General features: G+C 36.4%; 3 protein-coding genes across 4 annotated transcripts; 2 read left to right on the forward strand and 1 right to left on the reverse strand.

Moving 5' to 3' along the window:
- The first annotated feature begins 3350 nt into the window (after nucleotides 1–3350).
- LOC129278063 (uncharacterized) lies at nucleotides 3351–84700 on the forward strand. 2 transcript variants are annotated; one of them, XM_054914277.2, is made up of 68 exons: nucleotides 3351–3803; nucleotides 8895–8946; nucleotides 10244–10530; nucleotides 14408–14564; nucleotides 15135–15277; nucleotides 16022–16105; nucleotides 16515–16612; nucleotides 17719–18003; nucleotides 18275–18434; nucleotides 18666–18770; nucleotides 19115–19185; nucleotides 20063–20239; nucleotides 21112–21313; nucleotides 22361–22552; nucleotides 23012–23191; nucleotides 23851–24027; nucleotides 24908–25087; nucleotides 26002–26150; nucleotides 26675–26885; nucleotides 27559–27707; nucleotides 29369–29579; nucleotides 29970–30311; nucleotides 30745–30939; nucleotides 31322–31469; nucleotides 32588–32778; nucleotides 35049–35214; nucleotides 35815–36011; nucleotides 37932–38129; nucleotides 38894–39035; nucleotides 40414–40595; nucleotides 40831–41046; nucleotides 42185–42332; nucleotides 43672–43862; nucleotides 44604–44804; nucleotides 45554–45695; nucleotides 46351–46538; nucleotides 47022–47216; nucleotides 48013–48154; nucleotides 49370–49551; nucleotides 50161–50358; nucleotides 51882–52023; nucleotides 52817–53001; nucleotides 54017–54211; nucleotides 54939–55080; nucleotides 55950–56143; nucleotides 57452–57658; nucleotides 58980–59130; nucleotides 60923–61098; nucleotides 62278–62469; nucleotides 63116–63257; nucleotides 65764–65930; nucleotides 66784–66987; nucleotides 67422–67572; nucleotides 68489–68673; nucleotides 69572–69766; nucleotides 70524–70671; nucleotides 71390–71571; nucleotides 71945–72151; nucleotides 73223–73384; nucleotides 75229–75376; nucleotides 76084–76260; nucleotides 76668–76844; nucleotides 77425–77601; nucleotides 78988–79164; nucleotides 79818–79994; nucleotides 80624–80808; nucleotides 82360–82542; nucleotides 83384–84700. In XM_054914277.2, the coding sequence occupies exons 1-67, from the start codon at nucleotides 3702–3704 to the stop codon at nucleotides 82531–82533; spliced, it is 11655 nt and encodes a 3884-aa protein (XP_054770252.2). In that variant the 5' UTR covers nucleotides 3351–3701; the 3' UTR covers nucleotides 82534–82542; nucleotides 83384–84700. The 2 variants fall into 2 exon arrangements, with proteins under 2 accessions (XP_054770252.2, XP_054770254.2); XM_054914279.2 differs by lacking the exon at nucleotides 78988–79164.
- A 3299-nt stretch (nucleotides 84701–87999) lies between these two features.
- LOC129278065 (surfeit locus protein 4-like) lies at nucleotides 88000–106457 on the forward strand. Its single transcript, XM_054914283.2, has 5 exons — nucleotides 88000–88319; nucleotides 89818–89966; nucleotides 93595–93709; nucleotides 97872–97915; nucleotides 100244–106457. Exons 1-5 carry the CDS (start codon nucleotides 88269–88271, stop codon nucleotides 100695–100697), a joined length of 813 nt encoding a protein of 270 aa, XP_054770258.1. The 5' UTR covers nucleotides 88000–88268; the 3' UTR covers nucleotides 100698–106457.
- A 3984-nt stretch (nucleotides 106458–110441) lies between these two features.
- On the reverse strand, nucleotides 110442–121242 carry LOC129277589 (actin-related protein 2/3 complex subunit 5-C-like). The gene is made up of 4 exons (XM_064110064.1): nucleotides 121193–121242; nucleotides 112581–112650; nucleotides 111548–111724; nucleotides 110442–110504 (listed from the first exon to the last, which is right to left on the reverse strand). Exons 1-4 carry the CDS (start codon nucleotides 121240–121242, stop codon nucleotides 110442–110444), a joined length of 360 nt encoding a protein of 119 aa, XP_063966134.1.
- Nucleotides 121243–126700: the final 5458 nt, after the last annotated feature.

Raw genomic sequence — 126700 nt, forward strand, 5'->3', positions numbered from 1 at the left:
TTAGGCCTTAATATCAACAGATTACGAGCTCTCATTAATATCAGATTGATAAATAAGGTAACAGTTTCATGAATTCCTAATAATGAAATTGTACCTTTTTTTCAGAATGGAATATCGATGTCGACAAGTTTCATCTCGTGATTAGGGAGAGGATTAGGAAAAAAAGTCATTTTCATGATGACAAAATGTCCTTACAATTTCCCCGGGTGCTTGGTCTAAATAAAAATATCAAAAACACACAGCTTTGTTCTTTATTCAAAACGTGCTTGAATTATTCAGTTTCATATCAGAATATCAAAAACTTTCCTCTCGCGCTTCGCGCTCGCATTATTAATGTAGGAAAATACTCAATTAGTCATCATTTTTGTGATTTACGAAGCATGAATAGTATGTCCCGTTTTAGGTCTAAATCTCTTTTTTTTTCGCTCGTGCTTCGCGCTCGCATGAAATGTTTAGTTATATACCTATTCTATATATGATTACAAAAATTGCTTAGAATGTCCAATTTATAGGTAAAAAATGTCATAAATTTTCAGCTCGCGCTTCGCGCTCGCATTATATATTTGATTGTTGAAATATGTATTGTTTTCATGGGTGACGTACTGCAAACATATTACAAATCTCTGCTAGCGTTTCGCGCTCGCAGTAATTATTTAGTTACATACACAGCTTGTTCACGATCACAATCATTGCTCAGAATGTTCAATTTTCAGGACAAAATACATGAAATTTCCGTAAAATATTAGCTCGCGCTCGGACTATTCAATTAGGGCTTATACGACATTATTTACTTATGTTTTGTGAGAATAAAGCTAAGAAGTGCCTGTTAGGACTTGTCCCTTTTGGTTTAATCTTAAGTATAATAAGACGACGTTCGAGCTTCTATCAGCGTTATAAATCTCCTTTTTTTTTCAAAACATAATTTTGACAGCGTTTCAAAAAAAGTTAAGGGGTCTTTTTTACGCACTGTAAATTCTTCACCCACGAATTTATGAAAGTGGTAAATGCGATGTATTATTTCTCTCAATATTTTGAAGAAAAATGACACCATACGCGGATGAATGATGTAATACATTTATTCTTTGGTAGTCTATTTTATGAAATCTAATGTATTTAAACATTTGTAAATCTGACAAGAAAGAAGCTTTATATTGAAATCCACAATTCGCATAAGGAGTCAAGCCATTGTACTGTTTTATACCATTAAAAAATATAGATATTTGAATTTTAGAATGTTAGAAAAATGGAAGAGAAATATCAAGTGAGTTTCATTATAATTTCCCTTATTTTGCCTGCCGCCCGGTGTGCTGTGCCCCCGATGCATACGCACTCACACGCAGGCGACCCATTCCAAGGACCCCCGTTTTCACACACATTTGTAGTTCCGAAGCCCGTTCCGAGGACCCGTTTTTTGTCTCGCCCGCGGCACATACCTACCACTTTTTTGGTCGAGTACCCCCCCCCCCTCGGGACTGTCCCTATCATTGTGTGTTATAAAACTGAGAAAAGAAATCTTATTCTTACAAAAATCTAGGTGCTGGGTAGCAATACTACTAGTACCAATGCTTAATTCTTCCCTATATCAACTTGCTGTCGAGATGGGCTTACTTTAAATCAGGGCAGTGATGAATAATGATGACAATGATATGTATTTCTTATATCTAATTTCTAGATCTTAGGTCTAATGATCGAGGTCACCGGTATTAGATGGGTATCATGGGTTTCGGGAAAATAAAGGGCATGCCGAGTGGCGTTTCATGAAAGTTTGTCAGCACCGACTATAAAATTATCAGCACTTATATTTTTTGTTAAATCCTTTGTTTTGATTGGCTGAGAGGTGCTAGTTTCTGACTGTTACTATGGTAACTATCAGAGAATCATGATTTGTCAGTGCTGAAAAGCTACATGAAATTGAGCCTGGTCACCATATACTGATGACTCATTGAGAAAATTGAAAGAAGTTGAAAATACAAATATAGGGGAAAGGGAATTACATATTCGTCTATGTGGAAGACCACAGCAGCAACAATTATATAGGCATATAGCTCCAGCTGAATATGGGCTACCAGCCATAATTTTACATTATAATTTGTACACGTTCGATTTTTTTAATTTGATAGGATTATCTTACGGAAATAAACACAACAACAACACCTGCAAACCTCATCAGCGCAATGGCAACTCCTGATGTATATTAGCCCCTCCCAAATTAATGCATATGTTAAAAAGAATTGGCGAAATAATCCTTGAGTTGTGACAGGTATACGCCCTGGTATTTCAATAGTGGTAAGATAGCTGAAAGATGATGTCATTTTTCTCAATTGGATAACATTTGGGGACCGTTGCATAAAAAATTTGCCATAAAAAACTCTGGATAATGTTTTGCCAGAGTTTTTTAATGTGTAATCTTCAATGGCATAATTTTGTTTGCCAGAGTTTTTGTTATTTGCCAGTATTTTATGCAACGGGTCCCAGGAGTATAGAGTTACACAAACCTAAACCTATATTGATACTCTTCTTTTGCTCATCCATTTTTCTTCCCCATTTTTCCCCCTTTTTCGTCTTTTTTTTTTCTTTTATTTTTACCATTGCTTGAAAAGTAGTAGGGTTAATTATTACCAATTTATTCGTTAAAAACAACTTGATTTGATTTATTATTCTTGCTTCTACTAATTAATTATACTTAAAACTGAACAATCTGTACGCCAGTGGACAGTGGTGCCAATTCATTTTGAGTACTCTATTTTTAGATTCTACAATTTATACGACTTCTATTTCTTCTTATACAATGTATTCTGCTTTTTTTCTTCACCTTTTTGCCTACATTTTTCCTGCCTTTTCTTCTTTTGCTTTCCTTTTTTTATTGCCTTGTTGGCTGGCTTTCTCTTTTTGTGTCTCCTTCTCCTTCGATTTCTTCCTTTTCATCATCTTCATCGTCTATCAACTTGCTCTCCTCCGAGGGTAAAGTGTACTTTCAGGAGAAATATAGAGGGGAAAGGGCATGTTAAGAGACAGAATGGAAGAGAGAGAGAGGGGGGGGGGGGGGTTGAGCGAGAGAAAGAGTCTGAGATTTGGTTTGGCTCGCCGTTACGGAACTTTTAAAGAGGCGATTATCTCGGAGATTTGAAATGAGTCCGTTATGAATAGAACGAATCTTCAAAGTCACCAGCCGTAACCTTTCATTGATACATCACCCATTGTCTCCCTGAGCGCATCATTACAAAGAGGATGCATTCCCCTATTACGTAATCATCAAAAGATTCTCCATCCCAATGCCTCGGAAGAAAGGAGTTAAAGAAAGTTTGTGTATCCTTTATGATACCTCAGTGTATATGCCGATTCCATACATTCTTGAATGGCTTTCTGATATGGGTGCAAATAGGTGCCACGATGAATGGGCCCAGCCCAAACTATGATCGAGTTAAGAAACAGTTTTGTGGTTGAAGTCTTTTCAATGGTCTTACGTGAAAGCGTTGGTTCCACAGTGTAGTCAGTGGACGATTCTCTTGATGCTTTTTAACAGCGAAGGATAATCATAGAAGTGATCTTTTAGGGGTACCCAGTGAAGCGGGGACAGTAAGTGAGGAGTTTTTGGTCTGAGGGGGGTATTTGTTGAGTAAGCCCATCAGCACTTTCTCTTCGGGTCGCACCACCAGAGGACCCTACCTTCACCGCCAGCCATCGTCCTAAATCAAGTCAAGATGGCGTCTCGGTGCTGGAGAACGCTGGGAACAGCGCCGATTGCTTGTATCATCCTCTCTACAGTGTTTATTCCATCTATCTTTGCCAAACCTTTCTTTTCGGTAAGTAAAAATACTTTGAATTTATAAATGTAATCTAAGCACTGTTATTGGCTTGTTTGACAGGAGTGCGATGCTCCGGCCACGCGTGAATTTCGATCAACCCCCTTATTCGACCACACCCACGCGCCTTTCAGGTTGCCGGCGTGCTTGGATGTTTGTATTTTGACTGACTTTCTAATGAAATCGAAAGTTAAAAATGATTATTATTGTTTACCTATCTGCTGAAGATTGCAACTTTATTTGGAAACCTTCAGAAGTAAACTAACGATCACTTTTAAATAAAGTTTAAAGTATTTTTCTTGAGGTGCGTTAGTGTTGATTCTAAGAAAATTTGTTTTTCATCCATCTGTGTTGATTTCTAATGGGAGGTTCAGTACATGAAAATCGAAGAAAAGTTAATTTAAAAAGATAAAAAAAAAACATGCAACTTTCAGTGTCAACTTACAATAAGTTCCAAAACAAGACAATTAAAAAAGCGAAACTTAGAGAAAGGGGTTTCTCTTGAATATTATATCTTTCTTTATATGAAATACTCTTAATGCATTGAATTTTCAGAAGGTACAGATTTTGATTTTAAAAAGGTTGTCTACATGCTTTACATATAATCTTCAAGCCGTTAGCATCTTCTTGATATATTGATCAGCAATTGGTTTAACACGACCAAGAATAATACTCTCTCTCACTCTGCCGGAAAGTTTTAAATAAAAGCTGGTCGAATCAATAAAGATAACCATCTTAAAACATTCGATTGATTTTTGAATGGAGCAGGGGTGTGTGTGAAGGTCACAAGTAGTAAGATAAAGATGGAACAGAATAAACTTTTCTTGGACCAGAAAGATGACGGTTCATCAGATGTCATGTGACTTGGTGATCTGACATTCCATGCCAATTATTAATAATCACCATGACAAGAATTCCAGATCTTTAATTCTGTGCATTCTGAGTATTTATTGTCAACATCCTGATGATGTCTGTAAATTTGAATATGAAAATTTTCCAGCTATTGTCAAAAGAAACGTATATCCTTTTCTTTTTGTTTTATATATTTTGTTTCTGGCCATCAGTAGGTCTATAGATGTGCTCCAATGGAGTAAGTGTAATTGCTTGGAATCCAGTAAAAGTTTGTTCTGGTCATGCCATTCATTTATTAACACGAAAGTCGCCTTTGAATTAATAAAGTTATGAATTATTCCATTGTAAGTATCCATTTTGTCCATGATATATTGTCGTACACATTTAGAGTTTTGTTGGAATCTTACACAAACAACATCAACCTGGTGATAAGATGTTTGAAATAATGTCAATAACAAAAGCAACAATCAAATTATTATATTGGTTCTACCAGTATAATAATTTGTTTGTTATTATTTTTGTGATGTTGATGTTGATTTTGATTTTGATGTAATATGATAGTGGTAATGCTCAATGATGAATATGAAAGATATAATAGAAATAAATGATAAACAACTCGAAAGGATGATTTATCATGAAGATGTTTAAAGAGTGGAAGAACATCACCTTTCGTTTAAAAAAAATATGCTTATATACTTGATCATCAAACTTACGAAAATCGGAACAAAAGTAGAATTACTTCTTAAACAGAAGTTGAATAATACGAGAAGTGGACTTATGTAATAATCGTACAGTTGAGTTACATAAACCAGATTGGGTTTCACAAATAAAACCATTACATGGACGAAGTCAATGATAACGTCCTCTAGGAAGAATACATGTAATATCCCAGTTATAGAACGGTAATTAAGCGACCATACTTAAGAGAGGTTTATCTGAAGGAATCTTATAAAGACATTTAAGAAGGTCCAAGTCCTGTTTAATAAGCTCAACACCAGTAAATCACCGATGGCAACTTCTCTACGTGTAAATAAGCAAGTATCATGAATATATATTTTGTTCAATATTAATCAATTAGTTGTTGCTAGATCAGGCAAAGTTTCATTATCATCAAGCACAATGGCTTAAAGTGTAAACATGTTTATTCATACAATTGATCTTGATATCACCATTTGCCTATATACTTTAGGTAGACTGTATATCAGTCATCTCACATGGGTCACGTCGTATGAACGTGCCCCGTATGGGCGTTTCCATTTTAAATCGCCTGACTTCCCCAAACCTCATATCTTCATGAATAGGCCTTTAGTCGTTTTGATCACTTATGGAGGACAGTGCTTTCATAACCACTCAAGTGAAGAGCTGTCCGAGCTTGATCCCGTCCCGGAGGGATTTATTTTTGTGTAACCCTCATTCTGGGTGTTTTTGACACCATTTGACATTCTTTTGAAATCCGCCAAAAGTGGAGCCACAACCGATTACTTGTTAGTTTAGAGAAGGGTCCGATTGTTTCGATTAATCAGTTGATGAATGCGAAGAAAATTAGTTCTAAAATATATCATGTATATGGAACCATCTAAGATGGGCTTTGCTTAAATGGTGTTTCGTTAAACTGTTATTTCGTAGATACTTGGCGATTCTATGATTAATTGGAAAACAATGATCAATGGGATTTCTAGACATGATGAAATGGCTGAAACAATTTAGTAGTATCACAGAAAAACAATTAAATCAACCTTCAAGCACGAAAACCCATATAAAACGATGTATATGAAAACAATGATTCAGATGAAATATTTGGAAATTGTTTATCAAAATTTGTCATGATTTTCCTCGTTGGCCCACATTAATTGTCGCGCTGCAGTTTTTGTTTTTGGGATCGATCTTTTCAAGGCCACACAAATCGTCTTCTAGTAAATCGTATGCAACAAAATAAAACATTAAATTGTCACTTCGCTTTAACATAGATAAACATTTTAACATCGAAAAACGTCAAGGATTTAAAACTCATGTGATATTTTTTTTTCATAATAAACAATAAAGCAACCAAATAAGAATTGCTTTCATACAAAATCAAGTTCACCTCCGCAGAAGTATGTTGGTGTGAAATCTATTATAACACTATCAGCTTTGAATGTGAAAATATTTCGAAGTGATATATAGCTGACACTTCTTCCTCGCTTTCGGGGGTGGGGGATGGGGTACGAAATACTGCGAACTACTGCTACTACTACTACTACTACTACTACTACTACTACTACTACTACTACTACTACTACTACTAGGGACTGTTCAAATACACCCAACTTGCAAGTGGCCAGTAATCCTCCTGATCTTATAGAACTTCTCATAACCGTGTTAAGATGTAAACATTGCATTCATCATGTTCATTATGCGGAATTTTCAACTGCGATTGTGTCTGTTGACCTATACTCCTGCGCTTTGTAACCCGACTATATAGTACTTTTATATGTTGCATAACGGACAAACAATCAGGGCCCGTATTCCATAAACGAGATAAGCATGCTTAAGTCAAAAATCTAAGCATTTTGTCTTATTTTCTGTCTAAGACAAAATTCTTAGCCAAAACGCGTATTCCATAAAGAATTGGCTAAGAATTATTTTATAGACCGCCTATTGATGACACCAAGGCCTACACAACTTTGAAGCATTCTTCTTTTCAATCTATTTACTTTTGCGAAAGATTTGTGTCAAAATGTTTATCCGGGATGTTTGTGTACTTTTTTTTTTTGGGGGGGGGGGAGAAGGCAGTCAAAATCATTATTACATTGGTTCATCTTTTTCTTATTTCATTTTTGGGTGGCTTCTGATTTTTAGAAAATTGATTCTCCCTCCCGGGTTCACAAATGGAAATAACCAAAATCTCTTTTTTCTTCATTGACACTCGAACACTTGATTGTTTCTTATAATTTGTAAAATTACGTCATAAATCTTACCACAATTTTAATGTTGAATTCTTAACAATGTGCAGAGACTTTGACCAGAAAAATCGTAATATCTGACCGGAAGTAGAATGTGGATTTAAAAAGATTAAAAACATTTTTTAAGAGAGAAGAATATTTTACATTCCGAAACATAGAATTGTAAAGGATGCTTTTCAAAATTTCACTTTAATTCGGAGACAAGAATTCAGACTTATATGCGTTGAGGGAATTATTTTTGTTCATTTTTTCCCTCATCTTACGGAGAATACCTTTCCATCAGTAATCCGATTTAAAACGATCCGGTGAATAATTCACCAATGGGCAAATTATTGGAGCCATTTTATACAATGAATTGTTGGTCCATTGTCCCTTTGTATATGTACTACACAACATGGAAGAAATATGATCACAAAAAATCATATTGCGAAGATGAAGAATATCATTTTCAAGCGTTTGTTAGTCAAATCGTGAATCTGATATGACAATAATATGACCTTATCAGAGAATGTTCCCTGCTGTTTGTGCGTGTGGTCATTGTATTGAGAGTGATGAATGATTTACATTCCTTTGAGCATTAAGCACGTCATAAAAGATTTCATTGGATGGATGCTTATGATCTCTTTCTAACGATTCACTCATTTATGTACATGTAAGAATCAACGTTTTTTGTTGCAGAGCAAGTGTTACGAAAGAATACAATGTGAATATTATGGACATAAGAGCATTCTAAAACATCAAAGGGCGGGAAGGATGGAAAATGGTTGAGGGGTGACTGCGTACTTCACTCTTTTGAAGAAAAAAAAACCACTTTCACTCCTCGGTCCTATCAAGGGGTGATGGTTTAACTCTTTCCACCATATTAGAGAGTGAACTATTCTTTATGTGCCCCTTTTCCGATGTATCTCTTTTCTTTATCTCTGCCTCCTCTCAACTCTAATATCTATCCCGGCCCTCTCTCCTCTCCTTACAACCCCATCCCTTTCTCGGGGATATTTGATACCTTTGCAGCCATTTCGGGGATGTGGGCGAAATTCTTTCGAATTTCGAATTCGAACAGCAGCCTATAGGGGGGGGGGGGGTAGTCCTCCTAGAGGAACAAAAATATCGACTATTATACATATTTTTAAAATTAATTCTTAAAACAGTTTGTGTGTAATTTGTATTCTTTGTTGCATTTCACATAGAGCGATTTCGTTGTGCATAAACCTATATTTTATTATTATTGATATTGATCTATGAACGGAATTTATGTTATATTAACTTTTACATTTTCTTTTCTTAAATTACATTTCAGAAGGAATTCAAATTATCAAAAGCTGATGTGCAGTATTATACAACTTCGCCAGGTAAGTTATGCTCTCGCGTCAACATGTGGTTTAATAAACTTATCATATTTGATATTATCAAGATGATTATTGGTCCAACCCTCTTTTGTTACATGTATACCATTTTTCTCCCGTCTTCCAATTATCATGTAGTCAATTTACAAAAATATACATGCCTTTTTTTCTACAGAGGCGAGTTTCACAGAATCATCACATAATATTCGTTCGTAGATCTCATCATAGACACATTTTTATGTAACCACGATCCTAAGGGTTGTGCAAGAATTGAGGCTTAATGAAGTATCGAGAAAGTGACACCATCTTAATTTAAACGTGACCAGTGCATTGATTCTATTTGCGATTCTTAAGCCTCGTCTCACAAAGGGTATAGGCCTACAATTACACAACCATATTTAGTTCAATCCTTTTTGTAACGACCAAGTTGGTAATAGATACCGTGTAATGAGCATCGCAAAACCTGCTCCATGAGAGGCTTGTTTGCGGAATACTTAAGGCCAATTGATATCTTTAAGATTCTTTAGTAGAGGTCATATACCACAACCAACAATGAGCAGGCCTTCTAATATGCGCAATAATTAGATTTAACGTTTTACGATCTACTGAAGATATTAAACTATTATCGAATTTAAATGGAAAAATATGCAGCAACAGTAAATACTCGTTTGTATCAATTCATAATATAATATGTTTATGATACTTTTGTTCTTGTTTCATCATCATTAATCTCTTCGTCTCTCTTTCTCTCTCACTTCTGTCCCTAACTCTCCGTCTCTATATCTTTTTACCCCTCGTCTATCTTCGCACTCATCTCATGTCCCCTTGCTTTCAATTGTATTATCATGGCCCTGGAAAGCGGGGGTGCTGTTTAACACCCCAAAACATTTCTTTGGGGGTGCTGCGTGTATTCTCCATACGAAGCACCCCCGGGTATTCTGGAAGGTGCGTAAAAATGAAAAAAAATGTAACCAAAATGTCCTTCATTCATAGTGAAACTTTTTTTTGTGTGCTTTCGAGACCAATTTGACTTCCATTTCTGTACGTAAGCACCCACAGTAAAAAAATATCGTTCCCAGGCCCTGTGTATTGTATGAGCAGTACAAATAAAACCCCCAAGGTCTAAAGATCTTAATGAACATGATGAATATATAACTGAGGTGTTGTTTTTTTAATCCGAGTTGAGGTAAAAAAAAAATTGAGTTTATTTTTTCTTAAATTATTAATTTCTATTTTTTCTGGGTACACCGTTTTAACATCTACATGTCTTTAAGAAACATGTCTAATTCTATTTCCACCACAGACTATGCCTACGTCAAACCTATTAGGTTAGGGACGAGACACCAGCGATCGATCGAAGAGACATCGGTGAGGTCGACATCAGAATACACCGTCGAGGGATTCGATCAGGTGTTCCACATCCAGCTCTCAGAGAATATGGATCTATTCAATGCTGGTCTTCTAGTCAGGCGGATCAATGGGGAGGGTGATGTGAGGATAGAACAGCCACAATCAGGGTGCTATCATCAAGGTCATCTCAAGGACAATGAGGACACCACGTCAGTATCACTGAGTACCTGCAGTGATATGGTGAGTTTATTCTTCATCTCTGTTGACATTTCATTTTTCTGAGACCAGTTATCACTATAGAGCGTCTGACCGGCAAAATAATATTGAGGTTGGAATCCCTGGGGGTGTGTTAGACAAGTTTTCGGATCTGAAAACCTTCCTTGATTTTGATTTCCTGAGAAGCACAGTTACTATGGTGACTGTCGGATAAAAGAAGAAACATAACCCCTGTGTTAACTGTTTGATACTAAAAACACCCCCCCCCCTTTCAGACGTTGTCACCACTTGTGATGGATAGCGCTATCAATCACAATTTGTGATAGTTACCACGTCTAAACGTTCCTTTATCTTGAGTGGTGATTGGTCGCCTCTCACGATGATGTTTGTGCTGTGGATAACAGGTGATGATAACGTCTGAATGACCTGTTGCTCGTTGCCTGCTACACTGTAAACAATATTGGGTAAAATTTTACCACCACGAGGGTAATTATTGTGTCCAACCAATTTGGGGCAGTATTTTACCCAATGCGGGAAGCATATTGTCCAGTAAGGTTTAAAAAAAATAAGCAGCAATTAATTCAGAATGGGCAAAATTTTCATCACACTGGATAAATAAAAATGCCCTATATTGGTTTGACACATAATTACCCTCATGGAGCACTTTTACCCAATATTTTTTTAGAGTGTACTATATCTCTCGCAATAATGTGTAAATGGCAGTGTTCGTACTGATAATGTTATGGATCGCAATATTTCGTCTTGAGAGTTCAATGCCTTTAACGACTCGCTTCATTTGATTAGAGAACATATGAATGATTTGGTTAAACAACGCTTAAATTGACAAATACCCCCCCCCCCACGAAAAGATAAAAACACAGGCCTCGTGATAATTCATGAATATTTATAGCTTCCACTTAATCATATATCTGTTACTTAATTTATACGTCATCTAGACCTACCGTATGGAAGTGATTTTCTCTGTTGAGTGTTTGACTACGCCAAATTAATATGAAACTCTAATTTCACAGCATTATCGAGTTATAAAATTGTGTCGTAAAGCATTATATTGCAGTGCAGTTCATGCAGAAGGCTCAATGCACGTGAAGTTATTCAATGTGACATGTTGTATTCAATAACATTGAATTCAATGTGACATTCGATTTTTGTTCAATCGAATGAGATAGAACAAAAATTAAAGACTTGAAATCATGACGATTTGATAAGAATTTATTTTCTAATTGAATAGATAAATCATATTTTGTTTACCGGAATGTGCATTGTTTACAAGCTTATATTTTTTAAAGAAATTGTGAAAATAACATATGCAAGAAATGCCGTCAGAAATTATTCTCAGTCATTTATTTTTATTTGTGAAAATGAAATGTACTTTTATGTTTTATACTTACTGACCGTTTTCGAATGACCTTCTAATGACAATGATAGTAAATCAAAAGGAGAGCTAATAGTCAGTTCTTGTATAGCGCATAACACATTATAAATGACGTCTCTATGCGCTTCCAAAGGACTTGGATATTATTACCCTGGCTTTAGCTTTAGAATGTTGGCGATTGAAAAATGATGATTGAATAATGATAACCACGCATATACATGTACCAAACGAGTAGTTTTGAAGTGGAAGAATCTTTGCTTTTAATGAAATAAACAATTAAATGAATGTACGCAATATCTAGGCAAACATAATTATAGTAACGCCCATTAACTTGTTACTATAGGCCTATATCTTTCTTCATGAATGCCATGTGTTAGTCTATACGTCAATCATCATCACTGATAAAATAATTTCAAAGTTTTCCTTTTAAAGAACACCAATCCAAGTGACCCCAACAACCAACTTTTTTGTAAGAATGTGGTACATTGAACAGGCAAACAGTTTTGAAAGTTATTGTCTTTTACAAAGGGCTGGGTGTAGCCAAGAAATTATCAATCTATATACATGAAAGAAATTATTCATTGATAGGCCTTTATTTCAAGAGACTGTCTTGCGAAACCGGGCAGAATCGTTATATAGCAATAATCCGATTACTATTGGTATTCATTTAGAATCACTGAACCGAGATTGACTCTCTTCGAACGACTATAAAAGATGGTTTGAAAAAAATCGTCTCCATTTTACTCTGGATAATTTCAAAAAGAAACCATGAACAAAAGATTCTAGCCTTTCAGAGTCAAAACAAACAACCGCGCCACAATCACCATGAAGAGCTACAATGCTCGGTCGGACCCTTTCCGGCTGGATACAAATTGAAACAAGTTTCTCTGTTTGATAACTCCCATTTTTCATGGGGCGAAAGTATTTTCAAAATGTCCTGAAATATTTGAGGTCAGTATAGTACCTTGCATCATCGATCGGCCCCATCCTGTACCATCGTATTCTATTAGTTGCCGAACTGATTCATGGAAGTTAACAATGTATTGAGTGTTGGGTGTGGTCTTGAACGGTTGACTTTATGCTCCTAGAACCACAGTGAATAGAAAATCGATGGCGCCATTGAGGTAGCAAGGTTGAAATTGATCCGGGTTTTACTCTGTCGATGTTTCCTACTGCATGTGTATACATATCCCAAAACCATGATGTACAAGACTCTATATTGAAAAAAAAAAAAACACACACAAATTAAATTGATTTATGTCAATATGGTACAATTTATGAGTTTAAATGTTGTTCATACTTAAAAATGAAGTTACTTTCGATACGTATGCCTATTAAGAATGCCAATATTTTTGTTCATACATTGTAACTTGACATTATTAATCATGCATCTTGTAAAAATGTTAATACCAATTTCCGCATGTGCAATTATTTATTTCTTGATGGAAATCAAAAGAATTCATTAAAAATAATGGTAGCATCGTTATTCTAAAGATGTTGGTAACCTGATTGTAGGATAGCTGCATATGTTTGTACCTATCGAAGTAGTAATTAAATATTTTTGTGTAATGAAAATCAGATCGAAATTGGTTGATGTTTCGATCAGTTGATATTTATGTTTATATACCATCTAATTTTGTAAAGTAACGTATATTTCGAAATGATGTTCATGTTTATATTTCGTATCTCAAGTTCGTCTCTGATTTTTGTATGTTCTTCAAAACGTAAATAATAAAAGCACGCATGGTATTCAAAAATGTTCCATCCAGATGAGGGATGGTGTTATGAGGGGGGGGGGGGGCTTAGGCTTTGAATTTTGAAGTATAGTTAAATGGGAAGATAGAATAAAGAAATCTCAAAAGAGAGTCCTGGGTTGTGTTACTGACGTCACTTGTTGTATATACAGGTCACATACAATTAACCTGGTGGTGTCTTTATTCCTGATATGTTTGTTAACTTCTGGAAATATTGAGAGTGTTTAATTGTTTTGATTTAACTTATAGTGAATACAAGAAAATCTAGAAACCTAATATTACAGTCATGATATCATGATGCATTGGTATAGTTTTCAACAGTTATAATTTCACTGGGCTCATTGTATAAAGAGTGGGTTTAAACAGATCAAATTAATTAATAATAGTAAAACATGAAAATAAATTACTAATGTCACTTTTAAAAAGTTTACTGCTGCTTTTTAATGTTTGAAATATGTAATGAGTCTTTTAACTGTAAGGACTTTGTATACATGACCAATTCAGCCATTTGGCTGAGACTCATGTTTGTTTGTTTTTAAACTTTTAAATTGTTATGCCTCAAATTCATCCTTCTGATTGTATAAGCTACCTCCTATTTTTTATTCGCGTGCCATCACACTTTTCTAGAACGGGCTTAGGAATGATTTATATGCAATAAGTATAGTCCCGTGATTATATATGTAATGTAATTAGACATAATATATTTTGAATGATTATTATATTATGGATATTGTTAATTATTATTTATAATCAGGTTGGAATGATCAGAACACCAGAAGCTGACTTCGCTTTAAAACCACTTAAAGAAGAACACATTTTGCAGATGAAATCAGACGACAATGAGGTACCATCCCACATCATGTACAAACTATCTCCTTCAGATATGGCTGCACAGCAAGTAAACACAGAAAGTAGGTTGCCTATCATTATCTCGCAAACAAAACATTTTAAAAATAATTCAATGTAAAATAAGAAAATGATTCTTTCTAAATCTGCCTCCTATTATGTTTTATTATTCTAAGTTTGATTTTTCTTAATTTGCGTTGCAGTTTTTGTAAATGCGTCGATTTATCGTTGTGAATATTTCAATTTTCTGAATGAAAATTATTTTTTTTGTATTGCATTTATAAAAAAAAAATAGTTTTTAACACAGAGTCGCAAACAAACTTTGATGATATAATGTGAGCCAAATGAATGATGTAATTTACAGTATCGCATGACATTTCTTCATATTTGTTATATGGAAATCGGTAGGTATAGGCCTATAATTTGTGCAAATATTTAATTTGGAAAGCAAAATGTCGAATGAATATTGACTATCATATATTACATGTACAATCAAGTAAATACCAGTTTATTAAATCAGCTTTCTGTTTATTTGCTGGAAAATTGTGAAGCCTTGTGTTCAGTTTACCTACACTAGAATAATAAAACATGATTATAATATGAAACTCAATACGATTACTCATTTACCTCTTTAGATGAAAGGCGGAAAGACTCAAAGTCAGAAAGGCGGGAAACAAGTGGAACAAAATACTTAGAAACCTCGGTGGTTGCAGACAGTAAAATGTTTGATTACCATGGTGATGATACAGAGTTCTACCTATTCACGATCCTCAATCAGGTAAATGATATTATTGAATTGGTGGGAGGTTGTTGCTATTTCCTCACATTTTTTCACAATTTGAAATATTCATTAATCATTAATGGCACCATAATCGTAAGAATTGAATCTTGTAAGTTATTTACTGTTCTTATATTTTTATTTTCAAGTATTACGATTTGTCAATTGTGGAAAATAATATTGTCTACCATGGAATTTATGGAAGTTGCTATACGATGGAGCATGATGGTCTTCCCTTTTTTACATGAGAAACTTTGATTGTTGTGATGAAATTTATTGTTGCGAAGTATATAAACTATATACAGGTTGAAAGTTTGAATAATGTTTTAAAACCAATATCTCGTATTGAAAACTGGGAAGGCCGGCGAAGAGATCACACAAATAGGAGGTACTGGAAAAACTAAGCACACTGACATTGAAATAATGATATAAGCGAAATAGGCCGATATATGATCATGTCAGTAATGAATTAGTACAAGGGTGGATCCATGATTATCAGGGGGGGGGGGGGCAGCGGCCCCCTGGCGCCTCCCAAAAAAGAGAGAACGGTCTTCACCTATGGTCTTCACTATCAAGGGGGGGGGGGGCAAACTTGTGTATGAACGGCATAATCACATTAAAAATATAGGTCATGGCTCTCACAAGCCAGATGTGCCCCCCCCCCTGGATCCGCCACTGAATGGTTTATATGGTTATTTAAAATACGCTCTCTTTTTTCCTCTTCTCTCAATGATACCTATATAGGTTGCAGGTCTGTTCCGTGATAGGAGTTTGTCAACTGATCTCCGACTACTCATTACCAGTATCACCATTATGGAGGAACCACAGGTGCGTATAATACCACACCTACTCTCTGAGCATAGTAGGGGCCCATTAATAAAGCTACAAAAATGCTTCACATTTGAGGGGTTATACAATTTAGGGAAATTAAAGTGTTTGCAAATCATCATCATCGGTAGCGAAAGATATAGGCCCTAATTTTAAATAACCCATTTTTATGAACAAGCCCCAACCTCAAAACGTCTTTTCCATCAACTGCCCCACTGCCGAGCTCCTGCCTGTCCTGTATAATCGACAGACGTAAAAAAAGCGTCTGCTACTACACCATGGTTGCTACTACTACCGAAACCGCGGATCCCGCGTTCATCTGCAGTCTCAGATCCGAATCGTGCGTGGCAAAGATTCAGTGTAATTTAGAAAGTTTTACACTCCCATCTATATTTGTTTAATCCCACAGAGCAATCTAGACCTGACTGATGAACTGTCGCACTCTTTAAAGAGCTTTTGTAAATGGCAAAAGGGCGAAAACTCAGATATATCTATTCTTCTTACAAGGTAAGTCGGGTTCAGTCCCACACATGTATTATTTTGTTGGATCTCGATCAATGAGTTAAGTTGAACTTTTATTTGTAACGTTAAAGTTCTTATGTATTTTTATTTTTGTTGTTTGTCTCTAACTGTTACATTCATGAATGATAAGGATTTTTTAATACTGTTGGTATTTGAAATATGTTTGTTGTGTAAGTTTGTCTAGAGTAGGGTGTCTGGAGAAAAATATTATTTTTCTTATTTCAAGAAAATATCACATTTTCTTTGTGAATTTGAAGAGAAATGACCTTCAGACTGACAGAAATGTAACATTTTTGAAAAAAATCCGATTATTGGCTGCAAAAAAGAAGAATGAAATTAGGTCAATTTTCAGCATTTCTCTGCCATAGACTGTGTAGTTAAGAAATGGACACACACAAATCCATATTTTTAGCTTCCGAGAGCCGTTATAAATTTATTAGTAATGCCAAAAACTTGTCCATAAAGAGTCCAATAGGATTTTTTATGCTCTTGATGGTATGATTTTTATAAAGATTTGTAAACCAGATCACAATGAAAAATTGCGACAAAGTGAAAAAAATTGTGCAAAATAGAAATTTCATTTTCCCATAGAAAACGCATGGGGAAATGGCAATCTCAACACACACAAAAATAAGGGTTTGCAATTTATCTCTAAATTCTTAGTTAAAATGATCATATAAACTTGTCCTTACTGTCAAAAGAAGCCCCTGAATTTTCTCTTTCCATACATGCCAAACACAAGTTAATAATCAATTCAGATCACATTTTTCTAGTAGCCTGAACTTCCCCCAAAAAATGTGCCATATTTTCCCCTAAATCAGCCTCTCTTATGCTGACACTTTTCAGTGTGGCTTCAGACACCCTATCTAGAGCTTTGTTTTAAGAATACTTTCTTGTTTGAAACTTTGATGATAGGCCTAATGACATGTTACTTGTTACTGTTAGTCCTAAATATAAATGATTTTAGCCTTTAACTGTTGGGGGGTCATACAGTTATAAAAAGTTTGTAGAATCCAGGACCAGGCCAGTACTCTTTTGGCATGTTGAAATAAAATGTAATGATTTTTATATTAATGTTTTCTATTCTCCAGGCGTGATTTGGAGATTGGTGGCAACGATGCGGTCACAGGAAAGTCAAAGGACATCGGGGGAGCCTGTGATCCCAGCAGACGATGCATCATTGCCCAGGATCATGGTCCAAGCGGTACAATCTTTACATTGGCTCATGAGATTGGTCATAGTCTTGGAATGTACCACGATGATTCGGAGAGTGAGTGTACTGACAACAAGAACATCATGGCATCAGAGAACTCGGGAGGAAGCGAGGCTTTCAAGTGGTCTCGGTGCAGCAATAATGATCTTCTTGAGTTCTTGAGGTACTAATGAATTTTATATTAAAGTCAATCATATGTCTCATATTTAAAAAAACAAAACAATTTTCTTAATGATTGTTATGCATTGAGTAACTTTTTGTTAATGCCAATGGCGTTCCATTTGTTTTTTCATATATATATATATATATATATATATATATATATATATATACCAGTACCAGTATTAAAAAGTCTACTAATGTATAAATTGATGTATTCCAAGTAGCATTCATTATGCGAAATCCATAAATGTTTATTTATTTCCTTCATAAAGTTCTGATGACTCGCAATGTCTTGATGAGGTTGTGGATGACTTCCCTGCTTACAACAGTGAGACTGTATTGATGCCTGGTCATTTCTACGATGCACTCAAACAATGTCAGATGACCTTTGGCCCTGAGGCTACTGTTTCCGATGGATACCTCTATTCAAAGGTAGATAGGCCTTAAAACTCAGTTCTCATAGATTGAGTGATCTTGAGACAACCTTGTTGCCAATTCATAGACCATCCTGCAGTGAAAACTTATAAAAACCTTTTGTTATGAAATGAGCGAAGGAGAGAGTATACAATGAATTTCAGTGAAGTTTTGTATGCATTATATTCAAGAATGCTATGATAAGTGTTGATTACAAGATATATATATATATTTTTTTCTGTTGTACAGGATATGTGTGCAGAGCTTCAATGTGTCCTCCCAAGTCAATCTGAGCCAGTCACCAATCATATCCCAGCGTTGGATGGTACTAAGTGTAGCACTGCAAGAGGAGCAGTAAGTTGATCATTTCTAGAAAGTTGGCTATTGGCTTTTATTGAACGTTAACTTTGAGATAAGCACAGTAATTTTGATTAAAAAGATGTATATACTTTATTTACAGATTATTTTATTATTCAATCCTTTTTTTGGTTCATTTATCAAGTATTTAATGGTTGAAGTATTTTGTGAATACATGAATTAATAAATTTCTTCAATCATTTGAATTTTTAAGTCGTTTATTGTATCATTAATTAAAATACATGATATCTAATATATGTACTAGTTCATCTCAGCTTGAAGTGATTATTTCATTTAGATATAAAAACTCACATTTTATTTCTGTTATTTTCTATTTTCAGATTTGTGTTCATGGCCAGTGTTTGAAGGTTGTCAGTATGTATGACTGTGAAGGCGGACAATGTGTGCCAGAGTGAGTCATCAAAAATAATCTTATCCACTTAATAATTTGCAGATCTGTTTATATTGAGTCCTGTAAAACAAAGTATAGTAATTGGTCATACAACTTAGCATAAAGCAAAATGAGGTGATTATATCATTTTGAGTGGCGCATAATTGTATTCTTTTTTAAAAGAAAACCAAACAACAACAGCAACGACTTCCGTTCACTGCACACCGTATGACTGGTCCGTGATCCAATTTTTGAACTTGAAATGTATTTCTTTATTTGGGGTTCAAATTAGCTGTAAGAATACTAATATAACAATTTTGAATGATTGCAAGCAATTCCTTGAGAGTAAAGGCCAAGTTGGTTTCAAATCAAAGCCAATCCTACGATTGCTATAACATCATTACAGCTAGATAATCAATTTGCTTTTTTTATTTCAATAAAGATGATGGCATAGTCACAGATTTTAACATACAGTATTTGTATGATAATTTGTATGATCAGTGTCGGGTCAGTAGCTTGTGGCATGAAAAGAACAAGTAAATTCTTGCCTACGATCGCATGTGAATTATCAAGTTTTCAAGTTGAGTCATTTCACATGTTTTTTCACCAATCTCATTACAACAGGGTGGCAATTGCTACGTTGAGATAAATTTTTTTAAATACTCTTTTCGTCAAAAAATCATTTTTCCCTTCCAAGAATACTTTTTTTGTTGTAGAAGGTTGGTAGGTCTGGTTGTACAAATTATTTTGTCATGATGTTTAGAAGTAATACACAATACCTGATATTTTAATGTGTAGAAGAAAATTCTACAATTTTATAGATATTGGTGTATGAAATTAATTCATTATACCGTCAAGAAACCTGACCTGAATCCTATGGATGTTTTATTTTTTTCAGATGGCTACCTGGATCATTTGGTGAATGTCAGGATGATTGTTTTGCTTACCGTAACGTGTTCTGTGTTGAGCGTCGTGACGATGGTACCACAGTCCTAGTTTCTGATTTTTCCTTGTGTCCTGTGGAAAAACCAGATGAAAGGGAATATTGCTGTCAAACACAACCTGTTGTTGGAGAGTAAGTACTATAAAATCTTTCTTCTATGAAGGTGAGCTCCTGCTGCTGGATAGAATATGTAGTTGTTAGCAGCCTGTTTTTTATGGTCACAGCTCATTAAATATGCAAGTTGGTTTCCGCATGATAACTTATGAAATATTCAAAGGATTAAAAAAAAAATTGGTATGTAGGTAGATGACACCAAAACACAGCCTGGTCACATCAAACGATCTGACTGTCATATCTTCTGTCAGTGATTATTATGGAAAGGGTGAGTCTTTAGGTCAAAGGTCTAAATTTGTTCATCATATATGCATATTGGTTTCTGCATGATATAATTAAGTTCAACCATATTGAATGACTTTTTGATTTTGTTAAGCAGTGGCATCTGTGTGTCCTTTGGACACGTCAAATTTTGGGAGAATATTGTATTATAAATGTCCACTGCCAAGGATTGCTACTCAGATGCCCTTATAATTTAATGATGGTCTAAATTAGCTGGAAGTTTGGGCCAGACATCACTGTTTAGTGATGTTCCAGTGTTTCTCACCAGTCCAAAAACGATTTTTGAAACAACTGAGAGGAAAAAAACTCTTTATGAAGATTACAACTCATTTTTGTAGAAGGCATAATCTGCTATTATTTCTTGAGGGCTTCTTTTTTCATGAAAATGTGTAATGCATCTTAACGATGGGGCGATTTCATAAATAATCAACCTTTTGTGCAGGTCCATCTCCCTTTTTTCTCCATGTTTCAAGTCATGATAATTTGAGACCATTACAGTCTCTCACATGCTCTAAAAACAGAAAAATGATTTTAGGAAGTCTCATTTGCAGGGGATTGGACATCCATACTTTACCCAATTTCTCATGACAATGATTTTATTTATACAGAACCGGATACCAGATCTTGAGTACGCAATGTTCGGTGACGTGCGGGACCGGTGTAGAGACAAGGGAAGTAGCTTGTGTAGATTCTGAAGGCACAGTGGTCAATGATACATTCTGTACCGATGAGCGCCCATCTGAGATGGGGGGGTGTGCTATACCTTGCCCTGGGGTCACCTATGTTCTCTTCTATGGGGCATATGGAGACGTAAGTTTATTTTCTTCTTTCTTCCCTTCTCTCTCACCTCAAGGCAATCATTTATTTTTTTATTCATTTTTTTTTGGGGGGGGGCTTTTTTTTCACAACTTACTGCCTAGATCTGTAACATTGGATAAGCTTTGACATTGAGATGAATGGGGATTTCCAGGGCTCCTTTAAAAAAAATAGTTTTCGGGGCTGTTTTGATAATTTTGGGGGATAAATCATCCCCAGCCCCCATGTAATTTTGTCCCTGGTTCTCAACTGATTGCAGCGCTTTGTGTAGGGGGGGGGGGGGGGTCCTGAAGAGACATCTTGTTATCATTTTGATTTTCATTACTTAATCATTTTATTTGTATGTATATATATATATTTGTTTTTATTATAATACGCAAAGTAGCCTCCACATAAGCATCTGATAGTTAACGAGACTTTATCTCACAAGGCCATTACTGGTTTTATTTTAAGTCTTCCTATTTCATTTCTTCTATGACCATACAGGCCAAATTATATCATTGTATCTAAGTTATTTTTATATGATTTATTCGCTTTATTATTGATCTGTATACTTGATGTGTATATTTGATGGAAATATGTGCTCATTGTTTTTAGAGATGAAATAAATACAAACTGAACTGAACTGATTACCATGTAACACAAAGGTGAGTTATTGATTGTTGCATGGATTGATCGTACCGTGGAGCGTTGTGGCCCAGTGGATTAGTCCCCGGACTTTGAAACAGAGGGTCGTGGGTTCGAATCCCAACCATGGCGTAATTTCCTTCAGCAAGAAATTGATCCACAATATGTTGCACTCAACCCAGGTGAGGTAAATGGGTACCTGGCAGGAATTTATTCCTTGAAACGCAGCGCGCGTAACAGCTGCACTGCTAAAGCCATGATAATTATGCTGCATATACTGTAGAGCGCTTAGAGACTTCTTACAGAGTAAGTATTAAGCGCTATATAAGCAAGTATAATTATTATTATTTATACGATGAATATCGCATAAAATGTGTGACCTGTTGAATCAATCCTACTCCTTTGTATCCTTAGTGTTCTGTGACGTGCGGTGATGGAGTCGAGAGTCGTGATGCCTTCTGTAGCACTTCTCAAGGAGCCTCAGAATCTATTGAGATCTGCCGATCTGTCTTCCCATCAGTCGTTACAGAGAGGGATTGTAATCTCGGCACCTGTCCAGGAACTGTGGTTGATACATTCTTCTATGTAACTACTCCAGTTGGAGACGTAAGTCTAATAATTTCCAGGTTTTAAATGCTGTTGTAGCTATCCAAGTGTACCCTTAAACATGGCAAATTATATTTGTATATTTACCTATTCGGTTACTCTGATACAAGGTTTTGCTTCAAAAAATTTGTTATATGCTATTCAGGGGCACACATAATGCTAGCTTTGGTACTTAAATTTCTAACATCCACCACAATTCCCAATGCATGAAATATGAATGCTGGAAATAACCATTTCCACAACTATTTGAGCGATCATTCATATCATTGTCTGCTGTTGTTAATATGGAGACCAATGATTGCATATTGCCTTTGATAATGAAGAAGAATCTTCATCAATAACTGTTTATGCTCCTAAACATGATTGCTTTATGAATACATACACAAAAACAACAACAACAACAAAATACCACAAGTTGCCCAGTCCCACCCATGAAATTCTGTGTATGTTTTATTCCAGTGTTCAGTAACATGCGGTGATGGTGGTATCCAGCAGTTGGCAGTAACATGCCAGAACCTGGATGGTATTACCGTTGATGACGCCAACTGTGCTAATCTCCAAAGGCCTGCTTCATCTGTGTTATGCATGCTAGAGCCTTGCTCTGAAGTTTACAGATATGTAGCAACCACATTCAGTGCAGTAAGTATTTATTTACTTTGTCATTGGTTTCAGTTATTTAGGACTAAGATTTTGACATTTACCCGTTCAACTTGCGATAATATCGAAATGGATGTTGAAATTTAGTTTGTCGGATTGCTTGAATTCTAGAACATATTGTTTTTTTTACCTAGATTTTTTACAATTCAGTAAAACCAAATGATTTGTACAATTCACATTCAGTTTGATTGAAAATGAAATACATTCATTCAAGATGGGGATTGACATTTTGTTTTTGTATCTTGGTCTTGCAAAGTTAAAAGATTTTGTCAAGAATGAGTCTTGCAATGAGGTATATGGTAAGATCACAGGAAAAAAAAAACAATCAGAGCCAAGACACAGGGTCCATGCCTAGGCTTGAACCATGTACCTCTTTATTCATCCTACACATTATAGTCAATAGGCCTGAATTGGTTTAAGCTCTGCCCATAGCTGTACATCGTTTTGATCTATTTACATCTGTTGTCACAGCTCGGTTTACTATCCCCGGGTTTTGATGTCAGATGACGAAATTCATGGTAATTTTGCCAATTTTGTGACATTGGTTGGAACTATCTTTGGTCACTTGACGGGGTTTAGACCAATCACATTTTTTAGATTAAATTATGATAGTCAATATTCCTTTGTTTTGTCTCCTGCAGTGCTCAGTGACTTGTGGAACTGGACTTCAAACCCGTACAGTGTATTGTTTGAACGAAGCAAACAGAGTCGTAGATGAAATGTTCTGCTCCAATCTTGAAAGGCCATCAGAATCGCAAAGCTGTACCCTGCAAGCATGTTCAATCACTTATTTTTATGAAGCAGAACCTTTTCCAGAGGTAAAATATTTCTCTGTTGACAGATTTATTTTCTCTTCCTAATTTGTCCTTCTTTGTGGATGAATCAAAACATCAATTTAGTTCTCTGTTTTGTTTGGTACATTTTCAATTCCTTTTTTTACTGGTGTTTGGGATATTTTTTACCTGATTGCTAAGAAAGCATAATTGCTTGTAAGGATGCAACCAGAGAACCAAAGACTTATGGTACTTTCTGAGGGACCTGGTAATGAGGATAAATGTCTTACCAAAGGGCACTAGTGCATCAAGTGTGAAATGAGCGTGGGTATCCTTAATGAAAAACCACTGCTCTTATCGACTAAGCTATCTTGCCTCCTACCTTCCACCTTATTTCCCATTGGCCCCTGTGTTTGCTTAATACACAGGACAGGAGATATAGATATGATATACTTGATTGAAGATAAGAAATCATTATTAATGCATATGCCAATGTGAAGAGCTTGTCGTACATAAATCATTACATTGATTGATCTGATGATATCAATATTGATAATGATAATGGCAACATATCCGTTGATTGCTAAGGATCATCATTCTAATATATTAAAATGGAATATCATTTGTCTGTGATTGGGACTCATCTTGTATGATGTAATGAAGTCTTGAAGAATTGATTTATTATGACTGTTTTATGCTTAGCTACACAAAATTCACATTTCTGAGCATATATCCATCATCATTTCCAACAAGCCATGCATGTGCTTTCTTTGATCCTCCCTCCAATAGATATTTGTATTACTTTTTTAGTGTATGTATGTATAAAATGCTTTTATCTTAAAGTGGAAATGAATGAAATAAAATCTGAATATGTAATGTTTTAAGTCATACCAGTGTATTATTTGTTTTATATTTGTTTATACAGTGCACCCTGATGTGTGGTAACCAAGTATTTACCCGTACTGTGTCATGCCGTTCTTCAGAAGGTGATCTTGTCAGCAGTGTTAACTGTGTGAACACCGGCCTGGCGGCCCCTCCCACTACCTTTGATTGTGAGTTGGAACCCTGCGGAAACTACGTCTACTCTGTAGGAGAATATGGAGAGGTAAGACGTGGTGTTTCACAATGAGTAAAGTGGGACGAAGAGTCATTTAAATTCCCAGTTTCTATGCGGTATTATAAGAACCGCCATATTGGTCAAACCATACTAAGAGGATGGAGTGTATATTATCACCCGTATCAGACATCTGAGCTGGTCATTTACAAAACTGTATTGCCCTACATTTTCTGAATATCGGGGAGGGATAGGTATATTGGTTGTATTTTCCTCGGTCTCAATGCGCGTATTGACTTTGCTTGCAAAGACGACGCAAAATATACCTTTCTATTTTCCCTGGTCTCACATCCGGGACTTTGAGGATATTATGAAGAGATACGCTTTATATTGATCCGCGCACTAACAATCTACGTCATAATAATGGGGAACATCAAGTATATTGCCCTTAAAAGACCCATATTGCCCTCGTCTAAAGACTCGGGCCAATATGATTCTGTTGCTGGCAATATATTTGATGTTCACCTCAAGGCCAGTCAATATTATGTAAAGATTGTGTGTTACATATCATGTGTGTGCTGGCATTTGAGCATGACAAAGTCTGAACCTGACCCAATGATACATAAACTGTAATCATTCTTTTTATCGTATAATGCTTTTATTTAAAAGTTGATTATGAAAAACCATGAATTGTATAAGTCCCTTAATTTTGATCCATATGCTAACATTGAGCAGTTATATCAATGGTTTGCAACCTTTGATTAACATAAATGTTAAAAGAGGTGATGATTTTGTTAAAATATTACTGCAGTGAAATACAGGGTGTATAAGTTACTGATAAGATAACCAGCTGATTGTGATAGCTTGTAGTTAATCTAGTCTAGTAGGCTATTTCACTAAACACATTACTCTGGAGAAACAAAAATAAACTGGATTGATTTTATATTTGTTGTTTTGTCCTCTAGTGTTCTGCTACATGCGGTGTTGGTATCCAGCAACGTTCAGTGACATGTATTGATCTTGATAATGACAACGCGACAGTTGCTAACAATCTGTGCTCTGAGAATGCACCAACCTCAGCTATCCTATGTGACCTAGGAGAATGCCCAACAGAGTAAGTATTCTTCTTATGTCTGGTATACCCAATTAAGTCGTGTTCAGTCATTGCAGGTGGAGTTTCATCAACATTTTTCAACGTGACAAGTTGTCAGATCTGACTGTTTCATGGTTTTAATAGACCTTATGCATGTGACATCATAATGTCATAGCGCCCTCCCTCAGAGGATATAGGAATATGTGTAAGTGGAGTTGTTAGAGATCCACCAACTAAAGATCACCAACACATAAATGGCTAAGGCACTGACCTCTAAGATTGTGGCGTGATGACATCAATGCATAAATTCTATTGGCTGAGAAGCGCATGTCACTGACTGTTACCATGGTAACTGTTAGATAATGACAGCTTCTCACTGCTGACAAATTTCAAGAAACTTTTCCCAGGTATCATAAACAAATTTTCTTGTATCCCTTAGGTGGCCTTTATAGACATGTTACAATGTAGCCTGGTGAATATAATGAATTATATTCCAATCTTGTATAGTTATGTTTATGTACTATTTATTTTCTTTGGTTGTATAGGTACTCCTATCTCACGTCCCCATACTCAGATTGTAGCTGTGCTGGAACCCAGACTCGTATTGTGGTTTGTATAACATTCATGAATGGAGCTCCCGTACCAGCCACAGATATGGACTGTCAGAGTGCCGGTATAGAGCGACCAAACGATTCACAGTCTTGCCAAGTGCCAATCTCCTGTAATCCGGTCTGGAGGTTCGGTGAATGGAGCGATGTAAGTATATGTTAAAATTCTACCCGCTGCCACCCCAAAGCATACTATGATAAAGATTTCAACACTATTTTTTTACAAATCCCTTGGAAGTTTCATTGAGATGGCACAGTGTACACATCTGACACTTATGAGAACCTCAAACCTGTATGATGAACATTTCAAGCTTGCTCAAAAATATATAATCTAGGGATAAATTAGACGAATATATTATGGCTTTAAAACCTTCCTATTCACTGCCTTATTTCTTTATATGCACCGAGTACTCTACAGAGTGGATATGGTGCTTTTATAGTCACATGTTTTGGGGGCATTGTGGTCTAGTGGTTAAGACCCCCATCTGTCAATCTGAGGGACGTGGGTTTGATTCCCAGCCATGGCAGGTTTTCCTTCTGCAAAAAAATTGTCTTTATTATGCTGCACTCAACCCAGGAGAGGTAAATGGGTACCAGCAAGAAGAAATTCCTCAAAAAGCTATGAGCACCAGAATCGGTAGACTAGCTTAGCCAGGGTCATATAGGAGCGACTTGAGCACCTAACAAGGTGGAGACGTGCACCATATAATTTCTATTTTATTTATCTATCTATTATCCATCCACCCATCCACCCATCCATCCATATAAGCCTTGTGCAGTCATGATACAATAACTTTGTCATGTCTACTTTGTTTCTTCAGTGTTCTGTTTCCTGTGGTAACGGTGTACGAAGTAGAGTCGTATTTTGTGTGGAATCTGAGCAATCTAACGTGATTGTACCTTCTACTTCCTGTAATGCTACTGAAGAACCAGCCAGTGTTGATATCTGTAATGAGGGTGATTGCATCACGTAAGTATGGCTTGATGAGATTGATTGTGGAATATCAAATATCTTCCCTTGCGTTCAGTTCATGAGTAGCAAGTAAAGATGTAGCATTGAGAGCGTTGAACTATATTATATTTAGGCCTGGGACGAATGTTAATTTTACCATTCGATTAGTTCCTGAAAAAACAATTGAATAATCGATTGATCGTTGGAAATCACGTCTTCTAATCAAGACTTCCCGAATAGGGTTTTTCAATTATTGAACATGTAGGGTAGAGTACTATCTGTTCCTTATGAATTGAATTAGGCCTTTTATTCCCCTTCTTGATTTCTATTTCAAAGAAACTCTATGAAATGGGAATAAAACATTCACTTCATTGTTCCACTGAAAAATCTATCCCAAATCATTCTTGTATTATGCATCCCTCCAAGTGCAACACCCCTGCATATGAATGAATCCGCCTACAGTCTTGGGTCCAATTTACGTCTCTGTAAACAACTCATTCATGAAGTATTCTTTGAGACGGACGTACCCCCATGTGGTGCTTTTTACTTATTGAAAATTTTCATCCATTGCCCACACCATGCCCCAACCCTCACCTGTGGTAGTGCCCACGATGTTAAAAATATTTTGCGAAATATTTTTCATTTGAATTACCTCTCAGAATTACAATTTCTGATAATTTGAACCTATAACGGAGTCTGTTTTGGGAGACTAGTAGACATTTGGAATTACGTGATGGTGCGTGTTGGAATGTTATTTTGATTGAGTGAGAGGGGGAGAGGCCGGGCTTAAAGAGATTGCATTGTTTTGAAACATGAAAGAATTCCCATCGCTATCTTTCTTTCTCTCTGTCACTCACACCATGCTCACACCCACACACACAGAGATTGGGGAGGGGTCAATTTTTTCTGGAGTCATGACCTTTAATGGGAACGCACATGGCTCATTCTTTGTCTCCCAGAAGTTTCATTGGCCATTGAATGTCCAATCACATATCGGCTCAAGTCAGCTCCTTGTGTGTGTGTGTGTACTTTGTTTTAGGCACACAGACATGGAACCATAGAGTTATTATACACCTATGCATACAATATACATTGTGTATCGAGGGCATGGAAGGCCGGGTGGGATTAAGATATTCAGACCTCTTTCAGGTTGGTGTTTAACTGTGAATGTGATACAATCATTGTTTATTTTTGACGAATTATATCGGTAACATAATTTTCTAAAGCTGTATCAAGTACTTAACAATTGTTATCATTAACTTCATTGTTATCTTGTCATTTTGTTACTATTACTTGAGTAATCGAGTTATCCCAATTGTCTAATCGGTATCTGCCGATTATTCGATTAGTGTAAATTTTGCTAATCGATTAGCGATCGGCGGCAAGCCATTCGAACCATTCGATCAATCGATGTTTACTCCCAGGCCTAATTGTATTCATATGCAAAGTCAGAAATATATTTTTTAAAATGTTGGTTTTGACACAATAAGGGTTTCAAAATCTCAAGAAGTATTTCTTGTGATATAGGTCCCAAATCAAGAATAAGGGGGGTACTTGTAGGGTTTTTTCTTCAAAGTTTGGATGCGCATTATTCTATTGCACCTACTTTGCATTTTTGGAATGCCAAATGAATGATGATTTTAATAATAATCATTTACGTATCTTGTTTGTTTCCATAGGTACACATGGGTGTCGGAGAACTTTGGAGAATGTTCTGTAACCTGCGGTGAAGGTGTGAGGATGCGTAATGTCCTCTGTTATGCCATCTCTGGTGGTACCTTTGAGGTTGTTGATGCTTCACGTTGCGACCCTTCGTTGGAGCCACCGAGTGAAGAGATCTGTGATCTAGAGGAGTGTGGAGGAGTCTTTGAAGCAACTCCTTGGAGTGAAGTAAGACAAACATTCAAACAAGGTTGTCACATTTTGTGGTTTGCATGCTTGCCTGAAACCTTGATATAGAGCCCTGAAATGATACACAATACTAGTGCACGGGAAGTAAAAGCAAAAAGAAAATGCATTATGTGCCCATTTGTCTTGCATCAGTATGCTTCTTTCAAGACTGAATATATTTTATAGCAAATAATCACTAAATAGTTAAATTGGCAATGTGATGCAAAATTATTTTTCATGCAACCTAGCAATTTTCTAACTTCTGAAGAATTCATTGAGCAATCTGTTTGTTTTTCGAGGCATGAATTTTTGAAAATTAAGACACAGAGAGAAAAAATATGTGTGCATGTGAATGTAAACTTCTATTGAAATATCTTCATCAATTTACAGTGCTCTGTGACCTGTGCTCAAGGTGTCCAGACCCGAAGTGTATCTTGCGTCTTGACCAAAGGATCCGGAACCGTGATTCCAGAGATGGAGTGTGGCAACATGACCCGTCCCTCCGAAACCAGGGAGTGCTACTTGGAAGCGTGCCCAGAACCTTATGGCTGTGACCAAAGCTACCCAACAGAGGGCAGTATAACGTATACTCTCGAGAGTCCTGGATACCCTATGGGCTACCCAGCTGATCTGGAGTGTAGTAAGGACTTGGTTGCTCCAGAAGGGAGTATTATCAGGATCACATTCACCGATCTGCAGCTTGAAGATGGCTGTGCTTATGATTCAGTGAGGGTAAGCTTTCAAGAAATATTCAGATTGTTTTCAATCTTTTTAGATTTTGTTCCTTTTTGAAACGATTTGATTCATATTCACACATAGATGAACTTACAACATAAAAAGAATGAATGGTCAAACGAGCAATGTGACGTTATGTTGCCGTAAATCATTTTATACCCAAAGTTGTAGATCGACCGTGATCAAGCTACTAATAATTTGCCAAAATACAATCTTCATGGCTTCAATCGAAACAGAAACTCATCACATTTTTGGTGCAATCCATAAAATAAATTCTATCGTCATTCAAATAAAAATATTCCCCAATAATAAATCCCTCATTGATTTATGTTCATCTATGTTCATGTTTATATTAATTGATGAATCATGTATGATTATGAAATTATGATTAGGACATATGTATCATTTGTGTTCATCTTTATCTCCCCAGCTTATTGATGCCGAAACCTCTGAGGTAACCAGTCTCTGTGATGAGGTTGATCTCCCCTATGTTTATGAATCATCTGGTTCAACCCTTGAGGTTCTCTTTACAACCGATGCCTCAGTCAGCAGACGAGGTTTCACCGCCAGCTACCAAGCCATTCCCGCCACCATCATCGAGTACAGAACTGGCGAATGGAGCGAGGTGAGTTGATGTGATATCATTACTATGCATTCTAGATGTCTCTCCTTCAGCAAATTACAGCGATGGTATATGGAAGAATTTTTGTTTTCAAAACTGAACTGAACATTTCAGTTTAGGACATTCATATTTGTGGCAGAATGTTTGAACTCCTTTGAAGGTATATCATATATTCATCATATATTCATCATATATTCATGGATATTTTCAATAGTATGTTATTGAATTTCAATATTAACAAGATTTGGGAATTTCGGCAGATTAAAGGGGCCCCCATGAACAAGCAATGATTCACTGTGATTCCAAACCTATAATTCTGAGCTCTTTGGAAATATATCTTGAACGATATTCATTAACACTTTTGTTGATGTTTTTGTTTCTCCAGTGTTCTGTAACGTGTGGAATGGGAGTAGAAAGGCGAGAGCTGACTTGTGTTGAGGATGGTGAAGAGGTAGATGATTCAGAGTGTGTTGGTCTGCCTATGCCATCGGTTGAACAACCATGTATGCTAGATGAATGCCCTCTCCCAGGTGGTAAGTACTATAACATGATGATATGAATCCTAATCAAATCTGATTGGCTGATATCAATCATGTAACCTGTCAATTATTTTAGCCTACATGAAAATTTTGCTTCAATGGATCAATAACTAAACTTTATTTTACTTGGCTGTAGTCAGGATTTGAATCATCTTAAGGTGATTGAAAAGTTTGATTCTGTCCTGTGAGTTATATAAATTACTGAAATGATAATTGGATTTAAGCGCTTAGAGACATCATTTGTTTTGTGATAAGCGCTATACAAATAATGTTTATTATTATTATTGTTATTATTATGCAAATTGGTTTTGAGTCATGTTCACTGAGTGGACACGGATATGAAAGTAGGGGACTTGAAAGATCTACTTTCAGTCGTTTCAAATCATGATATGAATGGACATATGAAGGCCAACCCTTTCCAGTAATAAATAAATCACAAATTCTTGTATTTCTTATACCTTGGTCACATTTGCTCTACGGCCGCCGTACGGCGAGTCAAAAACAGCCGTTTAATTCATTTTTATTCAAACCATCTATATTTAGCTGGTACAAAAAATGTTAAACATGTGTTAAAACGGCTGTTTTCGACTCGCCGTACGGCCGCCGTAGAACAAATGTGACCGAGGTATAATGGTTGGTATTCTTAAATGGGTATATTAGACATGAATCACCGGTGCCAAATGAGGTATTTGGTTGATGGCTGCTTTCTTAACTGTTAATGTGTCCAAGAAACTTTGAATTTGGAATTAACCATTATCTCACATAAATGAAATGATGTCCAAGTTCACAGAATAAATGTATAAAAAACTAAAACACTTTGTCAATCACTATATACTATAATTTGACTATTTTTTTTTTTTGGGGGGGAATTTAGGTTTGGGAAAAATGATCGATTCATATGCCAGCATAAAACAATAGCAAAAAATATATAAATAAATTACTGATGATGGAAAACTTGACAGGGAAGTTCATTTCTATTTCAAACAGGCAAAACTCCCTGTTACTGTACTATTTGATAAGTTTGAATTGCAGTGATTGTCTCATATTTCCAAGGACACCAAGAAAATGCCAACACCAATCTTGAAAAATCTCTTTATTTCTTTGTTTTTCAGCATGCGGAGAGAATATCCTGCGTCGTGGTCCAGGCGCTATCACCAGTCCTAATTACCCATCGGTCTATCCCAACAATGTAACCTGTGGGAATACCATCCGTGCACCCCCTGGTTTGGTCGTTAACATCACTGTTGATTTCCTTCTTTTTATCAACCAAGGTTTACCATGCGGGTCGGGTGATTATATTGAGGTAGGTTTAGAGTATGCAAAGGCATACCACGTGCATCATTCCCATTCTAGGCACACTCGTCTTTCATTGTGGGTGACTTCTATTCTATCATGTCCATACAAATGGTGATGTAGCTCTCTCCTTCACTGCACCTAACCTGTGGAATAAGCTACATCCTTTTCTAAAATTATCACCAACATTGGATCAATCAAAACAAAACTTGAAGACCTACCTTTTCTAATATCCTGATCATATTGGACTTAATACTGTCCCTGCTTGGTAATTTGTATATATTTCATCTCCTATGCTAATCAGGGATTGCATGTCAAAACACTTAGTATCTGATGAAAAAGGCGCTATAGATACATGAAATCTTATTGGTAGTTAGAATGCTGTTGCACCGTTTAACTGTGATGACTTTCATACGTGATCATGCTGAGGGATTGGTTGAATTCTAAATACCATGATCACAGTGTTTAAAATGATTACAAACTTTATTTAAATACTGAAACTTTCCTCAGATCTCATGGGTAGTTCTACTGATTAATCCATATTCTTCTCTGCACCTGGGACTCATTGTTTAGCTATATATTTCTTGAATTTTTCAATTCTCATTTGACCCACAGCCTCTGAAAATAATGATAATTGGTGGTGCATGTTATATGAAAAACACGAATTATTAGTGTTTGATTCAAACTTTGCAAACCCTTTTTCTTATATCCATTACTGTGTGCTAAAATTTTGGGAACTGATTTTTTTTAAAATATACATTCTATGTTTCCTTTTTTTAAAAGTGTTATATTATCCATGCAATAATGACTAAAAGGGGAGGTTAGAAGTCAAGGTTACTAGCTTGTGTAGCTAGGCTCCTAGCTGACCAGGCTCCCTTTGGGAATGACAACCCTAGCTTGCATCCGTATGGGCTGTGAAGTGGGAAACACTGTTTCAGTCCAAGGAACAAGTGGCTTTGGCCCCTGGCTATATTTGGTTTAGGTTGACTGCCCATTCTATCTAATTACTATTGTCACATTATTTAATTATCGTTTATTACCGTAAGTAACGGTGTATTAACCGCACCTTTTTCTCGGCGGGATATAAGCAAAAGTCGGGGGTGCGGTTTATACACGGTGACGGGTCTGAGCCCGCCCGCGTAGCCCCTCCCGAACATGTAAGAAGTCTGCCAGTTCACAACACATCGAGTGGCCGGCCGTAGCCGCCCAGTGCAATGTCGTTTAGAGGGGTATGAGCCGCGGGTAATGGGTAGCGATTATTATGATCTTATGATCAAATACTGTCGTAACAAATGCACCCACCTTCATGACATTAATTTCGACTTTATTCTCGATTCAAAGCAGCGAAGTTCCCTGGCTAAGTTCATAGAGACGCCAACCATCCTCGGTAATAATTTGTCACAGCTGAGCGAGAGCCAAGAGCTAGCTTGCGTTGTATTTTGGTTTTAGTGCGACTTAAGCTGGCGCTATTCATTTAATTTAACCCCTCAAAGTCCCGTTTCGCGCCAGCTTATTTTTTCTTTCCCGTTTGCTTTTCATAAGATACCATGTACACCGTGCACCACGCACGATATAGAGACGGCACGAAGCCGTCAAACAACTGGAAAAAATACAAATTTCTTTGTTTCTTGAACCTTCCTGTAATCCCGTATCCAAAATTCATGCTAAGACATCGAATGCTAGACAAATTCTGAAAGTGATTGTGAGGTTGTGATGCAAGAAATGTGAAAGACACAGATCACAATTTGATAAGATGTACTGGTAGTGGTACCGTATCGAAGTTTGAAATGTACATGTACAAGAAAGGCAGTGCTGTGTGTGTGTACACTGTGACTGTGAGGTGAGTGAGTGTGTAAATTGCCAATATTGGCGGGACCTTTCTTTCTTGCTAACATTTGTAGATGAATTGATCAAGAACAGCAGATTTCCGCATACCGGTAATCTCTTTGAATACTTTGAAATCTTTAACTTAGTTTTTGTTTCTTCGTACCTCAAATATACATGTAAATGTGAGGATTTTTTTTTTTTTTTAGTCCAAAGTTGGGGGGGTGCGGTTTATACACGGGTGCGGTTAATACACCGTTACTTACGGCAGTCATGGAACACTTTTCATCATTGTATGATGGCAACATCAGGCCCAAAGAACAATCTAAAAAAATAAAAATAAGGAAACTATCTATAGATTAAGTGACAATAAATGAGAAAGTGTGTTCTTTAAGTAGAGGATTGTGGGTAATGATTGCATCGAAAGAAACATTTTGATTTCATTTTTTTCTTCAGGTCAAAGATTCAAGTTCTGACAGTAGTCTTATCGTTTGCCAAAGCACTGATTTAGTAAACAAAATCTCATTGACCAATGAGGTTTCTGTGACGTTTTTCAGTGATGGTAGGCCCGCTCCTAGTGGCACTGGATTCTCCCTTTCCTTTTCCTTCGTTGAGCCTGAAGGTATGTATATAGAATACCGGTATATATTTTCCATTTCGTAGCTTTATTGATAACGATAATTGTATAATCCACTTTGATATAGTTTTTAATACATCAGATAATTTACACAGTCATCAGATCATGGCTTGCCCGCATGCAATATACATGCATGCACTATCTCCACTCGGTGGGGAGCATTTCAATGAGAATATTCAAACTTCTTTACTTGGCATACTATATTGGCTTTCACATGCTACTGGGTGCCTACTTTAAAATATAAGCTGAGGACTGAAGTAAGACGGGGGGGGGGGGCAAAGAGGTGGGCGGGGGGAGGAGTTGGGGTATATGTTCTAATGAAACACAGTTAAATTATGGTTAACATGTTTAAAGACTAGGTAAAGTAATAAACTTTATAGTTTGTATCAAACATTTTATCACGTGAATAATCAACTTTACATCATGCTATGGAATATAAAGTTAGAAAGATGTCTTTCCCTCCTCAACCCAACTCAGAAAATAGCACATAGGAAACATTCAACAAATGACTCATAAGATTTGAATTGATATGAAATATAAAGACACTATCATAATACTAATCTCCGTTTGCTTGTATTGTCATAGTTGATATCTGCGGAAGTAACGTCACAACATCTGGACAGCCAATCTACTCTCCCAACTACCCTGATAACTATGATGATAATACAACCTGTGTTACTGAGATCATTAACGATGATGGATGCATCAGCATTCAATTTCTTGTCATGGATATTGACAATGGAGATTTCATTGATGGCATCTGCAGGGAAGATTCCCTAACGGTAAGTGATTGAAAAAAATTAACTTCTTCACCTCATTGTACCACTTAATTATTTTGAATTGCATTTTTTAATAGCACTATAGGCTTGATATGAGGATAACACTTTCATAATGAAAGTTTGATTTTTTTTGCCCGATAGTTATAAAGTGCACAATACTTCTTGCCTTAAGTGCTACTAGTTTTTGTCTCGCCTGCATAGCAGAGCGAGACTATGAGCGCCGCTTTTCCGACGGCGGCGGTGGCGGCGGAGTCAACATCAAATCTTAACCTAAGGTTAAGTTTTTGAAATGACATCATAACTTAGAAAGTATATGGACCTAGTTCATGAAACTTGGACATAAGGTTAATCAAGTATTACTTAACATCCTGCACGAGTTTCAGGTCACATGACCAAGGTCAAAGGTCATTTAGGGTCAATGAACTTTGGCCAAGTTGGGGGTATTTGTTGAATTACCATAATAACTTTGAAAATTTATGGATCTACTTCATTAAACTTGAATATTAGGTTAATCAAGTACCACTGAATATCCTGTGCGAGTTTCAGGTCACATGACCATGGTCAATGGTCATTTAAGGTCAATGAACTTTGGCCGTGTTGGGGGTATTTGTTAAATTACCATCCTACAGTTACTCTGAAAGTTTATGGATCTAGTTCATAAAACATGGACATGAGAGTAATCAACTATCACTGAATATCCTGTACGAGTTTCAGGTCACATGACCATGGTCAAAGGTCATTAAAGGTCAATGAACTTTGGCCGTGTTGGGGGTATTTGTTGAATTACCATCATAACTCTGAAAGTTTATGGATCTAGTTCATAAAACTTGAAATATAAGAGTAATCAAGTATCACTGAACATCCCCTGTGAGTTTCAGGTCACAAAACCAAGGTCAAAGGTCAGTTAAGGTCAATAAACTTAAGCCATGTTGGGGTAATTGTTGAATTGCCATCATAACTTTGAAAGTTTATAGATAGAGTGAATGAAATGTGGACATGGGTGTAGTTGACAAGTCTTAAGTCACCGTTCAAATGTCATTTATGGTCAATGAACGTGGTATTATGTCATTATATGAATGGTGTTTTTGTGAATGATTATTTTATAGTAGTTTTCTAAGTTAGCACTGCTGCTATATTAAATCGCGCAATGCAGGCGAGACTGCCAGAGGCGTTCCACTTGTTTTATATTTTCATCATTATTAGACAAAGAGAACTGTTCATGTGAATTTATTTTTTATTCATGATTTTGTGTTGTTCCACCTCCATAGCAGAGCGACACTATAGGCGCCGCCTTTTCGGTGACGGCAGTGTCAAATTTTTTCAAAGTCATACCTAGTTCACGAAACTTGGACATATGGGTAATCAAGTATCACTGATCATCTTGCACAAGTTTCAGGTCACATGATCATGGTCAAAGGCTGTTTAGGGTCAATGAAATTTGACTATATTGTGGTATCAACAATAAAATCTTAACCAAGGTTAAGTTCTGAAACAGTATCATAACTTTGAAAGTTAATGGATCTTCTGCATGACACTTGGACATGATGGTTATCATGTATCACCGATTTTTTGCATGATTGCCTAGTCACATGATTAAGGTCAAAGGACATTTAGGGTCAATGAACTTAGTATGAATGTTTTTTTGACAAATCACTCACCTTAGTTGTTTTCAAAGTCAGCATTGCTGTTATATTGAATTGTGTAATGCAGGCAAGACCGCCAAAAGTGATCCACTTTTTTTCGTTTAAATATTTCATTATGGGAAAATCGATGAGGGTTTATAATTGCTATTTCATTTGCATTGTTATGTAGAAATTTATCATTTCTATTGTTATTCGCACAATTATTCATGAATTTACGAAAAAAACGTCTCATAAAAATTATTCTAAAAATTGAATTAAATTTTGTCTTGAATTCTTGCAGATTTCAGATCAAAACAACCCGTCCCTTAGCCAGACTTACTGTAGCGAGATTTCTCGGGAATCACATTGGCTCTCTGCATCAGGCAACGTTGAGGTATCCTTTACAAGTAACAGTGTGAATACCAGCAGTGGTTACATCGCTATCGCAACATTTGTTGAATGTCCACAAGCCTTTTGGATACCACTCCCATTCGGAAATGTGAGTTTGTTTTTTTTTAGCATATACAACAACTTCAATATAAACATTAGTTTATTATTACTTACATGTATACATAGAGAATTCCTCATATTAAAGAATAGATTTTTTTTTTTAAAGTTCCAATCACATTTTATGTATCATATGATTTTTATATGGGCCAATATTAAAAAAAAATTATAAGGAGCTCACTGTCATTTTATCGTGTTTGAATGTTCTTCACGTAATAGAATATTGAATTTAATTGAATTGATTTATTTATTTATTAAAAACAACATTGAATAGGCAGCTCACAGGCTGAAAATATTCAATTTACAAACAAACATCAAAAGAAACAGTATAATTAAGCAAAGGTAACAGACAGATAATTAGTTATCCTCTATTTGAAAAGAAAAATAATGACAAGAATATGTCAAGTGGGACTGATAATGAAACAATTAAAAACAATAAATATATGTGAATTTTTGTGTTAGTTTGACAAAAAAATGATGTGTCCTTAAATATTTTGTGAACTCATCAAAAGTTTACTTTCTCGTCAACTTTTCTTTGCCACTTTTTGACCTTTTATGTCTAATGGATGATGCTGAGGCATATCAGTCTGAAATCTGATTGGTTTTTGTTTCTAGCATATGAACGTGAAAATGAAAAGTATGTTATGCCTTGGATTTATAGCAAATGACCAATTTAATGTGGCATATTCATCAGGCATGGACTGATATTAAGCTGTTTTGGCTCTATGCTAATTAAGATTGATTTTAATCATTCAGTGTTCAGCAATCTGTGGCGTCGGCAATAGGACTAGAGAATTGGAATGTCGCAATGCACTGACCAATGAACTGACCTTTCCGAGTGAATGTCCAGAAGAAGAGCCCCCTAGAACAGAGCCTTGTTTCTTAGAAGAATGCCCATGTAAGTAGCCATTGGTTGGTTTCCCATACTTGACATTGCTAGAAAATATATTGGGCTGGTGTGCGTTCAGTCAATATAATGGGGCTAGGTGACATTATATTGGTATCTATAATTGACCTAGTGATGTTATTTCAGTGAATATGATAATAGATGGAGGTGAACCAAGGTGACATCATTTCAGTCAAATTCCGAGGTGTTGTAAAACACAAATAGCCAACATTTATTTATTTATTGTAATGAGCAAAAATATCGCAGAATCATTTCCTTCAAGGTTTTGATTGATACATCACAATAATGAGGTTTTGTACACAAGCTACCATGCAGAAATTGCTGGTATATTCCACGATCGTTGCCATATACCGGATTACGTAATTGCAAAAAGAGGGCAATTGACCAATCAGAAGCCTTCTCTCATACAACCCATCTTATATAATTCAATATAATAGGCAGAGATGACCTTATATCAGCGAATATAATGGAAAGAGGTGACACATTGTCCATTATAACAGATTGAGGTGAAGTCATGTTGGTCAATGTACCTAAATGATGTCATATCATTCAATATATAAGAGACAGATATGACGTGTTAGGAGGGGTACATATCATTCAAAGTAGAGGGCAGGTGATCTTTGGCAGTATTATTACCTCATCAATAGAGGGCAGGAATGGTCAAAGATTATGTCATATCGATCAGTATGACAGATCATGGTGACGTTACGCAGTCAATATGTATGGGCCAAGATGACGTCACACAATCAATATATATGGGTTGAGGTGACATCAAATGTTAATATAACATATCTAGGTGACGTCACAAAAGTCAATATATATGGGCGAAGTTGACATCACATAGTCAATATATTTGGGCAATGTGACGTCACACAATCAATATATATGAGCCGAGGTGATGTCACAAAGTCAATATATATGGGCTGAAGTGACGTCAAATCGGTCAATATAACATATCTAGGTGACGTCACAAAGTCAATATACATGGGCCAAGGTGACGTCACACAGTCAATATATATGGGCCAAGTTGACGTCACACAGTCAATATATGGGCCAAGGTGACGTCACACAGTTAATATACATGGGCCAAGGTGACGTCACACAGTCAAAATATACGGGCCAAGGTGACGTCACACATTCAAATATATGGGCCAAGGTGACGTCACACAGTCAAATATATGGGCCGAGGTGACGTCACACAGTCAAATATATGGGCCGAGGTGACGTCACATCGGTCAATATAAAAGAAAAGGTAATGTCATATGAGCCAGTAGAATGTTGAAGATGTAGTAATTAGATTACATTTTGTCCAACCACTGAATTGTCTATATCTAAATTAACAAGTTTAATATTTCATTTCCCCCCACAGCCTGTGATGTCACCATCACTGAAGGGAACCAAGTGTTTGAATTCCCATTCAACAATGACTACTATCTCTACAACGATGAATGTACTCTAACCATCACCAATAATGATGGATGCATCTCTCTATTCTTCACATCTCTTGACATCGATCAGAGTGTTGGAGATGAGTGTGGTGATTATCTTTCGGTAAGTAGAAGAGTACACTCATTGACAAAGTGGTATGGTTCCTTTTTTTTAAGATTGGCTTTGAATGAAGGGGAGAGGGGAATTCGAGGGGGGAGGGAAGGATAGATTGTGAGTGGAAGAGAAAAGAGAATGGATGGAAATTCGGAGACAGGTTCTTTCACAGATCCATATCTATCTAGGTTTCCCTTGTTTGTGCGGTATTAATGATTTTCTTCCTTTGTTTTTTCTTAAATAGATATATGACGCCCAAAACGTTTACGCCAACGAACCATACTGTCGTTTCATGGGCACCCCTAGTAATGCAATCAGCACTGTGACGTATCAGAGTCTGGGTAGTACCGTAGAACTGACGCTAAGGACTCCAGATTCCGAGCGTTTCAAGAGCGTAGGAGTCTTCCCATCATTCGGTGCATGTGCTCCATTTGCTTTCGTACCCGGACCATGGAGTGAGGTAAGAATTTATTTTTCTTTTATTTCAGCATGGTAGCCCTATCAGTAAATGATAAAAAAAACAAGTGGAAGAAACAAAAATTCAATTGCAAACTCAGCTATGGTATTGTAAAAAAAAAAAGCATTCTGAAAAAAATAACTAATCCTTGCATCATACCAACAGATAAGGATTAGGGTAATGTAGAATAAGCAATTATCAGCAATGTGTTCCTAAAATTAGTATTACAAACATTTCTCCTTGGATCACAACAGAATTCTTGTCCAGCCCATCTCAACAAAAGGTTGATTTGAACAAAAGGAGGAAAATCCAACAAGCAAAACACTGAAAATTTCATCAAAATTGGATGTAAAATAAATGACATTTTAAAGTTAAGCTTAATTTCACAAAACAGTATGCACATCCTGGTTGGTATGCAAACAGGCAGACTGATGATGTCACCCACTCACTATTTCTTTTGTATTTGATTACATGAAATATGAAAAAATTGTAATTTCTCCTCATTGTCATGTGAAACAAAATTTTATTCCTCCCTGAACATGTGGAATTACCATTATTTTATGGTTAAGTCGAGACGGTTCTTATTGTCAAATCTGTAAAAAATTGAAATATTGTATAAATCAAACAATATAAAAAAAAAAATAGTGAGTGAGGGGCATCATCGACTCTCTCATTTGCATGTGCTGAGTTGTGCATTTAACTGTTTTGTGAAAAATAAGAGAAACTTTAAAATGTCATAACTTTCTTATTTTACATCCGATTACAATGAAATTTGCAGCGTAATGTTTGTTCGATTTTTCTCTATCGATTCAAATCAATTTTCTGGGGTGGACTTGACCTTTAAGGGTACAAGATCTGGTTTGGATGTTAAAATACTTCAGAGCTTTGGCAGTGCATGGCTATTGTAAGGAGGGGGCAGACCAAAAGGTGCTGCAAAACTAATAGCTATATCAAATTTACTCACAGGTTCACAATGAAAAAATGTAAAAATTTCCTGTAGGCACAATTGTATCATTTGTTCGGAGCCTTGATTTGAAATAGATATGAATATATGCAATATAAAGTTTTCTTGTACTTAATCTGCAAATGTTGAAATTTTGAATGCCATGCAAGTCAAATTGGAATGGATTTTTGGTTTCAGTGTTCTGCATCTTGTGAGGGTGGTACAAGGACCCGTGAAGTTCTTTGCTTGAATGTCTTAACCAGTGACGAGGCGGAGTCAACAGAACAATGCAATGGCGGACCGGAATACGATGAAGTGGAAGAATGCAATACTGATGAGTGCCCGGGTATGTGAAGACATAATTGGTATTTTTATTAGTTATTTTCTCAGGCTGCCAGTGAGATTGAAAATGAAAGAAACATTTAACTGATTGATGAGTCCCAAGCACAGGACAGAATAAGAATTGATTTGTAGAAATATTAGTGACATCTCAGGCAAAGTGTAGCATTTATTTATTTTGTTTTGTTTACCCAGGGTAACCCCATCAGTGGACTAAGCACTGTTCTTCTTGGGGGCCCTGCATACAAGTAACAAATACATACATATAACAAGTGCAAACAATGAAAAGGTTTTAAACAAGGAAGAAAATATGTTTAAAGAGACAAGCAACCTGCAGGACATACACGCATACATACTGAAATACATGTGTGTATGTAGAACAAAAGTCAACATATTGTGCATAAGCAAATCCAATTTGAAGGAGCTTTGTAATCACTTTAACAGACAAACACTGATTTATAGATGGTGTTGCAGAGCTTCCAAGTAGTAAGGATTTTCCATATTTAGTACTGAAAAATGATGGTTTCGTGCAAAATTCTGATTTCTAAAGTGTCAGTTTTATGTGTCGTCCTATGGTATTTCTTTGGAAACTCTGATTTCCTCAACAAAATACTGATTTTAAAATACTGGAAAGTTCTTGTTCAGGTTGGTAGCTCTGGACTACTGTCGTAGTCTCCATTTAAATCCAATTACTATTTGAATATTCAATCGTCTAATATTCATCACTTTTTAATTTAGTATTTTTAAATTCTATTTTATCATATTTGATGAATTCTTATTTACACTTGCTCTTTAAACATTATTATCTATGTACATCACAAATCCTTACATGTACCTGTTTAAATTGTAATTGTTGCTTTTACCCACGTATGACTTGTGAACATTTTATTGTAAACATGCTACATGTAATTTCAGCCTTTTGGCTGTGTAAAATGTATTGTTTTTATGCAAAATAAGCCATGATTGAATTGAATTGAATTAAATACACAGTGGTCGATATTTCTCTCAGGATTGATAGGGACAAGTGCTTTTCAATATGATTGCAACTTACGTGCATGTATTAAAACAAAACAGGAATTAGATATGCATTGGAATTTTAAAACTTAAACACTGTTTGAAGAGTGGACTCATGAATAAAATAGCGTTGATAACCACGGCAACAGGCGTCCATTTGGCGCACTGTGACAAAATTGCACATCAGCATTGGCCATTTTTTATACACGCGCCCGATGCGTGCTAAATTAAGCGTAATTCATACAGGAAATCTGCATAAACCATGGACTCAACCGTAGGGTTTTCAAAACCACCTTTGTGAATTCGAGCCATCTTGTTTGTTTGTTTTACAGACTGTCTACAGCAAGTAATGACTCCAGGTGTAATTACAAGCCCTGGATTCTCTACAGATAATGAAGGTTATGAGAACAACCTGGATTGTATGTTCAACATCACCAACCCCTATAGTGATGAATGCATCACCATCTCATTCATCAACTTTGATCTTGGTGATCCAAGCGATAACTGCTCAGATTATATCCAGGTGAGGAGTTATTTATTCACAGTTTGGGAGTGGTTTATCATGATGTAAATTTCACTGTCAGTGTATGAGTCTGACCACTTGTTAAATGTTTACTGGCAAGATTATTTCTATTATTTTCTTTTCCTCTTCCTTTTCTTTCTCTTTCTCCTTGCCTTCTTTCTTCTCCCTTTTCTCATTGCCAATGAAGAATTGATTGGCTACCAACTCTCTTTCATGGCTTTCTTCAAACACTACTATGTTCATTTCACAAGAAGCAGAAAGCAGATATTGGGGCATTAACAACATTCCATTGACAATAACTGTTGTGAAGTTTTTGTATGATTCTTTGATTTTCTCAAATAAACAACATAAACATGTTTATTAAAATCTTGTATAGTTTCAACATATTCCTGCTCTTATCACAACAATTTTGCATTTAAACATGCATGACATTTGTTCCATATTCAGCATAAAAAAAAAAAAAATGGATTGTTATGTTTTTTGGCTCAGTTTGTAGAGCACTCGTCTAACAACCAGGAGGTCAGTTCAAGCCCTGACTGTGTCAGACCAAAAGATGGGAGTTGCTGTTACCCTGTTTGGCGTTTAATGATTTAAGGGTTAGAGCAACATTGATCTGACGCTGCTTGATGGCCGCCGAGCCCATGATCAATTGGGAAAAATTTATTTTTGGATGATTTCTATTTCTGATTTTTGTTTCGAGCAATAAAATATGGAATTTAATATCATTTTCCCTCCCATCAGATTAGCGACAGGGCAGGTGATGTTGATGCCGTATATTGTGGTCTAGAGGAGAATGTCACTGCTCCTGTGTTTTATTCTCGCTCTGCCTATGTTGAGGTTGTCTTCATAACCAACGAGGAAGACAGGAACGCTGGATTTGAAGCTCTCGTCGGTTTCACGTCTTGTCCAGAATTTGGATTCTTCGCCGGAAACTTCAGCGAGGTGAGACGTCTCGAAAGGCTCTTTTTCCTCCTTGCTGAGAATGTGCATTTATGCCTATTGTGTATTTATTGTATTTATGCATGTGTGTTTGTATTATGTTATATCGATTTATGCCTTAAATTTGTCTTTAAAGCGCCTAGAGATTGATTTATAATATTAGTGCCATATAAACTTAACATATTATTTGCTCATTTTGTACATCAATGCAATAGTGATACAATATTGACAACTATTGAGAGGTATATGAAATATATTGCATTTTCTTGTAAATTCTGTGGCCCAGTGGATTAGTCTCTGGACTTTGAAACAGAGGGTTGTGGGTTCAAATCCCAGACTTGGCGTAGTTTCCTTCAGCAAGTAATTCATCCACATTGTGCTGCAGTCAACCCAGGTGAGGTGAATGGGTACCTGGCAGGAATTTATTCCTTGAAATGTGTGTGCGCTGTAATCTGAGTAATTACGGCTGCCAAGCTACAGCTGGGGTAATAATATCCAAGTCCTTTGGAAGCACATAGAGACATTATTCATAATTTGATATGCGCTATACAATAACTGTATATTATTATTATTATTATTAAATGAATGCAATATATCCAATAGACCACAAATTAATAGAAATATCTATTTATAATCTGCATCCAGAACTTATGATTCATGCAGATAAACAAGAGATTAAATCCTCATGCTTTTGTTTTTCTTATCAAGAAATCTAGTTCAATCATAGATCCTTGTGTATTGTATATTTCCAGTGTTCTGTCACCTGTGGAGAAGGTTTTGAATACCGTACGGTAGAATGTCGCCGTTTCTCTGACGGTATAGTCGTAGTCGATGAGATCTGTCGAGATCAGAAGCCGGCTGATTCTAGACCATGCAGCCGACCTGAATGCCCATGTGAGTTTATTAAATATATCATCTCTATTATCAGAGCAGATTGAAGTGTGATTTGTTGTTTCAAAATGATTTGACCTGTCGCTCTGATTTTAAAAGGGTTTGGTTTCTATTGTAGAAGAAGTCATTCGGACGTCTGAAATGCCCAAGTGAGTAATTGAAATATTTCAACCTTTAACATCATCACAGAAAATAATGTAATTTTGTGTTTTCATAAATGCTCTGGATTTTGGCTATGATTGTAAAGGGGTTTACGGTCTCTCCAACATGTACATATGTATTTTGATGTTAAGATGGGTAAGTGGTTTTTATTCAGGGACAGTTAATTAACAGAAGTTAATTTATTGATAAATGCATTCAAAACATGCCTTTGTTATTTACTGAGAGTGTGCTAGAGAGAGAGGGAATTATTGAATTGAAAAGTTCTTTCTTGATATTGCACATTGCTCCCAATAATCTGAATTGTGTACCATTTACAGGTTTACAAATGAAATTCTTGATGTACAAAACTAGTCAAAAATCTAACTTTCAACCAATACACATGTATGTAAAAGAAAAGTATGACAAGTTGACATAAGACATGTAAAAGAGAGGGAGAGAGAGTTGGAGAATGTACAAAGAGACTGGTAACTATTAATATCTTATTGTGTTGTAACAGCTTGTGACAGGGTACTTACTGAGGAGGGAATCTTCACCAGTCCCAATAGCCCAGACAACTATGATGATAACCAGGAATGTGAATACACTCTAATAGCCCCTCAGGATGAATGTGTCCGAGTCTCATTCATTGGAACATTTGATCTTGGAGAAAACACAGAAGACTGTGAAAATGGCGACTACGTTACGGTGAGTATTTATCAGTGTCCATTCGAAAATAATCTCAGTAACATATCAGGAGACCATCTGAATGACATAAATGGGTGGAGCTTATATCATCTGGGCAGAGCTTAGATCATGTGAAAACATAGTGTGCTCTTATTTGCATTGTGACAGTCGGCTTGCCAAAAATGGCTGTCCTCCAATACAATATAGTTCTCATGTGTAGTAATTTTTCCAAGCAATAATGATTCACAGTCCCACATGCACTAATCTGTGTTGGTGATCATTCAGGGTTATCATTTTTCAACTTGGATGCCAGTACTCTACATAGTTAGGTGTATTTTTAATGAACCAGATGTTGATCTATGATGACATGATGATCATTGACCTTGATTTTAAAGACTTTACCATGAAATTATTGTTTGCTACATATACAAGTACATTTAAATGAAATTTTGATTTGATTTCTTTCGATTATGTTTTACTCTGTCATCATTCTTATTTTCCTAGCTTTCTGATGAGAATTGGGAGTATATCGAGGCTACATACTGCCGGGAAGGATTGCCACCCATATGGCGCTCAAGGACTAACGAGTCCTCTCTCACTTTCTATTCCAATGAACGTGATAACTTCAAGGGTTTCACTGCTTTCCTGGCGTTTGTTACATGCCCACAGTATGGATTTACTGTTGGAGAATATGGAGAGGTGAGGATTGTAAAGGTCTTATGGCAAGGAGTCATCAAACTACATATTAGGCATATGGGAGACACTATCTCATTGTGTACATGAGGCACATGGGAGACACTATCTCATTGTGTACATGAGGCACATGGGAGACACTATCTCATTGTGTACATGAGGCACATGGGAGACACTATCTCATTGTGTACATGAGGCACATGGGAGACACTATCTCATTGTGTCCATGAGGCATATGGGAGACACTATCTCATTGTGTCCATGAGGCATATGGGAGACACTATCTCATTGTGTACATGAGGCATATGGGAGACACTGTCTCATTTTACAGAAAAATCTTTTTTTTGTGTGTGTGTTTCTATCTTCTTGTCCAATTGATTTATATTATCTGACCACAAAAAGAAAAATAGTGGTTCCGTTTTTGTGTATCGAGTGCATAATTGTAGTTTTAAGGTCCTTCTCGAGCCAATGGAAGTTTATCAGGATGTGTATGGTTAAAGATTACAGGGTTTGGTTGTAAGTTTTGTGCTAATATAAAGCAAAGAATAGGGTAAGATAACCACTTTTTTTATTTTTTCTTGCCATTTGGCCCTTTGTGAAGTCACTAGCGCTTGTTCTCCCTATCACAAACTGATTTTTGTAGGAAAAGACTTTACTCATTGCTTCAAATATTTGCCATCATTCATAGGGTCATGGTAAAGTGCCTTGGCCAAGAGGTCCAAGGCGCCTGACTACATACATGAAAATTCAGTATATACAGTACATATTTTGAAACATATGATTATTATTATTTTTTTTACAGTGTGACGTGACCTGTGGATCAGGTATTCAGACTCGTGATGTACAATGTTCTGATCTCACTACTGGAGAGCGTGTAAATATGGGTTTGTGTACTGACCCAATGCCAGCTACTGCCAAGGAGTGTAACGATGAACCATGTCCGAGTAAGTCAAGGCCATTCAATAGTAGTTTTCATGCACTGACCCAATGCCCCCTACTGCCAAGGAGTGTAACAATGAACCATGTCCTAATAAGTCAAGGCCATTCAATAGTAGTTTTTATGCACTGACCCAATGCCCCCTACTGCCAGGGAGTGTAACGACGAACCATGTCCTCCTAAGTCAAGTAATTTGAATTGTAGTTTTTATGTACCGACCCTCATCCCCCTTGTAGTTGTGTCTTAACATTAGAGAACAGGTAAAATAACTTGTGATAATTGCATTATTATTTTCAACAAGAACTAAGCATGTTGTATCATTATTGTAAATGGGAAAAGTCAATGGCCATTTGTTTATACAGATTTAGGAAATAAGTTAGAGTCATTATTTCCCAGTTGAAATATTATTATTTAACTAAGTACAATTGTTTCATATAGACTATATTTATCCATGCCAATTGCATAAACCACTATCTGGTTTAGCTTAGGCCATGGTCTATAAACTCTGCTAAAATTATGGAAAGTTGATAATGTCAAAATTTTGTTGACATTTAAGTTTCTTATGTTGAAAGTGTTCTTTTGTCATACTATTGTGGAGAAGAAAAGTCATTCAATTATTATTCCCAGACATTTATGATTGATCTTAGTGACAGAAAAACTGAAAATCAAACCTGTACTGTCTCCAGAGATTTGCTTCGCGATTGTCTATAGTTGAACCACAACCTTAGACCTGGGGCCTGTAGCACAAAACTTAACAATCATCGTACAACATTTTTTAGAAATGATTGATTGCATTGACTACAATGTACAATTAATCGGGAAAGACATGTACGATTGATTGCTAAACTTTGTGTTACGGGACTTATAGTTCAGACTCGGAGCTTAGATTAAACCAAGTTCAGAATAAGTTTCTATTCATGCCATACAGCTATGTGGGCGCGTCATGGTCTAGTGGTTCGAACTCTCGCCTTTCAAACAGAGGGTAGTAGGTTCCAATCCTAGCCATGGTGTGTTTTCCTTCTGCAAGAAATTAATCCACACTGTGCTGCACTCAACCCAGGTGAGGTGAATGGGTACCCGGCAGGATTAATTCCTTGAATGCACGAGCGCTGAAAGGCAGCTTGATCTAAAGCGGGGGTAATAGTAATAATAACAATGTGCCTCGGAATAGATTGTTTCTAGGTAGATGGCGCTATACATATGCCTATTATTATCATTACAGCTTGTAGTGAGACGTTCACAACTAATGGTGTTACTATCACACGGGAAGATTTCATGGAGGATGAATACTGCGTCTACAACATCACATCTTTAGAAGGGCTCTGTGTGAGGTTGTATCTTATCACATGGAATCTATCACCACCACCTAATAGAGAATTCCGATGTGTAGGGGATTCTCTGACGGTATGTATCCAGTAGATCAGTCCAACACCCCCTCCCTTCTCCTCTTCCCCCTCCCCTTCTCCCCCTCCCCTTCTCCCTTCCTCTTTTCCCCCTCCCCTTCATTTGATATGGACTTTCTAACTAATAAAATCTTATCGATCAGAGTTCATGATAGTGGTAAGACTACTGAAATCGAAATTCAGTCCAGTTTTGAGCTTCCCCGAATGAATAAAAACAAATTCAAATCGTAATGACGTCATCATAGGCTGCGACTTGAAGCCAATTTGGTCTTTACTTTGACCACAGGGCTTGCCGTAAAGTAAAAATATGATTTTTGTATTCCTAACATTATGCCAAACTTTAAATAAAAGAATTTTACTTCTTGGAACTTTCATATTTAATGCAAACATGATTTCTTGAAAAATCGCGTCTCAATGAATCGCATAGTTTGAGCTGGGCATAACCTGACTGGATCTGCCGCTGCAGTCTTTGAACATTCACATCGGAATGTTTCACATTCTTTTCAAATGATTATTGTAGGCTGCTCATAGCTTTCTTTCTTTCACCTCAAGTTTGTGTGATGAACTTGCAGTTTCATCTGATCTCTTAACTGATTCTCTGAATTTGTAGTTTACTGATGCGGCTTACCCGTACCGATCCGGTACCGTGTGTGGTGAAAGCGAGCAGCTACAAGAGACTGTCACCTATGGTTCAACCGGTTTGATCTACTTTGAAGCAGATGATGTAGACAATGGAGGAAATTTCCAAATATTTGCCCAATTTGAAGAATGCTCCGAATATGGCTATGCAGTTACCAACTATTCTGAGGTGAGCACCATTTATTTTTCCCTGTATATGGCAATGAAAATAGCCAAAATGCATTTAAGAAGTTGTCATAATCTGTGTTGTAAAATATCTGTAAGCCAAATTTTGACATGTAGATTTCAAAAGTTTGTTGACGAATTTGATCAATGTTGATTATTTTCATGATTTTCATTTACACTACATTATATTGTCAATCATGTATTATGTTTTCTACGTAGTCAACAAATATTTGAAAGCTGTTGGAATATTACAATTGTTTTCCTTTTCTTCAGAATACACTTAAACTATTGCTCATTTATTTTGGGAATGCCCCTTTAATCGTCAATTTTAGTAGATTTTGAAAAATACACTCGTGAAAATGCAATTACATGTAAGTTATCTTTAATGATTTTGCATTTGGAATTCTAGGCGGAAATAATTATTTTAATTTTGATATTTTATATGCTAAATATTATAAATTTTCTACTCAATGTTTAAAAGGATATTTATTGTTTTCCTCATTTCAAAAGAAATCAAAGTATCAACACAAGTTAAACGTGTTATGAATATGCAACAAATTAAGTTTATTGTAGATATTGATAGATCCAGGCACATCAAACTTATTTATTAAGTTTTGGTTTACATGTATAATTTATTTGTTATGCATGGCATGCATTTTGTATTTGATTATATGATTTGTGGAGAAAATTTGAATAAAGTCTTTCTTTGAAAAAAACCCCCATATGATTGTAGTATTATTCCATATTAAGTTTTTGTGTTTCATTATCTTTGAAATGATTTTGTCTAATCATCCCGGGGGGGCCACTTCCATTTACGAGTGGATACCATGCGCGACCACGGGGTCTTGAAAAGCACCCTTAACACGTATTTTCCATATTCTGAAAATGCACCCCTTAACAAGTATTGGCGTGTGAAACCCTACCCTTAACAAGTATTGGAAACAAATACTATTGGCAAGTATTCCCAGAACTGAGCCCCTAAACAAGTACAGCGATGTATTTTCCATATTCTGAAAATGCACCCCTTAACAAGTATTGTAAACAAAACGATTCTCTTAGCTAGTATTCCCTGAAATGAACCCCTAAACAAGTACAGAGATAATTGTTATGTCACTAGTCCGTCGGTCGTCGGTTTTACCTTTAGACACCATTATTTTGGTTTAGTACGGCCCCGCCTTCCACACCTCGCGCAAATCGGACTCTAAACACGTAGTGTTGGGGCAAAAAGGACATCCTTTATAAAACATTTTGATTTTGTTTTATCATCCCCACATATTTGACCCTAAACACGTATATTTTTCCGGGCGAAATAGATACCCTTTTTTCAATATTTTTGTGTTTTTGACACCCTTATCACGTTACGTACGTAACGTGCCCTATCTTGAAAAAGACATCCTTTTTACGTGTTTTTTTTGTCGCGCATGGTATCCACTCGTCAATGTAAGTGGCCCCCCCGGGCTAATCATCTGATACTACAATATAGTCTTGAATAAAATGCCATCATTTTTATGATCAATTTTTGACCAGTGTTCTGAAACATGCGGATTGGGGTACAGATCGCGTGATGTGTTCTGTACGCTTCTAGAGACTGGGGAAATGGTTGGCGAAGGGAACTGCACAGAAGACGCTCCACCTGCTCTTCAAGCATGCATCTTAGAACCATGTTTTGGTAAGAAATCAGAAGAAATTGATTCATAGGCCCGTATTCTCAACTCTGGTTTAAGTTAAACCCTGGTTTAAGTTAAACCCTGGTTTAAAGTTAAACCCTGGTTTAAAGTTAAACCCTGGTTTAAGTTAAACCCTGGTTTAAAGTTGTGGTTTAACGACGGAGAGCCAATTGGGGCACAAATCACTAACAGTACACATTCAATTAATTAACTCATATGACACCCAAATTGTTCATAATTTTCTGGGAATGATAACTGAATTATTTTTCCTTATTATAAAAGCAAAAGGAATCAAAATAGTAAACATAAGAAACATACAATATAAACAGAATTTTTGAATTGCTGGCTTCCCATTATTTTAGCATACAGTTAGACCGTGGTCTAAGTTAAACCAGACTTCAGAATACGGGCCATAGAGTTTGATTATGGAAAGCAAGGGTTGTTGTATTTTTGTCATCAAGAACACTTTATCTGTGTATTTTACTTTCAAAAGTTGATGTTTGTTTGTACATTTGTCATTGATTTGGCCAATCAGATAGTGTGTCCACTTAGTAAAATGTGAATTATGGTAATGCAAGCTGTCCATAGTCAATATTTAACTGATTTTAGAACATTTTCATAAAATGGGGCCATTTCAAATTATAACAACAAACAGTATCCTATTTTTTTATTTTTGTGATTTTATTTTGTCCCATGAAAGCACTGAAGTTATGCTCCTTTTGATGTCATAATCTGTGGAATAAACTACTTGACTACGAAGATGAAAGAATGATTTCAATCCGTTTCTTTTGCCAGATTGCAACTTACGTTCAAATGAGTCCGCAACCATTGTATCTCCTGGTTACCCTGAAAACTACTCATCAGACCTAGTTTGCAACTATTTCTTTGATAACCCTGATGAAGGTCAATGCTGGGAGATCGTTCCTAATGACTTCAACCTGTATGATGGGTCTAATAGCACTTGTAGCGATGGATTCTATGTAAGTGATTTTGTTTGAAATATTGACTTTTAATTCAATTTTCAAACCTTTGAAGTTTTTCAATTCAAAGCTGCATCCTTGATTATGCTTTAATTCTTTGTAATGATATACCTTTAAAGCCTGTCTATAGATTTGGTAAATTGGACTCAGATATCATCTAGCACTCCAATATTACAAAAGTGTAGTAGTAATTGAATGTGTTTTCAATGGTAAGTTTGGCATCTAGGGGCCCTCTCTTAGTACTGTTTTTATCTTAATTTAGAATAGCTCTTTTACAGATTTAACCATCATATATTAGAAAGCTACATACAAAGTTCATATCCTGAAATTTTCAGCAAATTCCATGCCTGAGAAGGGATTTTATATAAGCAACAAAAATACACAGATATTTGTTTTGATCAGTCATTGATTGAAATAAATATTGATGGAAAACTGGTAAATTTAATCAATTGATTTTTAAGATTACATTTCTATCCTTCACAGTTTTAGGGCACATGCATGCATATTGTGTAGTAATGAATTGGAATTACAGTGACATGCATTTTGGGGGGATTTTTAAATATTAAAGATATGCTTCAATTTGAGCTAATTCGAAATCAAGAATTTATCTCCTAACACTGTGTCAAAATCTGCTACCATTCCATTTCTACAATAAATCAGTGCAATATCATTGAATATCAATATCATATAACAAATTTACTCTGCTAAATCTTCATTGATATGCATTCAGTGTAAAATCTTCAATATGCCTTTGTTCGATATTTTATCTTTTTGCTATCAGTGACTTCTATTCAATGGTGTTTTTTTGTCACATATCATTATTTTGTCATTCAATGTTAAACCTTCCATTCAACGTCTCCTATTCAGTATCTCTCACATGTCAATGTTATTCCATTTCTCCTCGATTTTTTATTCCATTCAATGTGCTCCACCTGCCTGTGGTATTTCATTCAATGTTTAACCTTCGCCTGTGGTATTTCATTCAATGTTTAACCTTCTATTCAATATCTTGTAGGTTACAGACGTGGGCTTCCCTGAACGTGAATCTTACCCAGCATGTGGTAGCGATCTTCCTCGTATAGTGACCTTCTCCTCAAAATTACAGATAACCTTCTACACTAATGATGAAGGTGAAAGCAGAGGATTCAATGTCAGTATAAACAGTGTTCCATGCCCTCAATATGGATACCTGGCAGGACCGTATGAAGAGGTCAGTAGTATTTTTGTCTCATTCTTTTAAGGGCCATCATTCTGAAAGGGTTCCATCTTTGTTTTAATTCTTTATGAGTTACAAATGCAAAATTGCACAATTGTAATGATTATTTCCCCTTTATTCTGTGCTCTATACAAATTAGAAAAGAGAGCTATTTTTCTTACAATGTAATATCTGGGAAATGATTGCAGATATCAAAGTTCTGGTGAACAAAGCAGAATTAGATTTTTTTTTAAATTCATGTATTTATTTCAAAATTATCATTAAAGTAAAAAAATCAAAGTAAATGGCTTTTGCTTTGTGTGCTAGTGTGTGGGTGCAAATTTTCATTTTTTCAAGATTTTCAAGGTATCAATTAAGGTATGCTGTGAGCACTGAGTTAATATATTTAGAGCATCCACATGGGCAAGTCAACTTTAAAAGGCCTGTAAGAAATGACTACCCAATGTATAATGAACTTTGCCTGAATTAGATTTCTCAGGATAGAACAAAAATGATTGACTTACCCATTTTTTTTTTCATTCTGGAAACATATAGAGTAGTCAAAGAAACATTGACCTAGAAATAGATATGAATGTGACATGGAAGAAAATCAGTACTTTTTCACCCTTTTGACTTTTTGATTTACAAATGTCCACCTTTGATGAAATTGATTGTATATTAAAAGTACTATTAAGAAATACATGAATAATACATACAAGACAATTTTCTTGATATTTTTTAGTGTTCAGTCACCTGCGGTGAAGGATTGTCATTCAGAAATGTAACATGCCAGGATTTAGATACGAGAGAGGCCGTCAACGAATCTCTATGTGAAGATATAAAGCCTGATGATGCCAGGCCTTGCTATCGTGGACCTTGCCCAAGTAAGTTTGATTGAATACATGGCCTAATTCATGGAGCTTTTATTAGGATTATCAGCAATTCCATAAAATAATGTACATCTGTCACAAGCCAAGATAATTAAAGAGCAACTCGGGAATTCAGTCCAGGGAAGTCCTAAAAATTTCATGAAAGGATTTCTTTGTTTATCTATTTTTTTTGTCAGACTTGTCAGATGTTTTATTCGACAAGTCCCATTTTATCCAACAGTTACCGTAGCAACGTTGTTCACAGCCAATCAAAATCAAGGAAAGTTGTCGGATCTGACAACTTGTCAGACAAACATGTTGATGAAACACTCTCTAGAAGTACATATTACATGAAATTATTAATTATTATTATTATTTTCTTTATATTATCCTGACTGTAAAAGCTACAAAAGAAAGTTTGAAAAAAATTCTGCATCTTATTTATTATGGGTTTGATGGAACAAAGCATGTGTTGTTACTTTCCTTCATTATGAGAAGATATAATTTGTTTTAAATATGCAATCTAATGAAACAGCTAAAAATCGACGGCCTAAAATTACCTTTCTTTAAAGCTCACTTGCCTATAATGGCCACTCTACTTCTGTTGGTGTAATTATTTATATGGTCATATAGTCTTTTTCTTTGTTTACTCCGCATTCAATTGCTTGTATCTTTGTTAAGTATATAAATATACGGTTTGTGTGAGATTTTGAATCAAAGAACTCAATATGAAATTTAGTATCACAAAGTCAAACAACTCATAAAATATAAGAATACCTCCAAGTGCAGAATAGGCTTGAGCCTCAGAATGAGTGTATCACCATATTTTTATTTATTGAAATATGATATTTTTATATACATACATATATATATATTTTTTTCAGCTTGTGATGCATTCATATATGAGGATGCTCAGTACATCAATAGTCCCAACTTTCCAGATACATATGAGGGTGATCTAAATTGTACTACCATCATCACAGCACCGCAGGGAATGTGTATTAATCTTTTCATCATCTCTTTGGAGCTTCCTGAACCTGACATGTATGCGGGTTGCTTTGGATCAGATTATCTTCTGGTAGGTACTATCAATAGCATTCAGTGGTACATAACTACTCCTTCAAGCTAGACTGGGGTGTAATATATATACTATCAGTAGCATTCAATGGTACATAACTACTCCTTCAAGCTAGACTGGGGTGTAATATATATACTATCAATAGCATTCAGTGGTACATAACTACTCCTTCAAGCTAGACTGGGGTGTAATATATATACTATCAATAGCATTCAATGGTACATAACTACTCCTTCAAGCTAGACTGGGGTGTAATATATATACTATCAATAGCATTCAGTGGTACATAACTACTCCTTCAAGCTAGACTGGGGTGTAATATATATACTATCAATAGCATTCAATGGTACATAACTACTCCTTCAGGCTAGACTGGGGTGTAATATATATACTATCAATAGCATTCAATGGTACATAACTACTCCTTCAAGCTAGACTGGGGTGTAATATATATACTATCAATAGCATTCAGTGGTACATAACTACTCCTTCAAGCTAGACTGGGGTGTAATATATATACTATCAATAGCATTCAATGGTACATAACTACTCCTTCAGGCTAGACTGGGGTGTAATATATATACTATCAATAGCATTCAATGGTACATAACTACTCCTTCAAGCTAGACTGGGGTGTAATATATATACTATCAATAGCATTCAATGGTACATAACTACTCCTTCAGGCTAGACTGGGGTGTAATATATATACTATCAATAGCATTCAATGGTACATAACTACTCCTTCAAGCTAGACTGGGGTGTAATATATATACTATCAATAGCATTCAGTGGTACATAACTACTCCTTCAAGCTAGACTGGGGTGTAATATATATACTATCAATAGCATTCAATGGTACATAACTACTCCTTCAGGCTAGACTGGGGTGTAATATATATACTATCAATAGCATTCAATGGTACATAACTACTCCTTCAAGCTAGACTGGGGTGTAATATATATACTATCAACTACCTGAAAAAAAATGTTACCGATTCTCCATGCTAGGGTGGACTACTCTGAATTACTTTAAAGAAAATATGACATAAATACCATATTAGAGTTGTGTATAATGCTGCAATAAACTGCTTAAGAAAATAGGAAGATAATTCTCTAAGCAAGATTGTGATGTATTAGTACTATCAGCCTCTTTATTAAAGAACAACTTTGGATGCGACTTTTCAAGCTAGACTGGATATAATGCTACCATCGACTGCTTTAAAAAGTATGAAGGTTATTTACCAAACTGAAGCTAGTATATTGGTCTACTAGGTCTGATATTCTTTATCTCCTTTTCTTTCTTAGTTTATTGATGCCATCTCATCCGAAGCTCCATACTTTGACTTGGACCAGGTGTACTGTGGAAGTGAAGAAGCCGTTCTCTGGTACTCGGCTCAAAACATTGCTATTCTTACCTTCTTTTCTACCGAGGGTGGATTCCCGGGATACCAGATCTATTCTTCCTTTGTTAACTGTCAGCAGTACTTCTATGCTGTCATGCCATTTGGAGAGGTAACACACATCTTCATGATTGTAAAACATTGGGTGATTTCAAGTATGGTGTTCGGTGTTGGTGTTAGGGTTGAGAGCATAAAAAGGCCGCTGAACCCAGCTCCAACACTGAGCTGGGTTCAGAGGAACAATACCGATTGCGTTATCGATAGCACATGACGTCACGCCTCTGCGCTGCTAAATCTCGACTTCACGCGAGAAGTTTCGACAACAAAAATTAAATGGGAGAGAAATGCATTAAGTTCTCATCGTACAGAATACCAATTATTTAATTAATGCAAGCATTCCAAAAAGTGAACATTATATTTCATCAAAATATATAAAGCTCAAATGATTTGTACTCATCTTAACTGTAAAAGCTAATTTTACGGGGATGTTTCGTGTTCGCCGCCTGTTCACAAGCTTGAGATTGCCAACACCAACACCGAACTTGAAATCGTGATTTTACCAATCCCTGGGGGTTGGTGAATGGGGAAATTGCATGTAGATCGTCAACACCAGCCGCAGTGCTGGGTTCAGCAGACTACATTCAACACCATCCTTCAACACGAACTGACGGAAATACGTCATATTTTCCAAGGTCAAGACCGATTTCAAGTACGGTGTTGAGGCTGGTGTTGGTGTTGTCACAACACCAACACCAGATTTCAACACTGTACTTGAAATCACCTACTGTTTCAACATTAGTTTACAGATTCCACTTTGTCACCCCTTTTCTCCTGATTGCAACAATTTTGTTCTTTAATTGAATTTTACAAAATATACAGGAAAAGACTATTTAAAATCATTGATTTGTGTAGAATTATTTTGAAAGAGATAAAATAAATCAGAGAAAGGTATAGCTGAAGGCAAATTACAATGAATGAAAATGGTAATATATTAAGGTATTTATGTGTCCCACATATCCATCTTGTAAGGTGCTCAAGGCGCTCCTGTTTTACCCCAGCTAAGATAGGCTATTGATTCCGGGGCTCATATCTTTGCTTCCTACTAGTTCCTATTCACCTCACCTGGGTCAAGTGCAGCACAGTGTGGATAAATTAATTGCAGAGGAAAGTGAAATAAATCAAGCAACAAAGGAGAAAGCTAGAACAAACTTAATTACCTTTAATGTTTAAAATCAACATCAAATAAAATTTGGATGTGCACTGCTGAATATGAAACATCACACAGTATGAATTTCCCAAACAGTGGATTTCTAATGCAACTGAAACTCTTCATAAAGGGCTTTACGAGTAGAATATCACCAGTGTATTCAAAGGTGTTGATACTTCTTGGATCTGCGCTGCATATTCAGCTTTTGTTTCGTTTTGATTTGCAGTGCTCCGTGACGTGCGGCCTTGGGGAATTGAGGCGTGAAATCTTTTGCGTGGATCGGAACGCCAATTACAGCATTGTAAACGATTCATTTTGTGCATCGGATACACGACCTGTAGAAACTGTTCCATGCTATCCTGATGATTGTCCAATAGGTAAATATCTGACCATTTTTCATTTCATCTTTATATTCACAAGCCGACTAAAAGGGATCTTTAAAACAACATCAATACAGTATGAACATTTCAAATATAACTTATATTGTACGGTAGCTCATCACAGAATATACATGTTCCATTAATGTATAGAGATAATGTAAACTTAACATTACAGTGTAAAAAAAAAAAAAAAAAAATGTGTTCTAAAATACAGGGCTCGTAAGGCACACCTAAAGGCCTGCAGTCACGATGGCCTGGATAGAGGATAATTTTTGCTGATGACCGGATACATGTTTCACAAAGCTGTTAGGTACAACTTTACGCATGACTTTACCAATGAGTGGAGCATGTACTTTGGTTTTAAATCTGCTAGATAGGAATACAACATTTAACACAAGAAAGGTTCACCAGTTATGTATAAATTCATTTGTAAAGGTCCTGTCACAATGTTCCGTGCAAGCCTTGCGGGTAACTATTTTTGCTATCCGCGGGTCGCCCGCATTGACGGTATCTTGCATGCATGTTGCCCGCAGAAGCGCACGCAAGCCTGATTTGCATGCGGAAAAGTTTTGAACATGCTCAGAGCATTTTTGCGAGTTGCGTGCAATCACCCCCACCTCACCCGCAAGATTTACATGTAATGATGTGACAGGGCCTTACATGTAATGATGTGACAGGGCCTTACATGTAATGATGTGACAGGGCCTTACATGTAATGATGTGACAGGGCCTTACATGTAATGATGTGACAGGGCCTTACATGTAATGATGTGACAGGGCCTTACATGTAATGATGTGAACAGGGCCTTACATGTAATGATGTGACAGGGCCTTACATGTAATGATGTGACAGGGCCTTACATGTAATGATGTGACAGGGCCTTACATGTAATGATGTGACAGGACCTTACAAACAGCTTAATGAAACGTCCATCAGGGTAAAAATTATATATGGTAATATTGACTGGCCTTGAGGGGAACATCAAATATATTGCCCGCAAAAGAATCATATTCGCCCAAGTCTTTAGACGAGGGCAACATGGTTTTTTTTAAGGGCAATATATTTGATGCTCCCCGAAAGAAGAACCATTCAATATTATTATTATCATCCAAATCAGATGAGAGCAAAAATCATGAAAATCGAGATGTTTCATTTAAGAATAGAGGTCTATTGTGTCATGTTTATATCAGGGTCTACGCTCTGCACTTTACCATTATGACGCACTTGTAAGTGCCTAGATCCAGCATTGTCTTTATTATGACGTATATTGTTGGTGCACGGATAATAATGAAGGGTATCTGTTTCCTGATGTGAGACCAGGGGCCTATTGCAGAAAGAGTTGCAATCAATCGTAACTCTAAAAATAATGCGCAACTTGATTTTCAACCAATTAACAGTGCGCATTTGTGTCTTGTGATTGATTTTTTGACTTGCTTTTAAACGCAACTCTTTCTGCAACGGGCCCCTAGGAAAAAAAAGGTATATTTTGTGTCGTCTCTGCATGCAAAGTCAATACGCAAAGAGACCAAGCAAAATACAAATAATATACCTATCCCTTCCCGATATTCAGAAAATCTAGGACAATACGGTTTTGTAAATGACCAGCTCAGTTGTCTGATACGGGTAATAATTGTCTATATACACATCTCAAGTAATCTTAAAATTTGCATTATGAATGTATGAACCATTCTCCCAGGGGTCCTGTATAACATCAGTTCTATTATATTTGGCAATGAACTTTTTCATTATTAAAAACTATCATCATACTTTGTTTTTTTCTTTCAAAAGGTTGTGATTTATTTGTGACTGATAACAATCAAACAGTTGCAACTGATGATTCGGTAGAACAAATTTGTGAGGTCGGCTATCTCAACCCTGAAGATGGTTGTATCAGATTTGATATTGTTCTTGACTTACCGGAGCCTAATGAAGAAGGAGAATGTGAAGATGGTTCATATGTCACGGTTAGTAATATGACGATTGATGCTGCTGTGTGGGAAGGGGGGGGGGGGGCTGGCTGCTGTGTGGGAGGGGGGGGGCTGGAAATTGGTCTCCCTCTATTTAAAAAGCTGGTTTTTTAAAATAAAAACCATTGTTAGGAACTACCAGTGTCAAAAGAAAATTCTGATTGATGAATTGAACTTAGCAGCCATTTCATGTTACGATGTGTTTTATGTTTATGATATTGAATTGTTTTCAATTATATTTTAAGTTGTATATCCCTTATATGAATATTCATGAGTATTCTAAATGCATCATTGGTCAGTCAGTGCTCTTGTGATAACAAGATTGTGCATATTTCATGGATTATTTTATTTGACTTGGGTAATACATCTAGAGGGGGGGGGGGGGATTGAAGCTCTCACTGAGTATTGGACACTGAAAACACTTGTGAAATAATGGCGCAGAGACTAATATTATTCTGCTGATTGTAGTAGCTGAACGAAACTGCTCTAGAATGAGGATGCAAACCAACTACGACAAGATTACCAAAATTTATTTTCAAAATTTGAAGAAGGAATGTGATGCAAAAATTTATCCTTTGTTGGACTTGGAATACTACTATTTTCCTCAGGTTTTTTTTTACCATTTGAAAACAGTCATCGTTAGTCCAACTTCAGATGAATAATTCCCACCATTTTTTCTCAAAGCCTGGTGTATTTATATATTATTTCCACCCATATTCCGTAGTATTAAATAATATTCAATGATGAATGTCATATGTTCTCTCAATATTCAGATATATTCAGTTTTATAGAATTTAGAAGATATATGATCTACAACTTTTTATTACGATTGCAAAGTGCTGCACACACAACCTCTCTCTGTAAACAAAAGTCAATCATTTTGTCCAACAATATTAAGCAATATTGATGTTTTATTTTTGTGCACATTTTGAATGTTAGGTATCATTTGGTAAGATTGCATTTTTTTTTCAAATCGTTTATAGGAGTATAGGTTCAAAATGATTTTGATTAATCCCTTTGATATTCAACAATATTCAAATTAAAGTTTAATAACAATATTGATGTAATCTTGCATATCTGTTAGACGGTTTTTGGTACGATTTTTGTCATATCGGGTGTGAAATAAACATGAAACTTGAATAATTCCTATGCTTTTGAATGATATTCATGTTACAGTATATTGAGGATGCCGAATACGGCCGTGAGATTATCAGCTGTGGAAACACGTCGTTTAGCTTAACGTCACGATCCAACAATTCTCTCTTGACGCTTTTCTCAAGCGGCGAGGGATCCTCCAGTGTGTCAGTGATCAATACCTTTGTTGAATGCCCATTGTATGGTTTCATTGCAGGGGAAGAGTATGATGAGGTAAGCCTACTTATCTATCACCCTGTTGTGTAGTATATATCTAGGCCTCGACAAATGCTTTACAGCTACATTCCAATCTAAATTTATGCAACTTTAATAGCAACATGTACCAAGGTTGTTAGTTTTCACTATCTTTAGTGAGCTTTATTTGATTAATCTTTATCTTGATGTCTCTTATTACTCATTTTATTGTTTGCTGAATATTTTATTTCAAACAAATAAGTTGAACCAGAACTGTGTTTTACAGGTATACTGTATAAAATTGATTCTTGTTTGAGAAGATATTTTACTCGCCTCAGAGCGATTCCATATAATTTGTGCTTCTGGTTGCTTATATCTGGAATCTTCCTGGAATGATTTTCTCTGTGTCTTAGTTTATATGAATGATTATTATGCTGTCATGGCTCATAACAATTTATAAAGTAAAGAAAAACTTTTTTATAAAAGAATGGGAGTTGGAAGTTCAAAAATGATGATCATTTTATTGAATTGTCCCTCTGCTTGTCATGTAATGTGCAGAAAAATACCCTTAGCTGCATTTATTGCGTAAGGACGTTTCTGCACCGATGGGGTGTGCAAAAATGTTTTGTGAAGGGCGTCCTTGCACCGACATAATAATGGATTGTCTTTGTAACCGTGTCTGCAGTGTTCTGCAAGCTGCGATGGTGGCTTCCAGATGAGGACTGTGAGCTGTACTGAGCTAGCTAGCGGAACGGTGGTTAATGATTCATTCTGTGAAGACGAGCGCCCAGAGGATACCAGACCATGTAATGAGAATCCTTGTCCAAGTAAGTCTTTAATCTTTCTCGGCTAACGCATGAAATGAGGCATGTGGGGCGGATCCAGGATTTACCAAAATAGGGAAATGTTCACATTAAAAAAGTTATCACCATTCATGGGGAGTCATGTCCCAGAAGACCATTTTTTGACAAACAAAACAAGGTTATAACCATCCATGGAGTGTCATTTTTGTCTCGCCTGCATAGCAGAGTGAGACTATAGGCGCCGCTTTTCCGACGGCGGCGGCGGCGTCAACACCAAATCTTAACCTGAGGTTAAGTTTTTTAAATGACAGCATAACTTAAAAAGTATATGGACCTAGTTCATGAAACTTGGCCATAAGGTTAATCAAGTATTACTGAACATCCTGCCTGAGTTTCATGTCACATGACCAAGGTCAAAGGTCATTTAGGGTCAATGAACTTAGACCATGTTGGGGAAATCAACATCAAAATCTTAACCTAAGGTTAAAGGAGAATGAAACTCTTGGAGCAAGTTAGCTTTTGTGAAAGCAGAAAAATCAAAGAATAAGATCAACAAAAGTTTGAGTAAAATAGGACTAGCAATAGAATGAGTTATGAGCATTTGAATGTCGAAATCACTAATGCTATGGAGATCCTCCCATTGGCAATGCGACCAAGATCTATGATGTCACAGATGAACAACTCTCCCCTTTTGGACACTGAAAATATACCCCAAAACATCTCTTTTTGCTCATTCTAATCATATGACAATCGATTCATCAATGATATAATGTTGTGAAACCTCTGTACTTGTCCTCTCATAAAGAGAACACCTCACATTGTGATAGACTCTATAAAAGTGAGAATATAAGTGAAATAAGTACTAAAGTAATGAGGGAGTTGTACGTGTGTGACATAACAGATCTTGGTCGCATTGCCAATGGGAGGAACTACATGGCATTAGTGATCTCAATATTAAAATGCTCATAACTTTCTTATTATTCATTCAATCTTCCTCAAACTTTCAAAAATATGTTTCTTTGATTTTTCTCTTTGATATGGATTCAGCTGGTTTCAAGGGTTTCATTCTCCTTTAAGTTTTTGAAATGTCATCATAACTTAGAAAATATATGGACCTAGTTCATGAAACTTATACATAAGGTTAATCAAGTATCACTGAACATCCTGCATGAGTTTCACGTCACATCACCAAGGTCAAAGGTCATTTAGGGTCAATGGACTTTGGCCGAAATTGGGGTATTCGTTGAATTACCATCATAACTTTGATAGTTTATGGATCTGATTCATGAAACTTGGACATAATAGTAATCAAGTATTACTGAACATCCTGTGCAAGTTTCAGGTCACATGATCAAGGTTAAAGGTCATTTAGGGTCAATGAACTTTGGCCAAATTGGGGTATTTGTTGAATTACCGCCATAACTTTGAAAGTGTGTTGGTCTAGTTCATAAAACTTGGACATAAGAGTAATCAAGTATCACTGAACATCCTATGCGCATTTTAGGTCACATGACCACGGTCAAAGGTCAATGAACTTTGGCCATAATGGGGGTATCTGTTGAATTACCATCATAACTTTGAAAGTGTGTTGGTCTAGTTCATAAAACTTGGACATAAGAGTAATCAAGTATCACTGAACAACCTGTGCGAGTTTCAGGTCACATGATCAAGGTCAAAGGTCATGTAAGGTCAATGAACTTTGGCCACGTTGGGGGTATTTGTTGAATTACCATCATATCTCTGTAAGTGTATTGGTCTAGTTCATAAAACGTGGAAATAAGAGTAACCAAGTATCACAGAACATCTTGTGCGAGTTATAGTAGTTTTCAAAATCAGCACTGCTGCTATATTGAATTACGTGATGCAGGTGAGACCGCCAGAGGCATTCCACTTGTCCCTTATTTTTTTTCTGTTTGACAAGTGCCCTCAGAAAAAAGGGGACATATGCTCCCTTTGCATGTTCTCTTCATCTACACATGACAAAGTATGATATTTGATTTTGATCTTGTTCAATGGTTGATCATGTGACTAAATATGACCTTTCTTATGCCAAAATTAAAGATGTGCTATATAAGGATGTCATCTGTATGATGTTGCATAGATCACATGATCTGATGGGCTGTTAACCCAGTGTAACTGTAGTGAACAGACACATATAAAAATGTGTGCTAAAGTTTAAATGAAATAAATTTTGATTTTTCTTATTAAATGATTAACATAAGACAGGGGTGTGAGAGTTCAGATTTTTATCTGATTTCAGATTTTTTGTTTTGATTTTCTGCTGAATTTCAGCTTATATTTGGCTTTCCTCTGTACAAAAAGTATGGGAGCTCTTTCTATTTCAGACTTTTTCAATACTCTCCAGCTTTTTTTAGATCTTTTTATTTGTGACCACTCACACCCCTGATAAGATTTCTTGCATTATTTATACAACTTAATAATGTTACTGATAGCGTGACTACTTTTTTTTATTGTTAGCGGTGAATTAAAACAATATTTATTGAAAGTGTTTTTTTTTTTTCTCCTTTAGCCTGTGATCGGTACATCAACGCCACTGATATCATTCGTCAAAGGTCATCTGAATCTAACGACGAATGTGTCTATACTGTTGATGTTGCGGATAGTTGTATTGCAGTTAGTTTCTTATCCTTTTCCCTGCAAGATGAAATGGATGGAGAATGCTCAGAGAACATGCATGTAAGTTTTCCCACTACTCATTCATGTTTGTACACGAGAAATTATTGTGATTCTCACCGACTATCTGTTATAAGCTACTGAAATCCTTGAATCTGATTGGCTCAGAGCAAATTCAGAAATCACTGTCAAGATGTTTATAAAACTCTCCCCTGGAAAGAGAACAGAGGAGTATTTCACAGTCAGTAATTTTTAGTGACAACTGTTACAAGCTTCTGAAATACTTGTATCTGATTGGCTCAGAGCAAATTTCAATTTCTTTGAATAGATTCTTCATGAAACAAATCTACATTAGGCAGTCTGATTAATGCTGCCCTAGAAATAAAATGATTTTAGTACGTGTCCAAGCATTCCCTTTTTGAAATTTAAATGACCATCGTATTTTCAAAACCTAAATTCATAATATATTGATCGTTAATAATTGATCGCTAATAATAAAAGTAAACGTAATTTAAAACATATGTAAAGTACACTTTCTATCTTAATTAAATGTACATAGGCAGTGCCCCTTTAAAAGCTTTCAACACAAAAATTATGGTAGGTAATAAATTGATGATATGTCTACTTACCGGTGTGTTGGCTCAGTTGGTAGAGCGTCCGTCTCACAACCGGGAGGTCGGGGGTTCAAACCCCGGCCGCGTCGGACCAAAATACGTTGAAAGATGAGAATTGCTGCTACCGTGTTTGGCATTCAATGATTAAAGGGATAGAGCCTCGTCGATCAATTGGGCAAAGCAAATTTTTGGAGCATTTCATGTCTATTTCGAACAATAAATTATGGATTTTCAATTATGGATTTTCATTTATTAATCTTCATTTATCAAGCACTGTGTATATACTTTGCTTTCTTCTTCAGATCAGAGACCTGGCTCCTTACACAGATGAGTTGGACGAAACATTCTGTGGTGATGGTCCTCCTCTTGGCTATCAGTGGCTCTCCCGTAGCGGTCAAGTTCAGATCAGATATGATTCCGCTGGTCAACAAGGAGCCGACTATAATCTCTTTGTCAGGGTTTTACCGTGCCCTCAATATGGGTTTATCTATGGCAATTATTCTGAGGTTAGTATGTTTAGTTTAAAAAAAACTTTCTAAAAGGCGATAAGTTTGATAAACTATGCTATTGTAACTACGGTAATGAAGCTATGAAAGAGTAACCTCTTTTTGAGGGTTAGGATAATTCAATTTTAGATAAAGGCTATTCAGTGTCAGCTTTTATGGCGAATCTGATATAATAGAATATCAGTTTAACAGGTTTTGGGACATCGCCCAGAGTGGAATCTGAATTTTATGACCAATAAACGTTATGTAATGATTTATTTCTGTTTGGAATTTCATTTGAAGAATTTATTTAAAAGATTTTAAGAATTATGATATAGATTGTAGGTGTTGAAATCATTCATTATCACCATCCTCATGAACTATTTCATGATTAATTGTTAGTGAATTGAAAATGAACTGAATCATCACAATCTTTTGGTGTCTTGTTGTAACAGTGTTCGGTAACCTGCGGAGAGGGTGTTCAGACCCGGGATGTTTCTTGTGTAGAGCTTGACAATGGTGTACCAGGCAATGTAACATCAGATAGCCAGTGTAATGACCCACGTCCAGATTCAACTGTGGAATGTGAACTGGATCAATGTCCAAGTATGTATTTCTCGTAATCATCTATGCCATTCCATGTTATGTTTCTGGACAAATTCATGTAGATGATTACAAAGAGCACCTAACATTTCTTCTTCTTTTACTGTGATGAAAGAGTCTTACATTTTAATTGTGAGATTATTACTCACTTTTATTTTATGTATATTTTGTATTTGTAATCTGCTAATATACTGAGTTAATATTTCAATTTTTCCACATTTTGCAACAATGGTTTATTACAACCACTTTTAAATTGAAACAAATTTTGTTTACAAGAGCTTAGTAATTATAAAATTAAAGAAATACCCCCCCTGTTAAAAAAGAGGGGAGGAGACAAGAAAGTAAGTAAATGAATGATACAAGAAAACACGTAAAAGAATAAAGATAGACCTCAATGTAGAGTGTAATTTGCCTTATTTTTTAATTTTTGGCAAGGTATTTCTTTCCATTATTACTGTATTGAAACAACAGCAGAATGGGATATTTTGGTTCTTGCATATTGCCGAAGGAAAATGGATTACTTGGAGCGTTATGGAGCGTTGTGGCCCAGTGGATTAGTCTTCGGACTTTGAAACAGAGGGTCGTGGGTTCGAATTCATTTCCTTCAGCAAGAAACTGATCCACAATGTGCTGCACTCAACCCAGGTGATGTAAATGGGTACCGGTAGGAAGTAATTTCTTAAAAAGCTGTGTGCGCTATGAACGCCTAGCTTAGCTGGGTAATATAGGAGCGCCTTGAGCACCTACATGTAACAAGGTGGATATGTGCGCAATGTAAATACCCTATATTATTATTATTATTATTATTAATTTTTTCTATTATCAAATGAAATGAATTTAGATCAAACTGCATATGAAAACTTGCTCTCCCCCCCCCCAAAAAAAAGGTGACCAATCTTGTTTTTTCTTTTCTGAACAGGTTGTGACCGTAATTATACCTTATCAAGTTCCACCAGTTCCATCATTGTAAACAGTGATAGACCTTATTCCCGCCTGTCGATGTGTACTAATACTATAACGGCTGATGATGGCATGTGTATCCGTGTTAACTTTGCTTCTCTTGATATCGAGGATTCAGAAGATTGCGTCAATGATTCATTACTTGTGAGTATTATCAGCTTCACTTATATTCAGATTGTAGTTTTGGTAAATTATCATTGCCATTTCTTCTTTCTTTCCTCATTTCTCCAGGGCTGATCGAATTTGATTTTCCTTTTAAAGTGATTGAAAAAATAACAATGTCATTTAACACACAGAATAAAAGTCATAAAAATAACTTGCATAACTTACAAAAAATGGAGGTATAGCATTCTATCTTGGAAATAGGCTTTTAAATGCAAAAATACAAAGGAAAAGTCTCAAAAGCATGTTTTAAAAATTACTCTGAAATCTTGTGATAGTTAGCATTAAATAGCATTCATGAAAAAAATATGACATCTTCATTATGATTACATGGGATGTCTGATAAATAATGCATTATCACTCACCACACATGTGGGGTTAGGATGTGTAAGCCAATGGAGTATGCTTTATAGCAATTTGATTTTCAAAACTCTTGTCGGAATGCTTGCCAGGGAGGGGAGGATGTGATGACCTGGGTAATAATATATCTGTAAAGCGATTAAAGACGTAATGATTTGTTCTCATTGTCATTATCATTATTGTAATCACCATCATCATCATCATCATCACCATCATCATCATCATCATCATCATCATCATTATTATAATCCTCCTCCCCCTCCTCCTCCCCCTCCCTTCGCCTTCTCCTCCCCCTCCCTTCGCCTTCTCCCCCCTCCTCCTCCCCCCTCCTCCTCCCCCCTCCTCCTCCCCCCTCCTCCTCCCCCCTCCTCCTCCCCCCTCCTCCTCCCCCCTCCTCCTCCCCCCTCCTCCTCCCCCCTCCTCCCCCCCCCTCCTCCCCCCTCCTCCCCCCCTCCTCCCCCTCCCTTCGCCTCCTCCTCCTCTATTATTATTAATCATGAGTGATGTACTTTGTTCCTAGGTGGTTGATCCAAACAACACTGCCATCAATTTCAGTGTGTGTGGTAGCGGTACTGTGCAACCTATCTTCAGTACTAGCAACATGTTGACTTTGACACTCTCTACCAACGGAGCCATAGAAGGAATGGGCTATGCTGCCATTGCCAACAGGATTGACTGCCCTGATGTTGTCTGGTCTACCACTAATGTCGGCTCAGTAAGTCAGGATGATGATGGTGATAATGATGGTGATGATGGTATAAGGATGAGGATGAAAATAGTGTTGAATATAATGAGGAGTTGGTGGAAGAAATGATGATGAGGATGGTGGTAATAATGATGGTGATGATGATGATGATGATGTTAATGATGGTGATAGTGGTGGTAATGGTGATGATGATTGTGATAATGATGGTAATGATCATGATGAAAAAATTGATGATGATGTTGATGATGATGATTTTAATGTTGATCATGATAGTGGTAAATGGTCATTAAAAGTGGGATGTTTATATGTATATTTTGATATTAAAGGTATATGTAGTATTTTCAGACCGTAGAGTTTTTATCAATCAGTCATCAGATAGTAAATATATATTTTATAGAATAGCAAGGTTGTATCATCTTATTTTCATTTGATTAAATGGCACTGCACTCAATCCAAGAGAAGGCTATATTGTTGATGGTTAGACCCGTCCTTTCTTTCTTGTGATATTTTGATGTACATGTACTTGTTTAATGTACGCATGCTTAATTTAATACCCATGATGATTTTCTTGTGTCTATGAATCATGCTCATCAAATTAAAACAAAAATCTGTAATTATTAGGCATTAACATGCAGCTTATTATAACTACATCTTACTGTAATTGAGCTCAATTTAGATAGTGGGTGCTGCCATGTTGTATGTAGAGTATATCATCTTTAGATTTAATTTTAGCAAAATGTATTTCCATATACTTGTTAAATTTCAGTGCTCGGTGACGTGTGGAGTAGGAGTACAGTCAAGGAACGTGTTTTGCATGAACAACCTGAATGGAAGACGGTTCTTACAAGAAGAAAGTTGCACTGGTGAACGACCAGCGGACGAGGTACCATGTGATATGGGTGATTGCCCTCAAGGTAAGATGTAACAGAACGAAGAGAGGAATGAAAGAAGAGGATGAGATGTTGGGAGGATGAAGGAGAGGGGAGATGAAATGGAGGGAGAGCAAGGGAGGGGGGCAGAGCAAGGGAGGGGGGCAGTGAGAGGGTGAAAGAGAGTTGAGAGTGAGAGAATGAGAAGGAAGAAAAAAGGGAGGGAAGTGAAATGAAGGGGTTTGGTGAAGATAGAAAGAAGGAATGATGGAAGGATGGATGAATGAGTTAAAAGACTGAAGGGAAAGGGGGGGGGGAGAGAGAGAGGTAGCCATAAGAGCTGGGGAAAAGAGAGAAAGATAGAGAGGAGGGAAGAAGGGAGAAATAGAATGAGGGGGAAGGGACAGGGTGAAGGAAGGAAAGAAGAAAGAAAGAAGGAAGGAAGAAAGAAAATAGGAAAAGGAAGAATGAGTAAAGAGGGGAACACAGGGATTAAACCTGAGCTTATAAATTGAGTGTAGGAGCAAATGAAAAGGAAGTAGGAATGAGAAAAAGATTTAAAAGAAAAGAATGAGGAAAAGGAAAAAGAATGAAGGATAGAATTGAATAAAAATTGGAGGAAAAGGGGAAAAGTGGAAAGAATTAGAGGAAAGGTGGACAATAAAAGCAAAAATCCCACAAAATCAGCTATATTTGAACATAAATTGCATATACATGTATTCTTGGAACAGTTTGTGTGACCAAAGTTTTTTCTTTGTTGCAGCTTGTAATCAAGTGTTTATCGGTGAAGAAGAAACCGAGTTGACGTCACCCGGCTACCCAGGCCCTTACGAGAACGATACAGTCTGTCCAAATACATACGTGTCCCTCATGACTTGCTTGGCTGTGGTTGTTGCAGATATCGATCTTGGACCAGCAGAAAACTGCCAGAATGATTATATTGAAGTAAGGATATAAACTGAATTGAATAAAGGATACATTCAAAGAAATTCACAATTTTGTCTTATAAATAACTACAAACTAGGGCCTGAATTCAAAATCATTATTTTGAATCTGTGGTCTGATCTATTTGTTTATGCACATATCATGAATTAATTACATTTATCTGGACATGTTTATTGAAAGTCCAATAGAGAATACATGCCTTTGTTTCTGCTCCTTAGTTGTGTTTGTTGCTTAAAACTCACCTCTTTTCATTATTAGTATGATATTATTTCATTTTATTGAATGTATTTGTTCTCTTCATTAGTGTTGTCACCTGTGCGCTTTGAAACATCTGTGTAGAGCACGCTAAAAATATTATGATTATTATCTGCAGATATTCGATTCTACTATTGACATGAGCGTGACCAGGATCCGCCTTTGTGGAAACGAGCTTCCTGAAAACAATCTCTGGGTTGGCCGTACGACTCCTTTCTTCATTCGATTCACCTCAGACGAGAGTGGTAATTACGGTGGATATAACCTGTCCCTCAGCTATGTGCCATGCCCCATGCAAGGATTTACTGTTGGCGAGTTTGGTGAGGTGAGGCCATGATCCTGAAAATATGAAATATACTTTGGTAGAAGTGGTTCACTTTACTGGATAAAACATGATTAGCACAAGGGCAATTCTATAAGATAATCAGTTTTCTCTTATTTCGAGACAAACACTGCAGAATCATTTTGATACAAATCAGTCTCAACTATGGAAGGCAAGCAACATCATGTTCACCATCCATAAGTTTTGAACATTATCATAAGAGGATCAGTTTGATTGGTCAGATTGGTGATGCATACAAGCATATAGCTTTATTATGGAAATAAATCAACATATATGAAAAGATCTTGTGATGAGATCTCTTTCATCTTATGAAACAATAAAATAGCCCTAATACTTACCCCAGTCATATAGTTTCTAAAGCTAAGTGATGTTTTTTTTGTCTATTTTGGCAAAGGAAGTTCAGAAGTTGCCCTTCCCCAGGATCAGTGTTAGATAGTCAATCATATGCATATACTTTTGTCAGTCTGCTTTATCAAGTCTTGGGAGTGGGTTGGGTCGAGTGTATGCATGTTGCAATTATGTGTGTGACACCGTAATATGCCACAGACACTTAGAACAATGCCATCTCAAGCCCTAATCTATCTCATGACAGCCCTACATCTTTACCAAGAATGCACTATTTTGATCAATACTATTCATAATATATACCCTCCACCATGATGAATAATTTCTTTCTTATCTTTACAAACATTCATTTACCAAAAAATTACATATCTTTCAGTGTGCTAAAAGGCATTCTTGTTTTTCAATATAGATCAGATGACCATCGTATTATAAAAAAACAGAAATTCACCATGTATTTCTGATGTTTGATAAAAGGGCAAATAAATCAAGAATATTTTAATGTTCACAGGCATATTGCAGAAGTTCCTCCTTGTTGTGAGCCTGGTGTTCGTTTTATTAATGTTTATAACTCAGGTGAAACGAGCAAATCCATGTCTCCACCCATTGAGGTTAGATAAAAAACAAATAATCATGTTAAGTCGGTCTGTGAATGTTCTTTGTGCATGTTTTTATCAAGTTAGTCTGGATTGATTTATTCGATCTTTGCAGTGTTCAGCCACTTGTCGTTCTGGAGAGAGGACGCGTAATGTAACATGTGAGGACAGCATGGGCCGTATACTCCCAGACTCTTCTTGCTGGGGACAGCGCCCTCTATCATCAGAACCTTGCGGAACGAACTGCACTTACAATGTCAGGGAAGAGTGGTCACCAGTAAGTCAAAATATTAATTTCATGTCTAGTTTATGCAATATGTATATATACAGTTTTGGTTGGCGGTGGAATTCTCTTCAACCTTAAAAGACCCAGGAGCTAAATGGGTACCCGGTAGGATGTGAAAGTAATTGTAGCTTGTCCAGTACTGTTTGCGCCTCACCGGCGACTAAGTGGAATACTCCCCAGGGAGCGGAGGATGTGCACACATTGTGTGCGGGAATGACTGATTAAATCCGACGACCGGGGTAATAATATATCTGTAAAGCGCTTAGACACGTCGTTCTGATGTACTAAGCGCTATATAAAAGCGGATTATTATTAAGATTTATTCATTGTTTTCTTGTCTGTTTTGAACATTCCTTATTGTGTGTCTTCAACATTCAAATGTGCATTCAACATACTCAATTTTTTTTTCAACATCATAATCTTCAAATTTTCCTCAAATATTCAAATGTGTGAAACAGTCAGAATAGCAAGGTTCCAGCTAATTCCTTGGGTAATTGTTTATTATACATTAGCATATTCCTGATACTCAGAGTAAAATACCAGTAATCCACAGAATTCTCTGAGAGTTTCACAGGTTTTCATATAGATTTTGTGTATGTAAATTTAATGATGGTTATAACACCTTATAAAATTCTTCTTAACTAAGTAGGAGTCCATTTCCTTGTTTTTTTATCACCACTTTTTTCAAGCAAGTGTGCTATTTAAAACACCAAAATGTGCCAAATGCTTTGTATCTACATGTATGTGAGGAAAAATTCCTAACCACTCTCCCATTTATTTGAAATCAAGGTCATATTTGCACTACTTTGCAGTACTTCAGAGTAAAGTATTCATAAATTGTAGTGGTATTTCAAAAAAATTAGTCCATGGATTATTTTCAGCTAATTAGGTTTATGAAATAACACATAGTATCTGCAGTTAAAATGCAGATCATGTGAAAAATCAGTTGATAGCTGATTAATCACCTGTTCATCCATTGTGACGTCAATGCACATAGCGTAAAATATGCGCAGATCATGATGCACACATAACTCTCTTTAACACCAAGCTTATTCCAAGATTGGTGTTGTGGCAGGTGTAAATGAGCACTTTTAGAAATGTACGTCGACATAGAGGACTGGTACGAGATGACGTCATTTTTTGGCCTGCCATATGCCTCAGGTCCTCACACACGTCCACTATCAGAATCGAGAACCTCGCCACATCCATTTTGTGGTTCTCCTAAATCATAGTGGACGTGTACGTGAGTGACGTCATTTTAACTGTTCAAGCCCAGCATGAAGATCAACCTTTCCCTTTGAAAACACAGTTTTCAGTGAATTTACACCAAATTAATGTAAGTTGTACGATGCACTATGTTTATCATATTTGGAATTGCTTTCTACTTTCCGGGTCGCCAGGCGATGGTACGCCAGATCTTCCGGGTCGGGCAGCGTGTCATGACCCGCTGGTTATCGCGCCGTTTCACGTGGATGTACGTACACGTACAAGTCGAGTGAAATCTAAAGTATTCGCATCTGTAGTGAACAAGGGCAGACGATGACGGTGACTCGAACGATCAGAAGACTGCTACGTCGTTCTCGTTCACTGCTCCTAAAACTCTCTAATGTTATTGTGACACCAACACCACCATCACCACCGCCACCACCACCAGTACCACCACTACCACCACCACTACTACCAACACCCACCATTATCATCACCACCACAAACACCATTAATATCATCACCCCTGCCATCTCAAACACCGCTGCAACCACCATCTCCGCACGACCACCCTTGCCACCAACACCACGATATTATGCTGACCCCTATCATGATTTTTTTTTTCACAGTGCTCTGTTACTTGCGGTTCTGGTGTTCAAGAGCGAAACGTATCATGCGTAGACAACTTTGGTAATCCTGTTAACATTAGCCTTTGCAACATAGATGTAATGAATGTCACAAGGCGACAATGCAATCTAACTGAGTGCCCTGCACCTGGTAAGTGGTACTTTTCATTTGGAAGATATCGTTCTTTAATATTCATTTTTTAATTATGAATATCACTCCACCTTGTATACCTTCCTTTGAATTCACTGTCAATAAAGACTGGATCCATCGGGGGGGGGGGGTTAAAATGCTGAAAAGTAAAAAAAAAAATCCTAATTATGTGAGACATGCCTCCTTTGCCCCACCTCCCCCCAATTAATGACTGATGAAAAGGGTCTTTTATATCTATATGCTTTCTGTGTATATAGTGTTGATAATAGTGTTATACATAAGGTATCGAACTTTTCCTTGGGGGCTGGCTAATAGGTGTGATAGAGGTGATGGCTCAATGGATAAATCTCTGGACTTATAACCACAAGGGCCAAGGTTAAATTTAATTTCAGCACTTGTCTTGTTTGACGTGTTAATAGATTGCAGCACTTAGAAACATTGTATCAAGATGTATAAGTTAAATGAATTATGCATATAATTATTTGAATGTTAGTGTTTGGATGCTGATTTTGGTTTTGGAAGCCCATTTTTTTATGGGAGTGATGGGTGATGATGGTAATCGTAGTTACATTATTATAATGATTGTTGTATCTCAGGGGAGTAGAGTATGTGTTGTACAGTCTCTATAATTATATTGAACTAAATGACAGGGTTAATGATTTAGTTCTGATTCAATTATATCCATATCCCTCTCTCTCTTTACACAGTTGATGGTAATTTTACTCAGTGGACTACATGGTCCAGTTGTTCAGCTAGCTGTGGAATTGGCTCCCAAATACGAAGGAGAACATGCACCAATCCTCCACCATCAAATGGTGGTCGATTCTGTATCGGTCAATCATTTGTGGCTCGAGCTTGTAACCCACAACCTTGTCCACCACCAGGTTAGTTTAATATTTCAGATATTTTGACTTGATAACAATTTACTCATCTTTTGATACAGATTTCTAGAATAGCATGAAAAGTCACTCCTTTCATTTCTCCAGGACAACTTTTGACCTTAACCCTCTATAACGAGGGAGAGGGGAAGGGGGGCTTATTTTGGCCCCCTGACATTTTTTATGATGATGGATAATGATGATGATGATGATGATGGTGATGACAGTGAAGAGGATAATGAGAATGAGAATGATGATGTTGATGATGGTAATGATGGTAATGATTGTGATGATGATCTATCTTACAGAGTGTAGTATGTGATGTACAGGCTCTGAACATTAATTAAATGCCAGGATAAGAATGATTTTCTTCTGATTCAATTATATCGATATCCCTTCCTTTCTTAACACAGTTGATGGTAACTTTACTCGGTGGTCTGCATGGAGTAGCTGTTCAGAATCATGTGGAAATGGCACCCAAACACGAAATAGAACATGCACCGATCCTCCACCTTCCAACGGTGGTGCAGACTGTACTGGTCCATCAACTGAGACTCAAGTTTGTAACACACAGGCCTGTCCAGCTCCAGGTTAGTTTCTGATTTTTAACTAGACAGCAACTAAAACAACTTTGGACATGAAAGAAATTAGATAAAAAAGCTCCAGTGTAGTATATCCCAGTCTTGTGAGTCTTCACAATAGCCCAGTCTTTTAGGGCTCAGACCAATGTTTTCATTATAGGTTCATTCCAGGGCCACGTTGCATAAATGTTACCTTAATGGTAACTTGCATGGAATCCTTGATTTTCATTGGCTGTTGATCATCGTTGCCATGGTAGTTACCAGGGGCGGCAGAATGTATTTTCGTTTTGAGGATGGGGCAAAGTAAAAAAAGGGTACTTGTATGTAAAATGGGCATTTTTGTACAAACATGTATTTTAGACATCAGATTGCGTTTCTTCTTGAAAAAAGAGATACATCTTTAAAATGGAGCACTTTTCATTTTGACAAAGAAGGGCATTTTTTCACTAAGGGAAACTTTGGGGGTGGGGCAAGTTTAATTTAATGATGGGGTTAATGCTGTATGTATATTGCTTATTGGAGAATTTAAAAATTAAAGTTGTTTAGTTCTGATTGAGGTATGTTCATTCCCCTCTCATTCTTTACACAGTTGACGGTAACTTTACTCAGTGGAGTACATGGACCGTTTGTACAGTGACATGTGGTACTGGTGTCCAATTGAGAACTAGAACTTGTACCAATCCTCCACCATCTAATGGCGGTGCTAGCTGTACAGGTCCGTTATTTGAGAATCGACCATGTAACACACAGTCCTGCCCACCTCCAGGTAAGTGTCTGATTTGATAAAAACTAACACAACTTTTGCTACAGAAATCTTGAATAATATGAAGTCCCTTAACATTTGTACAAAGCAATTATTAACTTAATTAGACTGGAGGAGGGGGGGGGGGCACTTGACACCTTTCACTCATGGTTTCAAAATTGTGCAACAAAATATAATATAATGTCAAAATTCATTTTTGTCTCGCCTGAAAAAAGTTTGGCAGAGACCTATTGATCTATTAGTCTGTTCTGTTAGTTTGTTGGTCTGTTGTTCTGTTAGTTTGTTGGTCTGTTGTTCTGTTAGTTTGTTGGTCTGTTCTGTTAGTTTGTTGGTATGTTGTTCTGTTAGTCTGTTGGTCTGTTGTTCTGTTAGTTTGTTGGTCTGTTGTTCTGTTAGTCTGTTGGTCTGTTAGTTTGTTGGTATGTTGTTCTGTTAGTCTGTTGGTCTGTTGTTCTGTTAGTTTGTTGGTCTGTTGTTCTGTTAGTCTGTTGGTCCGTTGTTCTGTTAGTTTGTTGGTCTGTTGTCCTGTTAGTTTCTTGGTCTGTTCTGTTAGTTTGTTGGTCTGTTGTTCTGTTAGTCTGTTGGTCTGTTGTTCTGTTAGTTTGTTGGTCTGTTGTTCTGTTAGTCTGTTGGTCCGTTGTTCTGTTAGTTTGTTGGTCTGTTGTTCTGTTAGTTTGTTGGTCTGTTGTTCTGTTAGTTTGTTGGTCTGTTAGTCTGTTGGTCTGTTAGTTTGTTGGTCTGTTGTTCTGTTAGTTTGTTGGTCTGTTCTGTTAGTTTGTAGGTCTGTTGTTCTGTTAGTTTGTTGGTCTGTTGTTCTGTTAGTTTGTTGGTCTGTTGGTCTGTTAGTTTGTTGGTCTGTTGTTCTGTTAGTTTGTTGGTCTGTTGTTCTGTTAGTTTGTTGGTCTGTTGTTCTGTTAGTTTGTTGGTCTGTTGTTCTGTTAGTTTGTTGGTCTGTTCTGTTAGTTTGTTGGTCTGTTGTTCTGTTAGTCCCTTGGTCTGTTCTGTTAGTTTGTTGGTCTGTTGTTCTGAATAGATTGTTAGTCTGTTGTGAATAGATTGTTAGTCTGTTTATCTGTTAGTCCCTTGGTCTGTTCTGTTAGTTTGTTGGTCTGTTGTTCTGTTAGTCTGTTGGTCTGTTGTTCTGTTAGTCCGTTGGTCTGTTCTGTTAGTTTGTTGGTCTGTTGTTCTGTTAGTTTGTTGGTCTGTTCTGTTAGTTCGTTGGTCTGTTACAAAAATATATTTGTTAAACTTGCTCTCATTTCTTTATTTCCATATTAATTATATTCATACTTGGTAAATGTGATCCTTGGGGTAATACCACGTGTTCCTTTTTAGATCATATTTTAATTATAATTTTAATTTGTGTCCTTTAACCATTTCGTTACACAGTTAATGGTGACTTTACTCAGTGGGGTGCATTTAGTGAATGTTCAGTTAGCTGTGGAAATGGCACCCAAACACGAAGAAGATTATGCGCCAATCCTCCACCTTCAAATGGTGGTGCAGACTGTACTGGTCCATCAACTGAGACTCAAGTTTGTAACACACAAGCCTGTCCAGCTCCAGGTTAGTTTCTGATTTTTAACTAGACAGCATCTAAAACAACTTTTGGTACAGAAATCTTGAATAATGTGAAAAGTCCCTTACATTTGTACAGGTCAATTAACTTAATTAAATAGGAGGAAGGGGGGTACTTCACGCATGGTTTCAAAATTGTGCAACATAATATAATATAATATTAAAATTCATTTCTGTCTCGCCTGAGCAAAGTTTGGCAGAGACCTATTGATCACTTTTCCTGTTGGTCTATTAGTCCGTTGGTCTGTTAGTCCGTTGGTCTGTTAGTTTGTTGGTCTAATGTTCTGTTAGTTTGTTGGTCTGATGTTCTATTAGTCCGTTGGTCTATTAGTCTGTTGGTCTGTTAGTTTGTTGGTCTGATGTTCTGTTAGTTCGTTGGTCTGTTACAAAAATATTTTTGTTAAACTTGCTCTCATTCCTTTATTTCCATATTAATTATGTTCATACTTGGTACATGTGATCCTTGGGGTAATACCACATGTGTGTCCATGAGGGTGATGGGGTCAAAGGTCAAGTTTTTGTTCATCTTGCTCTCATTTATTTATTTCCGCATCAGTTATATTCATACTTGGTAAATGTTCCTTCCAGATCATATTTTAATTTCAATTTTAATTTGTGTCCTTTACCCTTTCTTTACACAGTTGATGGTAACTTTACTCAGTGGTCTACATGGAGTAGCTGTTCAGAATCATGTGGAAATGGCACCCAAACACGAAATAGAACATGCACCGATCCTCCACCTTCAAACGGTGGTGCAGACTGTACTGATCCATCAACTGAGACTCAAGTTTGTAACACACAAGCCTGTCCAGCTCCAGGTTAGTTTCTGATTATTTGACGAGGCATTAACTAAAACAACTTTGGATACAGAGTTCTAGAATAGCATGAAAAGTCCCAACTTCCATTATTCCCGGACAACTGTTGACCTAATCCTGTATAGCAAGGGAAGGGCCTAATTTCCATTTTTACCAGGCAATTATGACATTGATAAGACTGGGGGGGGGGGGGGGGGCTGAATCAGCATATGCATTTCATATGATGGTGATGATTATGTGATATTGTTAACAGAAGAAAGAGGAAGAATCCGTTATGTAAATGTCTAAATCTCATTATTTAGAAGCTGGAATGATTTTTCTGGCTTGTGGAAGAGAAGTTTGCTATTCATTATATTGTTTGTTCGTTAAATTCTTTGATCATCATATAAAGTGTTTTGATAGCTAATGAACAAGATTGCTATTTTAAACTCACTTGCCAGTGCTGGAAACATTCATAAAGTGAGTTTGAATGAAATCCAACAAAATTATCACACAAATGCTGGTTTGCATGATTAAGTAATAAATATATATGTGAAAGAATTCTGAAAACAGGTTCTTTATTCTTAATGGATGGTGAGTTTTTTTTTTTTTCAAGTAATTAGACTTTTTAAATTTTTTAAATCTTTGTGTAGATTGCAACAATACCATAGATGGAGCAACAACCGTATCTGGGAATCTAACCAGCCCCAACTATCCTGATGCTTCACCAGCTGATCAAATGTGTGTAGTGAATTTCATCATACCTTCTGGGCTCATTCTCAACATCAGATTTACTGAATTCAACCTCGATTCAAATTGCTTAGCTGAGTCTGTTATGGTAACTATCTTTCCTTTAAAACCATTTCCATATATATACATGTATGTAGTTGTAAGCAATCCAGGTTTCAAAACCGATTTAATCCCAGACCACATGGCGTTGGCCAGATTTACGCCACACTGACATATCACCCTCACCTCCTTCCTCCATTTTAACAATCCTTAAAGGACAGGTCCACCCAAACAAAAAGTTGATTTGAATAAAAAGAGAAATATCCAACAAGCATAACAACTGAAAATTTCATCAAAATTGGGTGTAAAATAAGAAAGTTATGGCATTTCAGCGTTATGCTAGTTTGATTTTTCTCTATTTATTCAGTTCAACACTTTTCTGGGGTGGACTTGTCCTTTAACAATCTTAACTTATTTTTACACTTTACTCATACAAATCTTACCCCAACCCCTCAACAAAAGTTTGGAAATTAATTTCTCCCAACTCCCAATTTTACACAATGCATGATTAAAATCATTCAAAAGATCATTTAATTCTCTTCAAAATTAATGGCAGCATTGTAATCAAGTAAGGGTAATAAGGGAATATGGTTAATTGAGTATTAATTAACATCCTGGGTGAGTTTCAGGTCACATGACCAAGGTCAAAAGTAATTTAGGGTCAATGAACTTAGACCATGTTGGGGGAATCAATATCGAAATCTTAACCAAGGTTAAGTTTTTTAAATGCCATCATAACTTAGAAAGTATATGGACCTAGTTCATGAAACTTAGACATAAGAGCAATCAAGTATCCCCGAAAAAAGGTCACTTATGGTCAATGAACTTTGGCCATGTTAGTGGTATTTGTGGAATTGTCATCATAAGTTTGAAATTTTATGGATCAAGTTCATGAAACTTAGACATAAGAGCAATCAAGTATTCCTTAACATCCTGTGCGCATTTTAGGTCACATGACCTTTGAAGTTTGGCCATGTTGGCGTTATTTGTGGAATTATCATCATAACTTTGAAATTTTATGGATCAAGTTCATGAAAATTGGACATAGGAGTAACCGTATATCCCTGAATATCCTGTGCGCATTTTAGTTCACATGACCAAGACAAAGGTCAGTGATCTTTGGCCATGTTGGGGGTATTTGTTGTATTGGCATCATTACTTAGAAAGTAACTTAGAAAGTTTACGGATCTTCATGTTGTAGTTCATGAAACATAGACATACGGGTAATCAAGTATGAATGATTGTTTGGCACACAACTTGGGTCACATGATTATGGTCAATGGTCTTAGGTCACATGATCATGGTCAAAGCACTGGTGCTATGTCGAATCATGTAATGCAGGCGAGACTGCCAGAGGCGTTTCACTTGTTTAAAATATGTTTCTTCTTAGAATCTGACACAAATGCAGTGATAATGACATTTTGTGTATACATATCGGTTAATGAAACTGCTTTACTAGCAGGCATTGTGTTACTTTATGTCATCATTATCAATTTAAATTCTGAGCACTTGGCATAATGTCTCATATGCATAAGTCTTTGATTTGGATTGACCAATCACAGCTTGAAATCCATAATATTTTTCACTATTATTCTTGTAGTTGAGTGCTCCCGTTGCAGGGGATACAACGTTCTGCAGCAACACCATAATGTTACCAGCCAGTGTGACCTACACAGCGGATAGCACACTCACATTACTCTACCTCACCGACAGTGACATAAGCAACTCGCCATACTACTTTGCTGAGTTCATGTTTATTTCAATATCACCGTAATAGTACTCGGTAAGCCTTCTCTTATATTTTATCAATTTTTTGCGTTTCAGAATACATGCGTGCAAGTTGCGCCCTGATTGTGCTGTCAATCACACCTGTTGAGAGATTAATCAACAAGATTGTGCTTAACACCATTCATTAATCACAATGTTTCTATTTCAAGATGATTACAAACCTCATTTGAAAATAAGTTTGCCTGGGATCTCTCTCTCCCAGTTCTTCTGATCAATCCTAATTCTTCCCACTGCTTGAGGTTCATCGTTTCCTTGAAATTTTTTTTTTTTTTCAATTCTCACTCATGGTGTGTATTATGTAGGAAAAAGGTGTTAACTGACAAGGTCTCTCTCCCATGATGAATGTTTGTGGGCCATGTATTCTGAATCCCATGTTTGAATATATTTGGAAGATTTGCATCGGGGGGTGGGGATCATGCTGGACTTACAGTTACCTCCATTGTTCCTCCCTGAAAAAAAACTACGGATGTAGTTATTATATGTAACATCACACTTTTATTCAAATCTTTTTCTTTTTTTTATCCACTTGTTTTGAAATAGGGGACACCCTATTATTGGCACCTCTCTTGCTTGTTATGGAGTGTTTAAATGAGTCTAAGGAGGAGTTGCAAGAAAATATTTGCAATCAGTTGCAAATTTCAGATGAAACTAAAACAAATCAATTTCTACTTGTTAGTGCTAGACCATCTATCAGTTGCAAATTTGCAATGAAATGTGGGACTTTCGATTGATGCTAAAACCTAAAATTGACTTGCGATCAATTGCATGTTTCTTGCAAGTTTTATATTGGCCCAGAATAAATAATTTTTGAAAGCATGTTCTCATTTCTCTTACAGATATTGAGAACCTGGAATCGGATGAGCTATGAACTTCAAAAACGAGAGAAGAGACACCGTTTCTAAGGTTATTTATTGGAAAATAAAATGCTCAATTTAGTAACTGCTGGTGTATTTTATTGTCTTTCATGACTAGTTTTTGTTGATGACAAAAATTTCTAGGGAAATGTAAATTATGAATGATATATATATTGTTGAATATGGTGCCCAAAGTGTACATGTATGTGTTTATTTACTTATGTTATAAACTTTAAGCTCTACTATTTCTCTGTGTGTTGTATTCATACATTGGCAAGTTGCTACCAAATGGGTGGTGAGTCTATGGCCAGTATCCCGAAGTACGGTGTAACTTTAATTTAGACCATGGTCTAACTCTGGGCTGAAATTATGGGGAGCCAAAAATATCAACACCTTTGTTTTAATTATATATTTCCAATGTGTACTTACTCATTTGTCATGCTTTAATGATGAAGAAATTGTTTTTAGCTTTTACTTTCACATCTGAATTATTTGAGTGTCAAATGATCTTATAAATTAGGCCCAGGTACCTTTTAGAGATTTGTGTCACAGTTGTCTCACAATAAACTTCAGTGGCAACTGGCCTTTCTGAGGATACAGCATTCCAGATCTGACAAAAAGGAGAGTGTAGAACAAAAACTCTATCATTTGAAAGATCTCTAAAAGAGCAACAAAATGTATTCATGTTCCATGTCGAGAACTTTATATATATAGATTTTATCAGTTTATCTTTGACTTTTAACATTGTCTTTACTAGTACACCTTTCTTTGTAATATACTATGGGACTTAATTAACATTTTCCCGCTATTATAATTTTCATTTTTATTTCTAAATGATTTCATTTTATCATATTATGAATTAACAATTACCTTGATAAGTTTGTTTTATATCTTATGTTATGTACAATGTTATGTAGGTGTAGGTCCATGTAGCATATTTGTTCATATTCATGTTATATATCTAGTATTCTACAGAATTTATGAAAATATAGAACATTTTCAATGTGAAACCAATTGTCAATTTTATAATACACCACATCATACATTAACAAAACATTGTCACCAAAAGTTGGATAGTTGAAATCATTTTCCTTTGAATAAATGATGTCGGAATGCCATTTAATGGTGCTGCACGTGGTTCATGTGATTCTATATACAAGCCTGATCATCCACCAAATAGGATGATTTTAATTTGAATGTTTATAATTCATATGGAATCTGATCAATTTTTATATTTCTGTTATTTTATTGGATATTGTATTGAAACGTGTTGACAATAAAGAATTAATCAATATTTTACCTCATATGTAGTGCAATTGTATCATATATGTGTGTCATAGTTGTTTTGAAAGGAATTTTGTTTTTGTTAGTGGTTCTGACTCTAGCATTGTAATCAGAGGGTCATGTGTTCAATCCCACTAGCGGCCTTTGGTAATTATGGCATATCAATTAACACTTTGCCACTAGTGGCCTAGTGGCCTTTGGCAATTAAGGCATATCAATTAACACTTTGCTACTCTCCACCCATGTATTAAATATACACCCAATAGGCTAAAAAATGCAGTATGCCCAGCAATCAAAATTTGAATCTCTTGTTGGAATAATAATAACGCAGTTCTTGTATAGTGCATATCATATTATGTCATAACGTTCCTATGTGCTTCCAAAGGACTGTCTTGGATATTATTACCCTGGCTTTAGCCCCGCAGCCTTTTACTGCACAGTGGCATTTCAAGGAATAAATTCCTACCAGGTACCCATTCACATCACCTGGGTTGAGAGCAGCACAATAGGGATGAATTTCTTGCTGAAGGAAATGACGCCATGGCTGGGATACGAACCCACGGCCCTCTGTTATAAAGTCCGGAGACTAATCAACTGGGTCACAACTTTGACCCTTGCGCATGAATAGCAAGTCTTATGAATATTGGGTCTTACTCTAGATTTAATCGAGATCGGCTAGGAAGAGTGACCATGCAGCTGAATTTAGGATTTTTTTTTAGTCTTTTGGATTAACTTTAGAATCTCAAAAGATTCAAATTCAAATCAGTTAACTTAATTTATATTTAAATCCTATAGACTATTATATCTAAATCTTATATTCGACCGGTCACTGTTCACAGCCGATCTGAATTTATCTTAAATCCCTTGGCAGAATACATAATGAGGAGTCTCATGAATAATTAATCTTATGAATAACGTGCCTTGTGAATTGAGCCTTATGAATAATGAGTCTTGTGAAAAGTGAGCATTTGCAGTTTTCCTATAGAGACCAGCAGTGGTTCCGAAGACGAGCGGAACAGGGAGAGGGGTGCGAGAAAGAGGCAAAGAAAAAGATTGAAACGGGACGGGCCGGGTAGCTAGGGGAGAGGAAGAGGAGAAGAGGGATCGAGCGAGGAGATCTTTTGAGAGAAAAGAAAGCAAGAGAGAGGATGAGAGTAGGGGAGAGAAAGGGACAAAGGCAAAGGCCATGGGACTGAAGTGAGCTCCCCCCCCCCCCTTCCCGGCTCCCCGACAGCGGTGGCCGGTGGAAAAAAAATTATAAAAAGAGGAAAAATGAAAAAGAAAACAAGAAGATAATGAAATGAAGTAGAAGAGAAAAGGAAAGATCATTGGTGGAAATCCCAGGGGGGCACGTCCCCCACCAAAAATAGTAGGGGGACACATTTAAAATCCCCCCTACTATTTTTGACGGAGAAAAAAACATTCACAGTCGAAATAATACACGTATTTTGTACTAAATGACCTTACATTTTGGTGAAAACCTTTTTTTTTTTGCTTTTCATTTTTTTAAGGTTAAAATGACCTTATATTTTGGGTGATATTGTCAAACTTTTCAGCCCTTGATTCCCCTACCTCTGGGGACAGATTTCCGCACATGGGAAAGACAAAATGAGATTATTGAATAAAAAAGGGGGATCGAGTGGATTAAAGAGCTGCATGGCCAGGAGAATGAGGAGAAGAAGGGGATGAAAAGAAAGGAATAAATGGGAGAATAATGAAAAAAGAAAGGGAACAGGTAAAACGAAGAAGTAAAATACTAAGAAGAAACTTAGAAGCAAGACTGAATAGTGCTTGATTTTTTTGCCGGGGCCCTAATTTTTGAAATTTCACAGCTCATTAGTGTTATCATCGCACCACCCCCTCCCAATCTCCTCTAAAACTTTCTTTCATATATCTTATTATGACTTTAAATGGATACTCCGAGTATATTATTTGAACAAGTAATGTGATGAAACTTTTAGCGAAATTGGACAATATAAGTAACAAATCTTGAGCAAAATTGTGACATTTGAAAGTTTTGCATGATTTGAGTAAAACAAAATAATATGCTTATGCTTACATCATGATTATGCAATGAGCAAGCTGCATGTCATATATATTCCCATTTTATATTGTATTAGGCCCCCTATACTTTTCACATTTTTCGTCCAAGAGTGACAAAAAGTGGACAGACAACTGATTTAAAGTGTAAAATAATCATTGCCTGCAACTGAAGGGAGACATATCAGTAATTAATATGAAAATATGAAATAATTTCAAAGGGAAAGCGGAGACATGAAATCATCAGGGCTCCGTAACACACTGGGTTAAAGGACAGGTCCACCCCAGAAAATGTTTATTTGAATGAATAGAGAAACATCAAACAAGCACAATGCTGAAAATTTCATCAAAATCGGATGTAAAATAACAAAGTTATGACATTTTAAACTTACGCTCATTTTTCACAAAACAGGTCCATAGGGACCGACTTGACTGAACCATATAAGCAACTTGCTAATTCCACATGTTCAGGGAGGAATTAGTCACTGTTTCACTTGACAATGAGGAGAAAATGATATTTCACATTTCATATAATAAAATACCGAACAGGATGTGCATATAACTGTTTTGTGAAATTAAGCGAAACTTTTAAATGTCATAACTTTCTTATTTTACATCCGATTTTGATGAAGTTTTCGGTGTTATGCTTGTTGTATTTTTTCTATTGATTCAAACCAACATTTTTCTGACGTGGACTTGACCTATAAGTATTGATTATGTATTGTTATATCATTGAATATGTGAGATATGTCTTATCACACAACATTAATATGCATTTGTGGAATTCAAATTTGTCCACCAAAATCCGATTTGAGGAATATTGGATTGCCGGGGATTGCCGACATTATGGAAATTATTTTCTTACAAGGGAGACTGCACACCCCACACATGTATCGAAACATGCCAGAAATCATGATAATTTTCGATAACTAAATGACGAAAAGGAAAGTGGGGATTTACTTCATACTAAGTTCATGCAGGATTCATGCGACGTGGTAGTAGGCCTAGTAAACATGACAATTCAGTAATTTTAAATGCTTTCTATCAGATTTTGATGAAATTGTCCCCTTGTCAGCGCTTTGCTCCGTGGATTTTATTCTATTTATTGATATTCAATTGTTTTAGCCCGGAGTACCCCACTGAGAGATAAATAACAGGAAAACAACAACAAAACAACCCCATCCCCCGGGAACTATTAGCCATATAGCGATATCTTTATCTCCAAGGTATTAGCCTACTTTTTTAATCCGTCTTTCAAGATTTTCTGCAGCAGCTCTGAGATGGCGCCCTTCATGTAAGACGTGGCATTCACGAGCCACACACTGTTGTCAATTGAAGCTGTTTTGTGTGTGCCCACACGTATTATTGTATGTTATTTATTCTGTTTACTTCGATCCCATCCATGTGTTTTGCGAGTGGGTTGTTTTTCTCAGCTGCTGACACAATACTTTGACGACTGACACGACACTGAGGCTCAACAGAAAGAGGGAATTTCTCATCCAGTGAGCTTTCTTTGGATTAGAGGATCAACAATTTGAAGCAGATGGCATCCCAAAATGAACTTGTTGGAAAAGCGGAGGATGTTGCAGATCAAGTGAGAATAAATGATTTTTTTTTTCAATTGAATTGGACATGATCTGATGATGTTAAATTTTGTTTTAAATTTTGTTTTCATGAAATTCTGTCTCAAATTGTCAAAATAAACTTGTTTTTAAATTTTAATAAAATGTTAAATTTAGGTGTTCACTCTGAAGTTTCATTGAAACAAATTGTTCTGACCTTTTCATCATGTTCATTGACATGATGTGATTGAAAATAGAATCATTTTGAGGCAACAATAATATATCAATCATCCTGTCTTTTTACCCAGAGCTCCGGTACGCTACACGGGCCGGAGCCCAGGACTCGTCCGTGTAATACTCTCCAAAATGGGGTAGAATGGGGGCGCAATAGCACTCCTAACAAAAGCGGAAAAATATAAAATATGTACTTACCTCGATTATGGATGAAGACCTGTTTATCGTGACACAGATTGACAGAATCTACCTCGGGCGAAGTTCGTGCAGGCTCCACTCCACTTCACTACCGCTACACTACGCTCCACCTACCGAACTTTGGGACGGTGAACTCGATCGGATATTCCGAGTGAGTCAAAGGTGGGATCAAAAACTGGTTTATTGAAAAAATTAAAGAAATAAAATATAAAGAGAAAGAAAAATAGCTTAATTTCTTACTCTTCACCCTTATTTCACTCCGTGTCCATCCTTCGGTTATCCTTAAAATTTGTGATTTTGGGCCAGTATCAAATTCCTCACACGTATTATTCACGGCCGATTTCAAAACATTGTATGCGCGTATCGGGTGGACCTTCCTAATAGCAACACTGATGTGTGTTGCTGCCCTCTACGTTCGTTACATGCAATGTTTTGAAATCCGCCGTGAATAACACGTGTGAGGAATTTGATACTGGCCCAAAATCACAAATTTTGAGGATAACCGGAGGATGGACACGGAGTGAAATAAGGGTGAAGAGTAAGAAATTAAGCTATTTTTTTTCTCGTTATATTTTTTTTCTTTAATTTTTACAATAAACCAGTTTTTGATCCCACCTTTGTCACTCGGAATATCCCATCGAGTTCACCGTCCCGAAGTTCGGGTAGGTGGAGCGTAGTGTAGCGGTAGTGAAGTGGAGTGGAGCCTGCACAAACTTCGCCCGAGGTACACAGAATCCTGACATTGAGGCACAAACTGGACCCTCAAAAAAAGGAAAAGTTAGACCTCTATGTCGCCTTCGTTCTCGGTATCGATCAGCCATTTTGTTTTCAATTTTGAAAGAAGGAGAACGAACAAGACAGAACTTTTCCTTTTTATGAGGGTATAGTTGATAGTGGACTGAACAGATACAAACTGTAACAAAATTAGTGATTTAAAAAAATAATGAAATTATTGTTTTTGGAATGTTTCATTCAGAATATCATATATATTTGGATTATATTGTCATATACATAGCTCTTGTAGAATAAAGCAGATTTTGACACTTTTTGAAATGGAAACTCTAATTGAAACTACTGTACATAATTTTTGTTGTTTAGGTCTTGAGGAAGAGCAAGCACTTTCTCCCTCATGTAGCCCGTCTATGTTTGATTAGTACCTTCCTAGAAGATGGGATTCGAATGTGGTTTCAATGGAGTGAACAAAGAGATTACATCAACCAGACATGGGGGTGTGGTTGGTTTCTCAGGTGAGCATCCAATGAATCTAGGATTGATCATAGGGCTACTTTCTATGATTGATTCCATTGACTATAGTGTATGATCAAACGTGAAAATTAACCCAGTGATTTATTAAAAAGCTTTATGTTACAGGCCCCAATTCTCCTGTCTAACAAAATATTATGATTGATCTGGGAAGTGTTTCATGAAAGGACTTGTCGGAAGTTTTATTCGACAAGTCCTGTTTTATCTGACAGTTACCATAGTAACATTGCTTCTCAGCCAGTCAGAGTTGAGGAAAGTTGTCAAAAATCTGACATCTTGTCGGATTTATGTTGATGAAAGGCTCCCCTGATCACTCTGAACTGTGGTACCCATCAATACTCATAAGAAGAGTGTACTGATTTTTCACGACAATCATGCATGCAGGAGTTTACATGACATACTTTGAATGGACGTACAGTGGTACTTAAAAGTTAGTGAACCCCACCAGAAAATGAACATATTTAAAGGTGTTCCAAGTTCTGCCAAGTTTTAAATATAATTGTTAAGTTAGGTGATAAAGTATTACATTCAATGAAGTTTGTTTCTCTGGGCTCGCTGAACATTGTATTGTTGTTGTAGACATTCAACAATCACAACTCTTAGACAGGTCCAGGCTATGGGGTCATATTTCAGTCTTATTTAAATGTTTTCATTGCAAAAATTTGCACTTGAGTCTCCGAGACAATCATTGCATCTGATTACCCGAGACTCTCGGGTAATCAGATGCAATGATTTCAGTAGCTTATAACAGATTTGCGGATCACATAATCGTATTGTCTTTGTTATTCTGTAGATCATGCTATTAATTTAAATGATTAAAGACGCATCCACTTGTTTGCAGCTTAATTGCTACCTGTATTTTTCAACAACAAAACATTAAATAAAAATCAGTATTAATGTAGGAAAAATATGATTTCAGTTACTGAAGTGATTGATATTTGTGGGCAATTACAAGCAGATATTTTCTAAATTGTTTGGCTGTCTTTCAAATGTAAATCACCCCTAAAAATCTGTCTTCCATGTCTCCTTGTCATGTAGGAAAATCTGAACTGTACAACAAATCATTATGTATATGGGACTATATCATATTAATTTTTTTTTTTTTTTGACAGCATATAGTTTGTATTGTAGAATTATCAGTTGGATGATTTGAAAGTCCTCATATCACACATTGAAAGATAGTATGTGACCAGCCACCTCCAAACCAGCAATAAGTCGCCCAAAATGAGCTTTTGGATTATTACTGAGTTTGAAAAGCCTGACCTAAGCTTAAGAAAATAGCTTGTCAAAATTGATTAATGATAACCCAAACTAGTACTGGTACTTGATTGAATGCAGAAGAAACTAAAAGAGAGCTTCACAAATGAAACAGTGTTTGAATACTAGTATGTGGTTCACTGAAGCATGATATACAGTATGAACACTGTGCAATCTGTTCTCAGTAGGTGGTTTCAGACCGCCTCGAAGTTCGCCAGTTCCAGGTATTCTCTGATCGGGAAATTTACCCCGATCAGAAAATACCAGGTATTTTGGCGGTCTGAAAGCAAACTACGCGTAATATCCCCGAAAGAAAATACCCGATAAATAGTAGGTACTTGGCGAAATTACGAGAACTTTCGCGGGGATTTTTCCAAGGTCGTGGGTATTTTGGCGGTCTGAAAGCAAATTACGGGAACTTTTAGCCCAGCGTGTCGTTGGGTGCGGCGCCGTGCATGGGTTGCTGCTGGGCTAGTGATTTTGAATTTCACGCCTTGCTGCTTATCAGACCATACTGCGCATGCTCGTAACTTCAGGAACATATCCCGAAGGGTATGTTTCAGGGCGGTGTGAATGCAGGAATAATTAATGGGTATTTTTCAGCCTAAAAAAGTTCTCGTAATTTAACGGGGATTCTTGTGATCGAGGCGGTTTGAAACCACCTAATGAAACTTCCAAGCAGTTCCCCAAAACCTGTCTCAAAGAAAATCTTGTATCTTGTTTTCCATTCAACTATTTTTTGCTTTCTGAAGAACTATTTTGGCTATTTACAGAGAACCTTCCCGGGTGACATATTGGTTTGCTTTGGGGGTAGCTGGTCACATGATTATGTCAACATGAATTGCGTGAAGGATTATAAATATGTGGACAAAGTGTAATGCTCTGACCATCTGTGAGAGACCATAGTTTGTTTTTTTATACAATTTAAGATGAAGTTGCTCCCCAAATTTGAAATGAGATTTTTTATATGAAAGACATGTTTTGCAGGTAACAAAATTGGTTAGAGTGTTTTGATTTGAAAGAAATATCCAAAATTAATCAGTCAATTTTGTCCATGTCCATTTAATTTCTGTAAAGTTACTGACCTTTTTTAAGATGCCATAGTGTTCACAATAGACAGCCTGCAAGCCCTTTCCAAATGTATTAATTTAAAATTTAAAGCTTTTGTTGTCAAGATGAATTTACAGTAACTAGACAGAAAGTCTCAACCTTAACTGACAGCGCCAAGTATAGAATTGATACATGTGTAATGCCACTGATTGTGGAATCACCTTTGTTGAGATTTAAAATGCCAATATTTTGGTGAGCTCTTGCTTGAAAGAATAGACTGGTTATGCCAGTTGAATAAAATACATTTTGGCAGTATACCAGCTCCTTGTAGAATTCTGAATGGATTATTATTATATCAGATATGTTTATATGAAATTCAATAATCAAGGCAATGATAGTAGTTTATTGGCATGGTTTGGCCAAGTACCAATTACAGAAATAGTCATCAATCAATTTTGATTTGCTTTAATATATTCCAAAGCTTAGTTTGGAATACTATTGCCAAGTTTGAATGAAATTCAAAGTGTCACACAGGCAAATTTTCCTTTCTTTGAAAAAAATATTATCAGGGGTTACTTTTCACAACTCACTGCCTAAATCTGCTACATTGGATAAACTTTAACTTTGCAATGAATGTCGATTTCCAGGGCTCTTTTTTATTTTATTTCCAAGGCTCAAGGGCTAAATTGCCCCCTGCCCCTGTGTAAATTTATTTCCCTGGTGTCATCACTACATAAATTCGTAGAGTGCTTGTCTCATCATCTCATCTGACTAGGGCTTTTGTCATAAACATAATATCACAATTTTTGTTGTTATAAAAGAAGTTTGAAATTCTATTTATTTTTATTTTATATAAATATCAGATTGAATTCTGTTGCATGTCTAGAAATGTGCTTTGTCCCAACTTTACTTTAATGGCCCGAAATGAAATGTATAACTTTTATAGCAGGATAGGAAGTGAGTCTTATTCTTCTTGTAGTACTGACTAACTTGATCATGCATCAAAATAAAATTTATATTAGGATGGGCCAAAGGAGTTTTGTTCTTAATATTATTTTTCTTTTTGCTTGTAGTACTGTTTTTTGTCTTGACTTATGTAAATGGGTCTTAACTCTAAAGTGTAATTAATAATGTTTTTATTAGGATGGGCAAAGAGTTTTGTTCATAAAATCATAGTACTGCATTTGTCCCAACTAATCTGATGGGTCAAAAGTAAAATTTGTGAAATTGTGATGTTTTTAGTAGGACATGGAGGTTATTCACAAACTCACCATGTAATAATTATTCTTATTTCCTTTATTTTAGTACTTTGTTTGTCCTGACTAACTTGGTTGGTCAAATAGTTGGATGTGTCATGGTTCTGAGCAGACAACAAGTACCTGCTGCTTGCGGACTTTTATTTGTCATCATTGCTCTTCAGGTAAGCCTGAATTACTCATTACACATGTACTTGTGGGGGTGACACGACATTTGCTCCTGCGACAATTGCTCTGAGTCTGGGCTTTGAGATTCTTTATGTACTACACCTATTCAAGTGTCATGTGTGCCTGTCTTTTCACGTCAACTTATTTTATTGTTCGTTAGCAATAACTATTGTTTGCTATTTCTAGTTCAGTGGTTAAGCAACCTTGGGGGTATTTACTGGACTGACATCGCCTTTTAGGGAGACTCATTTGAGTCTGGCAATCAAAAATAGTGAGCTGATACGCCTCCCGGCAGCGGGCCTCGGTCCACTTTCGACAAATGTGTATGTTGTGCCTAAAATGTAGGGACAGTAGGATTAGTGTAAGGGCTAAGGGCTGGGTTTTATATTATGTTTAGGGGAGGGTATATTACTAAATCCAGATTAGTGTGTGGAATTTATAGCGGAGCAATTGTTGGTGTAGCAAATGTCACCGAACCTGTGAGTCCCTGTAGAATTACCAGATGCAATTGATATGTGACTTTTCTATTGATATGTGACTTTTCTCCTTTGATATGTGACTTTTCTACTTTGATATGTGACTTTTCTACTTTGTTTGCTATTGCTTTGCATTTAAAGTTAATTGTGGATTTTATTTTGCATGATCTTGGGACATTTCGCAAAATATTCAGTTTTATGGTGAAGGGCCAATGTGCATACATGTATGTCTATAGGTAGGCTGTCCAATAGGTCAGGGGCTGGTTTCATTAAGACTTTACAATTAACATTGTTTGTAACTTCACAATTATGGTAACTTTTGGGGAAACCATGTTCTTGAACCATGAGCCATATTATCATTATAGAAAAGTTACCATAGAATGGGCTCTTTATGAAAAGGGTTCCTGCGTTTATTTCTAAAGTGGTGATCACACTTTTTCGGTTTAGATGGTGGTTCACATCTATGCAAGCAGGAGCCCCCTTATTACTGACTTTGGCCAATTCACTTTCAGTGAATGACAACCTTTCACAATTTTCTTTTGAATTGTGCTTGCCTGATGTGTGCCTTGTTTTTAAACCCATTGAAAATAGATGAGCCAAACTCTGCAATAAAGGACCCTGATTGCATCCTAGTTTGGGGGCATTCTACTGTGAGCCACTATCCCTTAAACCAGCAATCACCCCATTAACCCTTTGCGCGCTGATGTTGCAATCTTGCACAATTAAATTCAACAATCGTAATAATTAGTTTTCTACCTATATACCTTCAAATTAGATAAGCTAATAAAAGGCAATAGTTTTTGGATAACATCTTTATAATGATAATAAGTATCAATGGTGCAATATGGAAATCTTGAATTGAAAAAAATAACATGGAAACAATTGTCATTATTTTCCCCAAAAAATTGTATTCAGCGTGTAAAGAGTTAATAAGAAGAACCGAGTAGTATTTTGGCAGGAAATGTAATTGAAATGCATACATATTTCAACATAATTGATTCAGTATTTGTCTAGCAAGTGAGTTAGTATCACATCATTTTAGGGCAAACTTCCCTTTTGTCTTATAAGCAAGGACAAATCTCTGAAATCTAAAAACAAAAAATATCTGATGAAATAAATGATTTCATGAACTTTTGAGGAAAGACGGATAAATTCCCGAACCGACCAGGCATTGCACTTTCACTTGCATCATGAGCCGATTGAGCTCTTTAACTGATCGTTTGGAGTGATGCTTGTGGATGAAGCGGGATGAGAGTGATAAGCCGAAGGATATCTCTTGACTTGGATTGTTAATCTTGATAGTCGTAGAGATCACCTTGGATTGATGAGACTCAGTCATCATGTGTAGGGGGTGTGACTCACTCCGCTGCGACAGGAAGTGAAGTGTTGTCTAACATTTATCAGGGCAAGAAGTGCTAACTATGCACTATTTTATCTTCCTTTGGGTGGAAGTTATAAACAATCCATTAAATGATGATGTAAATGTACAATAAAAGGGCAGGGCAGGCTTGACCATCTCTTATATATATATCCCCATTAAATAAAACAATATCAAAATATGAAGTATTACAATCTGAAAGTTTTTGAAGAGTCTTGCATGTACCTGACATGTACATGTAGGTAAATGAAGATTGAATATGTTTTTCAATCAGTATGCAATTAAATGTTTGTTCATTAGTCATGTGTTTATACAGTAGCAGTATGGCCCATCACATGTATTTGAAATGTGGTTTAATTTGAATTATATCATTCAAATTAAACCACATTTCTAATAACTTGCCTGTCTGCTATGGGCATGTGGTTTTACAATGAGCAGCCATATGTGACCAAATATCTATTAATAATGTTTTCATCTTTTTTCTTGTTTGTTTTACTTTGATTGAAAAATTTGTATGGGAATCCAGGGAATGGCATGTTCAGTAGTTTTTTAATGAAAGCTTGCATACAGAAGTGTAGTGTACTGGAAATAAGTTTTGTAAACTACTACACCTATACATAAACAAAGAGAGTTGTTTTGGTTGTCAATAGCTAGATCATTGAGATAGAACTGGAGCTCAAAGTATGAAATTAATATTTTTTTCTGTCTGGATATTATTATAACACACAGGTCTGTAAATTGTTTTCAGACAGGCAATAGGATGTAAGGATTTACATCATTTCCCAATCAATCGCTGAAGCCAGGCTACAAAATCACATTTGTATAGTATTCTACAATAAAACTAAACAATGAACGTTTTAAAAAATTGTATGATTTCAATGAAAAAATCATAGTAAATTGATTCTTGTCTATTAATTGAAAAATATTTTGCTGATATCTCATGTCTCATTCTCAGTATATTTTAAATTAGATTGATACAAATTTATTGAATCACAAGTTGTTAAATACTCATTATAAACATGTCTTGTCAACTTGTAAATAGCCAAGCTAGAGTACAATAAACAGAGACAATCAGATGTTTGCCAGCTGCATGTACATGTAGCTTAGAAACCAAACTTAAAGGGATGCTCCAGGCTGAGAATAATATGATTTAAACAGATTTTAAAAAATCAGACAAACAAAACACTGAAAACTTGGTCAAAATCGGACTCAGAATAACAAAGTTATGGCATTTTAAAGATTTGCATTATTCCGGTGAATCAGTTTTAGGCATGTCTTCATGAATATTCCATGAGCAACTTGATGATGTCATATCCCCACTTGTCCATAATTTGTATTTTATTATATGAAATTCAAATTTTTCTTCCAAGAACTGAAATAATTGGATTGAAAACTGAATAGTGCATTAGATATTTATTGCTGCAACTTATTTCATTATAAAGGAGACACATTATTCACACATGTATGAAAAAAATGAAACAATTATGATTTCATGTAATGGGGATGTGACATCATCAGCCAACCTAATGAATATTCATGATGACGTGCCTATAACTATTTTCACAAAAATATTGCTGAAATTTAAAATTCAATAACTTCGTTATTTGTCATCCGATTTTGATGAAATTTTCAGCAGTTTGCTCTGTGAATTTTACTCTATTTATTTAGAATTAGATATAAATATTTTCAGCCCGGAGTAACCCTTTAACACAGCAGCTGCTGTAGATTAACTAAATAGCAAGTGACATGTGTAATAGGCATATTGATTGTGTAGTCATAAAATACAGTGTAATTATCACAGCCTATCTTATCACATTTACCAAATTAGCATGGATTGTTATTTGCCAAAATTGACATTGTTAAAATGGAATTCATTACTGTAGTGTACAATGTGTACATTAAGAGTGAGTCTGGAGTACCGGAATTCGTCAAATGCGATTGAATTCTTGAAAGTTGAAACATTTTCTTTCCATTTTCCCATGTACATGTATCATGAAACAAATGATAGCACCCCAATTCATGCTTGTATTTTTGTTTATTTTAGCTTCTTTTTTTTTACAATCAAACAGTCTATCAATTATTAGATTGAACTTTGATAGTGGAATTGGTGTGTCTTATTTCTTAATTTTCTTCATGTCATCAGATATTGTTGGTGTCTTTGATGTCTTGTATGAAACCTACATGTACAAATTAAATTTCATTTATGGTGCCTTGTGAAATAACAATGTTGACATTTTTCTTTCTCTTTCTCTCATTTTCTCTTCCCCTCTCTCTCCCTCTCTGTCCATCTCTCTCTACCTGCAGACTGTTGCCTACAGCATACTTTGGGATTTGAAGTTCCTCATGAGGTGAGAAATTGTCATTTTTTATTCATGTCCTATCATTTATTCATAATCATCAAGAATTGAGCATAATCATGAAAACAAAGACAATTTCAGAATGGGGGGGGGGGGTCAAATTGCAAGAATTCCTTTGATTTTGAAGCTGTGCCAATTTTTTATATACCAACTGACCCTCAAGCAAGAACTGATTGTATTCTAATATTAGAATATGAATTATACCTTGAATATACTATAAAGAATGTCTCAATTGTTGAGCAAAACATTTGGACAGGGCTCCCGAAGGTGCCTAAACAATGAACTCAAGAGTGCATTCAAAGTATTTAGGATGCACTTTGAAATGATCAATCTTGATTTCAGGTGACTCTGCAAACTATATCTTCCTCAGCGAGCTGGATGTACACTCCATCTTTCCTGAACCTTGCTGAGGACAATATTGCATTATTAAACCTCCTTTCCTTTGGATAGATAGGATACATCCACCTCGCCTCAGAGGTGATAGTTTGCCCATTACCTCCACCAATGGCAATCATTTGTTGTGGTTGGTAGTGTCATGTTGTCTTCTATCTCATATTTGATTGATTCAGGAATATAGTTCTGGTTGGAGGTGTCATAGTATAGATATATGGACTGCTTTGAGAGGCATGGTTGTTTTCTAGAGGCTCAAGGGGACCGCAACGCGACTATGCCCGAGGGCATGGTCTGGCCGATGGTACCCGCGAGCCGAATTGAAACAACCATGTCTCGAATATAAAAGCAGTCCATATATATTTTATGAACCGAATTATTAAACATAAACGTTAGTGCTTAGTCTAGGTTTAGATCTAGTAAAACTAAAACAAGAAGCCTGCCCCTGGCCTAGGCCCCAAGCTAACGTAAGGTCTAGGCCCTTACTTAGCCCTGACCCTGAAGTTAGGTCTCAAAATCGAATATCAAAGCAGTTCCTGAGCAGTTCATACCAATAGGCCCTACTAGGCCTAGGCTAGATATTTATAGGAACCAAATTAGGGTCTGATTCTGAATAGGGTCTAGGGCCTAGCTAGATCTAAAGTTCAGTCTTAAAATTTAGACTGGAGTATAATCTAACGTTAGATCTAGTCGACTAAACCTACGTCCTAACGTTAGATCTAGAGTCTACTCTTAACTTCTAAGCTAACGACAATTAACATTAGATCTACCCGTCCTAACGTTGTCGTTTGTCAATACCTAACTGTCCCAGGCTAAGGTTAAGTAACGACATGAACGAGTTAAACGTTTATTGTTAGAAAGTGCAGTGACCGTCTAATCTTTTCACCTGACTCACCTTTTGCGAGCATGCATTTGAGCAAACTGCGACAAGACTTGATGATTGATATACATCCGTTATGTCCTTAATAAGCTAGTTTTATTTTCTATAAATGCCATATATTTTAACAGGAATTAACAAGCAAAAGTCAAAGATCGGCATCGTTCCATCGATATGTCATATCCGTTGCGCGCACTTGCGCAATAAGCGCGTAAATGCGCGAATTGTCTGAAACTTTCGATCAAATCGCGCGGATATTTATGGTATCCGTAATCACCGCAGAAAGCCACATTTTGCATGCAATCAAATGGGGATTTCAGCCAAATTTTGCTATGCCTGTCGTTAAGGGGCGGATCAGGGGGCAACGGGCAGAAATCTTGTTAACTATGCCCGTTGCCCCTGGTTACCACCTTAGTTTGTTGTTTTGAAGGCATGGTCGTTTACATGACCTCAGTTTTGACCAATCAGAGGAACGGATTATTCAACATTTTTAAAGAGAGGTTTATAATATCTTCTATTGCATGTTTGATTGATACAGAAATATAGTTAGGTCAGTGGTGCCATACCTTTTATATCATATAGCTGTAGTTGAGGGTGTCAAATTATCTTCCAATTCATGTTTGATTGATTCAGGAATATAGTTCTGGTTGGAGGTGTCATAGTATCTTCTATTGCAAGTTTGATTGATACAGAAATATAGTTCGGTTGGTGGTGCCATACTTTCTATGTCATATAGCTGTAGTTCAGGGTGTCATATTATCTTTCATTTAATGTTTGATTGATTCAGGAATATAGTTCTGATTGGAGGTGTCATAGTATCTTCTATTGCATGTTTGATTGATACAGAAATATAGTTAGGTTGGTGGTGTCATACCTTCTATATCATATATCATATAGCTCTACATGTAGTTAATGATGTCATAATATCTTCTATTACATGTTTGATTGATACAGGAACATAGCTCTAGTTGGAGGTGTCATAATATCTTCTATTACATGTTTGATTGATACAGGAATCATAATATCTTCTATTACATGTTTGATTGATACAGGAACATAGCTCTTGTTGGAGGTGTCATCCTTCTCCTTGCTGAATCTAGGAAGGAAGGAAAGAGTATGTTCGCTGGCGTTCCCGACACAGGTTCTAACAAACCAAAGACCTACATGCAGCTCAGCGGTCGTATCATGCTGGTGCTCATGTTCATGACCCTGCTTCGCTTTGACTTCACTCCACTCCAAATCATCCAGAACCTTGTCGGCTCCGTCCTCATCATCCTCGTTGCCATTGGTTACAAGACCAAGCTCTCAGCCCTCATCCTCGTCCTCTGGCTCACCATCTTCAATTTCTACGTCAACGCTTGGTGGAACATCCCCGCTTACCGGCCGATGAGAGACTTCCTCAAGTACGACTTTTTCCAGACATTCTCCGTCATCGGGGGACTGCTTCTCATCGTGGCGCTCGGGCCAGGCGGTGTTAGCATGGATGAGCATAAAAAGGACTGGTAGTATAGGTTCACCGCTAGTTGTTTAGTGTATTATAATATAATGCAATTGCAGCAAACCATGTCTTATCTATCAATGTGTGTTTGTAGAAGTGACGCTGTAATGACATCGAGGCATACGGTTTCAGAGTGACTTCATAGCCTCCTTCATACATGCCTTGATAAACTATCTTGAAAATATTATTAAATCCGCAAGGAAATTGTGATTGTGTCCACACTCTGGAACACTGCTACACATAACTTCTGAGCGATTGATCGCAGAGTTGATTTGATGTTTAATTGCACATGATAATCAATGCCATCAATCATCCAATTAGCCCTATGATCAATTGCATAGTATTGTGTCACAGGTCTTATATTCCTGTATCTCCCAGTCCATTTACAATTTACACATGTAATCAACATGTATGTTACACATGTAATCTACATGTATGTTTGCAAGGGGATGATTTCCTTCTTGCAAAGCTACTTTTGATCCAGATTTACCAGTTACGCTTTACATTACAATTTTGCTGCAGTTGGTTTCTTTTAAAAGTTGGTTTACATGTTATGTTTGAATAAGGCTCTGTCTCATTTTTCTTTCATCGTCCAACATCATTCTCCGCCATGACGGTCCTGTATTCTTGACCTGGGTGCGTAGCGGCAGAAACCAAAGGAATGCCTCTGTATAGCAGCAGTCCTTTATGTGTATATATGAATTCCACAAGGCAGCTCTAGTTACCTGTCTTTTTATTTTTTTTTTCAACGATAAAAAAAAAGCAAAAAGGATGAAAAATTGATGTAAGTGGTATTTTTGTTACAAAACAGACATAATTGCTTGTGGCATTCAGGGTTAAGTATTAAAGGCAGTTTAGAAATTGTTGTGCCTATATAGAGTTTACAACCAATCTATTTATATTGGTGTTCTAAGTCGAATGGATGCTCAAGCTGATTTGGGTAAAGAAAGGAGGGGGGCGGGATTATCAAGTATTTTTCATAAAAGTAGGAGTATTGTATGTTTTTCTTACACAGCCAAACATCTCATTTCTGTACCCTTCCATTTCTTGTTGATATATTATGGGGAGAGGGCATTCACCCACTGCCACAACCCCCTGTCGCAGCACCCCTGCGAGTTGTCATTTTTTTTGCAAACTGACAGTATACATTCTGAATAGTTAGCTGTGCTAGGTTATTTTCTTCACATGTTAAACTGTGAGTACATCCAGTATGCACACTTTTGCAATCATTATGTAGTATCATGTAATATGTGGGTGCGTCGTGGTCTAGTGGTTCTGACTCTCACCTTTCAAACAGAGGGTCGTGGGTTCGAATCCTAGCCATGGTGTGTTTTCCTTCAGCAAGAGATTTATCCACACTGTGCTGCACTCGACCCAGGTGAGGTAAATGGGTACCGGCAGGAATTAATTCATCAAAAAGCTGTGTGCACCAGAATCGGTAGACTAGCTTAGCCAGGGTAATATAGGAGTGCCTTGAGCACCTAGCAAGGTGGATACGTGCGCTATACAAATCCTATATTATTATCATTATTTCCCATATGTATGCTGTGTCATATGTCTGTGTTGGCAGCTTCACTTGTAATATGACCATGTTATTATTGTCACGATTTTTGTACAGAAGCAAAAACTTTTTTTTTCTATGAAAGTGATCTTTTATTACGATGGAGATATAGAAATGACTAGAAAAAGGTACAGAAATGTATGAACATAACAACGGTGCTTCGAATTGAGTACTGGACCAAATTTTCAACTGTTATAAATGTTCCCCTTGTATTGTTTGTTAAATAACTCACAATGTTGTAAGCGTTTGAATGTCACCTCTCATTTTGTACATGCAATGCAATGCCTTGCTAAACATTTTGTTTGTAACGTTATAGAGAAATGGATTGAACATTTTGTTCAACTGTAAATTATTTAACATGATTTACTTTGTGAATGATAATCAGTGCATGCCATTACTTGGATGTTAAACCACTGCAAAGCAGTTTTGTGGGAAAACCCCCTAAATGGAAAGAGATTTTTTTCCCCCCTTTTTCCATATCATGAGTCTTTTATTTGATGTCCTCCACTGATTATTGATGGCTTTTTTATTCAAAGTTTTCAACAAATGTGATATCTTTTGTTTTGTAAATTTTGTTTTTGCTCCCCAAATGTCTTTTATTTCAAGATTCTTATTCACTGGGTACAAGCCTTGATATGTGTTCATATTGTTATCTCTAAAGGGGAATCCAACCCAAAAGTATATAGGTGAAAGTTTGAATAATATTGGACAGACAATAAGAAAGTTATGAATTTTAAAAGTTGTAAAAATTGGAAATGTACTCCCAATACATATAATGGCTGAAATGACATTTTAAAAAAAGTTTTACTTCAAATTATATTTTTCTTTCATGAGGACATAAAATGATATACTACCTGGGTTGTATTTAGATTACTGCCCCAGGGGAATGGGTACTTAGGAGAAAACCACAAATCCCTGATGATTAAGTACATGGCCTATGGGAAAGTTGTTCTTTTCCCTCATCATGATTTACTTACCCAGTTACCAATTTGAAATTTATATAGTATTAGGGATCTCAATTTTAAAGCAGCCATAACTTTCTTATTGCTTGTCTGATTTCTTTCAAACTTTCACCATTTTGTTTTATTTATTTATCTTCTCCTTTCCAACACAAAATTTTATGACCAAGACTGGATTCCCCTTTAAATTATTACTGTGTTCACTTTGGTACTAAAGAGCACATCCTATAATATACGTACGTCATAGATTTACTGGTTGGTACAGTCGAGCCCTGTAAGTCAACCATCATTTTAGTCAAATAATTGTCCAAGTCGAAGCACCTTTTCAGCCCGGGGGCCTGTTTCATAAAGGACTTATTTACTATAGCAACTCTAACCGTTATGGTAATTACCATGGTAACAGGGTTCAACAGCGGATTGAAGTTTCCATGGTAAATATCATATTGGCAAATTAACGATGATCATAAATTTTTATAAAATTGGCCCCCAGCCCAAGCAAAGCATGTGTTTTCTACCTTTTCTCAGCCTGTGGTCCCTAGAGATTTGTTGTAAGTGGATTCACCTGTATTTGCTTGATCAGGTACCTTAGCAAATCTTATCAAAACTCTTGGCCCCGTAACACAAATTATTGCAGCGGATATTTATTATGAAAGAACCTTTCTTATTGGTTGCTGGTTATGGACCAAATGCAACAATGATCTTGATTTGCCATTGTCATTTTAACGATTGATTTCTACCGTTAGTGTATTGGAGCTCTGGGATCCGTTTCATGAAAGTTTTCGGCACTGACAATGTCATTATCCAACAGATACCATAGAGACAGTCAAACACCAGGGCCCCGTCGCATAAAAGTTCCATTTATGGTAACTTTGCTATCCAATGGTAACTACCATGGTAACGCTGATCAACAACCAATCAAAATGAGGGATTCATGCAAGATACCATTGGATGGCAAATTTACCATTATGGTAACTTTTATGCAACAAGGCCCATTGCTTCTTGACCAATCGAAACCATGGCTAGTTTCCATAGAGCGTTTCATCAATATTTTTTGTCTGAAATTTTTGCTTGAATGATTTCAATTGGCTGAGAAGCACAGGTGTCACACTGTTGCTATGGTAACTATTGGTTAAATCAAACATCCAACAAGTCCTTTCTTTTCCGGGAAACATTCCTGGGCCCAGTAACACAAAGGTTACAGATTAATCTCTAAATGAAACAGCCTATCAAGATCTTTGTTACTTTTGACTTTTGCGTTTTGCTCAGTAGACTGACTGGGCACCAATCAGAATTGTTCTTTCAAATTAGCGATTGATTGCTAACTTATGCATTACTTAGTAAACAGATTTGGATGATATGCCCCCCCTTGTGTAAGAATTTCCACCTCTAGCACAGATTTGAACCTCTAACTTTTTGAGTAATAAATTCTACATTGGGCTTGTCCTTATACCAATATTCATCTTGCCTTTTGATAATTCAGTTATCACAGATATTTTTTTATGTAGGATAAATGAAGGAGGGTCAAATGAAGATTTTGTCTCTATATTTCAGTATTTTTGTGTGTGTGGAATGGAAATAGGTTTTTGTTCACATCACTTTTCTCCAGAAAATGAAATGAGTTTCATTGATTGTTATGTATCAAATATGTGTAGGGTGTTACAGGTTTTAATTTTTTCAGATTATTTTCTTTTATTGCAAAATGTGACAAGCTTGCCCCAGGGACTCTGGTGGCTATAAATTTATACTGTAAAGGGCTATATAGACCAACATGGATCAGATGTTATGATTTTGTTCAACATAGTCACAAGACCTTATGTACTAGTAATGTTTTTCCTCCTAAGTGCAGTGATGATCATATTCAGAAGCATCATTTTATGTTGTTAGACTTTGGAAATGAACAAAAATACATATAAGGTTTTACATCCATCTTGTTCCATTGAGATACAAACATGCTTGTCCTGTCTGTATGTGTGCATTCATTTGTGATAATACTTCAAATAGATCAAGTAGTATATTGATTAGTATTCTTTCTTTCCTTATATTGATTTCTTTTCCATTTTGAAAAAAAATTATGTGGTACAAGTTCTAAAATGTTGGTACTTTGTTACAATGTAACTTTGATAATTTTCCAAACTAGAATATGATTTGAAGAAATCATTTCTTTTGCTCTAGCGTTACAATGATTGGTGATTATTCTTATATATATTTATATTTTTCACTTAACACTTTTCTTTGTTTACTAGTAAGCTATCATGCCTATTATTATGGTCACAATCATTCAGTAAATAACAGTGCAAGCTCTTTATCATGATTTTGGAGTGAATTTTAACATTCTTAAAGATCAACATTTATTTTGATATCAGATTTCCAACACAACTTTGGTCCCAGTTTATGTAGATTAGCACATGATTAGAACTGTAGAATTTATAGTGAAATTTCCTTTTTTTTTAATAATAATAATATAATAATAATCCGTTTTTTATATAGCGCTTAATACATCGGATCGACGTGTCTAAGCGCTTTACAGATATATTATTACCCCGGTCATCGGATTCAATCAGTCATTCCCGCACACAATGTGTGCACATCCTCCACTCCCTGGGGAGTATTCCAATCAGTCGCCTGTGAGGCGCACACAGTACTGGACAAGCTACAATGACTTTCACATCCTACCGGGTACCCATTTAGCACCTGGGTCGAGAGTGGCAAAGTGTGGATTAACGCCTTGCCAAAGGACGCCAGACCTTTTTTTGGTTTTGGGTTGAAACTACTGTTCCATTTTTTTGTCAAACATTGTTTTCATCTCAATTATATTACTCCTAATAAAATGCATTGTTGAAAATGTGCAGATACAAAATTTTCAGCAATACTTTATTGCTGGGCATTGTAACACATTAGGTTTGCGCCCACCTGCAGATTTGAAGAAAAATAACTCCATAATAGTCTGTTCTGATTGGTTACCGGTCTGTAAATGATAATGCTGATTTAAATGCATTTTGTGATTGATTGCAAACCTTTGTGTCACAGGCCCCTATAGTGCCCAAAGTATAATGCTGTTTTTGAGATCGACTCAAAATTCAAGCCATTTTTGTAGTTAATTATTCTCTCTTTTTTGTTAATTTTTTACAATTCCTGAATCAATTGATCATGTGTATGACATTATAAGTTTATACATGTGCGGCTTGATTGGTGGCCAAATAACAAAACATGTTGATATGAATATTGGAATTTACTGTATTGGACATGAATCATGTCTCTCTGATAGTATTTATTTTTCAACTTGAAGCCATAAATCGGAGCAATGGGAAAATCTTATGGGGCTTGTGTCATCACATTGTTGTGTTGGGTCGGCAATCAGGAAACCCGACCATTTGAGAAAAGGGTCCCCTAAACCCCAGACGTCGGGTCCAGTTTACCCGACCAGTCAAGAAAAGGGCACCCTAACTTCCTGAAACATCAGGTCCGTTTACTCGATGTTTTATGAAAATTTATAGCAAAATTCTTGTCGGGTAAACTGGACCTGACGTTTCAAAAATTTAGGTGGTCCTTTTGTTGAATGGTCGGGTATACGCTAGCAGCAATCACCCGACCAGACGCGATAACCCAATGTGATGGCACAGGCCTATGATGGTGCATCTGGTGCCTGGTGGTAGAATAATGAAGAATGGATGCAGTTGGAGAGATAAGTGCGAGGGGAAGGGAGAGATGGAAGAAGGCAATGAATGTGAGAGAGATTGGAGTGGGCCAGGGAGCTACTGGATGAAGCAAGGAAGGCAGGAACATAATCATGGTCGTACGTAGCGGGGGGGCAGGCGGGGAAGTTGGCCCCAGAAATTTTGAAACCTTGCATTTTTTACAATTTTTTTTACAAAATAAGTACACATGAAATCCTTCAATTTCACTTTATAAAATGCAAAAAGTGCCCCAATGACAAGTTCGGTCGCATTGCTCCCTCGTTTTTGGTTTTTTTCGAAAAAGTTTATTCGTGTTGCCCCCCCCCTGCAATCTGCATATGGCCATGAACATAGCGCACAAGGGGAAATGATTAAGAAGGGGGAAAGGGATAAGATAAAGGAAATGAGAAGGGGGGGTGACCAAAATAAGGCAGAGAGAAAGATGGGGCACGGGGAGCGCAGGGGGAACGAAAAAAGAACATGGGGGGAGAAAGATGAATAAAATGAGAGAGAAGGGAAAGGGGATGGGTTGTAAAAGAAACGACGGGAGGGGCAAAAGGGATAAGATAAAGGAAATGAAGAGGGGGGTGACCAAAATAAGGCAGAGAGAGAGAGAAAAAAAAAGATGGGGCACGGGGAAAGCAGGCGGAACAAAAAAGAAGGCAGGAACTGTATATAGGGGGGAGTGGGACTAGATCAAGGCAATCAGAGAGTTACAGACATAGGGGAGGGGTTGGGAAAACGGGGATAGAGAGATAGGGGGGGGGGGGGCAGGAACAGAATAAGGACAAGGAAAAATAAAGGACAAGATAAGAGTGTACAGATGGATTAGATAAAGGGGATAAGAGAGATCTGGAAAGGGGGAATGAGTTGCACAAGAGGGGGTATGTGCTGCGGAGAAATGGGTAACACGGCAGAAACAGAGCAAGGACAAAAAAAAGCAAGACGGTTAAGATAATTCTGGAAATACATAGGAAGTAGATTACAGGAGGAACACATCCCTATCATCAAAGATCTGTTTCATTCTCGGATGTGATATTCCTTTCTCTCATTCTAATTCCACTTTTTTCTCACACTTTTCAAGAGAAATTTCTATTTCAATCAACAACATGTGTGTCTAACAGCGCTTTCTGTGCGGTTATTCTGCTCATGGTGTTAGTGGCTGATTTGTTAGTGACTTGTTAGCGCTAACACCACAGCCACTAAAAACATTTTGTGTGGCCGCTACAGCTCTTTCTCCATTTCCCCCCTTTCTTTCTTCCTAGCTATATTTCCATTCATAATCTTTCTGTATTACACATATCCTTTACTTTGTGATATCTCATTGTCTTTAAAATGCTCAAAACCGAGAGGCCAACATACATAACAATACAAAATGATGACATAAACACAGCTTTTTGTGCATTATTTTTTGTTTACTTTCTTTTGATATAAATGGCATTGTTTTATAGATAATTGAAATAAAATGCTACAAATGACATATACACAATGTCTCTAGATATATCAATAAAATAAGATGCAATACACCCTATGCTATTGATAAAATACATGTACCAGGGGCGGGGGGAAGAAACCCATGTGTAAAAAAAAAAAAAAGTTACATTCTCTTGTGATTTTTTTGCATGTTCAGACCCCACCCCCCCCTACTTTCATACAATGTTCCACAGCCCCTGCATACATGTACTCAATACTTTATATTTAAACTACTCAGACAAATACGCCCGAAACCATGTACAAAAATTGCTATAAAATCTAAACAAGTAATCTCAAGTCATACATACTTTGGTTTAATCACAACTTGATATGTATTATATTCTGTGTTTTTCTCCATCACCAAGTGTCTCATGTTGGATATGCCAAAATGAGAAATAACAGATGGCGATTAATTAAAAAACAAATTTTAAAAGTTAATTTTGCATGTACAATTACAACATTTTGATTCAATGTTCATTTAAGAAACATGGATAATTTATATAAGGAAAGTGAAAGTATACATATTTGAAAAAAGTTATAATGACTATGTAAATCTCATATTTGCAATTTGGTGAGAAGATTGTGACAGGTCGTAGAGACTACTCTTTGCCACGATATCAAAAATTCTTAGTTGAGTTTTGGAGGATTTGTGAAACATGGAAGAGTGGAATCCTTACCCTACAGCACAGTTAAATTATCAATGCCGTCAATCTGATGTCCCCATAAATATACATGTGTTACTTATTTACCACAAGATTTTGTTCAAACCTTCACTTGTTTGCTTCACTAATTATTAGTTTGAAACACTAATTATTAGTTTGAAACAACTTTCCCTTTTTGAGAACACCCTTCAAAAAAGATTTAAACTCATACTAGTAAGACTATTATCCTGTATGTTTAATTCATTGGTAATACCTCTTATTCAAAGGGGCATATCTTTATGTCAGTCACATCAATCAAACTGACTTCAGGTCCCCATTTTACAAAAATTTGCGATTGATCAACTCAACCACAACTATGGAAAGCCAGCAATGTCATCATCTAAAAGGCACATTTGTTCAAAATATTTTCCAGATATGATGTTTATTCCAACATCCATCGTTTTCTTAAAAATTCAGTGATCTTCTCTCTGTTTTAAAGTAAATGGTGAAAATTTCCTGTAGACAAATCATGACATTGATGGATTTCCATATAGTCGAGGTTGATTGAATCTATCGCAACTCTTTGAAAGACGGGGCCCAGAATGATAAATTATATTACATTTTATTTCAATGTCATACCATCCGTTGGTTTGGAATCAGATTAGTAAGTGTGACTGATGCTCCTCTGTGTTCCCAATGGCTCAGTCACATTTCCCCTACTGTCGACGTGTGATGTCATAGCTACGAAAACTGCAGTTTTAACATATTTTTATACCAGCTACATATGGGCGGTTTGAATAAAATGGCTGTTTTCAACTCGCCATAGGGGAAATGTGACTGCAGAATAACAATATTATACAAATGATAATCAAATAAGCTGGTTATGAACTTTTGAAAGTGATGGTGCGATGAAAATCTTGATAGCTGGGATAGAAAGTGTTACCTAGGAATGCATCTACTAGGAAATCTGTGATAACATCCCAAATGCATTGTTCAAACTAGTTTGACATGAAGATTTGAAAAAATCTCAAAACAGTGTATCACTGTTTTAATGACTGGCAATCAAATCTTTATTCTTCTTAAATTTTAATAGAGCCTTTTTCTAACCAGAAATTCAGATGATCATTCTCTATACCGGTACCAGCAAGACCACGTCCTATGAAGAGTTGCGATTGATCAAAATCAAAATTTGATTTTGGAAGAACCAATCAAGCAGTACTTCACAAGGACCATATTTCATGAAGAGTTGCAACTGATCAACGTCGATCTCAACACCTATCTATTCAGTCGCAGGTGGAATGCATTATAATACATGAAAGTAAATATGGCATTGGAGTAATGGTCTACCATTAAAATCTCTACATTCATAGATGTGGCATGTGCTTTGACTATACTCAATTATTAAAAAAATATTCAAAATACACTAGTTTGAAGCTGAAAATGATCAAACCCCTTTTCTGTCGGTCAAAACCCGGATGATTGAGCCTACACCAGAAACAGCATATACCTGAAATTAAGGGAAAACAAACCATAATTTCATTCTCATCTATTTCCTCAATATACATATGCAATATAGCAAAGCGATATAGCAGCTGCATATAGATACAGAATACATAATACAAACAGCAGGGACCAAAATAAAGCACAACAGGCTTTAATAGGCTTGTAGGAATAGAGTCAGATTAACATAAAATTAGAATCCATAAATACATATTACATCTAAAGTGAGATCAGAAAAAAAGTGAAAAGGTGATTTGTGATTACTTATTTAATGAGGTATCGTGGATTTTTTTTCCTTCAGGGTCTGAGGGTTGTCCTAAAAGTTGGAACCATTATTCCATAATATACAGACATTTTTTTTTTTAATCCTGGATTTTTATGATTCTAACAATTAATTCTTAAAAAATTCATCCAAATCATATAAATTATTGAAAGATATTTCACTCCAAACCTTTATCAAGTTGTAAAATGGAGCTAAGCAGCATTAATCAGCATGTTCTATTTCTTTGTTTTCCTGTAAACATTGTAATAATATTCTGTTCTTGCAAAGTGCATATCATATAGTATCTCTACGCATTTGCATAGTAATTATCATCTTTCTTTTTTCTTTCTTTTTATCAGTTGAAATTAATTGAATTTAACTCAGGCTTTAGCCTGGCAGCCTTTTACAGCACACAAGCATTTCAAGGAATTAATTTCTGTCAGGCACACATTCAATTGTGGCAAATGTAGATTATTGTCTTGCAAATGGAAATAAGCGCTTCTGCAGGGATATAAACCTGGTGTCCTGGGGTTAAAAGTCTGGAGACTTATCAACTGGAGGTGTTGTGGCTCAGTGGATAATTCTCAGGGCTTTGAACCACAAGGTCCGGGGTTCAAATCCCACCACAGCATGTGCATTTCTCTACATTTGCCACTCTCCACCCAGGTGAAGTAAGTGGGTACCCGATAGGAAGGAATTCCTTGAATGCTCCAGCAACCAATCAGAGTAGCTACACTAAAGCTTGGGTGATTGCATGCAGCACTAATGCAATACTTCTAATGTCTCACCTTTTCATGCCATGTGAGGCATATTCCTGCACTCTTCTCTGAGGGTGCAGCAAATTCTCTGTAGATATATTTCATGAGGATGTCAATGGAATCACTATCTAATGCATTCACGGCAGCGCCTACTTCTGATACCTTGAAAGCCGTTAGAACTCTAATCACCAGACTATGTGCTTTATCCTGTCAAGTACAATCATTTGAAGAAAAAAAATGTAAACAACTTGATCTATATTATGCTATTAATAATTCCGAGGAAAGAGTTCCATATGCACCCCCCACCAAAAATAACAAAAGTTTGTTGAGACTTCCGGTTCGTTCACTTCAGATTTTTCTATCATTTTTTTTACTGTTGCTTACCTTAGTTGGGACTCGAACTCATCTCATTTTACCTGCAGTCAAGACCTCTTCCCGCTATGCTAGCGAGAAGCGCCGATAACGAAAGGGGTATTTTAACGATTATCAGCCGTTAGTTCGACTAGTCTTGACTCACAGACCCTTTACTGACTAAATAAACCGATGTCTATGGACAATTACACGCACTAGATCCTGCTAAAAATTTGACGGAATAAAGCCACATTTTGGTATGTATTTCCACTCTCCCATCATATATGTTCTATATTAGGGCTAGATATATTATTCTGAACCTTCTTTATTTTTTTATAATTTTAGTGGGGGGTGCATATGGAACTCTTGCCTTATTCCTATACATATCAAAATTCTGTGCTGTTGCATAAAAATTATCATTTGGGTAACTGTTAAAAGTACAACAATGCTATATATACTACAACCAATCAAAATCAAGGAAATACCATTGGATGGCAAAGTTATCATAATAGCACTTTTATGCAACAAGATCCTTGAAAATGGTGTATTCAAATCTATTCATTTCAATTCAAGTTTACCGACAACAAGTGTGAGATGTTTCCCATCAAAATAGGTAGTAGTCTGATAGATAAACCCAAAGAATTTCAACTCTATTAAACAATGTGTAGTAAATGCACCTCAATCCTTTGCATTTTTTTCTTTCATCACTTACCTTTTCTCCTTTGTTGTTTGTGGTGGGTGGATTTTTCAATAGAAGCTGTAATGCATCTAAATTCTTTTTACTGTAAGGGAAGATAAAAGGGGAAAAGATTTTTAACAATATTTCAGAAAGGCGGAAAGGTTAATGTTAGTTTGTTTTACTACCAGGGAGTACCCATCTGTCTCACTGGAATTAAAAATAAAAATTGTTTTTCCTCAATTAATGTACCAGTATGTGTTGTAAATAAATGAAATCAAATTTCTTTTTTATTGTGAGGCATAAGCTCACCCACTCAGAGGTTGAATCTTTTCTCCTGTATGTCAATTGCTTGATTTTTAAGACTTTTTGCACTAAACTATCAAAAATCATAATCATACAATCTTTACAAATTAAAGGTAAATGGGTGCTGGTCAGTAATATAACATCACTCAGTGAACTTAAATACCAGATAAAACTAAGATGGATCTAACTTAGACCTAGAAAAAATCCAGAAAAGGTTTTGTTTTTACTCTAACATTAGTTTTACTTTACGAATAATATAAAATAAAGAAGAAGAAAAAAATTTATAGTCAGATAACCATTATCACTTATGTTGAATCTGTTCACATCACCTACTCTATCTACCGACTCTACACACTGTTATTTTTAATTGATCACAAACAAGTCATAGCCTTTTAGAAGATCAAGGTGATAAATATTTGGACCGTTTTGTTTTGTGCTTAAAAAAAAGGTACCCAGCCAGGTCAATAGTAGCCTCTTGTCGAGGCCCTGGCGGCTGCTTCCCGAGCGAAGCGAGGGTTTTCCTAATTCGCGAAGCGAATTAGGCCTGGCGCGAGCCAGGGCCTCTTGACATCAGAACTGAATTATATATTCATGAGGAACGCTTCCTAATGAATATACATGAGTCATGATATTACCGGTCACCGAGTAAACCAATGAAATGTCAGAGCTGTTTCGTCTATCTTGGGTTCGGAATACTATATAGTAGTCCACTATTCTGCAGGGGATTCATTTAATTGCGGGACACTAAAGGGGATATAACCAGCAAAATGCTACAAGTAGTGGTACTACTACTACTACTATTTTTTACTACTGGCCGTAACAGACCCATCACCGCCCCGAAACTTCCCGGGAGATACTGCTCAGCCGCTGGTCAGACTCGAGTCAACTCCCAGCAACTCCACCCCAGCTTCCCTCACTGCCACAGCGGAGATCGATAATCGACGCCCCGGATCGACCGGTGGAATCGCATGAAATATTTCATTTTTTCCATATCCTGTGGGTAGATTTACAAAGACATCTCGTCCTTTCAGTGCAGAGTTAATTTCATCGACTTGCAAATCCTTAAATCGGTCAATATTCAGCGTTTTAGAGGCATATTCAGTGCTCTTTGATATTTCGTCGTCACTCTTCGCCAAGAATCCAAGGGTCGCCATTCAAGATGAGCTCATGAATATTTAATATGACGTCATAGCAGCTCGCGCTCTCATTGGATGATTTTCACCGACCAGTTTTTGGTCGGTGAATTGGTAAAAACAATAAAAAACAAAAGAAAGTCGGTGAAATTCGTTACAGATGTCAAGAGGCCCTGTCTCGCGGCGCTCTGCTTCGCTCTCTCCCGTGCTTTGCCATGTTCGCTCGGAAAGCAGCCGACAGGGCCTCGACAAGAGGCTAGGTCAATAGGGGTGTTGGTCCAAAAATTGTGATTGTCTTAAAAAACAGGGACATCCCAAAACCCAGGTCAGACAAATCATGTATTGGTATCTTGTCTTTGTTTATGAGGACAGGGTTTTGTTTTCACTTCCCCCTGCTGGACATAATAACAATTACAGGATAAAAAGTGGTTTAAATAAATCGTTGACCTTGATTCCCCCAATTCACAGTCTTATTTTTAATGACTTGCTGTCTTCCAATACTTAAAGACTAGGACATTGCACAATGTTGTTGGTAATGACAGGTGAATGAACTTTCCTAGATTTCAGAAATCTTTGAAAACCGACAGTCCCTGTAAACTGGGATGATCCAAATTCTCTGACCAGATCCAGACTGAGTCCTACCAGCATGACCAGTGTTTCCACTTTGATGGAAATTACCCGAATTCCAGTAATTTTCAGGTAATTTTCGGGAACGGTAATTAAAAAAATCCAGGTAATTCCGGGTAGAGCTAATAAAAAAAATATAATTACATGTACTATATACTATATAGATCTAGACTCTAAACAACAATTAAACGTTGCAACTTTTAATATTCATGTTATATTTAAAGGTCAAGTCCACCCCAGGAAAATGCTGACTTGAATAAATAGAGAAAAATCAAACTAGCATAGAGCTGAAAATTTCATCAAAAACGGATGTAAAATAAGAAAGTTATGACATTTTAAAGTTTCGCTTATTTTTCACAAAACAGTGATATGCACAACTAGGTGACTCAGTCGATGATGTCCATCACTCACTATTTCTTATGTTTTTTATTGTTTGAATTATACAATATTTCGTTTTTTATAGATTTGACAATAAGGACCAACTTAACTGAACCATATAGTATTAAACAATGCTAATTCCACATGTTCAGGGAGGAATTAATCGTTGTATCACTTGACAATAAGGAGAAAATTAGAATATTTCATATAATAAAATACAAAAGAAATAGTGAGTGAATGACGTCATAGTCTCCTCATTTGCATATCAGCCAGGATGTGCGTATAACTGTTTTGTGAAATTAAGCGAAAATTTAAAATGTCATAACTTTCTTATTTAACATCCGATTTTGATGAAATTTTCAATGTTATGCTTGTTGGCTTTTTCTCTTTTTATTCAAATCAACTTTTTGTTGGGGTGGACTTGTCCTTTAAAGATACGTAGCTCAAAATTTTCCGCTCGCATTTTGCAATTTTGTTCCTATTTTTAAAAAGGGCGTGAACCCAAAAATATCAAATTCCTTGATTTTTGTCACTTTTAGGCAAATTTTGGCTCGCTGTCTTATTAATGTCCGATTTTTGTTTAAAATCAAACTTGAAAATTCCAGGAAATGTCTATGAATATCCAAGGGTTCATTAAATGCCGCGCGCACAGAAAAATCAAGCCATAGAAGTTGTGTGTTGTGGTCGCCAGAAGTGGCGTCGCAGCACGCGCGAACCAATGGTTAGAAATCCAAAGCCAAACGCGGTTCTATTTGTGCGAGGACTGAGGTTAGTATACTATAGTCCTCATACTACATGTGGCTGCTACCGCACTGCTAATGTGAGTGATGAATATCATGAAATTTGGAATCTGGATGTATACGATGCAGGGCCCTCCTGGGCATAAATGCATCGGGTACTTCAGGGACGGATCCAGCCTTCGCAAATAGGGGGGGGCCCGGAATTTTTTTCAGTCATGTTGTCCCCGATCGGCCGCTCGAGGATGATTTTTTGTTTCTTTGAAGGGGTAGTCCTAATAGTCGCCTTTTAGCTTTATTCTTATTAATCAACATAAATATATAATGTCATAATCCTTATTTATATAATGCGAGCGCGAAGCGCGAGCTAAATTTTTTTGGAAATCTTGTGTATTTTATCTTAAAATTTGAACCTTCTGGGCATTGTTTGTTATCCTGAAAAAGATGTGTATGCAACTAAATAATTACTACGAACGCGAAGCACGAGCAGAAATGAACTGACGGAAAAGGTACCTGTTAAAGATTGCATGCAGTTAGCCATGAAGACGTTACGTATTTCAAAAATCAAATAATGCGAGCGCGAAGCGTGAGCTGAAAAAATTTGACATTTCTACATAAAGAATGGAAAATTTTAATCAATTTTTATAATCGTGAACAAGATAGCTATAAAACAATTGATGCGAGCGCGAAACGCGAGCGGAAAACAAATCGAGATTCAGACCTGAAAATGGGACACTCTATTCATGTTTTGTAAATCATGAAAAGACTGAGTAATAGGGGATATTTCTACATTAATAATGAGAGCACAAAGCGCGAGCATAAAATTTTTAATATTGTGATCTGAAACTCGATAATGATAATGTCCTTAGGACATGTCATCACATGAAAATGAAGACTGTCTTCCTACTTCTCTTGCTAAGCTCGAGATGAAACAAAATTCAATTATTAAATTAATATCTTATTCATTAATGCCTAATGAGGGTGCGAAATCTGATGATATGATGGCCTGAAAACTGGACATTTCAATCACTTTTGTAATTATAACTAGGATGCATCAGTTAATATATTATTAACCATTAATGCGAGCGCAAATCATGAAAAGGGGATTTTAAGTAGTTTGTTGTATAATCAATATTGAGACATACATAATTCGCCAATCAAAATGTGAGCGTGCAGCGCTAGCTGATACGTTTTGACAATTAGACCTGAAAAGGGATTTTGAAAACTTTATGGAATACACAAAAATAATAGTAGGGACAGTGATTTTCCGCGATCGCGGAAAACGGACGGAATTCACGGAAAGGGCCTATTGAAACGGAAAGTGGCATTTCAAACGGAAAAATACACAGAATAGCAACAGAAATTACTCCAAAATCACAACAAAATGAGAATATTAAATGGCCAAAAAAACCCAGAAAACACGATCTCATTTCGCTACTATCATGACAATTCACACATCGTGACTGCACTCGACATCAGCACACTCGATTTTACCCCGCACCGTACCCGGCCGGCCAGGTTGGGCTTCACATGATATGCACACATATCGTTCAACTACATATGTACACGGTCGTGTGTTGCTGCCCTCTACGTTTGAAGATGTAACAGCACGATATCGTGGTCTTAAAATCCAAGATGGCGGATTGGCAAAAGCCGTTGACTGATGATAACGATGTCCAAAAACCCCCCAAATTATCGATGAAATATCATTTCACCGTGAAATAATGCTAATAATATGAAAGGTGAGGATGTATACATGCAAAATGGGTGTGTAAAAATATTTTATGCACCCGCATAGATCCGATTAGAACGGATTTTATTGTGTTGTTGGTACAGTAGCAGATACTAATTTTGACCAGTGCGCGTGTGCGTGTTGTGATTTTGCTATTCAATGTGTAAACGGAATTGTCAGTTTTCCGTGTGTACAAAGTCTATGGGGAAACGGAATTTCCGTTTTCTGACATGCTGAAACGGAATTTGAGATTTTCTGAAACGGAAAAGGCAATTTTTTGAAACGGAAAATCACTGTCCCTATAATAGGTACCTGATAAATCAAAATTTGCGAGCGCACAGCGCGAGCAGAAAATGTTAACATTCAGTCCATAAAACTGACATTTTTACAGAGTACTTGTTAAAAATCAATTTGTAAATTACACAAAATAATGAAAGTTAGAATTTCCGAGATAAAATATGTTTTGTATATTATATTTTGATATTTAAACTCAATATTGAACTAGAATTTTAATTCCTCATGAGGACGAATTAGGTGATCTGTCTCTGATTTCATGATCACGAAGACAATCAGCATGTTTATTGACATCAATACGATGATCATATTGAAAACTGAACTTCTATTACAAAAAGAACATGATGAATACTCTTGAAAAGAGAGAAATGAGAAACTTTGGAAAATAGATATAAATGATACACATGGTACATGTACATGTTATATTAAAAGGATTTTTTAAACTATTTTATTGTGCAATGTTTTAACTTATATACCTTGTAATGGTCATGAAGGACCATTTGTGAAATGTTGAAAAGAAAAAAAAAAAAAAAAAAAAATCTCATGTTCACCCCGAGGTTCCAACCCTCGACCTTAGGATTGCAAGTCTGATGCCTTATCAACTGAGCTACACTATTTCCCATAGAATAATACACATAAGCACTATTTCCCATAGACTTTACACATAGCAAATTGAGAGGATCTCAAATCCAATTTTGCAAGTGAAATACGGGCATGATCTCGGCATCTGATTGGAAAATGGAGACCACATTATCGATAGCTTACAATCTCAGCTACAACATACTCCAAGCTCAGAGAAAACCGACAAAAAGAAATGGAGATATGGCTCGCGAAATAGAAGAGTGTAAAATCCAGTTTTGAGAAAAAGTCATTTCCCATAGAGATTGCACACAAAATGAGCGAAAATGACATGCCTCTATAACTTGCCATTTTTTAGGATGATCTATTCCTTTAAAAGGAAATATAGCCATCAAAATAAAAAGAATATGTCCTCAGCTACAATATAGTGAAAACTGAGCGAAAAATTGGCCAATATTTGAGGAGTTAGTGTAAAATTTGCATAACTATGATGACGTCATAGGTAGCAAAGTGGTAATTTTGAGTTTCGACGCCACTTTGATGACGTCATGATAAAATTAAGGGTCAAATGTGACATGAAATCATATCTCCCACAACGTTCTCGCCAGTGTAGAACACATGCGTCGCATGCGACACACGTAAATTCCACAAGCTCTATATGCGTCACGTGCAAAACGCGAGCGACACAGGCAAAAATAAAAAATAAAAAAATCATAAAAAGTGGGGAAAAGTCATCGGAAATAATTGTTGCATCATTCATCATCAATCCTCAAAAGTAAAGGATGTTTCAGAATCATTTCGGCAACAGACAAACTATGATGTTATTGATGACCGGAAAATATCCATGCGTAGAAACTGGCGCACTTCCACTTCCAGCCGGCCGGCGAGCCAGCCAGCCAGCCCGCCAAGCCTAAGCAGCCACACTAGCGTTGCCAGCGCTCCTAGCTGAGCCGGACATGCATGCTACAATGTGTATGTTAGAACTGAATTGTCCGCGGTGCGACCCGGGTCCGACGTAGCCTTTCATTTTTACATGATACCGTTTTCCGATAGTTTTCAAGAAATTTTTATCATAAAATGAATTGTTCCTCATAATTTTCCCGCTAATTACTTTCTAAGTAATATTCTTAACGTTCATTCTCAATTTCTCATGTCATCTGCTGTCATGTCACAAGTTACTCACAATAAGTGTTGGCTAGCTTGCTGGAAATGGGGCTTAGGGCGACACGTGTGTGCATGATTTTGTCAAAGGAGAAAAACGAGATCCCGGGCGCGGGAGCGAGATGTAAAGTTAATGTTATTTGTTTGACGGCTAATTGCTTGTTTTTAACGTTTTTTTTTCATTCTTTCATCTAAAACAGACTATAATTTCTTGTATTGTTTTTAACATGTGTGTACAGTTTCTTCTATTGATTAATAATCTAGGGGCGGGGGGGGGGGGGGGGGGGGGGTGGCATGAGACCGCATGATCGACACATCGATTAGAAATATCTAAAAATATATTTTTAGGTATTTCTAATCGATATGTCATGCCAATGTGTATTTGGAAAATCTCTTTTTTATGTTGATATTTGACACTGGAAAACATCAATATGTTGAATTTATTGTAGAAGTTTTTATTCTTAATGCATATTATAATCAACATCAATGTTATTTATAATTATGTATTGGAAGATGTCTGACATTGTGTTCTATTGTAACACTTAAGGAGAAAAAATGGTGTTAAATTTATGAGTTGTCAAGGTATTTATCAATTTGTAAAGACATCAAACTTCTAATTCTTATATGTATTTTATTTTGTATATGAACTGAAGTTGTCAAATAAAAACTACCATACAAAAAAAAACTCCCCCGCCCCTAGATCCTGCATCGTACAGATCAGAAATATCCCTAAGACTTTGCAACATCTTTCTAAAGGGAATTTGAATTGCAAAATGATGAAAATGGTCAAAAACACTTTTTCGAAGTCTCAATTTTCTTTAAAAAATAAACATGGTAGAAATAAACGATAAGTGATTTTGCAATTTCCAAATTTTTTCAACTGAAAACACGTTCATGATACGTAGGTTTCATTTTCAAGTGACCAAACATTAAAGGTAAATGCTAGTTTTGGTAAAGATATAAAAAAAAGTTCGTACAGAATCCAATGAAATGACCACCAAAGTGTCTGTTTGTATAAATAAAACGCATGTGCCAAAGGATTCTGGAAGAAATTGTGTAATTGCTGAGAAATCAGCAAAGAAGCACAGGATTCGGGTAGAGCGTCGGGCCCGACGCGTTTATACACTGTCCCACGTGCGCTTATCTGTGTTGGGGAAGTTCAGTCTGAACATTTTTCAGCGTAGATTTCAAGATTTCACAAAGTTCAGTTTATGTAACTGTACCGGATCTAGATCCTCGATGATATACTGACAATTAAGCCTGGTTTTACAGACTTTCTCATGAAATCAGTGTTTACTGCAACTACTGGAATTTCTCTTTAAAGGGGGAGTTCACCCTGACAAAAAGCTCATTGTAAAGATAGGAGAAAAAAATGATAAATGTTGGTGGAAGTTTGAGGAAAATCCATCAAAGATTTAAAAAGTTATTAGAATATGTATTATTATTTTTTATTTGTAAAGTCGCTGATTAAAAAAGAAATCAATGAAATGTCCATCACCACCCAAGGCAATTGCTCGCGTGGCTCATGTTTTAAAATCACCTCAGTGGCTGCCCAAATGAGTCCCAAGAGAAACGATTTTTATCTCATGTTTACCTGATTTAATGGTTCAGCAAATCTCGACAGATTATCTCAATATGTTGTCGAGTGTCTTGATGACAGACTTGGCCCAGCTTGGTCATCCAAGTTATTACGTAATGTACCTTATGTCGAAGGAGGTAGGCCTATCACTTCCTTTGGCTGTGAGCTTCATTTTGGTTTTCGAAGAATGATTTTATATCATAAATCATGTCGTTATCACATCAATCATCAACAATTTTATTAAAGACTATCATTTATATCCCGGTTTATACCTCCCTATCAAGCCGAGACGCTTCACAATTCAAGTGATATGTTTGTGAATTCTGTTCTATTTTATTTACATTTTCGCTGTTGTCAGAATAAATGTGTCATTTACATTTCTTAGAGAGTTCATATAGCGAAAGGTATATAAATATATTTTAACTCGTTAGGACCTCAAAAACAATTTTAAAACATTCCCAGATCGATCATTCATTAATCTGAGATGTTTGTGACTTCTATTTTGTCTTATTTTCTTTTCAGCCGTTGTAAGAAATTTAAGAATAATGCGTGATTTATATTTCTTCTCGGAGAGCGGGAGTCCGTAACGAAAGGTATATTAAAAATATTTGAACTCATTAACACTTTAAATGTCCTGATATATCGTTCATTAATCTGAGATGTTTGTGACTTCTATTCTGTTTTATAATCCTTTCCACCATGTCCACCGTTGTCAGAATAGTGCATTTCTTAGAGAGGTCATAGCGAAAGGTATATAAATTTATTTCAACTCGTTAGGACCTCAAAAACAATTTTAAAACATTCCCAAATCGATCCTTCCTTAATCTGAGATGTTTATGACTTCTATTTTGTTTTATTTTCTTTTCCGCCGTTGTCAGAATAGTGCATTTCTTAGAGAGGTCATAGCGAAAGGTATATAAATTTATTTCAACTCGTTAGGACCTCAAAAACAATTTAAAAACATTCCCAAATCGATCGCTCATTAATCTGAGATGTTTGTGACTTCTATTTTGTTTTATTTTCTTTTCCGCCGTTGTAAGAAATTTACGAATAATGCGTGATATATATTTCTTCTCGGAGAACGGGAGTCCATAACGAAAGGTATATGAATTACATTTTAACTCATTAACACCTCAAAACAGTTTAAAACATATCCAGACAAAAAAAGACCCCTAAATTTTGAGATAAATAACAACTTAAAATTCCAAAATTTTCGCCTATATCAGTGTTAGGTTGGTGTCCGCCGCCGATTAAAACAGCATGACATCATCTATTGAACTTCGCGGATTGGCAATGAAACTTGACTTTGGATCGGATAAAAGCGCAGCGCATGTGAAAATCAAAACTTCACGTGCAAATTTGGCCACCGCCGAATCGGCGGGTTTCCGACACGCTTAAGAAAAATCCTGGCGAGAACGCTGAATATGAAAAAAAAATCGGGGGTCAACGGACTATCTAAAGAGCTATAATGAATTTTGTATAGGCATGTTTTTGCACATATATTGTCTATGGTTAGTGCGCGCGCGCGTGCGTGCTGTAAACTTTGATGGAGGCTTATTCCGTTATTACTTGTCGTAAAAGGTTGATCAAGGTATCAAATTACTCAGAATTATATAATCAATGCATTGATATTTAAAAAAATGACGATACTATGTTGCATAGTGCCGTTACGCGCGAGAACGCGCGCTTAACCGTGCGCGCGCGCAAATTTTTGAAACTTTGGTCAAGAAGTGATTTTGAGCATTTTAAAATTTTGACGCGCGCATACGCGCACGTCGTGACCTTTACATGACCTTTAATGACATGGACAGTTGACCCTTGACCTGAAGTTAATGTGATGTAAATATTGTTAATTTTTGATAATTGATAATGAAGATATGATTGATAATGGGATTTTACAAAATGGCGTCTAGATGACGTCATGATGACCTTTTGACCTTGAACTTGTCTTATACACATCACATGATAAGTCCCCATATCTGATGATATTCTGAAGATAATTGATGATGTAGATTTGGAGATTTTGTGCTAACAAGAAAAGGGTGGAAAATAAAAATAAATAAATAAATAAAAAAGAAAATTCGTACAAAATTAATAGTTGATCTGTCGATTGACAGATCACCTAACAAGATATGTAAATCACCTAAAATGCAATGCGAGCGCGAAGCGCGAGCAAAATTTTATTCAGTGACATGAAAGATTTTCTTAATTATTTTCCAAGTCTGCTCCTCATTTTATTTTATTCACTCGTCTTCTTCCTCTTTTGTTTTCTCCTCTCTCTTTCCTTCTTTTTCTTTCTTTCCCCCCTTTTTTCTTATTTTTTGCTCCGCCAATAGGGGGGGGGGGGGGCCCAGGCCCTCCCCTGGATCCGCGTACATGTACGTACTTGACCTGGATTTTGCCGGGACCGGCAGGTGCAATACACTGGGTGAACACCCTACTCTTTGACGAATAGTGTATTGGTTTTAACATGCATACGTTGTACCTCTCCTATACATGGGACCAACATTTGCGTCCTTTCTGATGGACAAAGTGTTTTCCAACTGTATTCACACCTGCACTGAATACATTGGTGAGGCACGCCAACCCACAACGCTATAGCATCAGATCTTTTTTTTTTGTTAGACGCGTTTCGGCATGAGCGGGACTCGAACCCCTCATGTTGAGATCCACGATCTTATCCGAAACATGCGCTCTAACCGACTGAGCTACGCTGCCTTGTAAGGATTCAGTTTCGGGAAATTTGTTTTGGATCTGTGGAAACACTGAATCTTACTACCGGTACTGCCACTGCCAAAAAGCCAGCACTAGCTGCCCAATATGAAAATGAAATAAATTGTGGACAATGTATTCTGGACCTGTTCACTCCTAGTACCAATGAGGTCCAAACATTAGCATGTATGGACCTCATAGGCGACAATGCGTTAAAAACAGGTTAGAACTTCTAACCGTACTGTTTCCTGCACCCAAGTATGATATTACTCCCAAAATATGAGTTTTGTCCTCGTTTGTTTATCATTTATTAAAAGATTGCCCATTAAATATATTCCTATTCCTAATTTGAATTTAATAAAAAATAAAGGGAAACTTACATTTGAGTCATTTTTCGATCTTTTTTTGGCAGTCAGTCCGGTCACCGTCGAGTGCGATCAAAGCGGTATGAAGCTGATTTTCAGATCACGTGATACGTGTGGTCATCACCTGATCAATCGACTATCCTTTTTTAAAGACCGCAACAATTATAAATTTTATTATAAAATATATATAGAATAAATTATTGCATAATATTATGTATATTTCTACAATTAAAAAATATTTTGTGATATAAATTTAATATTTGACGTAAAAATCGCTATTGAACAAAATATTTATTAAAAAATAAAAAATCAAACAAAATAAAAAAGCCTTGGACACAGTGCAAAAAACCTAACGATTTGGCCGCGTTGTTAACAACTATCGTAAGGGGCTTTATTTATAAATAAAAAAGAATGTACAGCTGTCTACCGCGACGTGGTTTGTCGCAAGATTTGGGACAAATCCGTGGGAATTCTGGAGAAAATACATCAAAAGAACTGGTGAGTACCGTTTAAACATTATCAAATTACTAAATAGATTATACATACCTTGTAGATTTAGTTTTTAAGGTGATATTAGTGCTTAGTTCTAAGCTAGGGAGGCCCAAACGCGCGTGAGCGGAGTCCCACTTTATTAACACGGGTAAGTATTGCGGTGTCGCCTAGAGTGGACCTGTTGCCTTATTTTTCACTATTTAGGAAATTTTATGATAAGTTTTTAGCAATGCCTTTGACAATAATGCTAATAAAGAATATATGGCAAGTTCCCCCAAGTCTGCGCCCATGCGTATCTACGCGATTCTAGTATTTAGTAAAAGAAGATACGCAATGAGCACGAACTTTACACATACAATACATAGACAGGTATTCATTTAAAAAATCTGACTCAAAATGGTGGAAAAATAATGAATTTAGGGCATTTCATGTGACGGCCTCAAAATGCAGCCTTTCTCATCAAAATCCCTGACTCGTGTGCAAAGTGAATGAGTGCGCAGACATGGCCTAGCTGGGGTACCATTTTTTTTTCAATCTGAAAATGACTGCCCGAGGGCGAGGTTTTTTCAAGAAAATCCTATATTTTCTTTCATTTTTTAATGAGAAATTTGGTACACTTACTCTTAATATAAGGAACATTATTATAATATTATTAACTGAAAAATTTTGTGCAATAAGAAGAAATTCATGTTAAATCTTAACTCAAATTGTTAGGTCGCAGACTTGGGGCCGGGGCCCACCATCATTAAGGTAATGCTTTTAAGCAGAAATGCAGTTTCATTTTTTTCGTTGTTCTAACCATACTAGTGTCAGTCACTGTGTTGTCAGTGTTTTTGAACTTGAAGTTGAACTTGAGTTTGAACTGTTTAATTCCCATCCCATTTTAGTGATTTACCTTTTTTATTCCATGTTTCATCTGTGTAAATTTTCCTCAATCTGTTTCATTATAAGTAACCTATAAACATGATGATATTGTGAGTAGAAAAAAAAAATTAAACCAGATTCTACGGGCCTAAGACTTATAAAAGTCAAAAAGACAAAGTGAAGTCAAACAGCGGTCAGCGCGACAGAGCAGATGCAGAGACGAGGGCGAGGCAAACTTCAGCTTGCGATTTGCCCGGTCCTGTCGGGTTGGGTAGATGGGCGTGTGCTGTTGATGCTCGCTGCTGCAAGTAGGAGGGGTTGACAAATACCTGTTGAGGAGTGTTTGAATCTCTGAATCCGTTGGTAATACAGCATCACCGGCTTCTCCAACATCGTCATCTTGGTAATTATTTTCATTAAATTCGTCAACATTGACCTTCCTAAAATCTGTAGATTTCGTACTTTTGGACATGGTGAAAGATCCCTTTCCTTTATCTCGCACGAACTTCTTCCTGATCAGTTGCCTCGTTGCCACCACCCTTTACGGAGAGAAGTTTACATAGACAGTGCCATTGCTTGATCTAGCTTACCGGGTATGAACGATAAGATTACAAGGCGGAAGTAAAACCTTTTGCATCAAGACGGTCTTTTGGCATCAACACGTAAAATCACTATGGTAGGACCTCGGGAAGGGTTTTATAATCTCTTAAAATCACCCAAACTATGTACAATCCACATTTCGAAACTAATCATACCAATGTTGTATTTGTAAAGAATTTAAAATGTAAATTTTAGGTTAAAATTATCTTTATTTTACTTGGTTTTCCCATATTTATTGGCATGTATTATCTTGTTGTGGATTTTACTTATGTGTAGTCCCATTAGCGGCATTTTGCGTTAGCAATTGGGCTTTTTGGAGGTCTATCTAGTATTTACTGCATTTGAATGAAGCTAATTCAGCTGGCGTTTTAATATGTAAATCTTATTCCCTGTAGGTGTACCCACATTATTCTAATAGTCATATAGAAAAGTGCTAAGCCTAGTTTCAGGAGAAAAAACTCAAACTAAATAAATTCCTTAGGTCCTATGAAGTATGACTATGATTAGGCCTAGGCCTAACCCAGAGAGCTCCAGCCCGCGTAGCGGGCTGGAGCCCAGACGCGCAGTGTACAAACGGGCATTGAGGTGAGAGTACCG

Source organism: Lytechinus pictus, chromosome 15, assembly GCF_037042905.1.
Source record: "Lytechinus pictus isolate F3 Inbred chromosome 15, Lp3.0, whole genome shotgun sequence".
Classification (NCBI taxonomy): Eukaryota; Metazoa; Echinodermata; class Echinoidea; order Temnopleuroida; family Toxopneustidae; genus Lytechinus; species Lytechinus pictus.

Coding starts and splice junctions, on each gene's coding strand:
- LOC129278063 (XM_054914277.2), top strand. CDS start 3,702: ATGGCGTCTCGGTGCTGGAGAACGCTGGGAACAGCGCCGATTGCTTGT. Junction 19,186..20,062: donor GGCGGACAATGTGTGCCAGA/GTGAGTCATCAA, acceptor TATTTTTTTCAG/ATGGCTACCTGGATCATTTG. Junction 75,377..76,083: donor AACTGAGTGCCCTGCACCTG/GTAAGTGGTACT, acceptor CTCTTTACACAG/TTGATGGTAATTTTACTCAG.
- LOC129278065 (XM_054914283.2), top strand. CDS start 88,269: ATGGCATCCCAAAATGAACTTGTTGGAAAAGCGGAGGATGTTGCAGAT. Junction 88,320..89,817: donor CGGAGGATGTTGCAGATCAA/GTGAGAATAAAT, acceptor TTTGTTGTTTAG/GTCTTGAGGAAGAGCAAGCA. Junction 97,916..100,243: donor GATTTGAAGTTCCTCATGAG/GTGAGAAATTGT, acceptor TGATTGATACAG/GAACATAGCTCTTGTTGGAG.
- LOC129277589 (XM_064110064.1), bottom strand. CDS start 121,242: ATGAAGCTCACAGCCAAAGGAAGTGATAGGCCTACCTCCTTCGACATA. Junction 111,725..112,580: donor CAAACAACAAAGGAGAAAAG/GTAAGTGATGAA, acceptor TGTACTTGACAG/GATAAAGCACATAGTCTGGT. Junction 110,505..111,547: donor GCCTCACATGGCATGAAAAG/GTGAGACATTAG, acceptor CCTTAATTTCAG/GTATATGCTGTTTCTGGTGT.